Genomic DNA, 144,179 nt, shown 5'->3' with positions numbered 1-144,179 from the left:
CTCTATGTCATAATTTGTCTAACCAATCTTTGCCTTGCAATCAATAGTAACAGTATTTAGAATACTAGATATGTTAGCCTGATTAGCACCACAGCCCTATTCATTTGGAAATTACTTCTCAGGTAGTTATAAAATGCCAGCTGTTTTTGCCCAACCAGAAAAATAGCACTCCACATTTTATAAGGTGATCCTTACCCTAAATTGAATTTTATTATGTGTTTTGGAAGATGCAATGCAGCTCCTTCCCTTAATTGACATTTTACAAGGTTATTTGGGTGTGTTTGTAGAACTTGAATAAAATGGAGAATTAAAAAAGAATGCTGGTTAGATTTCTAGCCCCAGGACTGGAAAGTTCTTCCCTTTCTCCAATATATCACATATGATTTATTCATATCAACCTTACAAGTACCTCGGGAGGGCAGGATGGCCTAATGGGTAGAGCATTGAATTTTTTTTTTTTTTAAATCAAGAAGACTGGGTTTCAAATGTTACTTCTGTCTTTTTTTAAATAATGTGACCTTGGAGGAGTCATCTGAACTTTTGGAACATCATCTTTCTCATCTATAAAATAAAGTAGGACCTGCCTCACAAGGTCATCGTGCAGCTCAAATGAATTAATGTGGATAAAACACTTCATCGACTTAAAAAACACTATGGAAATTAGTTGTTATTGTTGTTTATTATACCTACAAAATATGTGAACAAATTTTACTTTATGTAAGGAAACCTAAACTGTATCAGGAACTCATTAAACCAATAGAGTTCGATTGTTTTACAAGGCATAAAGTAGAGCTGACATTTAACAACCACTCTGCTCATTAAATGAGCAAAAACACAGCCAGTACCTGAGGGCACCCCCAAACTAATGAGGTGGGTCCTCCAGATGAGGTTACCCCACATGCCAGGCACTCCCTGGGACTGTGTCCACCCTAAAACCATAGTTCATGAGCCCTCACAAATTATTTCAAAGCAAAGGCATTTCATGAAATAGTATAAGAAAAACCTCAATAATATATATTTTTTCATAAACCCCAAGCACATTTCCCCACAGATATGTAAATACATATATCTCATCATTGGGAAGAAGGGACACATGTAAAGAACACATTTGGAGAAACATTCACATAGAAAACACATGTCCAGAGCACACATGTAGAAGGGTACTTCCATACAGGGAATAAACACAGCCAAAATACATGTGTGAAAAGGGATCTTCTCATGCCTTCAACATCACAGGGTTAATAAGGTCTCTTGATGTCACTAAATTGCTCCTTCCCCTTTATCTCCAACTGATTCATGCTCTTCACTCAGCAAATCTTTTTATTAGAGGTCTTTCCTGGTCCTCTGCTGCTGCTGTTTCCTTCCTCTCTCAAATTACCTTGTTCTACTCTGTACATAACTTTTAATGTTCTTAGTTGTTTACGTGTCTCCTTCATTAGAATATAGCTCTTTCAGGATAGGGGTTGTTTCATTTGGCATTTTGCTTCTCTCTGTATTGTCAGCACTTAGGACAGCGCCTAGCACGTGGTAAGTGCTAAATAAATGCTTGTTGCCTGAGAGCCTGCTCTGCTTGCTGTGCCTCCGGATACATGATCTTCAGATGTCATCTTGCTAGACGTGTAGACTCTACTGTCTCTACTGAACGGTACCAGCTACAGCCCAACTGGGCACATTACTCTGACGCTTCTCTGTTTCCAGTCTCTGGTTTCACCTCAAGTCTTTGACTATAGCAATCACACACTTTCAGTCCAAAGCTCTGAGATTTTTTTTTTTTTACAAATCTTTTATAAGAATAGCAGTCCTTACCTAATCCAGAGACCAATAAAAGTCTTACTAATGGAAAATAAAAAGAAACCATACACTCTTGGCTTCACCAGCCTCGCTTAAGAAGTGATGTGTCTTATTCCTTCAGAGTCTTAGCTACAAGGCCTCTCACCTCCAGCTAGAGATCTTTTGCCTCAGGCACTAAGCTCTTTAGACCAAGGTACAGATATAGTCTTAGCTAAATCATTAGTACCTTCCAGCTCAAGTCAGTCTTTTTATCTGAGTTTCCTGGTACAAGGGTTTGGATCTCTCTGTCAGAGACCTTGTTCTCACTTAGTAACTGGGTGAGACTCTGTGCAAGTCATTTAACCCTGTTTGCCTCAGTTTCCTCATCTGTAAAAGGAGCTGAAAAGGAAATGGCAAATCATTCTTTGCCAAGAAAACCTCAAATGGGGTCACAAAGAGTCAGACATGCCTGAAAACAACTAAACAACATGATTTTAATCTCTAAAGCAGGAGTTCTTTACCTGGCGTTCACAAATACATGGACAGATTTCAGGGGTCCATGAATTTGAGTGGGAAGAAATTACATCTTTATTTCAATAGAATTGGCTAGTTATCTTATGTAGTTTGCTTTATGCACTTGTAGGTAGCATACTCTGCCTCTCTCTCAGAGACAGAATGCTACTTCTACTTCTCAGGGCACTAGGGTACACTGAGGATCTGGGGCACCATGAAGATTGCCATTGGCTCAGGCACCTACTGGTTGTGTCCCCACTCCAGCCCAAATATTGCTAGAAACCAGTAGCTAGTGCCCCCCATTTCATTTAATAACTTTTTCAAAAGCTTATTTACTTCACAGATAATGGCAGTGGCAAATGTACAAACATTTTCCCCAATACCTAGTGGACATACTCTCCCTTATGCTATCTTTGCTTCTGAGGGAGAATAGACTCAATATGGCTTAATCTCTATTTAGCATTGGTCGCACCAACTTCAAGCCCAGATATAGCATGGCTATTGACTCAATATACTACTCTTTGCTTCTGTTGGCCTGCATTCAGAAGGTCATTCCTTGTTTCTGGGGGGCATTGATGTTGGGTTAGTAGCAAACCCTGGCCTACAGCACCAGGACACTGAAATGTTCTGCAGACTCTGGAATGCCAGGATGCCAAGGCACCCTTTAGACCTTTTGAAATTCACAAGGTCACAGAGGGTCCACTCCATACCTGAACCAATATGAACAAAGGAACCACCAAACCCATATATTGTCAATAGGTGAGTTAGTTGGACTCCCTGACAAGCAAGTTGATACTAATGAACATTCATCTCAATGCAATCTAAGCCAAAGAGACTACCTCTGAATTATACAAGTATGCCTGACTCAGAAAGTGGCTCAGAAACAGACACATCAAATGAAGAAGGCTTTACATATTATTACCATAAGAACTAATAATACTCTGGGATGACCTGGTTCATCTATAAGCTAGATTTAGGGAGTCAGCATTATAGTTCTGTTGAGGATGATGATCAGGCAGTATCATCAACTTACATGGGCATAGGGGCAGGTAGGTCAACAGGACACAGAAGAGCAAAAGCTATCCAACCAGACTAACTTCCCAATGTCCTGTTGAAATTAGGGAATCAGTCAAATGGTACTGCTAACACTTAACCATGCAGTGTGATCCTGGCTTGAAATTACATGTATTCAGTAATGCATATATTAATTATTGCATATTTCTGTTTTGTTATTTTTCTCCCTTCCACATATGCTTTTATTAGCATAATATATATTATACAAATTTTTGACAATGCTTAATTTGTGGTTAGCAAATTAGTATTTTATATAGGCTACCTAATGTTTTAAATAGCCTAGCATTGTTATCATCATGTGAGTGTCATCATCATTCTGGCAAGGTTTGGATTGGCTTTCCTTGAGATGGAGGCTTAGGTCACTGAAAACCTTGGAGGTTTGTTTCTTCCTAGCTTGGGAAGAAAGAAAACTATATTAGGGTTGGAAATGGGAAGGAGGGCAGAGGTTTGTCTACACCTGAAGGAATTTAAATTCTCTGCACAGGGAAGAATGCTAATTATTGAAGTTGATTATGAATTGTGCCATGAAGACTTTACTTTGAATTAGATAATGTAGAACCTCATCAATTCACTAAAGAGCTATCTAAGATTTAAGCTTTGCCAAACAAACTCCAGTATATTTGCTGAATTCAGCAAATATTAAAACTAAAACTAGAGGAAGAATATAAGGGTGGAGTTGAAACCACCGCATTTAGCTCTGATGCAAACAGTTCTTTTAAATTGAATAAAAAAAATCAAAACTGAGTAAGAAGAGGGCCTGTATACCTCCTCGAATCAATCAAAGCCATTATGTGAGAGACATAGTCAAATCTTAAATTCTTTATATGAACAGAAGGAACTATCTCAGAGTCAGAAGACATCCTGAGGGTTTCAAAGTTTAAAGAAAACCTGGAGCAAAGGGAGCACTGTGCTGTGTCAGAGAAGTAAGATTCTGACAAGAGTCATTGGATCTATGGGCTGGGCATCAGGGAGAGGAAGATCCAGGATGAGGGAAGTCCAGAAAAGAGGTCAGCTCTTTCTCCAACTTCCCCTCCAAATACCTGTCCATTCACAAATAATCTAAGATAATGTTTCCTCACCCAAATGTTTCCAGTAAACTGAATTTTGTCTCAATTACATAGAGGCCAAGGTTCAACTAGAAATAAATAAAAATGCAAGATTAAACAGACAACTGCAGGTTCCACACCTGGCCTAGATGTTAGGAATTTTTCCTAACTGGGAACTCAGGGCAATTGTGATTGAATTCAGAATTTTTCATCTAAAATAAACTCCCTAAAGCTGAAGAGAAGGTAACCAAATGGATCTGAGGGACTATTACATTGCTCCTCACCCTCCCCAGAACTACCAGTGAGTTAGGTATTGAAGGTCATTCCTGAAGGTCACTCTAGCCTTGGTGCTGGGCTTAGCTACAACATCTGGACAATGGGATGTTGAGAAGCTATTAATTTTTTTCCAATCCATCACCTAAAATGGAAAAGAAAAACCCATTTTTCATTGAGCTACATGGAGGAGAATAGGCCCACAGCCTTTCTGCCACTCATTGTCTCTCACTAACCTCCATCAATAAGTGAAGGAAGGCACTGATCTGATGGAGCACATTTGAAGAAAAAATGGATAGACACTAGGCTGAGATTGAGTCAGATCTACACCATCAGTTAGTTGAAAAAACAAGTTTCACCTAATCATGTGGTTAACAGGTCAAAACCAGTCACAGACCATCTACATATGTCCCAAATATGGCATTCCATACCATTCTTTACTTCACATCACCACAACTCTCCTAGAAACAGGCTTCCTCACCTCCTCCACATGAAAGAGATACATTAGCCAAGCACATGTCATTCCCCCATTATATATGTATATTTGTTTATAAATCATATACATGTACTATTTACCAACATGTTATATACATTATGCAACATACCCAAAGAGAAATTTCAGAAATAAAGATACAAGCAATAGTTAAAATACTTTTTAGTGTTTCAAAAATCTTTGTGCTTTCACTAAAATATTATAAAATATTTACTCTCACTAAAATATAGTGAGAACAGTAGGACTGAATATGCTTCGTTATATTTTTAAATCTTGTTTTAGCACTCTGTAATACAGTAATACATTGTAGTATGCTGAAAGCAAAGCCACCAGTAAATGCATTGTTAACCCCTGCCCATAATGAAACTCCCACTCTTCCCCCAGGATATCTCCCGTACCATACCTGACATGTGACTACCTGATATGAGGGTTGAGTATGACATGATGGCATCAGTGTCAATCTGGTCAAATCATTAATATTATTAAACTATTAGTAGTGTTAAATTATTAGTATTAAATATTAGTAAAGTTTAATTTCTTATTATTTAATTAAAACATGTTTTTGCCCTGTTACACCAGCATTTATAATTTATTTTTCTCATATGCATATGGATATCAATCATACCTTGCCCTTGTCACATCCTGTTATTCGGCAGCACCTGATTTGCTGTGAAGGAACACTGGGGACTAGTTTTTATCGTCAGGTAGGGAGTACAGGCAATGTGGAACAGTATTCTACTTGCTTAAGGAGGTCAGGAATTAGAATTTAATTCTTCCTTCATATTTCCACAGATGGTACAAAGCACTTTGTTTCTTCCTATCTGCCATCTTCCACCACCACTTCCCCCCCCACACACACACTCTCCTGCAAGAGTATGGCCTCCCTCCTTAAGTATTCAGGCTCTGCCTAAGGACCCAACACAATTTCACTGAAAACAGGAAACAAGTCTCCTGATTGAATTCAAGGCATGCTCCAAACAAACTTTTCTCCTTGCCTAAAGGAGACCTCTCAGTAATGGCTCACTTTACCTATATTACTTAAAAGGGCCTGCAGTTGAGCTGCAATGAATACACTCCCCAGGCTGCTGTATCTTTTTCAGTTCGTCACAGACATCACCAGGAGCCCAATTCATCAAATCCTTAACACCACTCTCCAGATTTATCTGTCAGGGCAAGGGATCCAGATTAAAAATGAAACAACCATTTTACTTGCTTGACAAGGGTAGACCCAGCCTGCTAAATTTCCATCCCTATCGCTGGAGAGCAGAACTTTGAGAAATAAATAATAAATGTATTCTGACCTAGGGCCACCTAGCCTGGAATACTTTAGAGTCTCTTATCTAAGTACAACAATTATTCCAGTTAATAGGTTAAGGGATATATATGCGATTACTGGTAATCCTTTCACACCGTTGTTCAGTACTTATTTGAAATGCAGGGCACAAATATTTAAGGATTAGCTCCCCCTCTCTCCTTGTACATACCCTTAGAGTGAGGCTATTTCCTGCTATCTTCTCTTACAGAATAGAAATGAAGAATAGTTACACTAGGGGAGTTATTATAATCAGACTCTTTTATATCTTTAAGGCAATTACATGCAAAGACAAGAGTGCCTAATGCAAAGCATTTTGAAACTATGGAATTTTGGCATCTCCTTTTGCCAAGCCATGATGAGATCCAGATGACAGTGCATATTAAAAGGTGCTCAATAGGACAAACCTCAAACCAGGTACATGTCTTTCAAAACTGTTATTTTTTCTTTCTCCAAAACATGGGCACTCCTATGGTGCAGAAGAAAAAGTAAAAATCTGTTTGGCGCACGACAACAAATCCAACAGACATTTGGTAAACATTGCTCAAAGTGGATGGGACTATAATGATGAAGCACAGAAAGAAGGCAGAACTACTCAACTCTTCTTTTGAGAATGGTCTTTAGAGTGGGGAGCATATAACAAAAATGATGAATGGGAAGTTGAAACTCCTGATGAACCATCTTCCAGGGTACTGAAAGAAATTGTACATACAGTTACTGAGATAAGCTCAGTGAGTTTTTTAAAATCGTGGAGAATAAAAGATGTGCCACAGCAGTGGCATCAAAGTCAGATAAATACAGGATATCTGCCTTCTTCCTATTTACTTAGAAAACCACAAATAAATATTATCTATGCTGTATTATTTTTACTTATTTTGTTAAACATTTCACAATTACACTTTACTGATTCAGCCACTAGGAGTTCTGGGAGCATCTTCATCCTGGAGATGTGTTTAACACTTCTGTGCCACAGTATTGGAGATGGGCAAACACTATCTTTTTTTAAAAAAATTAATTTATTTAAACTTAAATACTAAAACTTAGATACGATATAACAACATTAAAAGGAATATGAGCAAATATTAAAACAAATACAACATAAGAAAAAAGCATTGCCATGTACACAGCAAAACGTGAGAGGATTCAAAATATGCAACAATAAATTTCCATTTCAAGAAAGCCCACATAATAAATAATATCAAATATGTTCAGAGCTGTCCATCTTTTCTTTTCTTCCTTGTAAGTTTTCTTTTCTTCTCTGCTGTGCATTTTTCACTTTGTTCTTTTTCCCCCCTTTCTTCCTCCTTCCACCAAGAAGGCTACAATACATGGATATGTATTATGGATGTACATACAAACATAAACACCTACATACCTACACACCAAGATATATACATATACACATTTATACATACACATACATATACTTAGATATCTATAATCATACTCATATATAGACATATATATTTATATGAATCTATGTAAGGCCATACTATACTTATTTGTCCTCTGTTTCTCTGAGGGTGGATAACCTCTTCCTTCACAAGTCCGAATCTTTCCGTATTTTTTGAGTCTACCAACACATCATTTCCTATACCACACCAATATTCCAACCTTGTACTTTCTAGTTTTTTATTTTTTCTAGCTATTTTAAACAATATTGATTAATATGACTGACATTTATTATACTTTCCTTATTTTTCTCTATTTTTTAAATCTATTTTAGCTTTAACTTTGTCTGAAATCATGATTACTAACCCTGCTTTTTTTCCTAATAAATTCTATTCCTGATCTTTATTTTATATTTCTGTGTATTTCTTATTTCTTATCCCTCCTGAATCTTCTACTTTACTCCTAGGCACTATCTTGTCTTCGTATTACTTAACCTATTCAAGGATTCCTCCTTTATCTTCCCATGCCCAATAATCTAAACACCCTCCTATATCCCCTCTTATCTTATTCCTTCACCCTCCCCTCTAAATATCCCTCCTTTATCCTCTCTCCCCTCCCCTTACTTAGTCTTTTATTTCTTTCTGAATTTAGAAGACTTTTATACATTTTGGATACATAGATAGATAGATAGATAGATAGATAGATAGATAGATAGCCATATTGTTCCCTCTTAAACCCATTCTCCATGAAAGTAGGATTCCAGAACAACCAGCCCTCCTCCCTCATTTAATTCCTCTGTCAGTTCTTTCTCTCGCATCTCATTTATAAAAGATAATTACTCTTGTTACCTTTTCCTAAAGAGTTTTACTTTTTAGAATCATAGCACACTCAGGTCTGCCCCAATCTTTCTGTTGTACTACTCAATTACTAATAAAAATCTTAGACATACGTTTTGCATTTCCTCTTACAAAAAGTAAAGTCTGTCCTTAGTCCTTTGTAATTAGTCTTTATTATATACCTTATATTTTTCTTGGTTCTTATATGTCAAATCTTCTAATTTCAGGGTTATTTTAATAATTTTTCATTCAGGACTATGCTTAACCTTGCTGGGTATGATGTGTTCGGCCACAATCCCCATTCTTTTGCTCTTTGATATAGAATGTTCCAAGACCTGCAGTCTTTTAGTGTTGCTGCTGCCACATATTTTGTGATTCTTATCATGGCACCACCATATATAAATTGGTTTTTTTTTCGCTTGTTGCTCATAATATTTTCTCCTTGAGCTGGGCATTTCAGACTTTGACTATGATATTCCTGTAGGTTTTCCTTGTATAATTTCTTTCAAGTGGTGAATTTTTTTTCTATTTCTATTTTCCACTCTTGTCCTAATACTTCAGAACAATTTTCTTTATTTATTTCTTGTATTATTGTATTAAGATTATTTTTTTTGATCACAGCTTTCAGGTAGTCCAATTATTCTTATGTTTTCTCTTCTTGATCTGTTCTCCAGATCGATTGCTTTTTTTATGAAATGCTTCACATTCTCTGCCATTTTTTTATTCTTTATATTTTATTATTTCTTGGTCTCATAACTTCACTGGCTTCCCCTGGTCCCATTCTAATTTTCAAGGAGTCATTTTCTTCCTTAAGATTCTGAATCTCCTTTTCTAATTGGTTTTCTTTCTTTTCATAATCCTCTTGTTTTCTTGGATTGTTATTCATTTTTAAAATTTTTCCTCAATCTCTCTCATTTGATTTTTAAAGATTTTTTTAAGGTCTCCTATGAATCCTTTTTAGGCGGGTGACCATTTGACTTTACTCTTTGGGGTAGGAGGGGCTTTTTTGCTTTAGTATCCTCCTCTGAAGATGAACCCCAGTCTTCTCTATTCTCATAGTAACTTTCTATGGTTGGATTCTTTCTCCTTTGCCTGCTTATTATTATTTTTTTATTTATAGCAGCTTATTTTTTGGAATTACTTCAAGTTCTGGGGCATGGGGCATGGTGCCTCTGGCTTCAGATCCTTCAGTTCTCCTCCCTGGCCTGGAACCAAACCAAGAACTCCAACCTCCTGTAAGTATCCACTGCCAGCAGTATACCCACCCCACTGCTTCTGCACTCACATGGCTTGTGCTGGTTCCTTCTAGCCCAGAGCCACATCTCAGCAGCACAGCTGAGTCTGGCATTCGTTATCAGCAGAGGTTCCTTCAAATCTTCCCCAGCTCAGATGGCAGGCTCCCCACACTGTCCAGGAGGTTAAAGTTTCTGTGTCTGGGGAACAGGCTACCTCCCAACCCAGTTAGCCCCAGGGTTCACCACTTTCTGTTTCTGCAGAGCTAGCCTGGAGGTGTTTATTCTTCACAGGGGGATTTTTCTTCAGATCTTCTCCAAATTGTCCCAGGAGGACCACTGTTCTGCCCCAACTCTTGTTTATTTTTACCACTCTATGTTTGTCTTGAGGCACTATTTTATCTTATTTGTGGGGAAAATCTGGAGAGCTTGGCATTTTCTGACCCACTCCACCATCTTCCCAGAACCCTCTCTGGACAAATACTCTCTTGCTGTTGATAAAGAAGAATGTGGCCTTTTCACACTATAGGCTAACAAACTTAACTTTTTGATTATTGAAGAAAAATGTCTAAAATGCATTACTAAATAGCGATCACTAAGAGAAGCTCTCTACACTTGCTTGTGTGCATATTGTATTCTTCCTACTCCACCTCCCACAATAGAATGTAAGCTCCTCAAAATTAGGAACTATTTCCATTTTTACCTTTGTCTTCCCAGCACTGAGCACAGTCTTTTGTATGTAGCATGACTTGCCTGTCAAATGAAATAAACTAGTCATCATAAACTAGCCACATTTGTGCTTGTGAAGAGATTGTTGTTCAGTCAGTCAGTTGTGTCAGACTTTTTGTGATCCCATTGACCATAGCAGATCAGGCCCTTCTGTCTTCCACTATCTCCCAAAGTCCATCCAAGCTCATGTTCCTTGCTTCCATGACACCATCTGTCCATCTCAGCCTCTGCCATCCTCTTTTCTCTTTAGTCTTTCCCAGAATTGGGGTCTTCCCAATGGGTCCTTGTTTTCTCATTATGTGGCCAAAGTATTTAAGCTTCAGCTTCAGTATTTGTGAAGGGATTCATGGACTGGTAAATTAAGGGATTGCTGATAAATCTTGATTTGGGCATTTGACAGTATTCCATAATATCCTTGTGGACAAGAATGATAGGTATCCATGATCTCTTAGGTTACCTCCCATTCTTCATCTATAATCCTATGTGGCTAGACAATGATGCAACTAGATAAATGTAAATTGGCTAAATAACTGGACCCAAAGAAGAGTTATTAATAGATTGATTCTCATTTTCTCCAACTTGACAATGTTTCTTTACATGTGCCTTTGATCCCATCATTTACATCTTCTCCATCAGATTGCTCACTCAACCATCCCTTCTGTAATCTTAAACCTCTCCCTATCTAATGGTATATTCTAGCTTCAGTCTTAGGTCTTCTTTTCTCTATTCTATCTTGATTACCTCATCACCTCTTATGGGTTAAAATCATCTCTATGCTAAGGATTCCTTGATCTAGACCAAGATAGATAAATAGACAGACAGACAGACAGACAGATAGATAGGTAGGTAGGTAGGTAGATAGAGATACAGCCCCCTACCATCAGTCTTATATCAATCACTGACCATTAGATATTTCAAACTGCATGTCCCAAAGACATCTTAAACTCATTATGTACAAAACAGAATTCATATCTTTTCCCACAATCCCACTCCTCTTCCAAACATCCTTATTCCTATTAAAGGCATCACCATTCTTTTAGTCTCCAGTGTTCTTAAACTCAACATTATCTTAAGTTCTTCATTTTCATTATCCTAGAGGTTTAATCAGTTGCTAATTCAACATCTATCACAACTCTTGCATCTGACCATTTTTCTTTACTCACACAATCACCTTGGTCCAGGGTGATGACCTCTTGCTTAAACGAAGACAAAGGCCTACTAATTATCGTCCTTGTCTCCTTTCTGGCATCTCTGAGCCCTCCTCCCCATACCTACCACAGCGATTTTTCTTAAGTACAGATATAAAGATGTCACTTCTCTGGTCAATTAATTCCCCATTTGACTTCTCATGGCTTCTGTTAGCCACAATGGGGCTACACCCATAAGCATATGTCTTCACACAAAACAAAAGGGGTAGTTAGACTTTATTTTTCTGAGTCCTTATTCCTACTTAGGAAATCAGAGAATTTCACCATCCATAACCCAGGATGCCGTCACTGATTCTTCTTATAAGCTCATTACTTACAGGGACAAAGAAGGTACAGGTTTATTTAAACATCAAATAAAACAGGTAAGTCTCACCCAGATGGCTCAAGAAATAACGACACCCACTTGTGAGTATCCTTCTTAGAGGTCTATATAACTTCAGTCTTTTACTGATTTTCATCAGGGGCTGACCATGAAGGCCTTCAAGGTACCATGTAAAAGATAGCACCAGCTGGGACCATTTGGTCCATCATTCTTCAGAAGGTAATGGCAGTCCTCTTCCTCCATTCTGTATGGTATCTCCATCCCCCATGCATCTCTGCCTGCAATGCTCCTCAGATTCCAACAGAGGAATGCTCTCAGTTGCTCCCATTCCCAAGGAATCAGCTCTAAGGGGCATATAAGAAGAGCACTTCAGAATTGCTGTTAAATCACAGTGTGTTACAAACTACTGTTTCTGAAGGGGTCCCTTGTAGCTCAGATACCCTGCCTTCTGGCCTCACATAAGAGCTCTCCCCCAGACCAGGAACATACTACTTCTTTCAATTTCTGAGCATATTACATATTGATATTTGGTTAGGTTATATCCACTTTACAGTGTGATGCCCACTACCATTTTAATGTTGTCTCTCTTAGGATGTAGACCCCTTGAGGACAGAAACTGTCTTTCCTTTTTGTATTTGTATCTCCAGAACTTACCACACTTTTCTGCATATAGTAAGTGCTTTTCATCTATCTTTTCCCCAGAATTCACATGCATTCTCACTTCCCACAGGTCTAAAGGCTCTACACAGACCCCAATTCCCCTATTAATTGTTGTTCTGATCGCCAACTAGGTCTAATTGCCTAGGGCTTGCTTTCTTCACGTTGCAAGACAGAGAGATGAGGTGGGAGCCAAGCACTTAATTGAACTTGTCCTCCCGAATCCTAGGCTGATTTTCTAACCACCACAGCCCATGCCTCTCGGACTTTAGTTGGTGCCTAATAACAATAATAATATCTATATAAAAATGTCACATTTATAGAGCACTTAAAGGATTACAAGGTTCTTTCCTTTCAACAACCGTATGGGGTAGCTAACATGGATAGGCTCAGAGATGTTAAGTGACTAGTCTGTAGACACACAAATCCAAGTGCCCTGACTACAAATCTATCACTTTTCAATTATACCAAGCTGTCTTCTGCTGTATATCCATCACATAATCACCTGGAGGCAGAAAGGTGATCAATTTCTCATGCCTATTCTCTGTTATTCAGATTGTTATGTGCTAAACCTGCAGCCACAACAGGAAAGTGAAAGGATCAGCTGAATGCCCAATTCACACTCAACTCACGGAGTCCAAGTAACTTACAGAGTCCAAGTGAAGTTTACTGAACACAGCCAGTCAAATCCCAAGGGGATAGGAAAGGAAGCCAGAATGTAATTGCTTCCAACTTTGCTCCTGGGCCTCTTAGAAATCTTCAGATCTCTATACCAAGGGTTTGTAGCCATATCTGTGGGCAGCAATTGGTATAAATTTGGAGCTCTGACCCTTCTGTTCTATAATCTCAGGGGCCTATTTCTGGCACATGGACAGAATCGGCCTGCTCACTCCAGCTCTAACCTTGGTCTTAAAGGTGCCCTTTATATACTTTGCATACTCAAGGATATGAGCCCTTACTTTGTAGATCGCTGTAATCTGTTTTCCCATAGCCCTTGAGAGATGGGAAGCTTGGACTCTCAGCAGATTAGGACTGTAAAAATAGTAGAAACAAAAGGGGTGCTATTAAACATTTAAGAGAGCTAGGAAAAGTATCACAATAGAGCCGTGGGTTTGTGAATTCAACTGTAGTGTTTGTGCATTAATTTAATACTATTCATTAAATGGAGAAGTTTCTTAGTGTAGCAGATAGGGAGAGCCTCAGAGTCTAGAAGACATTGATCCATAAGAGCTGGGTTCAAATCCTAACTCTGTCTGACACTTATTGATTGTATGATCCCAGGTAAATCCCTTAATCTCTCAGTTCACTAGAAGATTCAATAAAACTATAAATTGCAAAACAATTGCTAAAGTGCATTTTTATTGATGGAGGAACTTTTTTCACCGGTCGTTCCCAATAGGAATCAAATTACAGGTACAGTGAAAACAAAATGTATGTGTATATACACAATACATACATACATATATCTATATCTATATCTATATATATAATTCAACTCTTCTTTTATATGTAAATATGCAAACAACTGTGCTTGTGCATATATACATACATACAAATAAATATATATACATACATATATGTTGGTGTGCATATATGTATTTGTGCTATCTTCCACAGTAGCTCTATCTTATTTAAGATCCCCTGAACAGAGGCAAACATATTTGCAGGAACCTTATCCCAATATTTCAACATACGAGCTTAGCTAACTAGCTTTGCTCATTTAGACTTGCTGAGGCCTGTATTTACTTTCTGCCTACCTAGACATAAGGCTGTAGTCTTTGGGAGAACAAACTATTAGCAAAAAGAATATCTTTCCCATTTGCAGTTTCACCACATAGAAATCAACCTATACAGAGGCATCTGGTTCAGCATTTAATCTTGCCCTTGAAAATGGGGTTCCTTATGTTTGATGCATCTTGAAAGTATATGATCATAACTCACAACTGATTTAGCAGTCACTTATTTGTTTATAATTTGCACGCTGGCCCTCCTGGACATCTCTCACTTTATAATGTGCTAATGCTTATACTGATGTTTTCTAAGTGCCCTTCAATTTGATACGGTGTTCCTTTTAATTGGCATGCTATCTATATGTACCTTCATCAATTAAAGACAATCCACTCACCAGGTTTGACCTTAGCCTCAGATGTGGAGTCAGCAAATCATGTCCTTAGTACCCTCCTCCCTCCCTGGAGAGTACCTTCTTCCTTTCTTTGTGCTTGGTTCCCTCTTCCCAGTCACCTCTCTGGCGTTTGCTTCATTCCTGTCTCAGGTAGCTGCTTCTTTTCTAGCGGCATTTGCATTTTAATAAGACTCCAAAAGAATGAAAAACATTCAAGACCCAAAGGAATGAGTTCCTGATAGTGCAACATTCTGCATGATGACTGACAGTAGAGGAGATATTTAGGGTCAAGACACCATTAAGTGCTGACCTATTGATAAGGCCAGTCTTGCTGATCTTTGTCCTATAGTCATCAGAGTTTGGTCTTGAATAAGGTAATAACAACCATCTCTCCGAATATTTCCCATCTTCCTGCTACTACTACTTTCTCCCCACATGGAATAGGGACCCTAGGGACCAGAATTCCAGAGATGATGCCTGGAAGAGTTGACCTACTCAGCTTTGGAGCTCCACCCTGAGGTTGAGCTACTCTGTGCAAACTCATCTAACCCACCATATCTTACGATCTTATACCATGCCACATATCCATCCCCCACAGACCTACCTCCCAGGGTTGTTTTGAGGATCCAATGAGATAGTATTTGTAAAACATTTAGCACATAATTGTGGCAGCTAGGAGGTGTAGTGGATAGAGGAGCAGACCTGGAGTCAGGAAGATTCATCTTCCTGAGTTCAAATCTGGCCTCAGACACTTACTGGCTGTGTGACCCTGGGCAAGTCACTTAACCCTGTTTGTTTGCCTCAGCTTCCTCATTTGTAAAAGGATCTGGAGAAGGAAATGGCAAACCACTCTAGTTTAATCTCTGCCAAGAAAACTCCAAATGAGGTCACAAAGAGTTGGACATGACAGAACCAAGTGAACAGAAACAAGTCATAATTGCTTGTTTCCTTTCTTGCTTCATTCTTTCCTTCCTTCACTTAACATAACTGATCAATTACCATGTCTCATTGAATCCTCTTCCATGACATCACTTGCAATTGTTCTTCACTGACATAGCCATGAACCTGGTTTAGGCCTTCATCACCTCTCACTGCATTTTTGCAACAGTTTCCTAACTATTCTCCCTATGCCTTAATTCTTTCTCCTCTCTAATTCGTTCTCCACATAGCTGCTAAAGGGGTATTCCAAAAGCACAGGTCTGAACACATAACTCTCTTTTTAAAAAAAATTATTATTTATTTATTTAATATTTTTAGTTTTCAGCATTGATTTTCACAAGAGTTTGAATTACAAATTTTCTCCCCATTTCTACCCTCCCCCCACTCCAAGATGGCATATATTCTGATTGCCCTGTTCCCCAGTCAGACCTCCCTTCTGTCACCCCACTACCCCTCATCCCCTTTTCCCTTTCTTGTAGGGCAAGATAGAATTCTATGCCCCATTGCCAGTATATCTTATTTCCTAGTTGCATGCAAAAACTTTTTTTTGAACATCTGCTTTTAAAACTTTGAGTTCCAAATTCTCTCCCCTCTTCCCTCCCCACCCACCCTCCCTAAGAAGGCAAGCAATTCAACATAGGCCACATGTGTACCATTATGCAAAACCCTTACACAATACTCATGTTGTGAAAGACTAACTATATTTTGCTCCTTCCTATCTTATCCCCCTTTATTCAATTTTCTCCCTTGACCCTGTCCCTTTACATAGTGTTTGCTTTTGATTACCTCCTCCCCCTAACTGCCCTCCCTTCTATCATCCCCCCTTTTTATCTCCTTCCTCCTTCTTTCCTGTGGGGTAAGATGCCCAATTGAGTCAAATCTGCTGAGAGCAAGATTCACTCATTGCCCCCACCTGCCCCCTCTTCCCTTCCTACAGAACTGCTTTTTCTTGCCACTTTTATGTGAGGTAATTTGCCCCATTCTATCTCTCCCTTTCTCCCTCTCTCAATATATTCCTCTCTCATCCCTTAATTTGATTTTATTTCTTTTAGATATCATCCCTTCATACTCAACTCACCCTGTGCCCTCTGTCTACATATATATATATATATGCATACATATATGTACGTGTATATATATATATGCATATATATGCATATTCCCTTCAACGACCCTAATACTGAGGTCTCATGAATTATACACATCATCTTTCCATGTAGGAATGTAAACAAAACAGTTCAACTTTAGTAAGTCCCTTGTGATGTCTCTTTCTTGATTACCTTTTCATGTTTCTCTTGATTCTTGTGTTTGAAAGTTAAATTTTCTATTCAGCTCTGGTCTTTTCACTGAGAAAGCTTGAAAGTCCTCTATTTTGTTGAAAATCCATAAGTTGCCTTGGAGCATGATACTCAGTTTTGCTGGGTAGGTGATTCTTGGTTTTAATCCTAGCTCCATTGACCTCCAGAATATCATAGTCCAAGTCCTTTGATCCCTTAATGTAGAAGCTGCTAGATCTTGTGTCATCCTGATTGGGTTTCCACAATACTCAAATTGTTTCATTCTGGCTGCTTGCAGTATTTTCTCTTTGATCTGGGAGCTCTGGAATTTGGCGACAACATTCCTAGGAGTTGTCTTTTTGGGATCTTTTTCAGGAGCGGATCAGTGGATTCTTTCCATTTCTATTTTATCCTCTGGCTCTAGAATATCAGGGCAGTTCTGCTTGATAATTTCTTGAAAGATGATATCTAGGCTCTTTTTTTGATCAAGGCTTTCAGGTAGTCCAACAATTTTTAAATTATCTCTCCTGGATCTTTTTTCCAGGTCAGTGGTTTTTCCAATGAGGTATTTCACATTGTCTTCCATTTTTTCATTCCTTTGATTCTGTTTTATAATATCTTGATTTCTCATAAAGTCACTAGCTTCCACTTGCTCTGATCTAATTTTTAAGCTCGTATTTTCTTCAGTGGTTTTTTGGACCTCCTTTTCTATTTGGGTAATTCTGCCTTTCAAGGCATTCTTCTCCTCATTGGCTTTTTGGAGCTCTTTTGCCATTTGAGTTAGTCTATATTTTAAGGTGTTATTTTCTTCAGTATTTTTTTGGTCTCCTTTAGCAAGTCACTGACTTCTTTTTCATAGTTTTCTCACATCACTCTCATTTCTCTTCCCAATTTTTCCTCTACTTCTCTAACTTGCTTTTCCAAATCCTTTTTGAGCTCTTCCATGGCCTAAGACCAGTTCATGTTTTTCTTAGAGGCTTTCCTTGTAGGCTCTTTGACTTTCTGACTTCTTCTGGCTGTATATTTTGGTCTTCTTTGTCCCCAAATAAAGATTCCAAAGTCTGAGTCTGTATCTGAGTCTGTTTTCACTGCCTGGCCATGTTCCCAGCCAACAACTTGACCCTTGAGTTTTTCATGGCGGTATAACTGCTTGTAGAGTAGAGAGTACTTTGTCCCAAACTTGAGGGGTTGCACTGTTGTTTTCAGAGCTATTTCTACACAGCAAGCTCTGCCACACCAGCACTCCTCCTACCCCAAGAACCGCCAACCTGGACCGGACTCAGATCTAAGCAGGCTGTGCACTCCCGCTCTGATCTGCCACTTAATTCCTCCCACCAGGTGGGCCTAGGGTCAGAAGCAACTGCAGCTGTAGTTCTGTAGCTACACCACCTCCGCTGCCCCTGGGACTGTGGCCAAACCGCGAGCTCCTTTCAATCTGTCCCCTGCAGTTTTTCCCACTAAACTTCTCTGTTGTCTTTGGTGTTTGTGGTTGAGAAGTCTGGTAACTGCCACAGCTCACTGATTCAGGGTGCTAGGGCCTGTTCCGCCAGGCTCCCAGCCTGGTTGGTCTGGGTACAGCCCATGCTGGTCTCTACTCCACTCTGCTCCCAGCTCTGTGCAATAGACCTTATCCAGCAACCATCCAAGCTGTCCTGGACTGGATCCCTGCTTCCCTCCACCATACTGTGGGTTCTGCAGCTCTATAATTTGTTCAGAGCCATTTTCATAGGTTTTTGGACGGTCCTGGGGGAGAGCCTTAGGCAAGTCCCTGCTTTCCAGCCACCATCTTGGCTCTGCCCTGAACACATAACTCTCCTGCTTAATAAATTCCAGTGGCTCCTTAGTTCCTTTGGGGTCAAATGCAAACACCTCTATTGGTAGTCGAAACCCTTTATAAGCTGGCTCCAATCTACCTTTCCAGCCTTATTACACATTCTTCCTCATTCATTCTACAATACAGTCAACTGGCCTGCTTTCTGATCCATGCCCATCTCTTCCATCTGTGCCTTTGAAACAGCTTTGCCCCATTCTTGGAATACACTCCTTCATGATATACACCTCTTCGAATCTCTAAGTTCCTCTATTGTTTTTTGTCCCTTATTTTCAAAGAGGATCAATGGCATCATGCAGTGATATCTTGACTCCTGGGTGAATTGGATCTCGTATGCCTGACCAAGCTCTAAGTGCTTCCCAGCACCTGCTTCAGCCATCTTAATGGCTGTTGGAATACATTTTTCTCATCCACCCATCCCACAGGGGAAAGGCTTCACCTGCTTGGAGTAGACATTCTCCTAACTCACTGACAGGTTTGAGACCTATTGGTTACCCTCAACCTGGGTTAATCCATCGGCTGGGATGATTTTATCAAGGTGTGGCCACTGTGCGTGCTACAGCTTCTTGGAGCCACAGATGAGAGTCACCTTGAAAAGGGCTCAGCAAACCCTCACAGCAGAGGTGCTAGTCCTCCCTGAACACTTCAAAGCTCAGTTAAAGCACCACATTAAAGATGAGGCCTTTCCTTATTACCCCCAAAAAGCATCTTGTTTTTGTTTTGTATATATTTTTATGTTTATTTGCATCCACATTGTCTTCCCAGATGGAATATAAGCTCCTTGTGTTTCACTTTTGGGTTTGTATTCCCAGTGCCTAGCACAATGCCTGCTACACAGGGGTCTTGTGAGGCTCAAATGAGAATAGATGTAAAACATTTTGCAAACCTTACAGCATTATATAAATGATAGATATGAGGATGATGAGGAGGAGGAGGATGAGGAGGATGATGATTCATTAGTAGGAGTAGTCTATAGTCACCAGACCTCCAATCTGGGAATGATGTCATTCCCTCAGCCTTCTACTGTGTTGCTGCTAAGTTCAAGCAATGTTTATAGAACAAAACCGAGGTGTGCTAGTAAATATTTAACAATATCCTCCTTAGGGGAAAAATGGATGCAGACACAATTTTAAGTTTAATATACAAAAATTAACATTTTGTCCACCACTTTCTTAAGTCTAGATGACCCAGATCACAATAAAACAAGCACCGATTCATAGGTAATATCTAAGGAATGAATTTCACGCTGAAAATTTAACAACCAGCTCTCCCAAGCCTGGTTAGAGCTGGCTCCAGCACACCCCTGCTGCTACAAAGCAGGCAAGTAATTAATGTTGACTGATAAACTGACAGTGGGTAAGTTGCTTCATTTTTCTGAACTCATCTTCTTTACGTAAGAAATGGGAATAACAGTCTCTTCACTGCCTCATCTAAAACGGTTGTTGTAAGGAGCTCTTCGTAAGCATTAAAGCCTATAGAATTGTGAGATATCAAAGAACTGTGAGGAAGTTTATCCCAAATACTACACCGTACCTCCCTGCTCTCACCCTGATTTGGGAAATATTATCCCCCCAGACATGAAATCTGGGTTGGAGACTCAGCTAAGTTTCCATATAACAATAAGGGTTTGCATGGTATGCTCCAGTAGCACTATCTGACAAAGGAAGGAGGGTTGAGAAGAGGAGCTGCTACCTTCACTCATTGGCAGCAGCTCCCAAGTCTCCCTATTTAATGCAAGACACTCTCCAGGGACATGCTCTATTACTCCCTTTTTTGCCGCTAGAATCTTGACTAAAATCTGGAACATTTGAGGTTAAGGTCAAACAGACAGATAGAGAAAGGCATTAAGAGGAAAAGGGAGCAAGAAAGCAAAAAGAGAAAGAGAGGAAAAAGTGGCATTTTCAGAAGCTGAAAGCCAAGCTTATTATATTCTTAATTCAGGCACATTAGTTACAGGGCTTTAATGCTACTGACGTACTCAAATTCTCAGGACTGACACTTTTTATATCCTCAAGGACACTCTGAGTTGTAAGCAAGCCAGATCTCTGGATGAGCACTGCAGTTGAATGAATGGGTTCCAAGACCCCTGCTTTATATTTTGGAGATGGAATTCCAAAAGAGAGGGGCTGGGCTGTAATGACAAAGACACACAGCCTTCCCCCTGCTCCATGGCAGCACATATTTAGAACTGACATCAAAGAAGAATTTTTCTGATAAAATGTTTGTGGGAAATAATTTGAGGGTAATGGAGAGAAAATAAATGCTTACATCCATATTAACGTGCCTGTACTTGTTCATTAAGCCCTGTTTTCTCCTATTTTCCTCATCTCTTTTCTTGGCTCTATTTTTGGAATTTTAATGCAGAAAAATAAAAGGACTTAGCCACATTTCTGTTGTGGTGATCTTTTTTTTTAAAGGATGAACAATTTTGGTAATATATTATTATATTAGAGAAATGTAAAATTTTGTTATAAATCTTTTGTTCACACAATACACTGTCAATTTGAGAAACAACTGTTTGGTTCTTTTTACTTTATCTCATATGTGAGCTTAATTAATCACAATGGAATCCTATTCATAACTATTTTCCAACCCATGAGGCAATTATTTCCTTCAATTTGGTATTTTCTTCTAACTAAAGATGGCATTGAACTAGGGAAAACATTAAAATCCTGATGCTCATCATAATGAATTCTATGCAAAGTAGTTGTATTAATGTAAAGCAGTTGAGATCTTAATTGCACTGATGTTTATGTTTTCAGCCAGTTTTCTTAGGACTTTTTTTATTTCAAGTTTTACTAAATGATTAATAGGAGAGTTTGTATGGTCTGGTAAATAAGAATGGGGTTCGCCACATAAAAAAGAGAAAATGAATCTGATGAGAAGCTGGCGAATTGAGTCAAGGGTTTTATTAAAGGTTGATTGTGGCCAAGACTAAAAACCTTCAGTTAAAGAGGTGCATACAAAGGCTAGAAAATGGTTGAATTGTACTTCCCCTGGACATTTACAAAGAGACTCACTGAAGTCTTTTTAACGATAATCATTAGCTGCCCCCTGAAAAATCTATCACTTGTGCACAAAATAGTACAGAAAGCAATTAAGATTTCTGTATCTCCTGAACCTTGATAAGAATATCTGAGATTTAGTGTGATAACTGTCTTGGCTGGACCACATGACTATAAAATAGAATGTCCCAAGGATACCAGGAGGAGAAGAAACAATGTCTTTTACATTTTGTGTTCCCATAACACGTAGTACACAGTACCTTGCGTGCAATAGGTGCTCAAGAAAGGTTTGTTGAATGAATGCTCATCTGTTAAACTAACAGGGAGGAAGTGGATGAAAGATGGACTCCATGATCTCAGAGGGAGCTTCCAAGTCTAAATCTAGAACCCCGGGACAGCTACGTGGCTCAGTGAGTAGAGCACTGGCCCTGGAGTCAGGAGGACCTGAGTTCAAATCCAGCCTCAGACCCTTGATACATGTACTAGCTGTGTGACCTTGGGCAAGTCACTTAACCCCAACTGCCCTGCCCCAAAATAAACTAAATCTAGAACCTGATGTGGCCAGGTACAGGTAACTTCCTACAAAACTCAGTTCATATGTCATGTATGAGAAGTCTATTCTGATCGTTTTAGTTGCCAATATGTTCTCCTTCCCTCCTGAAATTATCATGTACATTTATGTGCCTATGTGTTCAAGCCCCTTGAGGACAAGAATGATATTTCATTTTGCCTTTTTATCTACAATTCTTTGCATGCAGTATGTGATTCGAAAAGGTTTATTGAATTGTATAATAATTGTGTTGATGATGGTGATGATAATGAAACTGATATCTGGGAGGCTAGAGAGCATAGTAGATAGACTGCTGGACCTAGAGTCAAGAAGGTCTGATTTCAAAACCTGCCTCAGACGAGTTGTGTGACCTTGAACAAATCACTTAACTTCTCTGAGCCTCAGTTTCCATCTGTGAAATAAGGATAATAATAGTACCTGCCTCACAAGGTTACTATGAGGATCAAATGAGATAATATGTGTAAAACTCCTTACAAATCAAAGATTATTGAATAAGTATTAATTATTGTTACCTTTTCCAACCAATTCCAAGTCCTTGTCCATATCATGAGAAGAAAATAACAACAAAATCGGCAGACACCAGCCAGAGTAACAAGTGTGCCCTGAGTCTGATACTTTAACTGAAAAAACCTTGTAGAAGCCCAGAAATAGTGGCAAATTGGACTCTAGTAATATGATTAATTGAGTTTTCACCCCAGCCTGTACGATGAAACTGCTCTTATGCATCTAAGCAATAAATATGGCAGTAAAAGACTGCAAGATAATCCTATTCAAAATCATCACAATGACTTGGTTGATATGGGACAGAGTGGAACAAAGCAAGTATTCTGTGACCTTCGTGTTCAAGTATTGCAATAATGCAAGATACAGCAGACCAAGTCATAAAGGTCAATAACCTACTTGTTTGAAATGTTTCAGTGAAAATGGTGCGACCACTAAAGAAAGAAAACCAAAAAAGTACGTGAAATGACTGGACATGAATATTTTCATTATGTGCCAATACTAGGTCATAATAAAATGATGAATAAACCCACCAGTTATAGACAAAGGCTTCATATTGTTTTTTTTTTGTCAACAGCATACATAGCTCCAAGTCACACAGCAATATATTGTTTACAAATGTAAAGCCATCATTAAAAAACTCATCTCTAAAAATAAATTAAGTAAAATAAAGGACAAAAATTAAAGAGCTACCAAAACTGAAAAGGGAAATGATGATCACTAAAGATACCTAATCACTTATAATTTTCACTTAATGCAAACTTTGAAAATTATTCCTTAAAATGAAACAGATGACAAAAATAGTACCAAGGAAGGTCCCAAATGATTTTGAATAGGAGATAGGCATCTTTAAATGGGAATTCCAAGAAGTGCTTTTTGAGTTTGATAGCATGAATGCAACTAATGGATCAATTATACAAACACAATACTTGAGAAATTAGCATCTGCCATAACCATCATGAATGAATTCATTCTCCCACAATATTTGATAGAGATAAAAAAATTTTCAGGATGCACTTTGCCATGATATGGTCATTGCTACAGTAGGAACCACAAATACAAAGGTGGAGCTAGCTCTCTAGGAATATCTCTAAGGACAAACATCAAACACCACCATGGCAGAAGCAATTCAAGAGAGCTATTGAGGAATTTTTTTTTAAAGGCACTGGGAAATTTTATTAATGTGTACATAGTACACATAGTTGGAAACTTGAATGACATTGTGCTCAATTTAAAGCAACCAAAAAGAAATAAAGGAATAAATAATAAGAAATATATATATATATATATATGAAATAAATAAGAAATACAGGAATAAAAAAATATCAAAAGCAGTATCAGAAATTCTAGATTCCTTTAATAAACAACTGGAGACAAAATTAAAATTTTAAGGTGATAAAAGGGACCAAAGAAGTCCAAAGAACAAAACAAAAAATCTTTATCAATCAAAAATTCTACTACAATCTTGAAAAGCAAAGAAATGGAAGGCAAGATAAAATCCTAAAGAAGAAGCCTATGGAAAACTTCCAGTCATCTAAAAGGTCACCATCACAATAACAATGGAAACCAAATCAAATAAGAAACTGAAAGCTTGTATGTCATCAATATAATGAATGACAGAATTGTTATATTTAAAGAGGTGATGAATTCTGGCTTCTCTACAGAGCTAGAAAGCAGCAAGATCAGATAAGATGCATAATTATAGGCCTAAATGCCTCCCAGTGGTACTAGCAAGGCACATTGTTAGCTTCCTCTCAGATGCTGAGGTTTCGCTACCTTATAGATAAAAGACCCTCCAGCAAACTAATGAGGAAAGTAGGAAAGGTATTCTACATAATCATTCTATGTAACACTGCATAAGGAATGGCCACCTATAAAAAGAGAGAGAAAATATGAAAACTGAATAGGGAGGTAGAAGTTTACATCTTTTGGGTATATTCTTGTAAAATATGAATTGGTATTCATCAAAACTAAATTACTCAAGAAAATGAAAATAAAAGTCTATAAATGGAAGCTAGAACGAGGCAGAATCATGGTAGAATGGAAGCCCTGGCACTTGGTGCCCGCTAGTCATTCTCAAATGATTCCTGGGCAGACTATCTTCTGTATTCACACAGTTCCTGGCCTCTCTCCTTAAATTGCCAAATGGCTTTGTGATGTGTCTCTTACTCCCTGAGGAACTAGCCACCTCTTCACATGGGCCAGTGAACAGCTGGGTGACTTCCAATTGCACCTGGGCTGGATTAGAACAGTTAAATTGACTGAAAGATTAAAAAAACCTGCTGGCCCAATTTCGTTCCCTTGAGTCCTCCACTCCCCCCATACCAGGTGTACATTACCCACATCCTGAAGTAGCTCATTACAATCAGAGGCTGAATGGTTAAACAGAAATTAAATTGACACTTTGAAGCATTAATCTAAGTGCAGATTAATATTCATCAACATCTGCTATTTGTTCAGGTGAACGTTCATCTAAACAAAATAAATACCGTATTCCTGACATGGGAACAGTGTGTTCTAAAGAATAAACTGCCAGGGCTCAGGCCCTCCATCTTGGGTCCAAGGGAGAAGACGATGGCCATGTTCAGAGGACATCAGTGACTGTCCTCACAAAAAGAACCTGGACCTGTGGTGATATGTCACTTTGAAATTTAGTTTGTATTTGTTCTTTTCACCATCTATTGCAAAGAGATTTCTTCTCCTTTTTATATTACAAGAGATAGGAATCTGAGAATGTAGCTTGGTTTTAACATAGCTACTAGTTAGTCTAGTTCTGGATCTCAAGGAACAAAAACAGTCATGCCCACATATAATCTAACTACAGGGTTTAATAATAGTATACAGTCCACCAGCGGAATATGCACTCACACTAAAGAGATAAAAGGAGATATGTGTTTTTACCACACTACTACCCTTCAGTTCTAGTCTTGGTCTCTAAAATAAAGCCACACACATAAACATAGACCAGGAAATCAGATATATCCAGCTACTAGACTGATTTAGCATGTCCTGAGGTTCTTAAGGCTTGTAGTTTTACACTGAGACAGATAAAGGGAGCTGGAGCCTTTTACAAATGCACTTATCTAGGCTAAGCATGAAATGGGCACCCTTGAATATACCAATCATGAGTAGGTCACCTAAGGTTAAATACGGAAATTGGTAGAATTCCTTTCATGTCAGTGGCTGAACCCAGATACTAATCAATCATTCTAGCTGTTGCTGTGTGGATGTCTTCCTTCTCCCCAAATGTACTCTCCCCCAACCCCCACCCCATGCATACTACATCCTCCTCCCTCTTGGGGAATGAATCTGATTAAACCAGATGGAATCAATTCTATCCTTTCACATTCAGGGATAAGAGGTTGTTCTCTATCATAGGTTGCCACACATCATCAAAATTCCCTATCTGGCTAATAATTAGTTATAGATAATGAAAAACCAAAACAGAGAGAGAGAGGGAGAGAGAGAGAGAGAGAGAAGTATATCATTGAATGGTAAAGTGTGTAGTACAGATTCTAGGTGAAGTTGGAGTTCAGAGAAGAGAGAAAGCAATATGAACTGAACAATCAGAAAAGGAGTTGAACCTTGAAAGACTGGTAGAAAACAGAAGGAAGTAACATATGACTTGAGTCCCCCACTCCATTCTTTTTGGGTTAAGCCCGAAAATAGAGTCTCAGTTCCCAAATCCATCACCTAAAAGGCAATGTTCCCTGAAAGGAACTCAAGAGAGAAAGTTGTTTCTCTGTTGTTTGGGACTCAAATTGCATTTCACCATAGACATGTTATAAATGGTAATTACATTCCCATATAGGCCCCTAAAAGCTTATTTAATCTATAACATAGGTGAATTACAAAACTGTATAATCCAACCTAATCGGATGGTTCTGGCCGCATATTTTTCCAGCCCCCTAAGGAGCAGCCTAATTAAACATGGCAAAGCTGATCATCAACAGACTAGCTACTTCATAATGTATTCTTTAGTGATGGTTAACTAATGAAACAATGAAAAAGTACAAGATGGCTCTTAGTTCTTTACAGACTTTTTCTGCTTCTGCAGTGACAATGTGTATGGCTGAAAAGAAAACAGAGGATGCTGAGGATGAGATTTGATATACAGTCTAGAAACATTAATTTAATTGTATATAAATATGAAATCTTTGTCTACTGTCTATGAGTGAACTTACTATTGGAGGAACTAAGTTGTAGCAACTTTGCCACAACTATTCTCTCTATTAGTGAAACCAAAAGCGATTGAAGGTGCAGCTAAAGTGAAGAAATGGCCACAGGTAATCCTTGGAAAAGCCAATAAAGGGGTTCGGGTGATCGGTTTTATCATGTATTCAAAAGCAACAAGAAACATCATTTCATGGGACATTTAGTAATGTTATACTTCAGTGCTGCTCATGATAAGTATTTGCAAAAAGACTACCATTAAAATAATTGCAATTTATGTGCCAACATCTGTTTCAGAGGATGATGAGGCTGAGGAATTCTGTAGAAGACTCCAAATTAAATAAGTATATTTTAATATTTAGGGAATTATCTAAAAGTAGGAATAAGCAAGGACAGTGAAAAAATATGTTGGGAAATGTGATTCAGAAGTAAGTAGGGAGGCCAAAGACTAGAAAATACATAGACAGTCAAGAAATAAACACTTATTAAGCAGCTACTATGTGCCAGGCACTGTGCTAGGTGCCAGGAAAACACAAAGAGGCAAAAAAGAAAAGAAAAGGAAAGCAATATGTGCCCTCAAGGAGCTCACGATTTAATTGGGGAAACAATAAACAAATATGCACCATATACAGGAAAAATAGGAAATAATTAAAAGTGAGAATTAATTTTAATTTTTTAATTTAAAGGAAAATAATTAAAAGAAGGGAATTAAGAGGGCTTAGGAAAAGATTTCTATAGAAGATGGGATTTTAGTTGGGACTTAGGAAACCAGGGAAGACAGCAGGTAGAGATGAGGAGGGAGAGTATCTCAGGATCTGGGGACAGTCAAGAGTAATGCCCAGAGTTGAGAAATGGAGTGTCTTGCTCATGGAGGTCATTAGATTGAAGAGTAAAGGTAGGAAGAGGCTAGGTTAGGAAAGGCTTTGAACAATTACAGAATTTTGCACTTGATCATAGAAATGATGGGGAGCTGCTGGAGTTTAATGAGTAGGAGGTTGACATGGTTGGACTTCTGCTTTAAGAAAATCACTTACGTGACTGAATAGAGAATGAATTGAAGTTGGGAAAACTTAAGGAGGCCAACTCACAAGAAGGTTCTTGCAGTAATAGTATAGGTATGAGGTCATGAGGGCCTACACCAGAGTGATGGCCATGCCATAGGGAAGGGGGAGTATTATAGTAATGTTGCGAAGGTAAAATCAGCAGACCTTGGCAGTAAATTGGATATATGAGGTGAGAGAGGGTGAGGAGTTAAGATTAACATTTAGGTTGTGAGCATGAGGGACTAGAAAGATGGTGCTGCCTATGGTAATCAACTGATTAGTTTAAGATTGGAAAAAGAATACAACAAGGCTGTACATTTTCACCTTATTTACTCAACTTATATTCAGAGTACATCATGAGAAATGCTAGGCTGGATGAATCAAAAGCTGGAATTAAGATTGTTGGTCAAAATATCAACAATCTCAGATATGCAGATGATACCGCTCTGATGGCAGAAAGTGAAGAGGAATTAAGAAGCCTCTTGATGAGGGTGAAAGAAGAGAGTGTAAAAGCTGGCTTGAAGCTTAATATTTTAAGGAACTAAGATCTTGGCAACTGGTCCCATCACTTTCTGGCAAATAGAGGGAGGAAAAATGGAAGCAGTGTCAGATTTTATGTTCTTGGGCTCAAAGATTACTGCAAACAGGAACAAAGCCATGAAAGATGCTTGCTTCTTGGAAGGAAAGCTATGGCAAATCTTGACAGAATACTAAAAAGCAGGAACACCACCTTGCTGACAAAGGTCCATAAAACAATGGTTTTTCCCATAGCAATGTAGGGCAGTGAGAATTGGACTATAAAGAAAGCTGAGCACTGCAGAATCAATGCTTTTGAATTATGGAGCTGGAGAAGACTTTTGAGAGCCCCTTGGACAGCAAGGAAATGAAATCAGTGAATACTTAAAGAAATTAATTAATTAATTCATTAATTCATTAATTTGATTCAGACTATTCACTGAAGCTGGAGCTTAAATATTTTGGCCACATAAGAAGAAGACAGGACTCAACTGAAAAGACCCTCAAGTTGGGAAAGATTAAAGGCAGAAGAAAAAGGGGACAGTAGAAGGAAAGATGGATAGATAGCATCATGGAAACAATGAACATGAACTTGAACAAAATTCAAGAGATAGTGGAAAATAGAAGGGCCTGGCTATCACAGAGTCAGACATGACTTAACAACTGAACAACAACACAGTAATAGGGAAGTTGGGAGTGGGGGAGCATTTAGGGGGAACAACCATTAGTTCCTTTTTGGACATACTGAGTTAAAAATGTCTACTGGGTATATGGTTTTAGATGTCTGAAAGGCAGCTAATGACACAAGATTGGAGGTCAGCTGAAATGTTAGGACAGGATAGGTAGATAAGAGAATCATCAACAGCTATCTCATTCTTATACACCATGAATATTTTCCTTAGGAAAAGAATAAGAAGGCAGTGGATTGAGTAGCACCGAACAACACAACAAAAATGAGACTCGTTATATTTTTAGCAGACAGGAAACAACTCATTACTTATGAGGAAGTCACCATTGAACCAGCTCTCTGTGTATAGTCAGGCCATCACCTATAAAACTAGACTAATAAAAATTAGAAAAAGAGTATCCAGTTGAAATATCTCCAATCTGTTATTGACACCAAAATAGTAGAAAGTAAAAGGAATAACAAAAAGGAAAAACAAAAATAACAATAATTTTATGCAGATGGTTAATTTATGTAAATTGACTGCCATAATGAAGAGACCAAAGAAGCCTAGAAGTAACATCAGTCATCAGACACTTGACTTCTTTGCCTAGCAGAGAGATGTATTAGCCAATGGCAACACCGGATCGAAAGATTTATTTATTTGTAAAATCTTATGGGGAATGACAGTGGAAGATTATGAACAGTATCACTTCATCAAAGAGCAAAAAAGCAGCAGAAGGAATAAATATTTTAAAGATGGCTTGGTGAAAGATCCAACTAAAGAAAGTCATCTTAAGAACATTTGAGAATGAAAATGGGAAAATGACCAACTGGCAAAAAATAGAAAAGATCTGCAAAGATTTTCAGAGAAAATTCTTTTCATCGTCAAGGACAGTGTAGCCACCAGCGAAGAAAACAAAGACAGGAAGAACAGCTGAATCAGACCAAATGTAATCAGAGGAGATCTGTGCTAAAGAGACCAAGAGAACTTAGATAAGTACTAACCTATGTGTCTAATGTCTCATTTATATAAAATATTTATAAGAATTATCTACACAAATTGAGTACATTATTATTAAGGGTATTAGAAGGAAACAAGTAGGCTTTTGTATGTAACATTCCATGGGAGATGACAACTTTAGATATAATTTACTGAAAAATATAAAAAACACCATATCTCATTGTGCTACTTGTCTATTGATTGGTTTGAGAAGTATTTGATTGGTAGAGCAAAAAAAAAAAAACAATCTTAGAGGCTCTCCTCCAACAAGATATCTCTCATTCTTATGTTCTGGGCTCTATCTTGGGAGCTCTCATCTTCTCTTTCTATATTTGCCCTATCTGGGTGATGTCATTAGCTCCCATGATTTCAATCATCAGGCCTAAAATATAATTCCCAGATCTACATATCTAGTCCGTACCCTTACCTTTAACTATGATCTCTCATTGCCCAGTGCCTGATGGACATCTCCACATGGATAAATGATACACATTCAGGACTCCAAATATAGTTTTGTCTAAAATGGGATGATCTTGAATGAATGGGAACCCACCCATCCCAATTCCTAAGTTCCCTATTTCTGTTAAGACAATTATCCTTCCAGTCACCAAGGTTCACAACCTTGAAAGTATTCTGACTCTTTATTCTCCTTCATCCTACACATTCAACTGATTGTTGAGTCCTGCTGATTCTCCAATCTATCCAAGACACCAGCACAAGATTAATTCTTCTAAAACACTGCTTTAATCAAACCTTAATGGTTCTACATGGCCTAAAGAATCAAGTCCATAGTTCATAAATGAGCAAAGTCTCCCACAATATGACCTCAATCTACCTTTCAAAGCTTACCCTTCATTATTATGTAACAGGAACGTTCTGTTTTAGCTAAATTTGTCTATTCTTCACCCATCCCCAATATGCCTCACACTTTCTCACCTTTCTGTTTTTATTCATACCCTTTCATCTCCTTGGAATGTCCTCCTAACCTATATCTATGTGTTGAAACCCTACCAATTCTGCAAAGCCCAATCAAGCCCTGCTTTCTCCATTAAAGTTTCCCTCCAAGCGGAAGTGATCTCTTTTCTTCTGAATTGTCAGATCTCTCTCTCTCTCTCTCTCTCTCTCTCTCATTCTCTCTCTCTCTCTCTCTCTCTCTCTCTCTCTCTCTCTCTCTCTCTCTCTCTCTCTCTCTCTCTCCCCCTCTCACACACACACACACACACACACACACACACACACATGCTAGATAATAGATGAAATGTCAGCATAGTACAATGGAAAGACAGCTGAACTTAGAGTTCAGAGAAACTAAGATCAAATATTGCCTCTTCTATTTACTTGACCTTATCACATAACCTATATAAATGCCATTTTCCTCATCTATAAAATTGGGTGATTGTATTAGATGACTTCAGAGAGTTTGTCTATTTGTCAATATATGATGTTATGACTATATGACTTCTACATTTCCTTCTAGTATTTTAGCACTTATAAGCAACCTTGTATTTAAATTATTTAGGTACATATCTTATAATAACTACCAGATTTTAAAGCAGAGATCATGACTTAGTTATCTTTGTATTCTTCATAAGGACTGGTACTGGGCTCTGAAAATAGTAGGGACTCCATAAATACTGAAGGAGGGAAGGGAAGGAAGGAGGGAGGAAGAGAGGAAGAGAGGGAGGAAGGGAAGAAGCAAATGTAGGAGGGAGAGAGAAAGGGGGAAAAGAAAGCACAAAGAAAGGAGAGAGAGAAGAAAGGAAGAAATATATCCCATAAATTAAAGTACTGGTTAATCAAGACCTACCCAAAGTCACATGGGAGGAGGGTGACCTACACTAGAATTCTCAGTTCACAAGTTTCGCTTTCACTATAAAAGACTATTATTTCAAAGTTATTCGATCGTTTTTTTTAATCAGAGAGAACGTTCAAGAAGAAACCATTACTGTGTTGGAAATACCTCTCTGTTTGGTTCCACTGTGGTTGTTGTTTTGATTTTACTTTTCTCCACTTACACCCTTTCTGCCTTTCTGATCTTCAGGCTCCACACCCTGTGGGGCAACCACTAAGTAACCTTGAAACCCTGAACCAACCCTCTGAAGAAAAGCATCCTATATTTCAAAATTTTCAACCACCCTGGGGTCCATGGAGGATGCACTCAGTGAATTCTCAGGGAAGCTGTCTAAGCCAGGAAACCTGTTTTTGCTTTCTCCCTTCCAGAGGAAAGCCTTTTACATAACTTGAATAGGCTTGTTAATATTCTCCATTCTGAACAGCATCATCCATAATGCAGGCAATTGCAGTAAATGGGAAGGTGTACTGCTGTGCATGTATTGGTTCTGTATGTGTTTGAAAACAACTCAGAGACAAAGCAAAAAGATGGAGAAAAGATTGTATTTATCTGAAAAGAAAATGGCTGGTGGGGTTGGGAAGAAATTCTGCTCACTTTTGTCATAAACCAATGTTTTAAAAATAAACTTTATCATTTTGGTAAATACCGACATTAATAATGCTGCAAAAGTTGTTTCTGTGGCAAATTGACTTCCCAGTTCTGTGTCTGAACTTTGGTATCATTTTACCATGGACATAAAATTATAAGTTCATTTCCCTCTAGAGAATCTCTTGCAAATCTTATCTTCGCTAATCTAGAAGGAGACTCTAAGAATAAGTCAAATTGCTATAGAATGGAGCTCTCATCAAGAATAGCCCTATTTTGTTGTTATTGTTCAGTCATTTCAATCGTGTCTGACTCTAAAACCCCATTTGGGGTTTTCTTGGCAAAGATACTGGAGTGGTTTGCCATTAGCTTTTCCAGCTCATTTTACAAATGAAGAAACTGAGGTAAAAAGGATTAAGCAACTTGCCCAGAGTCACACAGCTAGTAAATGTCTTGGGCCAGATCTGAACTCAGGAAGATGAGTCTTCTTAGCTCCAGACCTGACACTCTATTCATTGCACCACCTAGCCGTCCTAATAGACCATAAATCTATATTTACAAAAAATCCTAGCAGAAATAGAACAGCTGACCTGAATTTATTCTCTCATTCACTCATTAAACATTTATTAAAGACCTATCATGTGCAAAATGAGACACAGCATGGCATGATGGATAAAGAGCTGGCCTTGGAATGAAGGAAAGCCTGGGTTTGAGTCCTACCTTTGATATTTGTAGAGAATGTGCCAGTGTATTTGTGTGTTATGTTGCCCATTTAGGTTGTGTTGTGATATGAGTCTGCCCAGAGGTGGCTTGCAGGGAGGCATACCTTGATACCCCTAGAGTCTCTTCCATTCACCCTTCTCCAAAGGAGACTGATTCCTGCCAGGAAGAGAGGCAAAAGAGGTCAGAGCCTTTATTCTACCCTGTAGAAAATGTAAAAAAATATGCAAATAACCAAGAGTAACTCATAAAAAAAATTCTAAGAGAATAAAATTCTCTATAAAACTCATGAGAAAATTATAATTCTCTCATACCTCCAGTGAACTCAGTCTCTTCCCAGGACCTCATTCAGTCCATCAATTTCATAGCATCACCCCGTGATTTGGACTACCCTTAGGAGGGAAACACACTTGGGCATTGTCCTCCCAGGGAAGCATCTATCCAGTATTATGATGCTGCCCTCAGGACTTAGATTTTTCCAGAAGGAAACAAATCTGAACTATCTGAGTAGCTTCTAGATATTTTTTTATTCCTCCTTGTGGCTTTAGCACCTTACTGCTTCTTCAACTGGGGAGAGCACATGTCCCACCTTCTTTTTCCCTAAGAGGTTGAAACTGCCCAGCAACTCACCATTCTCTCAGTAGAACACTAGATTTCAGGATTCTTTTCCTTCTCCAAGAGTCTGTCAATGACAGGACTTTTATCTACCATGTGTCCCCATCACTGGCTCTCCAGAACTGGGTCCAAGAAGTTCTCAGAGTCCAGGGAGGCAGGACACAAGAACTCTCAGTACTCTACTGTATCTCTAGTTATTGCCCTCTCTCAGAAAAGGGAGAATGGGTTATCTGTTGGTCCCTTGGGACCCTGCCTATGTGTGCCACTACCACTCCTTCCCCAGGGACCAAAGTTCACTCTCAGTTCTCTGTCTCTGACCTATACTCAGCAAAGGGAAAAGGAGTGAGGTAAAAGGGTCGACCCTGCAATATTTTCATTTTTATAGGAATATTGTTGGGTAGGGATTATTTCATTCATTGTATTTTTATCCCCAGAAACTAGCACATTGAAGGAGCTTAATAAATATTTGTTGATTGATTTACTGACCATTAGACCACAATAATCTTAGCTCAAATGATAAAATACAAAGTCCCAAAGAATTGCCACCTTGTAAGTTCATCAAGATGATCTAGGAACTCCCTTGACCGACCTCCTACACAAGCAGGAATGTGAACCAAAAAAAAATTAGTAAGAAATCTCTAACTTTCTTCTTTATACAACTAATTCTTGCCATTCCTCCCGAATCACCTACACACATACACACGCGTGCACACACACACGCACACACACACATGCACACATGCACACGCACACACGCACACACACCCATCCTATCCCCAGTCATTCTTGATCATTGAATTTCCTCAGACAAAAGAATTCTCATTAGTTGTTCAATGTTCTAGAGTCTGGTCCCTGTTACCAATTCCATGGCAATCATAGTCAGAGAATGACGAAAACTCTTCCTTGTTTGTACTTTCTAGTTTCCTGTAAAGCCTCTCACCCACCTCATTTCTGGTCCACTCCCAAGTCAAACCTATGTCTATTGGGTGCATCTGGAATCTGAACATAGAAGGGTATTGGTTTTCCCATTTTATTAGCTCCACACTTCCTCAAATCAAATGTCAACACTTTACCTTTACACTAAGGCCCATCTGATTGAGAAATGTTTATTTCATAAATATTTGAGGTTTGTCAGCTGGGTAGAAAGTCATAGCTAAAGAGTATTTATTAATCTCTGAACATAAAACAGTATTGGGAATTGGGACAGGATACCTGTGTGTATACTAATATACGTGTGTGTGTACATATGTGTGTATATATAATATATACACATATATGTGTGTCTATGTGTGTACATGTGCGTATATTATATGTATGTATATATGTGTGTATATGTGTGTGCATATATATGTGGGTGCATATATGTGTGCATGTGTATGTACTGTGTGTACATGTGTATATGTATATGTATGTGTTCATATGTGTGTATATGTATGTATATGTGTGTATGTGTATATACGTGTGTGTATATGTGTGTATACAAATATGTGTGTGCATATGTGTGTGTATGTGTGTGCGTATAGTGTATACATACACATATATATTCCAAGATACCCAGCTATGACACTGACTAGTTCTCTGACCTTAGATGAGTCATTTAACTTTACTATCTTTATCCCAGCAGTTGCGCCTAACAGTAAGTTTTTAATAAATGTTCATTGAATTGAACCGCATCTAAGGAGAGGGCTGAACTAGGGATCCTCTCTATCTGTTTCTATTCTTCAAACTCAGTGCTGTTTAATCTAGAGCACTGGGCCTGGAGTCAGGGAGTTTTTTAGTAGCTGTTCAGTTGTTTTTCAGTCATGTCTGACTCTTCGAGATCCTATTCAGAATTTTCTTTGGCAAAGATACTGGAGTAGTTTTGCCATTTCCTTCTCCAGCTCATTTTGCAGATGAGGAAACTGAGGTAAACAGGGCTAAGTGATTTGTCGAGGGTCATACAGGTAGTAGTGTCTCAGGCCACATTTGAACTCAGGAAGATCCAGGCTGAGTGCTCCATCCACAGCTCCACCTGTCAGCCCAGATTCAGGAAGATCTGAATTCAAATCTTGTTTCATATACTTAACTAGCTGTGTGGCCCTAGGCAAGTCTCTTAACCTCTGGATGCTTCAGTTTCCTCAACTGTAAAGTTGAGAACATAATAGCACCAACCTCACCAAGTTGTTGTGAAAATCAAATGAGATAATATCTGCAAAGCATCTAGAACAGTGCTCGGCACACACTAAGTGCTCAATGAAGCCTTGTTCTCTTCCCTTTCTTTGATCAGTGGTCTAGATGGTGGAACATGAAGCCCATTACAGATTACATCAGTCTAGGTGACAAGAAACGAAGTTAGAGTGGGCTTTTTAGCACCTTAAGAGATCTATGTTAAAAAAGTGGTCAAAAAGAAGTCAAATTAAATCCTATAATAATAAAGCATAAATAGTATGTCTGAAAATGTAAACAAAACTGTGTCTGGACAAACCGGGCAAGGGCTGGATCGTAAATCTAGAGGTGGAATGACCTCGGTGACATCTCACTGATAAGGAGATTGAGGCTCAAGGAGCTAGAAGTGCTAGAAAGGACTCTAGAGGTCCAAGTTCAACCTTTTCAAAACTGTCCAAGGCCACACAGACAGTAAGCTTCAAAGATGGGACTTAAAGCCAGAATCCCTGATTTTAGACGTCGTGCTTTCTCCACTACCCAATGTGAACCTAGCCTTGGTAGGTCACTCTCCTCTGTATTTCTCCCCAGTTTCTCTTTCACCTTAGCAGGGAAAAGCAGCAAAACACATTCCTGAATCTGCACCACACCAAGGCACTATGTTGGTGAAAACTGTAATGCTTTAAAATAATTGTGGGTAAGAAATCATATCTACAAAGAAGATAAAACAAATGGAAAGACAAATTCGAAGTGATTCAGAATGAAGAAAGCAGAGTCAAAACAATATAAATGCTACAACTATATTAAAAACTGCAGTACAATCTGATAAAAACACAAGAAAAGAAGATTGGAAGGAACACAGAAACACATAAGATGCTAACACCATTATTCTGTTACTGTTTATATCCACACTCACTTTTTAAACAAATACTAAATACTCTGGATTTATTGAGTTGTGTAAGATGGAATTTTTAATTTCATTTACCTGAATGTTTTAGTCATTTATTCAGTTTGAATAAGAATGTGATTGTTGAGATTGTCTGATGTGTAAACTAAAAGGGGGCAACATTTTCTGCCTAATTCTAAAGATTTATTAAAATGACTTTAGGTGACAAGGTCATGGAGATAGCAGAGGTCAAGTTTCAAGTTTGATAGTAATCATAGAATCGCAGACTTCTTGTTTTGGAAGAAACCTCACAGACCATTTCATACAACCCTGATCCAATGTATGAGTCCCCTATGCTGCATATATAGAGGCCTTGCCCCTCACCTTTGTCCACCAGAGCATCCTAGCTGTAGCACCACTCAAAGCTTCTGCCCTGGAGCCACTAGAGAAACAGGCAAGAGTACTTAAGTCACTACACCCCTGGCCCTTGCCCCATTTGAGGTTCTAAACATTATTTTTCACCTATGACCTTCTTTACTCCCGTGGCTAACAAACTCCCACCACCTGTCACTATCTCCATCCTTAATGTTGCTCACTCATAAGCCATATGAAAACAAATTATCCCCAAACCCTATTTCCCATTCTCTCATCCCAGCCTCCTCAATCCTATTCTACACATGTCCTAGTCCAACCCTGCCCATCCCTTCCACTTTGCCCTCTAGAATTCTGGACCTATAGTGACCAAACTTTTCTTCATTCTGTAACTTTTTGTCTTATACTCTTTCTATCTCCTTGCCCTCACTGGGACCTGGCTTTCCCTCCAATGATACTCCATCACTTGACACTGTCTCCACTAGTAACTCTGACTTTCCTTGGATCACACATGCCCCACCACACAGCTCCTGGAGCAGGGAGGAGGGAGGTGACAATATTCCTTATTTTCCACTGCCACTTCACCATCACTCACCATTTTGAAGTTCACACAATTAAAATTTTCTTTCTTATTCAAATTATGATGGGTACTGTGTACCAACCCCCAGGTCATTTGCCTCTCTTTCTCAATGAATTTAGTACCTGATTCACTATCTTCCTCCCTTCCTCAACTCTCACCTTGCTGATATGGTACTTCGGCATTCATATTTATACTTCTTCACATTCCCTAACCTCTAAATCCATCAGTCTCCTTAAATCTCATGATCTACTCTTTCATAGCACCTTAACCACACTCAGGGATGACTGTATTCTGGATCTTACCATTACTCGTAAATACTACACAACCTCAGTCAAAAACTCTGATATTCTTCTATCTGACCAAAACCTCCTATCATTCTATCTCACCCTATACCCCACCCCTCCTAAACTGATTCATTTCCCACCCCTTAGAACTTTCTAAGTATTCCTGCTCTGATTGCACTTTCCTCCCTCTCAGATCTCAACTCTACATTTTCAGTTCCTCTAAATCCCTTACCCTCTTGCCCTTACATCACTTATCCTTTGCCAAGGGGATAACTCTCACCATCAGCTTCTTCATACCTACAAATGTGCTGATATGATATATTATAAATTCATTTGATCCAACTGGGCCCTCACTGCATCAAGGCAATTCTTTTATTCCTCTTTGATTGATTTTCATGTCTCCCTCTTGGAGTAAGATATTAAACTGAGAGTTCCTTGAGAACAAGGTACCGTCTTTTACCTTTCTCTGTATCTCTAGCACTTAGCACAATATCTGGTGCATAGTAAGCTCTTAATAAGTGCTTGTTCTCTCCTATCCCTCTGTACCCCCTAACTGCACTCCTTCAGCTGAAGACATCACATCTTACCTTAGTGAGAAAACTTAGGCCATTTGATATGAGCTCCTTCTTCTCTCTTCCTTATCACAAAACCCCTGATATAATTTCCCACTCTCTTGACCTTCACTCAGTCTCTGATAATGAGGTCACCCTTTTCCTTACCAAAGCTAACTACATATGCACTTGATCACATTTCCTCTCATCTTCTCCAGCAGATCATCTCCATGAATCATCTTCCCTTTCTCTATGATTTCCAAGCTGTTTCTATCTACTGGTTCTTCCCTCACTACTTTCAAATATCTGTCTGCAGTTCTGGGAGTCAAGATGGCGGAGTAAGCAGTGATTTGCTGTAACTCTTCCATATTCACCTCCAAACAACCATAAAATAGCACCCTAAAACAAATCCTGGAACAGCAAAATGGGGTGAAGCAATCTTTGACCCCAAGAAACTTGGAACAATGACAGGAAAGGTTGGTCTCACTAAGGTAAGAGGGGAGCGTGCAGTCCAAGACAGGAAGCATCCTAGCCAGCCAGCACAAAGCCCCACCTCAGCAAACCAAAAGGAGATCCTGAGCCCTACTGCAGTGGAGCAGGGAAACTCCCACACTGGGACTCTCCAAGTACCTCAGCATAACCACGGGACCAGGCAGACTCCACCTCTGAGAAGCATGTGCTTCATCAGAGCCCATACAAAGAGGCAACATCCAGAGGCCAGACTTTCATGTGGTTCAGCTTAGCACAAGGCAAACAGGTAGATGCCAACCCTATGGGTGCCTAAGCAAACAGTCAGCTACCAGCACAGGACACCACCCCTTGCTTCAGCATAGCCCTGGGCAAACAGGCAGCCACCAGCAGCCAGACCACCACATGCTTCAATGTTTCCCAAAGGAAATGAAGAAATACCCCACCAGCCCCGCATACCCCTGACACCAGCACTAGGAGCCCACCTCAGGACCAGGCAAGTTTCCAGACCCCCTTACGGCTTCTAGCAGTGCCAGCTACCCCCACCCGAACCCTTTAGGCAGCACCAGATATGAGGGCCCCCACAGGCTTCGGGGCGACATCAGTGCAGAACCAGGTAAACAGACAGGGTACAGCTCCTGGCATAAGAAGCCTGAGACAGTGACCCTTCTGTCCAAGGAGAAGAGATCAAATTTAAAAGAAAGGGAAAAGGCCAAAAAATAAGTAAAAACAATAACAAAAAAAAGAATCTGACCATAGAAAGTTTTATGATTTCAGGGAAAACCAAGACTCAAACTCAGAAGAGAGAACAGTGTCAGAACACCTATGGACAAAACTCCAAAGCAAAATGTGAAGTGACCTCAAGCCCAGAAAGAACTTATGGAAGAGCTGAAAAATGAGCTGAAAAATCATATAAGAGAGGTAAAAGAAAAATTGGGAAAATAAATGAGAGTGATGTAAGAGAATTATGAAAAAAAGTCAACAGCTTGGATAAAAAAAAAATTTCTTAAAAAGTAGAATTGGCCAAATGGAAAAGAAAATACAAAAGCTAATTAAGGAAAACAATTCTTTAAAAGCTAGAATTGAGCAAGTGGAGGCTATAGACTCTATGAGACATCAAGAATCAATCAAACAGATTAAGGGAGCAGAGCCAAGATGGCATCTGGAAAGCAGGGACTTGCCTAGGGCTCTCCCCCAGGGCCTTCCAAACACCTATTAAAAATGACTCTCAACAAATTCTAGAACTGCAGAACACACGAAATACCTGAGGGAAGCAGGGCTCCAGTCCAGGACAGCCTGGATGGTCACTGGGTAAAGTCTTTCGCATGGGGCTGGGGAGCGAAGCAGAGCCCAGCATGGGCCACATGGACCAACCAGACCAGGAACTTGATGGAACAGGCCCTAGCATCCTAAATCAGTGAACTGTGGCAGTTACCAGACTTCTCAACCCACAAACATCAAAGACAACAGAGAAGGTTAGTGGGAAAAGCTGCGCGGGACAGAGTGAAAGGAGTCCCCCTTTCAGCCACCACCCCGGAGGCAGCGGGGTGGTGCAGCTACAGAACTACAGCTGCAGTTGCTTCCAGCCCCAGGCCCACCTAGTGGGAGGAAATGAATGGAAGATCTGAGCTGGAGTGCAGAGCCAGCTTAGATCTGAGTCTGGTCCAGGTTGACGGTTCTTGGGGGAGGAGGAGCACTGGTGTGGCAGAGCTTGCTGTGTAGAAATAGCTCTGAAAACAACAGTGCAGCCACTCAAGCTTGGGACAAAGTACTCTCTACTCTACAAGCAATCATACCCCAACAAAAAACTCAAGGGTCACATAAGTTGGCTGGGAACATGGCCAGGCAGTGAAAACGAACTTAGATTCAGACCCAGACTTTGGAATCTTTCTTTGGTGACAAAGAAGACCGAAACATACAGCCAGAAGAAGTAAGAAAGTCAAAGAGCCTACATCAAAAGCCTCCAAGAAAAACATGAACCGGTCTCAGGCCATGGAAGAGCTCAAAAAGGATTTGGAAAAGCAAGTTAGAGAAGTAGAGGAAAAATTGGGAAGAGAAATGAGAGTAGTGTGAGAAAACCATGAAAAACAAGTCAATGACTTGCTAAAGGAGACCCAAAAAAATACTGAAGGAAATAACACCTTAAAAAATAGACTAACTCAAACGGCAAAAGAACTCCAAAAAGCCAATGAGGAGAAGAATGCCTTGAAAGGCAGAATTACCCAAATGGAAAAGGAGGTCCAAAAAACCACTGAAGAAAATACTACCTTAAAAATTAGATTGGAGCAAGTGGAAACTAGTGACTTTATGAGAAATCAAGATATTATAAATCAGAACCAAAGGAATGAGAAAATGGAAGACAATGTGAAATATCTCATTGGAAAAACCACTGACCTGAAAAATAGATGCAGGAGAGATAATTTAAAAATTATTGGACTACCTGAAAGCCATGATCAAAAAAAAAGAGCCTAGATATCATCTTTCAAGAAATTATCAAGCAGAACTGCCCTGATATTCTAGAGCCAGAGGGTAAAATAGAAATGGAAAGAATCCACTGATCCCCTCCTGAAAGAGATCTCAAAAAGAAAACTCCTAGGAATATTGTTGCCAAATTCCACAGCTCCCAGATTAAGACCACAAGCAGCCAGCAAGAAACAATTTGAGTATTGTGGAAACACAATCAGAATAACACAAGATCTAGCAGCTTCTACGTTAAGGGATTGAATGGCTTGGAATATGATATTTTGGAGGTCAGTGGAGCTAGAATTAAAGCTAAGAATCACCTACCCAGCAAAACTGAGTATCATGCTCCAAGGCAAAATGCAGACCTTCAATAAAATAGAGGATTTTCAAGCTTTCTCGGTGAAAACACCAGAGCTGAATAGAAAATTTGACTTTCAAACATAAGAATCAAGAGAAGCCTGAGAAGGTAAACAAGAAAGAGAAATCATAAGGGACTTACTAAAGTTGAACTGTTTTGTTTACATTCCTACATGGAAAGATGATGTGTATAATTCATGAGACCTCAGTATTAGGGTAGCTGAAGGGAATATATATATATATATATATATATATATATATATATATATATGGACAGAGGGCACAGGGTGAGTTAAATATGAAGGGATGACATCTAAAAAAATAAAATCAAATTAATGGATTAGAGAGAAACATATTGAGAGAGGGAGAAAGGGAGAGATAGAATGGGGTAAATTATCTTGCATAAAAGTGGCAAGAAAAAGCAGCTCTATAAAAAGGGAAGAGGGGGCAGGTGAGGGGGAATGAGTGAATCTTGCTGTCATCGGATTTGACCGGAGAAGGAATAACATACACACTCAGTTGGGTATCTTACCCCACAGGAAAGAAGGAAGAAGGAGATAAAAAGCAGGGATGATAGAAGGGAGGGCAGATAGGGGGAGGAGGTAATCAAAAGCAAACACTTTCAAAAAGGGACAGGGTCAAGGGAGAAAATGGAACAAAGGGGGATAGGATAGGAAAGAGCAAAATATAGTTAGTTTTTCACAACATGAGTTTTGTGGAAGGGTTTTACATAATGATATGCATGTGGCCTATGTTGAATTGCTTGCCTTCTTAGGAAGAGTGGGTGGGGAGGGAAGAGGGGAGAGAATTTCAAACTCAAAGTTTTGAAAAAACAGATGTTCAAAAAAAAAAGTTTTTGCAGGCAACTAGTAAATAAGATATACAGGCAATGGGGCATAGAAATCTATCTTTCCCTACAAGAAAGTAAGAGAAAAGGGGATGGGGGGGAGTGGGGTGACAGAAGAAAGGGCTGACTAGGGAATGGAGCAACCAGAATATATGCCATCTTGGAGTGGGAGGGAGGGTAGAAATGGGGAGAAAATTTGTAATTCAAATTCTTGTGAAAATCAATGCTGAAAACTAAAATATTAAATAAATAAATACAAAAAAGGAATCAATCAAACAAATTCAAAAGAATGAAAAAAAAATTGAAATGTAAAATACCTCATGAGAAAAACAATTGACCTGGAAAATAGGGAACAGTATCAGAACCATTGGACTACCTGAGAGCCATAATCAAAATGAGAACCTGGACAGTATCTCTCAGGAAATTATCAAGGAAAGTGATATCCTGGAACCAGACAGCAAAATAGGCATTGAAAGAATTCCCCAATCACTTCAGGAAGGAGATCTCAAAATAAAAACCCCAAGGAACATTATAGCCAAATTTTGGAACTATCAGGTCAAGGAAAAAATACTGTAAGTGGCCAAAAAGAAATAATCCAAATACCAAGGAGCCACAATCAGGATTACACAGGACTTAGTAGGTACAACTTTAAAAAGAGTGGAGGTCATGGAACATGATATTCTAGAGGACAAAGGAGTTTGGACTACAACCCAGCAAAATTAAGCATAACATATCAGGGCAAAAGGGTCAGTTAATTAAATAGAAGGATTTCAAGCTTTCATAAGGAGAAGGCCAGATTTAAACCAAAAATTTTATCTCCAATATCAAGACCCAAGAGAAACATAAACAGTTAAAAACGGAAAAGAAAACATAAGGTATTCAACAGAGCTAAACTGTTTACATACCTATATGGAAAGATACTTGTAATTTTTAAAAAATTGTATCACTAATAGTACAACTAGAAGGAATATACACAGGCAGAGGGTATGGGTATAAGGTGAATCTGAGGGAATGACATAAAAATTATTAAGGGATGAGAAAGAGGAGTACACTGGGTACAGAAGAAAGGGAGAAGTAGAATGGGGCAAATTATTTCATATGAAGAGGGGCAAAAGACTTATTACAATGGAGGGAAAATGGGAGGGTGGGTGATGGGTGTCTATTGAACCTTATTCTCATCAGTATTGGCTGAAAGAAGGAATTAATATATACAATCAGTTGGCTATAGAAATCTATCTTACCCAACAGGGAAATAGGAGGGGAGAAGATTAAGTAAAGGAGCAGGGAGGGGGGTAGAATGGGGAACTGACAGAAGGGAGGGCAGATGAGGGGAAGTAGTAGATAGAAGAAAAACACTGGTGAGGAGGGAAAGAGTGAAAGAAGAGAGTGGAAAAACAGGATGGAGAGAAATACATAGTAATCATAACTGGGAATGTGAATGGGTTGAACTCTCCCATAAAACGGAAGTGGATAGCAGAGTGGATCAAAAGCCGGAATCCTACAATATGCTATTTACAAGAAACACTTGAAGCAGAGAGACACACACAGTAAAAGGTAAGGCACTGGAGCAAAATCTTTTATGCTTCAGCTGAAGTAGAAAAAAAGGCACAGGTAGTAATCTTGATCTCAGACAAAGTAAAAGCAAAAATAGACCTAATTAAAATAAGGGAGGAAACTACAACTTGCTAAAAGGTACCACAGAGAATGAAGCAATATCAACATAAACATAAATGGACCAGGTGGTATAGGATGTGTATTCTTAAAGGAGAAGTTAAGTGAGTTACAAGCATTATGAGATATAGATCAATTTGATTATATTAAAAATAAAAAGCTTTTGTACAAAAAAACCCCAATGCAACCAATATTAAAAGGAAAACAGATAATTTCTTGAAAGATGATATCTAGGCTCTTTTTTTGATCGTGGGTAGAAATGGGGAGAAAATTTGTAATTCAAACTCTTGTGAAAATTAATGCAGAAAACTAAAAATATTAAATGAATAAATAATGATAAAAAAGGAAAGTAGAAAGCTGGGAAACAATTTTACAGTAAATGTCTCTGATAAAGGCCTCATTTCTCAAATGTATAGAGAACTGAATAAAAATTATAAGAATACAGGCCATTCCCTAGTTGATAAATGGTCAAATGAATAGGCAGTTTTCAGATGAAGAGATCAAAGTTATCTATAGGCATATGAAAAAGTGCTCTAAATCACTTTTGATTAGAGAAATGCAAATTAAAATAACTCTGAGATACCATGTCACACATATCAGACTGGCAAATATGATCAAAAAAGGAAAATAATTAATGTGGGAGGATGTGGGAGAATTGGGACACTGATGCACTGTTGGTGGAGTTGTGAACTGATCCAATCATTCTGGAAAGCAATTTGGAAATATTCCCAAAAGACAACCAAACTGTGCATACCCTTTGATCCAGCAATACTAGGTCTGTATGCCAAAGAAATCATAAAAAGGAAAGGACCTACATGTACAGAAATATTTATAGCAGCCTTTTTTTGGTGGCAAAACATTGAAAATTTGGGAATGCCCACTAATTGGAGAATGGCTAAACAAACTGTGGTATATGAATGTATCATGTATCATGAATAAGAAATGATGAACAGGCAGATTTCAGAAAAACCTGGAAAAACTTGCACAAACTGATGCAAAGTGAAACGAGCAGAACCACGAAAGCATTTTACACAATATCAGCAACATTGTGTGATTACAACTATGAATGACTCAGCTCTTCTCAGCAACACAATGATCCAAGAAAAGTACAAGGGACTCACAAAGGAAAGTGCTATCCATATCCAGATAAAGAACTGATGGACTCTGAATACATATTGAAGCATTCTTTCTTCACTTACTTTATTCTTTTTTGTGTCTTTTTTCTTTTGATCTGTTTCTTCTTTCACAACTATGACCAATATGGAAACATGTTTTACATGATAGTATATGTATAATCGATATCAATTTGCCTACCATTTTAAGAAGAGAGGAGGGGAGGGAGAGAGAAAAATTTGGAACTCAAAAATCTTATAAAAGTGAATGCTAAAAATTGTGTTGACATGTAATTGGAGGGAAAATAAAATGCTATTTAAAAAAAATAAATGCCTATCTCCCCAATCTTAAAAAAAAGCTTTAATAGACCCTAGCACCACCTCAATCTATCATTTTCTATTTCTTCTTCAGTCAAACTCCAGAAAACACTGTCTATACTTTACTTCCTCTTCCTCTCCATCACTCCTTAACTCTTTTGTGCTAAAGCAGACTTAGGAAAGTTCAAAATACTAAAAACACAGGACAAGGATACACAGAGCTCACAACACACTAGAGAAAGACAGCTTTACAGAGGGGAGACACAAAATGAAGAGGTGATCAGAAGGGTGGACACGAGGTAGTCCACTGGGGTCCTAGATGGAGCTAGGCACCTTGCTGGGGCTCCAAAAGAAAATGAGGCAAGCTCTCTCAAGATATATAAATTCTGATGGGTTTTATAGGATTCTTATGTAAGTTGTAAGGTCAATGGGATACAAGATCTTCCCTGCCCATTAATAGGCTTCACACGTAGCCCTGATGCAGAGCCAATTAGGCTCTTGGCCACAGGGATTTACTCACCTTTCCAATTAAGTGCTGATTTCCAAGCTTCTCAGCACTAAGCTAATGAAGTGCTTTTTTTCCAATCAAGTGTCTTTGATTGGAAACAGGATATATTGTATTGCTTGAAGGGAGTGAAGCAGGCAGAGAGAGAAGCAAGTGGAGGGAAGAGCTTGCCTAGAGGAACTTAATGCTCCCTGGATTGATGATGAATACCTTGCTAAATCTTGTCTTCTAGTATCCTAATAGTATTCCAAATAAATATTTTGGTTTTGTCTTAGAGGAAGAGAGTTTCTTGTATTTTGTGAACTAACCCTGGAAATGCCTATGTATATTACTAGCAGCTGCTATGAGTATCTCATTGACAGTACATAAGTCTAGCAGTACTAGTGAAAGGGAATAAGGAAACTTGACCTGGGAGCTATTGCTGATTCATGGTAGTGGGGAGAGAAAAGACTCCAGGGGAACTGGCAGCCAGTTGCTATTCAAACTCTTGACAAGTGGGAAAACAGGATTTAAGCTGTTCGTGCTGGTCTTACTCTGATACAGTAACTCATTTGCCCTGAGCTTTCCCACAGCTCCTTGGTTTAGCAGGGTAGAGAGGCTAGACCTTTGCAATCCAGCTTCCATCTTTATCACTCAACTATCATTCTACCCCTAGCTCCCCACCAAAGTTACCTATAATCACATAATTGCTATATATAGTAGTCTTTTCTCAATCCTCTTCTTTCTTGACCTCTGTAACAGCAAGCACCCTGACACATCTAAGATGGCCTGCTAGCACAAGTTCTTCTACCTGCTTTTCTAAAGGAAAGACAACTTTTTAAAGGAGTCAACAATCTTTAATTACATTCACTAGTTCAGAGAAAAGGCCAGCACCCTGAATGTGGAGAAAATACAAGCAAAGAAATTAGCACCAAGATCAACAAACAGGGTTCTAACTGTCTGAACAAAGTAATACAACCACCTACATATACCACCAGACCAGGAGAGTAGTGTGAGTAGTGGGTGGGGGGACTCTTAACAAACAGCTACTCAGAGTCCTGTCCAGCAAATCAAAAGGTCCTTCTCATAAATGAACCCTCAAAGCAAGATACCAACCTCAGAACATATATCTATATATATATGTATATGTATATATATAATATATGTATATATGTGTGTGTGTATATATGTATATGTATATAATATGTGTGTATATGTGTATATAAACATATATGTATACATACATACATACATATATATATATATATTATATATATATGTATATATACTTTTGGCTAATAGGCTCAGAGCCAGAAGGCATCACAACCCTCGATTCAGTGCCTAATTAGCTTAATGCCAAAAGGTATGAAAGCCTTCCTTCAAGCAACTTCCCCTAAGCAAGCTTTCCCTTTAGGCAAGTTCCTCCCCCAGTGGGTTCTATGTGACTCAGGATTTATCACAGCTGTGAGATGGACCAGAGCTCAAAGCAGCAAGACATCCCTGATTGAAATACCTGTGTACCTTTAGACCTGGGAACATGACCCCTGTTCCAGGAAAAAAGGGTGGTCACATAGGCCTATTAATGGATGGGGAAGATCTTCATATTCCATTAACATTACAACCTTTACTTCTTTTTACACTATTGACCACTAGCTCCTTGAAAGGTAGTAAAGCATAGTAGATAGAGCATGGGATTTCAAGTCATGAAAGCAGGCTCTATTCTGCCTCCAACTGCTAATGCCCTCTATTCCTCCCTAACTATAGTGCCTTGTTTTCTATGTTGTTGGGTTTGTTAGTATTCACTCTGGTTGAACTCTTTGTGAGTAGAGATTGTTTCATTCTTTGCATTTGTTTGACCAGAACCTAAAGTAGCGCTTCACACAAGAACAATGCTTAATAACTCCTTGTTGATTAAATGATTGGAATCACAAACAAGTATCATTCATCCTCTATGGGAACATTTATAATGACAGATAACTCTCACTACCCATGAAAAAACTCTTTCTATCTTGTAAAGGTCTTATGCAGAGAACTTATTTCCATTTGATTCTCTGTGTGTGCATGTGTGTCTCTTTCTGTCTCTGTCTCTGTCTCTCTGCTTCTGTCTCTCTTCTCTCTCATATACACACATACGTAGAATGTACATAGATATCTATATAGATATAGGTCTCCTGTTGGGAATACAATAATACAATTCAATCTCTCTGTTTCTTTGATTTTCTAAACACACAGAGTACTGGCTGCCACCACAGGGTCTTTTGTAGCTAACTGTTCTATGCCATACAGATTAGAGGAGGAGATCATAGCATTTAGAGCAGGAAGGGACCTTAGAGATTATTTAGCCCAATTACCTCATTTTATACCTGAGGAAACTGAGTTCCAGAGAAGGGGTTTGTCCAGAGTCACTGAGGTAGCAAATAATTAGCCACAGTAATTTTGAAAAAGAAACCAGGTTTGTGGGAGACAGGAGAGAGAGAGAATTTGGAACTCAAAATGTCTTTTAAACAAACAAATGCTAATAATTGCATTTTACATGTAATTGAGGGAAAAAAAATTTTAAAAGGCAATACCACAAGAAAAGAAAAAGAGAACACCTTTCTCTATAACCTATTTTAACCAACTTAAGGTCTCAGGAAGATTCCAACCCACATTTTATGTTTTGATATATCTGTGCAGTGTTTGTCTACTTTTAATCCCAGATCCCTTATTTAGTATGTCAGAAAGCAACAGTTTAATCTGTGTCCCAGCCCATGCAGAAAGAGAAGACTGTGCGTCCTGGATAACCAGTGAACAAAATCAGGCATTATTGGGGCAGTTGGGGAAGGATTTAACTCCAGGGGCAAGTTTACTAGTGTGTCTCATTTGGAGGGAGAGAAGAAGGAGGGGAATTCCGATCCAGTATAGAGAAGCAAAGAGAGAGCTGAAGCATCAGAAATGAGAATATAGACAACGAGCACTGCCAAATAATGGAGTTCAAGTCAAGACACTTGGTGCCTATTGAGATCTCTAAGTCTCCCTCCAGCTCTAAAAAACATGACTCTAAACCAAAGATAAGGGATGAAAGAGAAAACTACCTGCTGTATAGCCTTGGGCAAATCACTTAACTTCCCTTATCTTCAGTTATCTTCCCCTGTAAAATTAAGAATTTGGCCTAGATGACCTCTGAGGTCTTTTTCAGCAGTTATTAAGCTGATCAGTCAATCAACTGTCATTCATGAAGTGCTTACTACAAGTCAGGTAGCACCAAATCTACGAGCATATGAAGATCAAGCATTGAAAGTCATCATCAAAATCATAAATAAACCAGATACGAATGGGGGTGGGGAGGAAAGGGGGAAATGTCACTATCAACATTATTTGTCTAGTGACAGGATCAGAGGGCTTGTGGACTTCCCTTAACTAGGCACACCAATGTCACAGACTTCACTACTCTATCATCTTACAGGACTCAGGTCTCTGGGAGTCTGGTTACTGACAGTTGCTCCAATACTGAATACTTACATCCTTTTGATCTTTTTAATGCTTGTATTGCTTGTGTTTTGGATGTTTGTCAGTTTTAATATTTGATTAGTTTTTAAGAACTTGCATTTCAAATTCTTTTAGCCTCCTCGTTTGCTTAAATGCCTATGTTCTTGTCAGCTCATTAATAGTAAAGGGAATTCATTGGACTTCTCCACAATGCAGAATCATAGTCCATGCTCCACAGCTGACCAGCTTCTCTACTTAGTACAGGAACTAAGAGCAAAGATACCCTAATCTAGTGGGAGAGCTAGGAAGCATATTCTTGTTTGGGTAACATGTATGGGCAGGTAAGTGGTACAGCAGGTAGAGTACCGCGCCTGGAGTCAAGAAGACTCATCTTCAGGAGTTCAAATCTGGCCTCAGATCATGTGACCCTGGGCAAGTCATTTAACTCTATTTGCCTCAGTTTCCTCATTTGTAAAATGAGCTAGAGAAGGAAATGGCAAATCACTCCAATCTCTGCCAAGAAAACTCCAAATGAGGTCACAAAGAGTTGGAAACAACTGAACAACTTGGGCTGTAAATCTTTTCCCTACACTGCACAAAACATTTTCTAATACATTTTCTGACAGGGTTTTTCAAAAGGGTTGTGTTTGTCATTCGTTCTTGAAGAGGACCATGACATCAGGGAAATTATGACATGACTTGCAGTTGACTTTGATTTGAGAAAGGGAGGACTGTGCAAGGTCACCAGCCTCACTTTCTCCTCGAGTCATCTGGGTCCAGTGCACTGATATTCATCAGGAAGACTGGAGATGGCCTTTTCAGGCTACGGTCTTTTCAGGTTCTCACTTTGAGTGAGATAATGCCCATTGTGAACAGGCATCTTTAAGAAGTTAATCAAGGGAGGGCCCCTTTAATCAAAACTCAAAAAAAAAAATCAAACTGGGAGGGGAAGACCCTCAGGGTTCCTGGCCAAAAGAGAAACAGTTACTATTTAGTATTTATATTAGCTCTTTGCTAAGAGGGCAGGGACCTATTGTCCAATCTATGAGCTCCTTTTATCTATCAAGTCCCGTCATCATTTCCCTGATGTCATGGTCCTCTTCAAGAAAGAAGGACAAACACAACCTCTGAGTAGCCTCTGCCTCTGCCTCCACCTCTGCCTCTGCCTCCCCTCAGCCCTCCTTCTCCCTCCTCTCCATGCTCCATTTCAATGGCTGAAGGCTGCCTCCCAAAAGGGGTATAGTCTGTCCAAGGTCATAGGACTCAGCTTACTCAGTCTCCATACTCCTTAGTCCCTTTATACTCACTCATCATGAAACCCCAGCAGAACTTCACCCACTTTAAGGATCTGGCTACCTTTCCTGACCAATGGACCACAGGTGAGCTATTCTCTGATGCAGTCAGGCATTGGTCATGTTCCATGAAAGAATCTAGGAGAAAACAATAGAGAAGAGAATCTCCTGTACTTTGTAGATAGGCAGATGAATAGCTTATAATCCCCCAGGTTCAAAAAGGAGCTTAAAACCTGATGAATCTGCATGGTACCTAACTTATCACTCAGGAACTTTTCAAAATGCTACATGGATTTGTTTGTTTTCAGAAATGTTTGTGACTTTCGAAAGTGCAAACCCTCCATCAGCACCACCCATGCTTGTCAGTTTCCCATGAAATAACAAAGGTCTTGACCAAACCACAAATACAATATTTGCTTAAAGGCATTTAGCATCCTGAAGAATTTGAACAGAGGAAAATATCTCTAAAATCTATCCAACCAGTGGTTTGGAGCAAAAGAGAAACACCAATCAGAGGAAAAGTGATTAATCTCAGACCTACTAGACTATCTCCTTCTCCTGATTTTTCTCATCCTCTGAGTTATTCTAGCAACCAAATTAAAAAAGAAGAAAAGAAACAAAAAAAAATAAAACCAGAAGACTTATTCTCAAAGTCTCCATCAGCTGAAGCATTAACAGCTTCCAGCTGAGAAAATATCTTTTCACTTTGCTTAAGCCTAATCATTATTTTCTCCCTCCTACAGGAGTTTCAGGCTCATACAAAGAATCGCAATACAAAAGGCCATGCAGATAATTTTAAGGAGTTGCTTGTAGACTTACAGCTCATAATTTGAGTATAATTCCATATTGAGATGTCACTGTTTTGAATTCTTTTTCTAGAAAGAGAAACTTTGCCCCTCTATTCTTTAAAAGCCTAATCAGAAATGTGCCAAAACTGAAGAACTAAAAAGAAAAAACAGCTCCTTTTATAACTTTCATCTTGTTCCTTGAAGTCTCTCCTCAAAAAAAAAAAAAAGAGAAAAGAAAATACAGAGTTGTAGAGCTTTGAACTTATATCTTAAAATTGCCTGAAATTTAAAGCTATTATGACGTCCAGTATAAGAAAATGTTCCTAGTCAGGGATGAAGGCCTTCTGTAAAATTTGATTATTCAAACATTTTCACATGCCATGATTCTTGGTAGATGTGGATATAGCTATGATTCAATATTTCAAAAGACCTTTGATTTCTTTAGTGTAGGTATTCCCTCCACTGAAGCAGATAGAAACCCCTCACTGCCTCAGTAGATAGTTTTACTAGCTGCTATGCCCAAAAGAAGAACTCATCTAGTAGCCAAATTTCTGGGGCTGAATTTTTGAAAATTTAGATAGGCAATCCTTGGACAATGCTCCTCTGACTTAACTAGCAGGCTTTCCAGCTTGGGAGAACTTGTTAGAGTTTGTACTCTATGTCAGAGCCCTTAAGATCATGATTAGTGGTTATTTAAAGTCTTTTATTCAGATGGTTGTTGCTAATTTGTACTTGTACAAACCATTTCAAAAATTAATTTAATTTTCAAAAATTCTGAATTTAAATTCCAACTGTTATTCCTATCCTTTACTATTTGCCAATCAGGAATAGTTATTAGTCTTGATATGTTTGATTCCCTATAGAATCCGAATATAAATTAATTTCAATATCCTTTATAATATTTAGGTACGAATAAAATCAATTTTACCGGAATTGGAAGAAAAGATAAGGAAATATTGTATTTAATTTCTATGATCACTTAGATGCCATAATGAAGCTACAGAGTAGGAGTTTAGTGGTGGGATATAGCACAATGTTCCTCATGTCTTTCAGATATTGTTCATTTGGACTGTGTTAGTATATGGAGGTAATAAAGTCAAGGTCACGAGCTCAGTCCCCATATGGGTGGATTATCTTTATATTGGGAAATATTCCGGCAAAATAGACTATCTCCATTTTCTCAGCCAGATAGCTTGCCAATATCATACACTGGTTTTGAAGCAAAATAGGATACATGGTCAGTTTAGGGAAAATTTATGAAGTAGCCAAAATGCTCCTTTTTGCCCTGTGCCACCCTGTTCTGTGGTAAAAGAGGCAGCACGGTGGAAGAGACAGGACATCAAATTTGTATTGCCCAGTGGAAAGAAACAGCACTAGATATGAATCCCAAAAGACCTAAGTTCAAATCTTGGTCATCTTGATATGACCCTAGAAAACTTTCTTAACTTTTTTTGGTCCTCAGTTTCTTCATCTATAAATTGGAAGATCAGACAAACTAACCTTCTAGGTACCAACCAGTTTTAAATTTTTGATCTGGATTTATGATCCAGATTTAAATTTATGGTCAGAGGACCTGGGTTTGGATTCCAGCTCTGTCATTTAATAGCTGTGTGATTTGATCATATCACTTAAGTGAGGATCTCCTCATCTACAAAATGCCAAGATTAGACTAAATGACCTCTAAGACCCATTCAGCTCTAAATTTGTGATCCTATGATCTTTTTCCCTCTAGTGGTATTATCTCCTGCTCCCCTGCAGTTGCAAAATCTTCCTCTGATCCCTTCTCTATCCCTTCTGCTAATCAAAACTTACTCTCAGGAAACTAACTGGGACCCATCACTCTACAGTGTCTGTCTAAAATATTATCCACCAAGGCAAAAGGAAAAAAGTAATGAAGTCTAACAGTGGAACTTGGTGAATCAGCTTCCCAAAAGAAGAGAGTTTAGAAGAAACAAAGGAGCCTTGGAAGATCTGAAATATCACTTATGTAATCTCTACTCTACCCGTTACCAAGATCTGACCTAAAGGAAGAATGGGTCACCTCAAATCCATCCATACTACTAGAAAAGAAATTAAAGGCTTATATATTTCCAGTGGTAGGGTAACACCATCATCTTCATGTAGAATAGCCAGCATACTACTCACATGTGCCAGCAAACATATCAAGATAACTTATTTCATTCAAACATTCATTCAAAAATCATTTCCCCAAATTTGCATCACTTCTAAGTGGTAACATAAATGTTGTACTTAGGAAGGTAGCTACCTCTTCCCACTGGGAAGGTTCCATTTTGTAATGCATTAATTAGTCCCATAATGTCCTGAAAGAGTTAGTGCACATAATATAGCATTGATGGGTAAAAATTAACTCTTTACCTGACAAAACAAATATCAACTGTTTATGTAATAAATTGCATATCATTTTGCCACACAAAAAACAGTAAACAAACAAAAAGTATGTATCTCACAAAAGAGATTCAGTAAGCAATGAGTTAAGTACTGGCAAGAAAAGAACCTATTAAGGGCTCCTGGGTATATAATAAATAACACACTGGGTTCATTTTTGGTAGCAAAAACTTTTTTTCAACTTTAGCTGGAAATTAGAAAATAATCTTATGGAGGGGGGAGGTAGGAAGAGACTGAGTCACTCTGTCTCCCATGGACTATAAAATCATTCATTGACAGATCCCAAAGCTTTGATATGGTAGGGAAGCTTCAATGTTGCTCCACTTTTCCTACAGGGCCAGTTCTCCCTTCTCTAAGCAGCCTCATGGGGACTCACTCTGTTAGTATGAAATTTAATGTGACATCTACTTAGCTTTATCCCTACTGTAGAATTCAGAACTCCTGGACTAAAGCAATCCACCAGCCTCAGCCCTCCATAATAGCAGAGATTATAGATCTGGGCCATCAGGACCAGCAAATAGACTGCTTTTCTGTTTTTTGTTCAAGTAAAAATTTGGCAAAGAAACAGTGAAGAAAAAAATCATTCAAAAAACATTTATTCACCATGTGCCATGTGCCCAAAACTTTATTAGTCTGTTCATGTATATATGTGATTTTAAAACAAAGACTTAACAAAAACTATGTTATGAATTACAAATTTTCAAATAGCTTTAATGTACTAAGAAGGAAACTAGCTCCCATCATAACTGCTAGTTTAGAGAAAGAAGTTAAAGTGAACCAATAAATCATAACAGAATTAAAATTACCTCTGAGGGAAAAACTACTTAGCATAAGAATACAACCCCCACTTACAACAAAATCTTTTTGTGCTGATGTAGATTTACCACTAGTCAAATGCCTTCAGTTAGGTATTGATTGTAACTCTTTAAAATGGATGCAAAACATGAGACAAATATTATGCTTTTTTATTTTCATTCCCCAACATCAAGATCTAATTTTAAAGTAAATTTGATCATTCTTTACAGTATTATCTGAATGAATCATTCTCCAAGTGGTCCATGTTACAGTCCCTGCCCTCAAGTGCCTTACAATTTGCCTTTCCATTTCCCACCAGCTACACTACTTTTACACTTCTCTGGAATTCTCTATCATGTCTCTGTCTGTCTGTCTCTGTCTGTCTCTGTCTCTCTCTGTCTCTCTGTCCGTCTCTCTCTCTCTCTCTCTCTCTCTCCCTTTTCCTCCCTCCAACATTAACCCCTCATTCAAAATCTCACACTCTGTTCTCTGCACACTTTGTACTCTGTTAGCCAGTTTTCTAGCCTCTCCTGCTACGGAAATTACCAGCATCAAGAGAACAGCATGACTTTCTTTTCAGCCTGGGGCAAATGGGAAGAGAAAATACAGTAAGTTACTAGGTCAGCTTCAAACTATCTTCTATTCAAATACAAAGTTGATTTTTCTTCTAACATTAGACATGACATGATAGCTGCCTTCAAGTATATGAAGCTCTGTCATATAAAAAAGACATTCAGTTTTGTCTTTTGGGACCCAGAGGGTAGCTTTAGAAGAAAGGAGGAGAAGGTGAAGAAAGGCAGATTTCAGTTTGACTTAAGCAAAAGCTTCATGATAACTAATTATACAAAGGAAGAATGGGATGCTTTGTGAAGGTAGCAGGTTCTACCTTGCTAGAGGTCTTTTGAAGTGATGGCTGGGTGACAATTTGTCTGGAATCTTATAGAGAAGATTCATATTCACATATAGGTTGGATTAGATAACTTTTGAAGCCCCTTCTAACTCTGTGATTCTCTATTTGCTGGTCCTGATGGCCCAGATCTGTAATCTCTGCTATTGTGGAGGGCTGAGGCTGGTGGACTGCTTTAGTCCAGGAGTTCTGAATTCTACAGTAGGGATAAAGCTAAGTAGGTGTCACATTAAATTTCATACTAACAGAGTGAGTCCTCATGAGGCTGCTTAGAGAAGGGAGAACTGGCCCTGTAGGAAAAGTGGAGCAACATCAAAGCTTCCCAACCATATCAAAGCTTTGGGATCTGTCAATGGTCCGTGGGAGATACAGTGACTCAGTCTCTTACCACCTCCCCACCCCAATAAGATTATTTCCTAATTTCCAGCTAAAGTTGAGAAAAAAGTTTTTGTTACCAAAAATGAACCTAGTGTGTTATTTATTATACACTCAGGAACACTTAATAGGTTTTCTTCTTCTGAGTATTTAATTCATTGATTACCAAGACTCTTTTGTGAGATACATACTTTTTGTTTGTTTGTTTACTATTTTTTGTGTAGCAAAATGATATGTAATTTATTATGTAAACAGTTGATACTCATTTTGTCAGGTAAAGAATTAATTTTTACCCATCAATGCTATATTATGTGCACTAACTCTTTCAGGTCATTATGGGACTAACTGATGCATTACAAAATAGAACCTTCCTGATGGGAAGAGGTAGCATTCCTTCCTCCAAGGATCAGATACTCACCTATTTGTGCATGGGTCAGGTGATTTTGTCTATATCTCTTGCATTAAATTACAATATTCACTGTTCAGAGTAAAACAATAGGTGTACTTTTGTGAACTATTAGTTTATTTATGGTATGTACAATCAAAAATAGTAATGTTCTTATTTGTTCTAGCAATTCTCCTATCCAGGGGTATGCTGGAGCCAGCTCCTAGCAATGATTGTTAAATTTTCAGTGAGAGCATTCACACATTGGAAATCAGAAAACACTATAAATCATGCCTTGATTCATTGTTTTATTGATTGTCTAAACTTAAATGATGGAAGAAAATGTTAATAACGTAGGTTAAACTTAAATGCATACATTTTTCCCCGAGAGAGCCAGTTGCTAAACATTTAACAGAACACTCCTTCCCCTATCTCTCCTGAGGGACCTTTTGCTCCATCTGTGAGATGCATTACTTGAAAACCTTTAAAAGTACTATTACTGACCATGGAAACCCAAAGTTATAAGTAGTAGATAATTCAGGTCAGCATAGTTGAGAGAGAAGAAGTTGAGTGTCCCCTTTTACTGCCAAAATGGACTTTACTGACAAAAATGTGCTTTATGGAAGGGATCATTGATGGAAGGAAAATATGGATGTACTCCTTTCATCATCTTATCCCACTCTCTAACTTTTAACTTAATCGGTAAGGAAGGAGGGCTATACTTACGGGGTAATCTAAACTTTGACTTACACTTCAACCAGAGTTTATTTCTTTTGCCCAGACCCCCGCAACCCCTGGTTTCTCATTCACACTTACTTGAAACTTTGGTCAAAATTCCTCTACCACTTCTGATAAACCTGACTAATGTGGAAAATATTATACTATTTTATATCATTTTTAATTTCAAGTAGACCCAGAGCCTGATTTAATGAGTAACTGGATGAAGATCCAGGACCTGGGCTTCTTTGTTCTCTCTAAAAGTTTGCTCAGGCAATACCCTTACCTCTGTCAACAAGACCAGATTAGACTGACCTAAGGACATTCTTACCCCTGATGGTCATTAAAGGATGAGACCCTAACCCCAAGAGAAATTACCTTCCTTAATATTCTACAGATATATACTGTGTTATGGAATGTAATGAGACACAGAGACACTGGGCTGTAGTTTCAACTGACTTTTGTCAACATTCTTTACAACTCTATTCCATTAAGGAAAATCCTCTTCTTGTATCATGGTTAAACATACATGGGGGTCATAAAAAATGAGGTAATACAGGCTTGCTAAAATAATGTATGTAAGTTTTCTCATTGCTTTGTTCAGGCAGCCAGAGTTTATACTCTGACTCCTTGTACGTACAAGTAAGATAGCTCCGCTATACTTTAAGGGAAAATAATAAACAACATGGATTTTTCTACCACCTAGCTCTGTTGTTTCCTTCAACCAAATTTTCAGGTTTAACACTACCTATCAGGGAACTTCATCCAATTTCTCCATGTTATGATCGCCATAGTTTCATTGGCTTTAATTTTTTCAATTATTCTAGGCTTAGATAATCATATAAGTATATTCAAATAAACTGACCATGATTTCTAGAAGTTCAAGGTCAATTACATTGAGGTAATTCAGTATGTATTACCTAAAACTACTATTTTTGCCATAGTACTTTCAGTTCTGTTCTGCTCAGAAAGATTATGTGTTCTTTTTGTTGTTACCTTTTGTGTATGCAGCATTTTTAAATAAAAATATATAAAGGGGTCCTCTTAAAATTACTTTCCTTCCAGGTTTACCTTTCTATTATTGTCCACAAGAATGGGGTCTACGCATACTTTTAAGACCATCTTATCAATAGCCAAAAGTTAATTGACTCTGCAATGCTTGAGAGTTGCCTTACATTACCTTACCTTTTCAAAAAGATCATTTCCTCATGCAAAGTGAAGGGAGAAAATTGTATATAGTAACAGTATTATTGTAAGAATGATCAATGGTGAAAGACTTAGTTACTCTGTTCAAGACTATGATCCAAGACAATTCCAAAGGACCCATGATGAAAAGTACTATCCACCTCCAAAGAGAGAACTGATGAACTCTGAATGCAGATAGAAGCATATTTTTTTACTTTATTTTTCTTGGAGTTTTTTGTCTTGTTTTTTTTGCAACATGACTAATATGGAAATATGTTTCACATGACTTCACATGTATATTCTATAGCAAATTGCTTGCCTTCTCAAGAGCAGAGGAGGGACACAAGGGAGAATTTGGAACTCAATTTTTTTTAAAATAATATTAAAAATTTTAACATGTAATTGGAAAATATTTAATGAAATAAAAATATACATGGAAAAAAACATTTCCAGGGGGTTATCAGAAAAACTGTATAAAACTGCCTAAATGTTTTTATGAGAAAAATATCAGGTCTTCAGAAGTTCATACAGTGCTTGGGGACAAAAAAAATGTTATATGAATACATAATAAAGATTGACTGTTTGTCTTTGGCAAAGCTGTTAATACCCCATTCTCCATACCAAGAGGGGAAAGGATATGCCCTCTTATTTATTCAGGTGCCCTAAATTTGGAGGTTTGAAACAGTCTGTTGTAACACTTCCTTGGGATTTTGACAGATGCTTCAGGCTATCGGAAAACTTTCTAGTGATTTAAGAGCAGACTGCACTGCACCATTTTCTTTAAATCTATGGCACATTTCCTCAGTTGCTTTTCAACAACTTTGAAAAAAACGCTTTTAAATCCTATTTGTTACTTGAGTGGACCATCCACTAATGAGCTTATATACTTGGCTGCTTTTAAAGGTAAATCTTGTTTAGAAATCTATTTCCTTTCATGACTCCCCTCCCCCACCTTTGATCTTTTGGACAACAAATACTGCTTGTCTATTGTCTTTTTGTTAATTGAATAGTATCACAATGTGAGGCTTTACTTTCTGAAACTAATATTGAATATCTAAGGATGATGAAATCTTTAATATGTCTATATTTCAAATAATTGATATCTCCTCTAAGTATATTTTTCCTGTCAAGTACTAGAGAGGAAATTCAATGTCAGCATAGTTCTCCCCCAAAAAGATCTTCCCCAAATGATCTTCATTCCTTATTGAAAGTTCAAAAAAGGGTTCATGAAGTCACAGTCTTTTTTCTAATGCCTACCTTCTCAAATGATTATCCCCGAGCTAAAACCTATGAGCATCAACCTTAGGTGTGAGACCTCCAGGGAAGATTCAGTAGCCTCTTTCTCTAACATGCTTCAGAAATTAAAAATCCAAATGTAAGGTACAGCTCAAAGGCTAAGAGGGTTGAGGCCTAGGAAAGTTTAATATGCAGATTAGAAGAAAAATTTTATATTTTATTGTTCCCAAATTAAATTTTAAACTTTTTTTTAAGTTTAAAGTTCCAAATTCTATCACTCTCTTCCTCCTCCCCCTTCCAAGGTGGTAAGCGAGAAGACTCAAATAAAAAAAAAGAGAATGAAAGAAAGGAAAGGAAAGAAAGATAGAAAGAAAAGAAAGTGAAAAATAGCATGCTTCAGTCTGGATTCAGACAGGATCAGTTCTTTCCATGGAGGCAAAGAGCATGGGTCCTTTGGGATTGTCTTGGATCATCGTATTGCTGAGACTAGCTGAGTCATTCACAATCCTTCATTGTACAGTATTACTGTTTCTGTGTATAACATTCTCCTGGTTCTGCTCACTCCACTTTGCATTAGTTCATGTAGATGTTTCCAGGTTTTTCTGAAATCTTCCTTCTTGTCATTTCTTATAGCACAATAATATTCCACCACAATCATACACCACAGTTTGTTTGGCCATTCCCCAAATGATGGGCATCTCTTGGATTTCCAATTTTTAGAGACCATGAAAAGAGCTACTATAAATGTTTTTGTACAAACAGGTCCTCCCCCCACCCCACCAATCTTTTGATGTCTTTGGGATTATATACCTAGCAGCAGTATTGCTGGATCAAAGGGTATGCAGAGTTTTATAGCCCTTTGGGAATAGTTCCAAATTGCTCTCCAGAATGGTTGGATAGGTTTACAACTCCACGAACAGTGCATTAGTGTCCCAGTTTTCCCATATCCCCTGCAACATTTATCATTTTCCTTTTTTGTCATATTAGTTAATTTGATAGGTGTGAGGTGGTATCTCAGAGTTGTTTAAATTTGCATGTCTCTAGTCTATAGTGATTTAGAGCATTTTTATATGCCTATAGATAACTTTGATTTCTTTGTCTGAAAACTGCCTCTTCATATCCTTTGACCATTTATCAATTGGGGAATAACTCATACTCTTGTTAATTTGACTCAGTTCTCTATATGTTTGAGAAATGAGGCCTTAATCAGAGATACTTATCAAAAAGTTTTTCCCCAACTTTGTGTTTTCCTTTTAATTTTGATTGCATTGGTTTTGTTTGTGGAAAAACTTTAATTTTATATAATCAAAATTATCTATTTTATATTTTATAATGCTCTCTATATTTTCTTTTCTCCTAAATTCTTCCCTTTTCCACAGATTTGACAAATAAACTATTCCACACTCTCCTAATTTACTAATAGTATTTCCCTGTATGTGTAAATCATGTACCCATTTTGACCTTATCTTGGTATACAGTGTGAGAAGTTGGTCTATTCTATACCTAGTTTCTGCCATGCTGTTTTCCAGTTTTTCCAACAGTTTTTGTCAAATAATGAGTTTTTATTCCAAAAGCTTAGATCTTTCGGTTTGTCATATACTAGATTACTATGGTCATTTACTCTAATGTAATGTGTACCTAATCTATTCCACTGCTCCACTACTCTGTTTCTTAGCCAGTACCAGATTGCTTTATAATATAGTTTGATATCTGGTATGGCTAGACCCCCTCGGATTACAAGTAAATGTAACATTCTATAAAACATAAATGCAGTTTAAGAAAACTATTCACAGAAGGTGCACTATAGAAGGCACTATCAATTAAATTTCTAAACCTTGTGTGATATGAGTATATCTTAATTAAAACAAGATTTGAAAAATAGAAATTAAGGGGAAGGATGATGACTCCAGAGGCCACAGACTGAAATCTTTTTCTCCCTAAACTTTCTCCCCAAGCTCCCTATTACATTTATGTAGAAGACCAAAAATAAGCTTGGAATTAAGAAAAGGGCTAAAGGGAAAAGGAATCTTGGATTCAATAAGCCTATGATAATTTGTTTAAATGGAAGCCTCTAAAATGATTTGCAGTGAGTCCAACTCGGCGATCAGACATTAAACAGGGAGTTACAAGGCATTTTCTAACCTTAAATCAGGCAAGGGGTGAGGCAAAGACACTGCCTTTCATCAACAGGAAAAGGAGTTGAAAAACCTAGGCATGTTTTTAAACCCTGTGGACACTATTTGTCTAATCATTTATTTTGTGCTCTAAGAGCTTAGCCTGTGGGATGAAACTGTCCTGGAGAGGAACTACCTACATCAACCAAGGCTTTGAGGACTTATGGACTCTCCATATGACAAAGTAAAGAAGCTAAACTGTTTCCCCCTTCCAGTCCAATGACTATGTATGATAGGGCCCTGCCTTTCCAGAACAGCTCTAGATTAAGTCTCTGGGCCTCAAAGTAGAAGAGAGATGATAGGCCCACTTTTCACTTAGAAGAAGAGTTAGTGCCTCATCTAAGGACTCCAAATGAAGCCAGAAAAAAGAAGAAATTCATAATCTCACCCAGTGAGGTCACTGCACCAGCCAGCCTCATACTGTGAAGTAGCATCCATGTGAGACCAGCAAGGAGCAATGTTTGCAGACATTACCGATGCCATCAATGTCCACGTTCCTACCAGAAACTGCTTCCGCTTGAGTCAAACAGAGAACAGACCCAGGCAGCAGCATAAGGATATCACCAGAAAACATCTATGAATTTGCAGAATTAAAAGCATATGTACCTTGGTGTAAGTACCCTAGCCCTAGCATAAGAATGTACTCTTCCACAATTATACCTAGGACCTATGTGTTAATTATGTGTATGCCTTTCCACCCACATTCCCTACATGTATTCCTCCCCTTAAGAATGCCTTAATGGGAGGTGTATTTGTAGGAATTTGCACTCCAGGTTTATGATGAAACAGTGATAATCATGATAACGCAACAACAATAATAACAGCCCTAGGGGGTAGATGTTACTATTATCCCCATTTTGCTGGTGAGGAAACTGAGTCAGAAGTTAAGTGACTTCCCAGGGTCACACATCTAGTCTGAGGTCAGATTTAATCTCAGATCTTCTTGACTCCAGGTCCAATACCTTATCCACCGGCCACCTTGTTAGGCTACTTTTTTCACTATGTTATTTCATTAAATACTTTTGCTTTGAATTCCTCTAGATGCCTAGTAAAAATAAACATATCAATGGGAACTGATAGGACCTATCCTGAATACAGGGGCTCTGACATTGCTATAGTCCTATCAACATGATGCAGAACAGGTATAATGCTTTTCTATTTGATTAATGATAGCACTGCATTGCTGATTCTGACCTTTACCCTCTTTTCCAGTCATATTTATACATAACCAGTAATCCCCTATTTTTGCTATTTCACCTTAAATATATGGCTATGTCCTTTTTCTAAAATAATCAATCAAGTCTTACATGTCCTTGTTGTGTGATTTTCAAATCCCTGACCTCGTCTTCCAAGGGATGTCACATCTCCTTTAGGAATCAGTATAACCCTCCTCAAAGAAATTTAAAAGCTGAGACTTGAAGAGCCAGATGTGAGGGAGTTCAAGGTGCATCTGTGAGAAATCAACCTAAACAAAGACAGAGACATCAGACAATCATCGGACAGCAATTTTTATTTTTTTGGACAGCACCCCATATGAAAGGCATTGTGCTTCATAGTCACTACCAAATAATTAATTAATGCTATTTTCTTTTGAACCAAGGCCATGAAATGCTCCTGTAACAGCTCAAGCAGAGAGATTGGAGCAAAAGCAAGACTGAAAAAAGTCAGTTCTTAGTGGGCAAGAACCAAACTTATCTAACTCTTAATATAATTCTCATCATGCCACCACATACAAATAGACTCTTTAGAAGTAGAATACTTTTTGGTTGTGATAATTTAGTAAAAGTACTACATTGTCAAAATCTTTTATCTTTGAGATGACCTACATCCAACTCAATATAAGCAAAAATGAAAGTTACTTATCCTTAGAAATGAATCTTATTCTGAGTCTGTGAGCCTGCTTATCAGGTACATGCCTACCATTGATAAAATCTACACAATATACCACTTATCATCCTGGCATCAGTAAATCCATTCATCCCCCGCTATAATTTATCTCTTAATAAATCATGATATTAAGCTGGAACATAAAAAAATACCTTCAGGACATGAAATGCCACTAAATTTGCCAGTTGATTAATATATCATCATCATCATTAAAATTCACTGCATTATTTTTAAAATACTGTATACATGAGCCACTGATGGTGTTTTAGATTTTTGATATCTCCATAAAGTATTCGGTAACACACAGCTAACCCTGTCCCATTCTTCCATTCCCTGTGCTTTTTGGTTCTTAGCCATCCGTACCTGGTCATAAGTGAAGGAAAGCAATCAATCACACATAGTCCAACCTGGTACCCCTCCATTCTCAATAGTCATACAGATCTACAGTTTCAGCTCTCAAGGATCTAAAAACTTTGGGGATGTTGTCATTGGAATTTTATTTTATTTTGGGAAGGCTGCATTTTCATTCAAGCCATAAAAATATGATGCCATGTTTCTTCAAGCCATAAATAATTCATGTTGCCATATTTTTATAGGGAAGACTTTATGTGGATGTATCAATGGCCTTTATTTTCCATCTTCTTCTGATTAGCAATTTCTGAGTGACCTCAGTAGTCCTGAGATTATTTATAGTCATATCTCTGTATAACTTAATAAGATAGAGATGAAATGCCAGTGCAAAAAGAAAAAAAGTCACCACATCAACAGTTTTAAATAAGTCAGGGGAATAAAGAGACTTCAAAGTCCAAGTCGATAGAACAATTATTTCAAGCATGATATAGAAAAAGTACTGAATTTGGAGTCAGGATGTCTGGAAGATTCCTAGCTGTAACAGAGGCTGCAAGGTAGCATTTTGTTCTATCTAATTGAGTTGGGGGGGTTGGTTTGGGGTTTTTTGGGGGGCGGTTGTAATCATCAAACAACATGCTCAATGAGATCTTATATTTGCTACATCTTTCAGTCAAAGAGTTTTACAAATCTTATTTCATTTGATCCTCATTACAACCCAGGGAAATAGGTGTTGTAACTATCCCCATTTTTAAAGATGAGGAAATTAAGTCTGAGAATGGTTAGATGAGTTGCCTCAGGGTCACCCAACCAATGAATTGGTATATGAACTCAGGTCTTCCTGACTCCACATAGATTCCACTCTATCCATTGTGTTTCTCACTGTTGAATAACATTTGCAAATGTTTGTTTGCTCACTACTAATGCCTTCATAAAGAGCGTTCTCAATTTATACACGCACAAATGACCCTTATAAAGATTTCATATAAATAGGAGAGTAGACATCTATTGATGTTTTCTTGGTTATTTTTTTAATCCATAATGTCCAAGTTTTTTCCATGTCTTTAGTATCCTCTAATCTTTTAGATACCTTATAAATCAATCCTTCAGAGCCTTCACAATTGCTTTTCCTTCAGCCTGTATCTCCTCCATGTATACCTGAAACAGTCCAAAGGCCTTTCCCATCTTCATTCTCTCCAGTACCATTTCTAATTCCTGTGTGAGCACCTTAGGGACTTGAATGGTAGGGTTTGAGTGAGGCCATCCTAATCTCCTTTACAGAGAAAACAGTTTATTGTAATTACACATGTGAATGTTATTCAGAATGGGTCAGATGTATTGCCATTTTGCAAAAAAGAGCATGATGAGATGGAAAAACAGAGAAAGAAAAAGTAGAGACAGTTCAGAAAACTCACTGCTTCTGCCAGTCCTACATATCACTAGAGAGTTAGCCTAATAAGAACCTTCAGTACCCGAAGAAGTAAATAGAGCTAATGGTAGAAAAGAAGTAGAGGGAATGAAGGGGATGGAATGGACCTGGGGACAAACTTGACCTTCTTCATTTTACTTATGCCAGGCTGGGCCTGGCTATGAATACCTTTATGGAAAACCTGTTACAGTTTCTACCCAGAGAAAATGAGAGGGAAAAAAGAGTGTGATTTTCCAAGTCAATTTAGAACAGGGATTCTAAGATTTATTTGTATTATAAACCCATTTTTCAGTCAGGTAAAGCCTATGCATTCCTCAGAATAATGTTTTTAAATGCATAAAATAAAATACACAGGATTACAAAGGAAACAATTCTATTTGAATACAGTAATAATAACTTTTTTTCAATAACAAGTTCACAGATCCCTGGTTTTAGAATTTGCTACACTAAAAGTCTTTTCAGCTATGCCCACAGAAGTTATAAGGAAACTGTAAATTATATTTATAGCCTGGAGAGAGCTGGATTCAACTCATTTGGGCTCCCATGAGCTGATTGTTAAATTTTCAATGTGAGCATTTACACCTCAGAAATCAGAAAATACTATAGATCAGTGCTTAATTTATTGCTCTGTCGACTGTCTAGACTTAATAAAATGATGGAGAAAATATTAATAATGCAGATTAGACTTCAAAGTGTGTCTTGGGTATATTTTTTCTGGAATTTTGGTTGTTAAACATTTACCAGTACGCCATTGGTTCTAGTCAAACTATCACTGAATTAGGAACCAGGAGACCTCATTTTCAGTTCTGGCCATGCTATTAACTAACTATATGACCTTGAACAATTCACTTCTTTTCTCTCTGGGACTTAATTTCCTCATCTGTTAAGTTCTAGGGTTGTATTTGAATCATTAAATCACAGAACTGCTGAGTTGGAAAGGACCTCAGAGGTCTTCTCATTTCCACTCCTGCCATGCTAATTCAGGGCCTCATTACATCTCACCTGGACAAGATGAATTCCAAGGTCCCTTCCAACTCTAACATCATATGAGTCATCTAGGATTCAAATAGCAAGAAGGGCAATGCATAATTAGGTCATCTTTTGACTTGCAAAGTGACTAAAATGTGATATGGAAACCAAAGAGAAATGACAAATATAGGATGTCACAATGTCATTTTCATAGCACTGCACCACTTTTCAGACTACATAGCATTTAAGGGGCAATGTGTTTTATTCTGCGAGAATCTGACATGGTACATTTTGCCCTGACTTGCTTCACTCTCATTCTGACCGACAGCTTCTCTCAACCGTCTTTTGGTGGGCAGCTGTTGCCCCTGGTGCCTTTATAATCACAAATACATACTTCCTGTCATATTTTGTAAGCCTCAGCATTTGCAGATTGTCTTATCCTTGAGTTTTCTGAACTGAATTTCATCTTGAATAATAATTGTGGATTTGCTAAAGCAGAGGAATTTTAAGAGAAAATGGTTTAACATTCTTAGAGGGTTGAAATTTAAGAGCTGAAAGATTTTTCCATCTTAGGATTTTATCTTGTTAATGTGTTTCTTTGCAGTTCACTTACCAAGAACTGAGAAAATCTCCTACTGTAATGGCGTGATAGCCTTGTGACCTGCTCCTCTTTTTCTTTCTCCACTCACTCCCTTGATGATCTCAACCATACCCCTGGCTTCAACTACCACGTTTATGCAGGTAATTCTCAAATCTTTATCTTCAATGTCAACCCCTTTCCTAAGCTCAAAACCCAATTCCAACATCCTAATTGGACATATCCACTTGCAGTAAATGTTCCTCCAATACCTCAAACTCAGTATTCAGGAAGAAAACTTACTATCTTTCAAATTAAAAAAACACCTTTACCATATCCTTCAACATTCAATCAGTTATTCGGTCCTTTCTACTCTCCCTTCACAATCTCTCTCATATCTGCCCTTCCCATTTCCAATGACACCAAAGTAGTTCTACTCCTCATTATCTTTCTCTTGGACTACTGTCAAAGTCTCCTAACAAGCATTTTGCCTCATTTTCTCTCCAACTCAAATTCATCTTACATACTGTTACCACAGTAATATAATGAAATCATAACTCCGATCATGATTTGATCATGTCTCTTCTCTTTTAAAAAAGTCTTTAGTGGTTCTCATTTAATTGCCCCCCAAATGTTTGAAATCCTTAGGCTAACATTAGAGGCCCTCCTCAAAATGGCTCCAACCTACCTTTCCAGCATTATTTCATACTACTCCCCTGTTAGGGGTCCCTGACCAGCAAGGACCCCAATCTCAGTACGCAATGATGAGGCGGGAGTCAGGGAAGATGCAACTCCAATTTCTTGGGAGACATTATCCAGTTTTATAGGGTTTTTCACTACATGAGCAGACGCAGGTGTTCAAGGGGTAAGGGAATGACAGCATGGGAAGATCGATATCAGGTGGGAAGAATCTGGATTGTTGTAAACTATGATTCCTACAAGCGTATGGGAAAAACTAGGGCTGTAGTAAGGTAGTTTCCATGGGAGTATGGGAACAAAGGGGGGTGCTGTCCTACAGTATCTACAGAGGCATGGGAAGGCTCAGGTATGTAGCCAGCTGATATCAGAGCTGTATGAGCTATGTGAGGCACGGGGCAGGATGCCCTTGTAAAGTATCAAAGATGTTCCAGTAAGTAAAGTATCAAAGCATTGTTGTGTTAGGCACTGGTTGAAGAGCATTAGGTAGGTAGTGGCCAGCTGGGTTCCTCCTTCTGGGCTTGTGATTCCTTGGTGAATGGACTCTGCCTGCATGAGAAAGGATGGCTACAAGAGTGGGAGGGGGGCTGTTAGGAACAGAAGTCCTTCCTCCGGGCGCCTACTGTTCCAACTCCTACTAAGCCTGTCTGGTTTTACCCGGGAAACAGGGCAAGTGCTAGGGTCCGAGCAGCCCCAGGGTTGGCACCAACTCCCTACACTCCCCTCCACATACCCCACTGTATTCCTTTCTGAAATCTGAAAATAATTGTAGGTCTTGTTTATTCCAATTTTGAGGTGATAAATGCTGACTGTGTCTATTTGTGCAATGGAACTGTGTCCCATAAGGTTTTACCCATGGACCACATCTCCCAGAAGGCCTCAGGGGTAAAGTATGCATGAGTCATGAAAGTGATTTCCCAGGAACCTTCTCACTCAGGAAAACTCACACACCGGACATGAGTAGATACAGCTTTAGCAACAGCTGAGTGTAGAGACAAGGGAAAGTACCAGTTGGGAGAATAGAAGCATGTTGGGCTGTACTGACATTGGAAACATGCACTATTCCCAGTGAAGGTGGAGCTTCAAAGACATTTAAGTGCTGAAGCCCCAGTGGAGGCAAGTGGTGCTAACCAACCATAGCCAGAGTGACAAAGAACTTCCAGTCTCCATCAAGGAAAGAAATGGTGAATGAATCTTCTATATGACTTGCTGAACATTTTGTTCTCCAGATACTCAGATTTTTCTGAAGGAAATATGTTGCAGAACTGATATTCTAGTCCTGATTCTGACAAATAAAGAAACGCTGGTTACTGAAAAGGCTCTCTTGGAAAAGTGACCACTCTTTCATAGAGTTTATGATTGGTAATGAAGAAAAGATTGGATATAGTCTGATTTGACTTCAAAAGAATGAAATTCAAACAGTTCACAGGAATGGTAGATAGGATCCTATTATCTCATAACTCTACAACAGGTAAAATACTCTCAAGAATAAAATTCAGATGGCACAAAAATAAATTATTCTACTGACAGATAAATGGGGGCTCTAAAGAAAACAATTTGGCTCTGCAAAGAACTAATTAACCAACCCACTTTCTTTTAAAGACTTGGACAAGGGATAGAGGACCTGCCCTGGACTCAGGAGGACCTGGATTAAAATCTGGCCTCAGACATTTACTAGCTGTGTGATCCTGGGCAAGTCACTTAATCCCAATTGCCCCTCCCCACCCAAAAAAAGGCATGGACAAAAGATGGCCAAAATAACAGGTAACTGAGTCAGTCAATAAGCATTTACTATGTGCCAGGCACTGTGATAAGCAATGGGAATATAAATACAAATAGAAACACAATCTGTGCCTTCAAGAAGTTTATATTCTGGTACGGGAAGACAAAACATCCCCAAAGAAGCTGGAAATAAAAGAAGGGGGCTGATGGTCAGGGTGGAGGGAGAAGATAATGGTAGCAGCAGGAAGCATGGTAGAGAAAGTCAAGAGAGTCAGGAACACAGCCTGCAGAGGAATGAAGACACAGTTGGCTTGGGCATTTCCACTAAATTGCAAGTTCTGGGAGAAATTAGCCAATGAGAGAGACACAGAGAGAGAGAGAGAAAGAGAGAGACAGAGAGAGAGAGAGAGAGAGAGAGAGAGAGAGAAACTGTGGAGATAAAGCGATGTGAGAAGCTACTTGCCTTTGCAAGCCAGCAATACCTGAGATTTGTCTTAGTTTTCAGTTGGTTGGTTGGTGGGTTGGTTGGCTGGTTGGGTCTTTACAAGTGGCCAGTAGAGTGTAAATCTCAATAAACAGAAACAATGTTTATCATGAATATTGCTCAGGAAATATAGGGTGAAATTTAATGGCATGCAAGATCATAGATTTTCATGGGCATTTCCAGCTCAAGACAAAATTGTATATTAAAAAAAATCACTTCTAAAAATTGAGAATATGACCTTTAACAATAACCCTAAATACACAAGCACATAAGTATTCCCGTAAATGGTATAAAATTTGAGAACTTCTCTCGGAAGCAATGCTACTTGGTCCTCTATAAAAGGAAGCAAGTAGGTGAAAAAGTGAGGTCCCACCTTTGATACAGATCCAGAGAAGAGCAGGCATTGGGGGTGGGGTACTGTTCCCTGGTGCTCCTATACCTGCCCCTCTGCCCTTCACCCTGACTCCCAGAGAGAGGGGAAAAGAGACAGAGGAGAAAGAATGCATCTTCTCTATTTGTAACTGTTTCTCTTTTGGCCAGGAACCTTTAGGGTCTTCCCCTCCCAGTTTGATATTTTGAGTTTTGATTAAAGGGGCCATCCTTTGATTAACTTCTTAAGGAGTCCTATTCACTGATTGGGCATTACTTACTCAAAGTGAGAACTTAGAAAGACCTTAGCCTGAAAGGGCCAGGATCTACGAATTCATCCTGAGCCATCTCCAGTCATCCTGGTGAATATAAGGCCACTGGACCCAGATGGCTCTGGAGGAGAAAGTGAAGCTGGTGACCTTGCACAGCCGTTCCTCATTCAAACCAAAGTCAATTGCAAGTTATGTCATCATTTCTCTTATGTCATGGTCCTCTTCAGGAATGAAGGACAAAAACAACAATAAACATTACTTCAAGACCAGTCAGGTAACCCATAATTACCTTTCCTCCATCTAAATCCTCCAGCTTTCTCTTCAGCCCCGCCAAGGACTGGATACACCAGCTGTCCAAGCTCTATATCAGATCTGATAATCATTTTACAAGAATAAGTAAGATTTGAACCAAGAAAGCCACCTAGTTAACACCTGACACTGTCACTCAGCATCTTGGGGTATGAGCTTTTCAGTTCATGCCAAAGCATTCTTTGTACTTCCCTCCCTCCCCACCTCGAAGAGGACGTTTTCTTTTCCCATGTAGGAACCACTAGGGACTCAGAATGCTGTCATTCAAATATTTCACATCAGAGCTTTGGCATCCCTGGCCCCCAACACCATTGAATGGCACTTATACCCATAGAGTACTCAGGCTGATAGCTCAGCACACCCGCAGAACATGCCATCATCCATCTAACCCTGATTTCACCTCCCTCCATACTTTCTCTCGATGCTCTAAAACTATAGGTTATACTTGGTACTGGCTAAGAAATAGAGTGGTGGATCCATGGAATAGGTTAGGCACACAAGACACAGTAGTCAATGACTATAGTAATCTACTGTTTGATAAACCCAAAGACTCCAGCTTCTGGGATAAGAACTCACTATTTGACAAAAACTGCTGGGAAAATTAGAAAATAGTATGGCAAATATGCCAAAATAAAGTCAAGATGGGTTCACAATTTAGATACCAAGACTGATAGTATAAGCAATCTGGGAGAGCAAGAAATAGTTTACGTGTCAGATTTATGGAGAAGGGAAGAATTTATGACCAAACAAGAGATAGAGAGCATTACAAAATGCAAAATGGATAATTTTGATTACATTAAATTGAAAAGTTTCTGTACAAACAAAGCCAATGCACAAGATAAAGAGGGAAGCAGAAAATTGGGGAAGAATTTTTACAACCAGAATCTCTAATAAAGGCCTCATTTCTAAAATATATAGAGAACTGAGTCAAATTTATAAGAATACAAGTCACCCCCAATTGATAAGTGGTCAAAGGATATGAACAGGCAGTTCTCAGAGGAAGAAATTAAAGCTATATATAGGCATATGAAAAAATACTCTAAATCACTATTCATTAGAGGAATGCAAATCAAAACAACTCTTAAGTACCACATCACACCTGTCAGATTGGCTAACACGACAAAACAGGAAAATTATAAATGCTAGAGAAGATGTGGGAAAATTGGAATGCTAATGCATTGTTGGTGGAATTGTGAACTGATCCAACCATTCTGGAGAGCAATTGGGAACTATGCCCAAAGGGCAAGAAAAATGTGAATAGCCTTTAGCCCAGCAATACCACTTAGGACCCATATGTACAAAAAATATAGCAGCTCTTTTTGTGGTGGCCAAGAATTGGAAATTGAGGAGATAGCCATCAATTGGGGAATGGCTGAACAAGTTGTGGTTTATGAATGTAATGGAATACTATCGTTCTATAAGAAATGATGAGCAGACTGACTTCAGAAAAACCTGGAAAGACTAATATGAACTGATGCTGAATGAGGGGAGCAGAGCCAGAACATTATACACAATTACAGACACATTGTGGGATGTCTAACTTTGATAGACTTAGTTCTGCTCAGCAATGCAAGGTTCTAAGATAACTCTAAAAGATTCATGATGGGAAATGCTATCCACATCCAGAGAAAGAATTACAGAGTCTGAATGCAGATTGAAGCAAACTATTTGCTCTCTCTTTTTTGTTTTGTTTCTTTTTTCTCATGATTCGTTCTATTGGTTATAATTCTTCTTTGCGATGTGACTAATGTGAAAATATGTTTCATGTGAAAGTATATGTAGAGCCTATATTAGATTGCTCACCATCTTGGAGAGGGTGGAGGGGAGGGAGGTGGAGGAGATTTGGAACTCAAAGGCTTGTGGAACTGAATGTTGTAAACTAAAAATTAATTAAATACTTTTTAAAAATTACAAGTTACATAGAAGATGCTAAACCTGCACTGGTAGAGGGAGTTTCCTCCCCAGGAGTTCCTTATACTAATGAAATCAAAGTTCTAGATGTGGTCCCTAGCCCTATTCTTCTTGATTGATAATGACAGAAATTCAGACTGGCTCTAAACATAACTCCCCCCGTCCTCTCTGTCCTTTGAACTCTCATAGAACCTAAATTACACACACACACACACACACACACACGCACACACACACACACACACTTAGGAACTTATATTCTATTTTGTTCTACCATTATTTATTTCTGTCTTACCTCTTCCACAGGATTGCGAGCTCCATGAGGGAAGGGACTATGTGCTATACTTTGTATTTCTCTCTGTGACCAGCAAAACCTTGACCATGATAAGCACTTGATAAAATTTTATTGCATGGTTGTTTTGTGTTTGTTTGAGTACTATTATTCTAAGCCACTTTTGTGCAGCTAACAGAGGAAAATAAACTCTGCTTTGTGGTTCCTGCTTAGCATTTTCTAAACAGCAAGGGAAAGTGGAAAATCTTGATAATAAGCTTAGTTGTCTTCAGTTTCAAAGTCTCTTACATGCTTTAGGGAAAGTACACCATTTTACCCTTGTCCTCGTTTTTTACCACAAGGGCCTGCTGAAATCCTGGTGTCTGAAATGTCATAACTGACAGTTTCTCTTTCCATCTCCCAATTTATGAAACCCAGTTTTCTTTTTATAGTGATGATGCTTAATGTTTGAGGAGAATGCTGTGTCATCATATTCATTGTTTAACCTTGATTTTCAATGATTTTCCATTCCAGAATTACTTGACATTCTTAGCCTCAAAGGCAATTTGGGAGGGTTTTTCATCCCTAAAGAAAAAAAAAAAGAAAACTAATTTGACCATTCTACTGTTGCCAAAACAAAACCATTTAAAAGTATCTTCATGCACTATTTCTGTTTTGATATTTGACTTTAAAACTTTGTTAGTATGTCAGCCATTAATGCAAAGCATATTACTTTAATAGAGACTATTAAAGGTTTTCATTGTGCCTTTAAAAATGAAGTTGGCCCAGTTTAACTGCAGCTTTTTCTGGATACGGAACTTTTATACCGTTCCATGGAATGTTAATCAAGTCCTTCACCTAGACAAAGCAACCAGTAAGGTCAGGGAAGGTTATTGGTAGATGACTACTTTTAACAATTGCAAACCCAGCCTGCTTTTTAATAAGCGCCACAGTCTAAGGTTGTATCTACCTGATTCAGTCCTATTCAAATGAAATCAGACTTCAGGCAGCCGCTTATGTCGTGAGATTAGAGGAATAGGCAGAAAGCTTCCTTCCATCCCCGTCCCAAATATCAGCAGACTTTTATTAACAATATCCTATTGCAGAGTACTGTGCTATCTCTCCCATTGGCTGTTCTCATATTCCTACTTTGTTTACTTCTCTGGCTTAAAGCATTGGTGTTCTCTTTGAAATATGTAAATGTTACTGGGAGCAAGGCAATACTTCTAATCTTCTGGCATCACTTCAAAGCTCATGAAGGTTCACCCTTCTTGCCCTCTCTGATGTATGTCATTCTATTGGTCAGCCCTTCCTATTCATATCTCTTTCATTGACTTCTGAGTCACCACCCTCTTTTGCTTCTCAACTCTCTAACTACTCATTTTCTGTCTCCTACACCATCTTTTTAACCTTTTCCCAACGCCTCGTAATGAGTGTTGCCCAAGGTTCTGTCTTTGGCCCTACTCTCTCTACACTCTCTACCTTGGTACTGTCATTCACTCCTGTGATTTCTACTATCACTTAATCATTGGTGATTTTTAATACTTACTAGTTATGTAACCATGGGAAAATCACTTCATTTGTCTAGGCTTTAGTTTCTTCATGTGCAAAATGGGAATAAGAACGCCAACATCACTTACTTAATGAGGTCGTGAATAAAGCAGATAAATGGGAGCCATTAATATTTCTATGAGACTTTTGGACCTTCCCCTTCACATGATGAGTAGAAGCTTTTATTATTTTTTTTGCCTATGGAGGAGCCATGCTATATGTTCCAGTATTACTCATCATATTACACCATTATTATAACCTTGAATAATGCGTGCAACAACCCGCTAGGCCACATGCACACAAAAAAATATGGCAAAAGGTATCTCTACTGATAATTGATGCAGCACAGCTTGTATCATCTTCCATTCCATATTCATGGTCATTTATGAATTCTATTGCAAATACTCCACCATTCTGAAGTATCTTGCTATTGGTTCTCTGAATATCACAACTCTCCAAGTCCAGAACATTCTGTAGATAATCAAGATAACTTGATTTCAAGTAAGACAAACTGCAATAGCAGTTTCTGGAGTTCTCGTGGGGATTTTGAATTGAATGGTTTTTTTCATATTGTCCTTTCTTCTTACAAAATTTGCATTCCATATCCTTGAATGTTTTGAATGAATGAATTGGCATGCTAGAATATCGTCATAATCTCTCCCAGCCCAAGCAAGGGAGTTATAGTGTCAGAACTATTTTACAGATAATGTTGAGCACGCATTTCCTAATCTCTGCAGGAGTTGTTTTTTTTTTTTGGCCTGGATATTATATACAGAGCTGACATTAGAAGCTACTTGTTTAATTTCTGTGACACATAGTGATACTGTCTCACTGACTAGGTCCTCTTCTTAGGTCAGTGCAAATGTCAGATTTGGTTCAGTCAAAGATAACATCAGAAAGCTTATGTACTCCACATATAAAGTTATCCTGCATTGTGTCATCTAAGAATTCCTCAAAACTGCAGTGTTTAGACAGATGGCACAGCTCTGCAATGTAAGAAGCAATGCCCTAATCAGGATGTGGATTTCTATTGAAGAATTTTAATCTTTGAAAAATGACTGTCTCAACAGTAGCAATACCTAGCTGGGCTGACATGGAGTGGTGAAAATGAAGGTAAAGTCTTTCTGGGAGCCAAGTTATTTATACTGGGAAATTCCATCTTCAAAGGATATCCAAGCAGGCCTATAAGAGACCATGAATCAAATATTGGTAGCATGGAAATTTAGATGGATGTTGTTAAAATGTCAATAGGATCCAGGGAGTTGAGTTGAATTGGGCCCAATCAAGGGAAATTCAGAGCACAGAAAATGAAGGATTAAATTCAGACACAATGGTATCCTTTGTAATGGTGTTCATGTAGCCTCTCTGAAGTTACCAATGTCAGCCATTTTGCATGCCTATGATTTAGTTGCCTGTTGTCTATTCTTAAGGGTGTGTTGGTAAATATTTAACAATCAGCTCTCTCAAAAAAAAGCTAGACACACTTCTATATTTGTATACATTATTAACATTTTACTTATCACTTTCTTAAGTCTAAATAATCACATGCAAAAAAATCAAACCATGATCTGTAGCATTTGCTGGTTTTTGAAGTATAAACGCTCACACTGGAAATTTAAAAATTGTTGGAGCTGTCTCCAGCCTACCCCGGCTAGTGTTCTGTATAAATCACTATCCCTCCCTGCATGATACTCTACAATCTTCCACATCCATTGGTGACTGGTGGTGGAGCCCAGATAAACAGATGGACCTGATGAGAGATGTACTTTGAATCACCTCCCAAATTTGTCAGCTACCTTAGTGTGAGGTAATGCATGGCCAGGGATCTTCTGAAAGAAAATATTGGGGCACCACAAAGTGTTCAGCGCACATCTCCATTCAAGATCCTCTATTTTGTTTGCTTCCAGACAGAAGCAAGGTGCTTTGCAAAACAACCCCAGGCTGACTGACAGCAAAATGTCCTAAAATAGCCATTTTAATAACAAGTCGGCTGAAGTCCAAGGTGGAAACCATTTTCAGCTGTTACCAAGAGCACTAGAGAGAGGAGTTACACTGCCTGTGGCTGTCCAGCTTTAATAGGATGCCATCCTCACAGAGAGAATTAATGCTACGTCACTTATCTCACTTATTAATAGCAGGCAAGGAGAGAAAAGGCCTTCAACATGACTCAACTTTATTGCTACAAAAAAAGCTTCAGAATTACACACAGCCACAGAAACACAAAAGGCACCAAACACTAAGAAATACAAACAGAAACATAGCTGGTCCTATATCTATTTGTTCTCACAGCAATTCCCCTGTGCCTAAAATGTAGTATCCCTTCTCCCTAAGAGATAGAGACTACTTTAAATCCTCATCTTTCCTCAAAGCTCAGCTAAGGTACCATACATTCTTCTCGAAGCCTTCCTTGATGGAACCCTCCACCTAAAAGTGGTCCCTCTAGACAAATCTTCCTAGAACACTGCCTACATCTCTCTTTTGCCCCTATCACATTCTACCCTGCATCATACTTATTTTTGAGTATACCATGTTCCTTCAGAGACACAGATTCTCTTGGCAATCTGATTAAAATTACAGACCCCTTCTCAGAATAATGTTTTTTACATGCACAAAATAAAATACACAGGATTACCGAGGAATCCAATTATATTTGTAATCAAGATGTATTTTTTTCCATCCAAGTTCACAGACTCCTCGGAATCTGGCCGCAGGTGCCTTGAGAATCTATGGATCCCAGGCAACGAACACCTGCTCTTGTAGTTTATAAGCTTTGGGGAGGGAAGGAGAGGGACAGGGACTGTGTTGGTTTTGACCTTTATATCACAAACACAACTGAATAGGACTACATTTCCCAGAATGTCTGACCTCAGAGCACAAAGGCATATTTGGAGAGATTTTTTAGGACTCCATTTTTATAAGGCTCTATAGTCGCAGAATTAGGGTGATTGCATCAGGAGAAGATGGCATGAAGGATATGGAAGGATGGGACTGCTTCTAGAATTTGAAGCTATAAGCCTAGCTGAACTACAGGTGACTGCAACCAAGTGACACCTTAGGCCAGCTTAACAAAACTCTGTGGAGATGTGGAATGAGAGGACATACAGCAGATACTGGCAAGAGCAGTTTTCATGACACAATAGCAAAAGACTGTGACCAAAGGACTCAAACCCCACAGCGTTTGAATCTTAGAAGAATGTGTCACCCAAACTCTTCAGCAGGGTGGGAGCAGGGAAAATGAGTGAGGCTTAAAAAAAGAGACAGATCGTTCTCAGGAAAGAATGCTGGATTTGGAGGCAGAGGCTGTCATTGTTGTTCTTAAGTAATGTCTGACTCTTCATGGCTCTATGGTTTGCTATTTCCTTCCCTAGATCATTTTACAGATGAGGAAACTGAGGCAAACAGGGTTAAATGACTTGCCTAGGGCCACACAGCTAATAAATGTCTGAGGCTGGATTTTAACTCGGGTCTTCCTAACTTCAGGACAAACACACTATCCACTGTGCTACCTAGCTGGGTTTGAATTATATTTATGTGACCTTGAGCAAGTCACTTACCTTCTCTGGGACTCAGTGTCTTCCTCTGTAAAATGACAAAGAATGATCAAATCCCTAGGACCCTAAATCTATGATCCTGTGCTTGTGAAATTATTTCCGTGTTTCTTTAAGATTTGTTTAACTAGTAATTAAATGTTTTAATGATTCAACACTTTCTTCTGCCTGGATCCTGTTAGACAACTAAGTACCTAGATCTATATGACTTTATAAATGCCCACTTCTAAACTGTGGTTAGGGTGGGATGAATTAGATGAGGTAAATTATTATTGAAAATATCCCCTCCTTTATTATTTAAATCCTAATTCTTAGAAATGCACAAATGAATAGAAAATCAATAGCCAGTATCTAGCGCAAAATCTTGCGCATTTTAGATGCCTAATCAAAATTTGTCGGATTTTTAATCAAAATAACTCCAACATTGGACCATAATGGCTGCTTATCGTATTTCTCATATAACATTCAGGTTGCTAAGCTGGGAGAGGTCAGGAGTAATAGCAAACGAACAGGAAGAGAACCAGGTGTTTCCGACTCTCTGGACTTGAATCATGATTCAATTGCCTGGTCGCCCTGGAACTTCCATCAGAGTCCAGGGCCTTCTCACAATACAACATCCTTTCACCACTCCAGGTCCCTTCTTCCATGGGTGAGTTTCTTACCAGGGCCTCCATTTTTGGGGTTGCCATGCTTCTTCCCTCTCCCTGCTGTGCTTCTGACTGCCCAGACTTCACAGCCAAGCACTTGCATGAGTACCTTCTCCCCTCCCCCCATCCAATGCTTTTTCAACTCCCTTTTACGTGCTATTCCACTATTAGAGTGTAAGTTCCTTGCCCACCTTGCAAAAGGTAACAGGAAGAATGGCTTCACTTTGTTGCTCTTCCTGGTTTCCCTCTATGAGCTTCATGTTCTTTCAATCACTTTGCCTCTCTATGCTTTGAACTATAATTAGAATTTAAGAGGAATAGGACCATGGTTGCTTTTTGTTGTTCATTAGTTTCAGTTGTGTCTGACTCTTTGTGACCCCATTTGGGGTTTTCTTGGCAAAGATACTAGAGTGGTTTGACGCTTCCTTCTCCAGCTCATTTTACAGACAAAGAAACTGCGGGGTTAAGTGACTTGACCAGGGTCACACAGATACTAGGTGTCTGAGACTGGATTTGAACTCAAGTCTTCCTCACTCCAGATCCAGCACTCTATCCACTGAGCCGCCCAGTTACCCCAAAAGGAACCATAGAGGTCATCTAGTTCAGTCCCCTCATCTTACTAAAGAGGAAACTAAAGCCTTGATAAATTAAGGGATTTGCTCAGAATCACACAGGCAATCAGTAGCAGAGACAAAATTTGGAGAACTGAAGTCATCAAATTTTAGAGGCAAAGCTCTTTCCATTATAACATACTTCTTCACTCCAAGTTCCCTGGTGCATCAGTTGGGCCAGGACCAAGATGAAACACACAGCAATGATGATCGGATCATAGATAAGACAGTGTGATGTAGTGGGGAAAGTTCTGGTCTTAGAATCAAGAAGACCTAGGATTAAGCCAAAGGTAGTATCATGGGTCTATAATCCCTGCTACTAGCAAGGATGAAGCTGTTGGATTCCTTAAGCATGGGAGTTCTGAGTTACTGTGATCAAAATAATTGGGTGTCCCTCCCTGAGCATAGTACCAATTATGGTGGGCTACCAGGCTACCTAAAGTGGGGTGAAATGGAGCAGCTCCATTACCTATCAGTAGTAGGATCAGAAGGGGAGTGACCATTGAATTTTCAGCCTGGGTGAGATAGGGTGGCCCAATCTCCAACAGAACCACCAAAACAATAAAAACAACAACAATAATAATAAAAACCTGGATTCGGATGCTGGCTCTTACATTGACAAGCTACATGATTTTTGGTGCGTTCTCTGAGTCCTTCCCTGGCTCACAAGGTTGTTGTGGGGACAGTGCTTTCTCTAAACCTGAAAGGGCTGAAAAAATATGAATGTTCTAGGGTGCCCTATTAGACCATGCCTACCTTGCCTGAATTGATGGCACCACTTCTGCCAACTGAGCAATGTGCAGTAAGTACACAGACTCCTCCCTGACCTTAACAGAGGGTTCTGCCCAGAGAATAAAAAACCACCTGGAAAATAAGTGGGAGAGAAATGGTGGCATTTTTCTTGGGCTAGCTTTCCAGACATCTGGATTTACTGCCCTACATACGCTTACTCAAAACAAAAAGAGAATTACTAGTATATTGGGAGCTTTGTGGCACCATAAGTGGTCAGAGACCAAAAGAAAATTCATACCTCTGTGTTGTTGATTCAGAATGACAGACTCCCTTCTCTGCTTTTCCACTCTACCTCCAGAATCAATGACATGGAATTGTAAAGAGAAAAAAAAATCCAATGCCCTTTGAAACAGTAACGAGAGAGGAGTAAGGCAGCAATTAACTAAGAGACTTTCAGATGGTTAAATAAAACTGAAGAATTCATTTAAGCCAATGTTCTGGATGCAAGTGGGAAATAGGAATCAGCAGCTAACTTCAGACTTTGGAGGAATTGTGCCAAGAAGTACAGCTGTGCTTTTTGTCAGTTCAGTTCTACCAGCGATGCCACAGAATGCTAAAGGTGGAAAAGAGAGAGACCAAAATGGCCTAAATAACCATTCTGAATCATCAGAACCCAAAAAGGATGAACCTTCATGAAAATAAAAATTCAATAAAATGATTATCCTCACAGCGATGATTTTGTAGCTGAATCTGATGTGGGTGTGTATTTGGTTAGGACCTATGATTTCACTGGTGTAGACCAGGGCATCAAAATCATTTTGAAACAGGGTCCACCATACATAAGGATCCCTGTATGGCTGCATATTGACTTAAAAAGTCACATGTGTTTATAGGTTTATTTTTCTTATTCATACATCAGCACATTAAAATCAGGTAGGAATTATATTTTAATGTGCTTCTGGCTGCACTGGGGAGCATTGTAAGCCCTGTTTGACACCTCTAGTATGGAGAAATCCCGGTGGAAAAAATTAATTCTATGAAATGCAGATCCACAACCATGACAAAATTTAAATTCTTAATGAATTGCCTGGGTACTGCAAGGTCAAATAATTTGCCTAGGTTCATATATACATTATATTTCAGAAGCAGGATTTGAACTCACATCTTCCTGACTCCAAAATGAACTTTTTATAGCATATCATTCTGCCTCAGAGATAGCTATAGCTATATACATTACATAAATAGACAGAGAGAGAGAGAGAGAGAGAGAGAGAGAGAGAGAGAGAGAGAGATGATAGGTAGATATGGATATGCATAGAGATATGGATTTACTTCTCTGATACAAAGGGAATGCAAGAATTCTAACTTCCATAAAGAAAGGTATAAATGGAATCTTTCCTAATCAATCTTCTAAAGCAAAGTACGTAGATGTTGTTCTAGTCTACTGGTTGATACATAATTCAAGTGTATTGACATATATAATTAACAAACCTCTTTAATTAATCTGCTGATTGGAAATGTCATCAATTTCATTCACATTAATTTTTAATTCAAATATAATATCATTATGAGTATTATGTTCAAGTAATTCAATTTGCTTAATCATAAAATTGACTCTCATGTTTTCAACACTAATAAATCATAAAAATTGCTAAAATTTTTCTTTTTTAGAAAATGTTAAAGATATGTGTTCAAAGTGATTTCTTTAATATTATTGCTTCGTATATTCTGGAGTGAAAATTAAATGGTTCAGGAAATTTCTTCTGTCCTTTAACTTTCTATTTGTATACAAAGAGGATTGGAGAAGATATATCAGCAGAAATTGAGGAAAGGGTCTAACACATTGGGTAGATTCCCCTGGTGCTCTTCTTTCAAATGTTTATCATAAGCATTAACCTATGAGGTGACCAAGTATCCTGCAAAATTAAGGTTCTTTGGAAGGGAAGTGGGAGGGAATAAGCATTTACATAACACCTATGGTGTGCCAGGCACTGTGCTATGTGCTTTACAGGTATCGGATTTATAATGAACTTAGAGGTGGACATAAATAGTAGTTACCCAGGAAAGGTAAACATGAGTAGCAATCTGCATCATTTGAGGGAACGGCTAAAAGGAAGAGATTAAAGGTACATTTAAGATTTGAAATAACCACAAATGTCTTCTGAATGAGTCAGGAAACCTGAGTTCTCATAAGAGCTCCACTAGTAATACCATGGGACTTCCGGCAAATTATTTCCCTGGGCCTCAGTTTCCTCATGTCTGAAATTAATATGTTGTACTTTATCATCTCTAAGACCCCTTCCAGTTATATTGCCCTGATTCTCTCACCCTATGAATACTGCTGTTTTGATAGCATTCGTGAATCTATGAATGAGAGTTCCTTAACTGTTAGAAAAGTTGCTTTATTGTAAAATTAATGAAATATTTGCAGTTGGTTTCCTCAAATCTTGGCAAGGAAACATATTTCCCAGAATTTCTTCAATACTTGGATGATCCCAAGGTCTCAATAATATGGGAGTACCTCTAACAATGTAGCTTATAATGTGGCCATACTTTCTCATAGCTCCTGTTCATATCTCCCATAAGCATTCCAAAAGGGATTCCATCCAATATGCTGAAGGCCTCCCTCTGGAACTCTTGACATTGCTTAGATATCAGCAGAACATGCAGATTGTCTATTGGTTGTCTTTTGCTCTTGTTATATGAGTGGCTGGCCGATAAAATCCTTTATATCACTTCTATATAACTCTACATTGTTAATAATGTTTAAGCCATTCATGACCACCATACACATCTCCATTTTCCATTCATTTATAATTATAAAACCTTTATAATACATCAGTGAATGATACATTTCATGATTTATAGCCATGTAACATCACCAAAAAAATATCATATGGGCCTTTATTTCAAAGGGAAGCTTTGGTTCATTAAAAGTATTACCCAGTTTCCTGAGGGCAATACAGCTCATTTTCCTCTTCCTATTTAATTTTGGCCCTATTCATTGTCTGTATGCAGGATTGGCCTAATATGTATATCTTGATAGACCAGCTCTATGGATTGTCAATCCAGCTCTGTATCATAGGATAATAGGAATTCTTCATCCACTTGTTTTTTCCTAGGTGAAAAACTAAGCCAAACATTTTTGAGTGATTAAGGATATCATTTAGGAGGCTTTGAAGTGTTCTAGAATTTGATGTCATCAGCACAGTGTCATCTGTAAAGAGGAATATCTTGACATCTAAGGGATTCCCTCTTTCATTTTGATTCTGTGTTAGACATCTACTGTGAAAATGAAGAACTCATTTGTATAATATACATCTTCCTATCATTCCCTTTTTGATATTAAACAAAGTATCATCAAAAAATGTACCTCTGTTGTTACATTTTTCAAGGAATCTTGTATAATTCTGGCATATGTATGAGAGACACATTTATGGACAAAGCTACTAAACTAGGACTTTCTTCTACCACAGTGGTATTTAATCATTTTTGTGCCATGGACACCTTTGGAAGTCTGGTGAAACCTATGGACACCTCAAAAAATGTGTTTGTAATCAAATATCCAGTATGCATCAGAAGCAATTGTTGAACCTAGGTCTTCTTAAGTCCAAGACCAGTGCTTTAGCCTCTGTACCACGTTGTCTGGGTCTACTACAGAATATAATTTGTGAAAGTCTAACTGTTCTCTTCTCATATTTTCACCAAAGATTTCCTTGACGAATACAGATTTTGAAGGGATGGCAAAGTAAGTTTATATGTAAATAGTCATTGATATTTTCTCAGCCTTCTATTTTTGGTTATAATAATATCTGATTTTTTTCTAAGCATTTTGTTACATCTGCTCTTGCAGACACTTTGAGAATTGTCACCTCTAGCACAGACTTCCTCTTGATATAGCACAACTGCTTTTCCCATCTTTTTTTTTTTTAAATTAGATATATGCTTCTTAAAACACAGCACACTGGCAATTGCAATATTAGAGTCCAAATACGATCGCTCCACTGCCACTAAAAGAGATCATGCTTTGCTACAGTAACCTTGACAGATCAACAGATCTTTTCCATTTTTCTTTGCTATTTATTCTTCCATTTTCTTCCTTAAAAGAACCTGGGCTAATTGCTTCTTTTGCCAAGCTTTCTATAAACTTTTTTTCCCTCTACTATTTCTTGTTGTTTTATCCCATTGACATAATACTGCCCATAATGATTCCCCTTCCTCTTTTGAAAGATTTTTACAAATGAGTTTATATTCTAAATGAATATTCCTTTTTTGCCATATGTCTTGATCAAATGCTTCCTGGATGATGTTGCTTCTAGAATCTTTTGATCTCCTAGATGTGGCCATTGTTATATTTCATTTAAATTTCCCTAGAAAATGGTAATAGTCAGCTGATGTCTAATCCATTTTCCATTTTTGGCATTCATAACCTATTCACTTAGGTCATGTTGGAGTTCCCTCAATTGTGTGCCAAACCTTCTTTTTGATTATTTCTTTGAATTTGATATTGTATTTAATCTTTTTCCTCATGAATCAGTTCTTTAATTCCAACGTGTCTCCTATGTCAGTCATTCCTTATTAGAACATAATCAATTTCCTTTTTTATGATTTGGTGTTTATTATGTGCAGCTTCTTCTTGAAGAAGTACTCATTATAGATGGACTGGAGGCTTCTTATACTTAAGTAGCTTTGTCCTCTTGTTTCTGTTTATGAACAGTGTCTTTAAATATATTTTTACCATATTCTCCTATGCCCTCTTTGCATTGTCACCAATATGTTGGATTATTTTGGAGGATCTTATCAAGTCCTTCATAAAATTCTTCTACCTCCTCATCCTCTGCAGAAATATAAGTCAAAGTGGCCTCTATTATGCTGAGTTTTTTTACATATGATCATCATAGGGATAAGAACTGAATCTGTGATTTCATTGTAACAAGGAATTCCTGGATAAAGAAACTCCCTCTAACAATGCATGTTGGTACCTTCTCTACACTGTATAGTATTTGAGAACTGTCTAGAACATTGAGAAGCTAAGTGACTTAGCCAGGGTCGAATAGCCATTAGGTGTCAGAGACAAGTCTTTTTTTCCTTTGGAGCATTTATTTGTATGTATGTTTCATACCCTTAGAAAAAGAATCCCAGGATTTTTCCTCCTGTGTGTTTTCATCTTGATTCCTCATGGTCCATGATGCCAGCTGAGGTTGTAAACACAGTAAACCCAAACTGATGGGATGGTAGCAGATTATTCTGCCACTTTTCCAGATCTTTTGATTGAACCTCAAATCTGGGGCTGATTACATCACACTTGTTTAATCTGCCTGTCAGGTTCACAACAATTTTTCCTGCTCTGTGATCATCAGTGATCTCAAATCCACCAATGTAACCATCCTTCATCATCACAGTTAAGAACCGGACAACTACTTCAGAGCATGGCCTAATGAGAACCTGGCGTTTTCCTTGCTTTTCTGCATTGTTAATGCTTTTGAGGGCATCTGCCAGGACATTCACATCATGGTGGTGGCGCTGCAAGATGGTGGAAAGAGACAGAGACAAGTCTTGAACCCATTCTTCCTGGCTCTGAGGCTGCCTCTCTATCCAATACTCCACACGGCTGTCTCTTAATATTTATCAAAAACACCAAAATATGAGATGACGAAATGTCCCACAAAATAATGTTTATCATTGTTTTGGGGTTCGTGATGAAGCCATCTCCACCAATTTCCTTATTATTCTTTTAAAGGGGTCCTTGTGAGTCAGTCATCTTTCTATTTTGCTGAAGCTTCCATTTATATTCTGGCTTAATTTGTGATGAGAATGTCAGCATTAATATGATTCAGTTCCTCTAGGAGGATATGTACTCATTGGCTACTGAATAAGAATCACACATTTAAAGCACCAACAGCTAAATTAATGTTTATAGACAGGCTAAAGTGATTGTTAATGCCCTGTGCCCCCCCCCTTTTCTGACACTCTGCCACTAGCACAGGATTCAGGGCCATTTTGTATTTTTTCTTTGTTTCATGTGTTGCTATAGCAACTAATAATTCATAGCAAAGGATTCATCATTGAGTGGTAAGCCTACTCATAATGAGCCCTTCTATACTTAGCTGGTCCTCAGAAGCAGACTGTATTTTTCCAGGTCCATATCTGAAGCCTTTTCTGCTTTGTAGAACCATCTAGAGCTTACATTCCATTGGCATAGCCTTTGAAAACCCAGGACCATGCCTCTGCACCAAGGCAAGGCTTTGGAATAGACATTTATAAAGGCTTCATAAGAACAGCTACTATAAAACCACTCATATGACATTCACCAGAAACGAAAACGGATTTGTAAAATGGGTTCTGATTGCAATTTTTTCAATCTGTAGAGAGCCAGTATGAACAAAATACCCTTTGATTGCAAAGCATTGACCCATGAGAAATTAATTAACTCCTTGAGCGCACTTAAGTTACTGATTAGGAATTATTTGCACACCTATATGATGTCCAGACATCCTGAGTTTCCATATTTTTTCCTTCATCTAGGCACTTTAACGTCAGGAAAATATTTTATCTCCTGGTTTATCAAAGGCCTTAGGTTTAATTCTATATTAAGTAACTATTATAGTGCTCCACACATATTAGGTGCTCAGTAATTATTTTTTAATGAATTGACAATTTTTTTTCAAGAGAAGAAAGCTTAGCCATAATTCAGTCATTGCCCTTCATTGTCACAGCTATTTTGCAGGTGGCTGAACTGGAACAGGTACTGCCCTGAGGACAGAATCTGTAGCTTCTGTCTCCAAGTGTTCTATAGTGAAAAGGCCAGATGTGAAGTCTGAGGATCTGGCTTTAAACCCTGACCCCGCTACTTGTTTATCTGTACAGTCTTAGACATTTTCATTCACCCCTCTGGCCCTTGATTTCCTCATGTGTAAAATTCAAGGATTGGCTAGAATCATGGGTGGGGAACCTGCAGCCTCAAGGTCACATGTGGCCCTCTAGGTCTTCAAGTGCAGCCCTTTGACTGAATCCAAATTTCACAGAACAATTCCCTTTAATAAAAGGATTTATTCTGTAAAATTTGGACTCAGTCAAAAGGTCACACCCAAGGACCTAGAAGGCCACATGTGGTATCAAGGTCACAGGTTCCTCACCTCTGGCTGCTAGATGATCTCTAAGGTTTTCACCATCTCTAAATCTTGTTATGCTAAATTAGAAGGGAGAAAGATAGAAGACTGGCTCCCCTTTTCCTTTCTCTATTTTTTCATCAGCTTGAAATCCAGAAAGTAAAGCCTACAGTATAGCAAAGAGTTACTTTGCATATCCCTTGAAACTGTTTTGGGTCCAGTTGCCTATAACAAACAAAGTGTTGTGATAACCTCACTAGACTATGTTAAGATAATTCAGATTCTAGGAAAAGTCTAATGTATCATCAGGTTCCTTGAATCATCAGTGTAAAAACTGCAAGGTTCCTGACTCCTTTGCTCTTCTTGGCAATATCAAAACTATCAATTGATATTCCATTGCCTTGTATTCATTTTTTTTTACAATTTCCAAAATAATTTTATTTTCAGGATTCTGTACTTTAGTTCTCCTTCTCCTGCATAGTCTTGGTACCCCGGAGTCGACCAGTACACTGGGCAGCAATAAGACTGACCTTTCGTCCAGCTGGGGCGTCTCTTCGAATGGTGGATGGTTTTCCAATATGCTGGTGATTACCTCCTCCAAAGGGATGTTCCATAGGATTCATGGCCACACCCCAGGCACGAGGCCAGCAGTTTCTTTTGGCCTTGTATTTGTGGTAGGCAGGACCTGCCTTAAGGATGGGTTTATCAATACGACCTCCTCCAGCAACAACACCAACCACAGCTCTGTTTGCTGACGAGATCACTTAGAGCCTGAAGGTAGCTTTACGCGTTTTTTCTTGGTTTCGGAATTGTGAGAAATCACTGTGGCATAGTTTCCAGATGCAAGAGCAAGCTTACGCCGGTCCCCAGGCTTTTCTTCAAGACAGCGCACTATGGTCCCTTCAGGCGTAGTGCCAACTGGGAGGACATTGCCAATGGTGAGCTGAGCTTTCTTACTACAGTACACAAACTGGCCTGTATGGATGCCTTCAGCAGCAATGAACAACTCTGTCCTCTTTTTAAATCGGTAAGGATCCCAGAAAGCTACTTTTGCAAGAGCAGCCCCTCGGCCTGGATCGTGGATTATGTCCTTTACGATACCCTTAATGTAGCCATGCCTCTCGGTGAAGTCAACAGCCCGGAGCTTGGCAGCCCCATTTCCTGTGCTTCACATGAGCCCCGAAGACAGAGCCCGCACCCTTCCTCTGACCATGGATCACTCGGCCTATCTTGCACGGTCTGGCTCTGGACTTGCTCCTTGTATTCACTTTTAATCCTCTACTATTCAGCTCAAGCCACACCAACAGGCCTTGAAGAAGGGTAGCAAAACGTAATGTAACTGCATAAAGGAGGTGGCTTTCTATTAACAGGGTTGGACTCCTTTTGGATTCCTCCTTGATTCAAAAGTTCCAACATTACCCATACACCCCCACTCCCAGTAACCCTCAGAACTCATGTAGAATTGGGAATGAAGCAGGTATAATTTTGACTCCAATCTTCAGGTGGTTCTGGGGAATAGAATATGGACATTATAGCAGGCGAGAAGGGAATTATATGTGATCTGAATAGAGCTGAAGTAGTAGACTTGAGAACACATAGGTCTTATGTTTCTCTCCCTTTCCCCCTTCCCATATTTCTCTTTTTTGCTGGCAAGCTGGAAGGACAATAGTTGACAAGAACACAACTCCACCCTCCCTAATCCTAAAGAACGTACTTTGGCCCTGGCTGTCCCTCACGCCTAGAATGTCCTTCCTCACCTCCCCCTCTCAGAATGCCTGGTTTCCTCCAAGATGCAGCTCAAGTGCTACCTTCATTCCTGGTCTGTCCAGCTAATAGTGTTGTCTTCACCTTGTATCTGCTTTTTATGTATTTTGAATGTATCTTTCTATGGATCCTAGGCTATCCTTTCTACATAACCGTATCTTTATACGCATCATTACATGTATCCTACAAGTTGTCTCCCTCATTTGAATTTAAGTCCCTTGAGATTAGGGGTCATTTTAATTTTGTCTTTGAATTCCCAGAGCTTAGCACAAGTAAATGCGTGATGACCGATCCAGTTCACAAGAATGCTTGTGTGCCTCTGCCTTTGGAGTTTTTCTTAAAAAATTATATTCTTAATTTATGGTGGTTATTTTTTAATGGTTTTTCATATTCATTCTGAGCTAAAAGCTTCCATTAAAGTTCATAGCTTACAAGTGCACATTAAACAATTCTTCGGTGCAATTTTTTTTCTCCAACAGAGTTCAGCCAGTAGAACATTTGGTGGCTTGTCGATCACAAAAATTACTGGCTGGGAAATAGGAGGAATGATAAGTTGTACTCTTAGATCATGTTGTTAATTAACCATGTTATTTTCCCTAGAGATACCCTAGTAAATTGAGAGACAGACAACAGACAGACAAACAGAGACAGAGAGAGTGACAGAGAGAGAAAAAGAAAGAGAGGAAAGAAGAGAGAGGAGAAAGAGAGGAGAGGAGAAAGAAAAAGAGAGAAGAGAGGAGAGGGAGAGAGAGAGGGAGGGAGAGAGAGAGAGAGAGAGAGAGAGAGAGTGAGAGAGAGAGAGAGAGAGAGAGGACAGAGAGAGAGAGAGAGAGATGACAGAGAGAGAGAGAGAGAGAGAGAGAGAGAGAGAGAGAGAGAGAGAGAGAGAGAGAGAGAGACGACAGAGAGAGAGAGAGAGAGAGAGAGAGAGAGAGAGAGAGAGAGAGAGACGACAGAGAGAGAGAGAGAGAGAGAGAGAGAGAGAGAGAGAGAGAGAGAGAGAGAGAGAGAGAAACTTCTCCTATAGCAATCTTATTTAACTTTATTTAAGGACCTGCAATTCATTGGTGTGGTCATTCCCTCAGCCACCTCAGCTCACAACCACTCCAGGCTTTAGTAAATGTTCACTGAGAGTTGCTATAGGCATTTTTACTTCCTATTAGAACACATCGGGAACTCCGATGTCAAAGTCCAAATGTATTAACTCCACTGTCACTGATGAAGGGAATGCTCTCTTATAGCAATCTGTAGTAAACTTCAGCAGTTGATGGCCAGCTGGCCAATTCAGGTGGATGTATCTTCAGAAGACACACTAATGATTAATCATAAGATCTATTACTCAAAGCCATTCCAGCTTGGTAGGACTTCCCAGAGTGTGTGCTTTCCTTGGGACAGTCTTTAGAAACCTAGGGTCATCTTCACACTATGACTGGAATAAGGGTTCAGGGAAGACCTAAGGAAACAATGAAAGTAATGACAGCCAATATCAAGGTAATATAAGCCTAACCTGGCTCTGTGGGACAGAACTTCCCATTCAAAGTGGTAAAAAAAATATATTTTTTGGCTTTAGGTCTAGACCTATGATTACATTGAGTGGGACTTGAACCCTGATCTTATGACTGAAACCACATCTCTCTATCCACTACACTTAACTGTCCCTCACCTCATTTTTAGTGCAGTGAAAATGTCACAGTTTTCCTTGACTTAAGATACAAAATCAAACAGGGAAAAGACTTTTTCTGGACAAAAGCTGATCTCATTCTGCCTGGCACATTGTTCTCATGACGATGATAGCTTCCTTTAACTTCACGGCAGAGACTATAGTTTATTTCTTTCAGCCCTAAATGTCTGCTTATGACCATAAATGACTTTCTTGTGGAGGAGATGATGGTTTTTCCCCTCTCCCTAATGTCTGAGTTATACCATTGAAAAGCCTGGTGAGATCTCAGGGAAAGCTAGGCAAGAGCACGGATGCCTTATTGTCGCTGCTATTTAAAATAAATCCTGTTAATACACACGAAGGACTGTGGTTTAAATGTTTACCTTTTGAACCCTACCCTAAGGAAATAGTCTCTTGAAGCTTTGGCTAATCTTTCCACAAATTGTCAAACTCAAAACTCAGTTGCCTCTTAATGGAGATTTTAACTGCACTATTGATTATAGCACAGATAGGAACCATTCAGAGTCTTATCTTCATATGATTTAATTGACACCAAGAGGTATTTTAATTGAAATGTTAGACTTCCTCAGTAGAACTATCCTTTGGTTTTTTTGCAAGGCAATCTAGGTTTTATGCTTTTAATCACCATCTGTTGTTCAATAAATGTCAAATTGCTCCTAATGGTCTCTCTAAGCATAGGCTCGGGTTTGTTGTTGTCGGGGTTTTTTTTTTTTAATTTGCTTTTGTGCTCTGTGTTCGTTATGGGCAAATGAGCTCTTCCCATATAAGACCCTCATTTCTCATGGTGCCTCAGTTCAGTTAGAACGGAAAAGTGATTAGAAACAAAAAGACAGAGAAACGTTTTTTGTATGTGTTTCTTTTTTAATTCTTCCAGGCAGCAGTGAGATTTAGAAAGTCTATAAAAATCTCAGCAGTACTGGTGATTTCAGTCCCACTCAAAGCATAAAAGGAATAGAGACCTCCAGAAAGTCAGCAAGAGTCACTTGGTTTTTCTGATCGTATTAGAGGCTGACAGATGAAAAGAAGCTAACCAACAAACCCACTGGATACAGCCAGGTTCAAAGAGTGCTGGTGAGATCTTGACTTCAGCAGCTAAAAGGAATTGCCTTTTACCTACTGAGCATTTTGCTGGGGTAAGAGAGCAGCAATGAAAGAAATCCATTACCCTCAGGACCCCAGGTGAATTCAGAAGTGAATAAGGCAAGGGCTAGAGGTGGGAGAAATGGAGTAGCACTCTATATAAAATGATTTTCATCTCTCCCTCCTCAGAGCTCTCTCAGTACTTGGTTTTTATCACTCATGCCAGCATCACACTCTACTTTGCATTATTTTCATTTATGAATACTGTCGACTCCTCTACAAGAATGTAAGCTCTTTGTGGACAGAGACTCTATCATGCCTTGCATCAGGCTTTATGCATAAAAGATGCTCAATGAAATGTGCATTGAATCACACTGAATTTTAGTAGCAGAAGGGAAGCAAAAGAAACTGATTTCTTAGGAAGCCATAAAGTGGCGACACAAAAAGCAGAAGCTTTTCTTAGTCCCCTTTAGCTTTCTGACTCTGAACTTTATGAATGAAAGATCACCTGCCAAGGTTAAATCATTTGAATGGCACTGTTTTACTGTAAAATGCTATAGGGTCTTTTGCACTAGATTGTCACTAGGAAAAGGGAGATTTACCTTATAGATGTTTGTAGGAGGCCGACAGCCAGATTTCTAACAAAAAAATGACATGTTTGATTGCTTGAATACAAGTCTCAAATATTCTTGAAGGTCTGGGAGAAGTATTTTCCAAGAGGTAATTAGAATTGGTTGAAATACAGAGCTATAAATGGTGGACTGGCACGGTTTTACAAGAAACAGATCATAACTCAACATCTTAATGACTTCTTCTTTGGAGAAGGTCAGCAAGGCTATTAACAAGGGAGGTGGGCATGCAGAGTTGCCTATCCTAGATGGTAAGTGAACTTTGAGCAAAGTATCTCAGTGCTGCCCAGCTAGGATTCTGAATCTAATTATGTGTATTGGCTATGTTTTCTCATGAGTAAAGAGCTGAGAGGGACTAAAATAGGACTGCAGGCTCCTGGATGTCCTTTTGTAACACATTCATAGACTCTAACTCCTAGAAGGACCTCAGAGACTACCTATACCTGATTGTGCATCCCCTCATTCCTTTTTCCATTTACTTGACAGGTAATCACACATAGCTTCTGCTTAAAGATCTACAGTAAAGGAGAACTCACTACCTGCCAGGGCGGATTTTGGACAGCTCTAATTATGAGGACTTTTCTTTTCTTTACATCCAGCCTAAATCTGCTTTTCTGCAACTTCTACCCACTGTTTCCATCCTGCACTGCAGAATTAAGCAGCATAAGTCTGAGACCTCTTCTCTATGACAATCCTTCAATTATTTGAACACAGCGATTACATGGCTCTAAGTTTTCTCTTTTCCAAGCTAACTATCCCCCCTTTTGTCCCCTTCAGCTATAGTCATCAAAAGGCTTAGAAGAATGTGTGCTGATAAACCCATTTTTCTCCTAGGTCCTTTGACCAAAGGAAACAAAAATGGAGACCTTTATCAAAGTGTATATGCAAGAGTTGATCTGTTTGTACATGGACCCACACATTTAAAGCTGGTCACAGGAACCTGCCCAAGTATAAAGCAAGGCTCCACTCTGAGCTTCTTAAAGACAAGTTATTGTTACCATTTTTGTACCCATTCCCTTAATGAGTTAGTCAACAAGTTTAAAATTAGCAAAGTTAAATTTGTCTTTAGTGGCTATCTCACTCTCTTACTATGTCCCTTTACTATCCCTTCTCCATAATTTTCCAGGAACCCGGTGTCCCCAAATTGCTTTGGCTGTCCACAGTCTTATTCTGTGCCATCCTTCTCAAGTTTGCCCTTCCCCAAAGTATGTTATGCTTCTCAATTATCTCTCAGCTCTTGTACTCTGGACCCATCAAAACTCGCATTTCATGCTCTAAATTATTATTGATTAGAGAAATGCACATTGAAAAAACTCTGAAGTCCCATATCACACCTATCAGATTGGCTAATGTGACAATAAAGGAAAATGACAAATGGAGAGGACGTGGGAAAACTGAGACACTAATGCACTGTTGGTAGAGTTGTGAGCTGGAGAGCAATTTGGAACTATGCCAAAGGGCTATAAAACTGTGCATACCCTTTGACCCAGCAATACTACTACCACATCTGTACCCCAACAAGATCAAAAAGGAAAAGGACCTATGTGTAAAAAATATTTATGGTAGCTTTTTTGTGGTAGCTAAGAGCTGGAAATCAAAGGGATGCCCATCAAATGGGAAATGGCTAAACAAGTTGTGGCATACAATTGTGATGGAACATTATTGTGCTGTAAGAAGTGACGAACAGGATGATTTCAGAAAAACCTGGAAATACTTACATGAACTGATGCAATGTGAAGTGAATGGAACCAGTAGAACACTGTACACAGTAATATTGTATGATAAAGAATTGTGAATGACTTAGCTATTCTCAGCAATCCCACAATGATCCAAGACAATCCCAAAGGACTCATGATGAATGGCAGAATGACTATCTGTCTCCAGAGAAAGAACTGATATTGTTTTAATACAGACTAAAAGCATGCTGTTTTTCACTTTCTTTCATTCTTTTTCTTTTATTCAAGTCTTCTTGTACAAAATGACTAATATGGAAATGTTTTACATGATTGCATACGTATAATGTACGTCTGATTGCTTACCATCAAAGAGAGGGGTGAGAGGAGGGAAGGAAGGATCGAATTTGGAACTCGGGAAAAAATCTAATATTAAAGAAATTTAATACTTAATTGAGGAAAAATAAAATATATTAAATTATAAATAAAAACCCTCCCATTTCTTCAGTACATCTTAGCTGTGTATTAGGAAAGCAACGTGACTTTAAAATTGCATACTATAGAGCAAGTGAAAGCAAGCCTCTCTAATCTTCATGGGGGAGGGGTGTGGGTGTTGTGTGTTATGCCAAATAAATACTTTCAGGTAAGACAGCTTTAAGGGGTGGGAAGGAGAAAAGGGACATTCATGCTACCTCCTATCCTCTTCTATTATCCTTTGCCTGAAATTCATCTCTCCTCACCTATTAGGATCCCAAACTTCCTTTAATGCTAAGCTCATTTGCCATCTCCTAGGGGAAGGTGTTCCTGATTCCCCTGGTTGATATTGTACTCTCCTATCTCCACAAATTATTAAGTATGTACTTATCTGTTTGCATATAGAAAAGAATGTCCTTGAGGGCTCAGACTGATTTTTAATTTTATCTTTGTCTCTGTAGTACCTAGCATAGCGCCCTGTACATAGGAGCAATTGGATCATTCTACCTCTTTTCCTTTTTGGTGGGGGGGAGGTGGCCTAGAAGGCATAAGTGTTTCTTTCTCCTTCATACTTCTTGTGTTGCTCCAAGCTCATTCTGACAAAGAGATGATTCCAGAGTCAGACACTGAGAGACACAAACATATTTGACCCCATAGTCAAGCTCCCTTCTCTCTTCGGTATCATCTTTCTATCTCTATGTGTAATTCCCAATGAGAGAACTAGACTTAACAATGGTAAAAAAAATTAATTAAAAAATAATAAGTATCCCTACTTAATTCAACAAACATTTACTGAGCTTTTACTATGTGCAGAATATTATGCTAATACCTGGAGGGGATAAAGAGTTTAGTACATAGGATCATAGATTTAGAGCTAGAGGAGACCTAAGTGATCTTCCAAATTACATATTACAAATGAGAAAACTGAGGCCAAGAGAGGTCCAGTGACTTTCCCAAGGTCACATAGGTCATAAATGGCAGAGCAGGATTTGAATACAAATTTTCTGACTTCAAATTCAGCACTGTCTGCTGTACCCTGCTACCACAAATGCTTGTTTACTTCCTTTGCTTTCTTCCTTCCCTCCTTGCTTAACTTTTTAGAATTTATAGTTTAGTAAGAGGAAATGATGTGTAGAGTAGTGATGATAAAACTAGCCATCAGAAGTACATTACAGAAATAAAGATAGTCTTATGTTAAGTCTAGAGGTGGGGAGGGGGATGGGGAATAGTTATTACTGACTGGGAAAATCAGGGAGGTTCATGAAAGTGATGGCATTTCAACTAAATTTTAAAGCAAGGGTTCTTAACATGGGGTCCAGGAATTAGTGGGGGAGTATTAAATGTATTTTTTATATTTATATATGTACATATTTTATTTCCCCCAATTACATGTTAATATAATTTTTTTGACATTTTTTAAGTTTTTCGTTCAAAATTCTCTTTCCCTCCCCCCTCCTTGAGACTGTAAGCTATCAGATATAGGTTATATATGTGCACTCATGTAAAACATTTCCATATTAGTTACTTTGTACAAGAAGACTCAAATAAAAGAAAAAGAATGAAAGAAAGAAAATAGCATGTTTCAGTATGTATTCATACAATATCAGTTCTTTCTCTGGAGGTAGATAGTATGCTTCATCATTAGTCCTTTGGGATTTTCTTGGATCATTGTACTACTGAGAATAGCTAATTTATTCACAATTCATTGTGCAATGTTACTGTTACAGCATATAATGTTCTCCTGGTTCTGTTCACTTCACTTTGCATCAGTTCATGTAAATCTTCCCAGGTTTTTCTGAAATCATCCTGCTTGTCATTTCTCACAGTAATTTGTGGGAGGCAACATATTTTGGCAACTATTACAACATAATTGGTTTCATTTGTAATCATACATATTTTATTTTGCACATTTAAAAGCAATATTCTCATAAAGGGTCCATAGCATTATCCAGATTGTCTAAGGGGTACATGATGCAAAAAAGTTTAAGAATCCCTACTTGAAGGGATGGGTTGAATTTCTAAGGTGGTATTGGAGGGAAAGGAGAGATTACAACCGTTCTAGGCAGAGATGACAGTGTGAGTATTTTTAAAGCAAGGGGAACCGTGACTTTTGCACTTTGAGAGCAGGGATAGGACAACTGTAGCTATCAATAGGTCGATCCCTGAGCAAAAGTGCGAATTCAAAATTCAAATTTAACAAACATTTATTAAATGTCTAATACGTGCCAGGCGCTCTGCGCAGAGTTGGGAACACAAAGGCAAAAGCAAATCAGTCACTGTTGGGGGCAGCTAAGTGGTGCAGTGAATAGAGCACTGGCCCTGGAGTCAGGAAGACAAGTTCAAATCCAGCCTCAGACACTTGACACTTACTAGCTGTGTGACCTTGGGCAGGTCACTTAACCCCAATTGCCCTGCCTTCCCCCCTCCAAAAAAAAAATCAGTCACTATCCTCAAGGACTTTATATCCTACAGGAAATAGAAGAGAATAAGAGAAATTTGACTTTAGGATCACCCATCTCAATTTATGGCTAATTTATAATTAGTTCTTATGAAGCTCCATAATGACTTTGCATATTAGTAAATATGTGTCAACTAAATTTTATTGTAATAGGGGTTTTACTCTAACACTATACTTAATATTTATCATCCCAGTTTCTGTAGTTGTTCATGGAGCATGGAGTCTGCTCATGTCTTTTAAAAAAAAAATTGAGGACAAAATTAGAAGGCAAAACCCTCCAACCTTAATTCCTAGTAACTGATTAATACATTTCCTGTGGAATACTGAAGTTCTCTGGGAAAAGGTTTATAGTCTGTGTCACCAGGAAAAAGGGAAAGATTTACCTTAAGGTTGTTTGTATGAAGTTTGTCATCAGCTTTCTAATACAGACATGACTGATCACTTAGAGTCGGAAATATTCTTCTAGGGAAAATAGCTAATAATAATAAGAGCTGGTCTGTCTATGATGCCCTAAGATTTACAAAAATCCAGGGAGATTGATACTAGAGTAATATAATCCCAACTTTATAGATAAGAAAACAGGTTCGGAGAAGTAAAGGGATTTGCCCATTGTCACACACTAGCAAATGTCAGATCCAGGATTTGAGTCCTGGTTTTCTGATTCTAAGATCAGGGGTCCTCTACTCCATAATAGAAACAAAGTTGGGTTAAGGCATTTTTTTACCCTTAGGCAAAATTCGACAATTATACTCCCATACACCTAAAGTTTTCTGAAGCTAGGTAGAACAATCAATGGATGGTTAGACTGAGTTTCAATCCTGCCTCCAACACATACTAGACATATGACTCTGGGCAAATTATTCCTTTCTTAGCCTCAGTTTCTTCATCTGTGAAATGGGGATAATAATAACATCTACCTCATCACCTCATACCTGGATTATTGCAATAGCTAGATTCAGTCACCCTAGGCTCTCTCCAAGCTATCAGCTGCCAAAGAGATCTTTCTAAAACGCAGATCTAACCAACTTTGTCCCTCAACTCAATCAACTCCAGGGGGTCCCTATGATCTCCAGGATCAAATATAAAATCCTCTTGCTTTTAAAGCCCTTGACAATCTGTTACCTTCCTACATTTCCAGCTTCCTTACACTTTGATCCCTTCCACATAATCTATCCTCCAGCAACATTAGTCTTCTTGGTCTTCCTCCCACATGATACTCCATTTGCCCACTTTATGCCTTTTCACTGGCATTCCCACATGTGTGGAATGTTCTCCCTACTCAACCTCCAACTGCTGACTTCTCTGGTTTTCAAGACTTGGATCTTCTTCAAGGGGTCTTTCCTTACTCCCCAGCCACTCCCCATGTTGGTATCTTCTCTCATGTTACTTCCAATATATTCTATCTAACTATCCATCTATCTAATTTTTCATATGCCCATAATTGTATATTGTCTCCTGCATTAAACTGTGAGGAGAGGGACTGTGTTTTTACCATTCTTTGTGTCCCAGATGTTTAGCACAGTGCCCGGCACATAGTAGGCGCTCAATAAGTGACTATTGATGAGGAAAGAGAAAAACAAATTTAGACAACATGCAGTGCTTTGTAATTGTTAGAGCTCCACATAAATACTAATTACTCACTGTATTATAATGCAGTATGAATTGTTACAAAATGCATATACACTTTAAGTAAGAGAACTCTGGAGAGTAGAATTTTCTGGCATTAAATATAATTGCATTTATAAAAAATAATGATTTAAAATGTCTCTCATTTCAAGTTGTGCCTTAGGCAGGCCACCATTTTGTCTAACCCTAGTCATGGTCATAGATGGGGGAAGGATATTCTGAAAGGTCTTTATAATTGAAACACAGAGCTACAAATGAGGGTGCCTTAGGGTATAACTAACCAAGGGATTCCTTCCCTTGCCCCAGCCTTGGAAATGTGATTCTTCAGGTCCACTCGTTTCCTTTGTCAGCATAGTTGAAATTAGTTTGTTTTCTGGGCATGGTTAATACTGGCAAATGCATCCTCTGAGCTGTGGTAGCTGCTATAGTTAGGGATGAAGTTGTAAAACCAGAGCCACAATTTGCTACTTCTGTTTCAAAGACATTCACAGTGAGCAGACCTATGGACTCTGGAAGAGCCTTTCCAGCCCTCCTGCAGTTAGGGCTTCCAAAGGTGAAAGCTCCCAGTAAACTGTGATTAAAAAGAAACCAACTGAATAATTGCCTAATTACCTGCTATATTTAGCATGGTAGTGAGCTCCAATGCTACCTGGCATTTCTGCCCTGCAGCTTTCCTCAGCCCCTCAGGACATCTCAAGTGCCATAACTCATAGCATTATTTGTAGCTAATCCCAGGAGCTTGGCTATGGGGGCAAATTTATGTATGTGTCTTTCATAATAAAGGGAGGAAAACAGGGAAAAACAGATTTAACTTACAATAAAAAGGTTGTCCAAGTTCTTTCAATAGCCTCCTAATTGGTCTGGCTTCCTTCATCTAGTGTCTCACCACTCCAACCCATTCTCTATACAGCTGCCACAGGGACATTCCTAAAGCTCAGATCTGACCATATCACTCCCCTGCTCAATAAACTATTACCCCTAAGATCAAATATAAATTCCCATGTTTGTCTCTTTAAAGCCCTTCACAACCTGGCTCCAACCTACCTTTCCAGACTTATTTTACATTAGACCCTGGTATGTACTCTACCTTCCAGTCCAAATGTTCCCCTTTCTTTTCCTCCCACACAATGCTCCAATCCACATCTCTGTGCCTCTGTAACTGGCTTTTCCCCCACATCTGGAATGAACTCCTTCCTCACCTCCATGTCTTAGAATCCCCCATTAGAAAATAAGGGCCTGTAAGTAGGGATTATTTCATTCAGAGCATTTGTACCCTCAGCACCTAGGACAGTGCCTGGAATGTCCTGTAGTGGGTACTTCATATCTGTTGATTGATTACTACGTCATTGCAATAGTCATAACTTTTTATGATGCAATTTATTGTTTTTCTGGCTCTAATCTTTTCTTCTCTACTCTATCCTTTATCCTGATGTCAAAGTAATCTCTCTAATAAGTTAGTCTGACCTGCCATCTTGCTACTCAAAAACCTTTAATTGTTCTCCATTGTCTAACAAGTAAAACAAACTCTTTAGCCTGGTGTTCAAGGCTCTCTCTCTGGCTCCAATCTACATTAACAGGCATATTTCATGGTATTATCATTGGCACACTTTACAATCCAATCAAATTAGACTAATGGCTATCCTCTGATCACACCCTCTAGGTTCTCTAGGGTTGTTTAACCTGAGAAGAGCAGGGGGGAAGAGAGAGGGAAAGGACATGATAGATATCTTCAAATATCATAGATATCTGAAGGGCTGTTACATAGAAATGAGATTCAACTAATTGCATTTAGGCCTAGAGAACCAAATTAAGAGCAATGCATAGGCTGCAGATATAAATTTACTAAATATAATAGTGACTAATATGGGATACTATGAAGTTACCTGAACCACAGAAGTTGTATACATAGTCCAATAGCAGACAATACTGTAGGGCAACTAGTAGGTCCTTTTGAATCCCAGTTTACTGCCTCTTCCTCCATAGGTCTGCTCTTTTGGAGGATGGAAACATGCTTTTCATTAGTCTAAAGGTTGATGTGGATTTATTCAATCACATTTTGGCTCAACCCCCATCCTTCTCTGGTGTAACTTTTTCCCCTCATCTACTCTGATGTATTCTAGCTAAGATTCTATATGTAAAAAAACCTATATTAGAACATAATTTTTAAAATGAGTGGCAGCTCATTGAAACAGAGGATAAAGAGTTGGTCTTGATGAGGAAGAACTGGATTCAGGTCCCCTTTCTGACACATACTGTGATCCCTAGGCAAATTCCTTAAATTCTCATTGCCGTAGGCAACGCTCTAAGACTATTAAGCTGCAGATCTGCACTGGTAGAACAAATTATTTTGGAGGAGCTCCCTAAACCAGTAAAATCATGTCTTGTTGTATTTATGGGGGTTGCAAATGTAAATGCACTAGGATACCTTCCTGCAGGAGTTATATCTCTGACCAAGCCCAGCCTCTGAAACTCAAGGTCTCTCCCCCCCCATCCCAGGAAGATGTACCCACTCACAACAAAACTTTCTAGAGGGTTAGTGAAGGTCCAACAGGAAGACATTTCTTTTATTTTTCTGTCAGTCTTGAGACTGAGGCAGTCTTTGTCTCTATCAGCAATCTAGAAATAGCTAGATGGCATAGTGCGTAAAGCACTGGACCAGGAGTCAGGAACACCTGAGTTTAAAACAAGCCTCAGGCATCTCCTACTCATGTGACACTAGGCAAGTCACTTAACCTCTGTCTGCCTCAGTTTCATCAAATGTAAAACAGGGATAATAATAGTACCTACCTTCCAGGGTTGCTGTAAGGATCAAGTAAGATATTCATAAAATCCTTAGCACAATGCCTTTCCTTCTTCCTAATCCCTCATGAAGGAGACCAATCACTGCCCCCTTGATTCCAGCTGTCTTCTTAATGCACTGATTTAGTTGAGTCTCTGATACCACCACCCCACTGACACATCAGCAAGTATGAGAGGAGGATATTTGTTTTTCTACGGGGTATAAACAATCTTGATTTCTCAAATCTAGCCTAGTGGCTATCAGGAAGGAATACACCAATTTGCCTTAAAGGTCAATATCACTTATCTTATGTTTCTCTCTTCTGCAAAATCACCCATGTCTTTGGCTTTTTTCATTATCTTGCCAATTCTGAAGACATAAGTAGAACTCACTGCTTTATTCCTCCAAAGGGGGAAAAGTCTTAACAACTGAGCTATCTAAAAGTGGATGGGTTGCCTTAGCAGGCACTCGGCTTCTCCTTACTAGAAGGCTTAAATAGAAGATTAGATGATTACTTGTGGAAATTGGGGTGTAGAGTATTCTCATTCAGACATGGGTTGAAATAAATTGCCACTAAGGTCACAACAGACTCTGGGATTCTATGTTTCTATCACTTATACATAAATTTTCCATTATAAAGTATTAAGAGCTAGAAAGGGGTTAAGTGGGTAGGGAACTAAATTGAACAATTGTGTCTTGAAGTTTTCCTTTCTTCAGGTTAAAAAGATTCAATTCCTTCAACTTATATTAATTTGGCATTCTCTCAAAGCTCTCCACCATCACAGTTGCCTTTTTTTGTATCATCATCCATCTATCAAGGCCCTTCTGAAAAAATGGAGCCCACACCTAAGCACAAACCTCCAGATGTTGAAGATTACAATGACACGATCACTTCCTTACTCTCAGACACTTTGTCTTGCCTTATGTAGCCTAAAAATCAAACTTGATTTTGGGGACTTCCATATCCCACTGCTGATCCATAAGAAGCTTATTTTCCCTAAAAGCATGAAATATTTTTCGATGAATTTTTGCCTACCCATATCTTTTCATTCTTATACTTATGAAATTGATTGTTCATAAGACTTTTCATTTATCTTTCTTCAATTTATCTTGTTGTATTTGATCCAATTTAATCTTTTCAAATAAGATTTTTTTGAATATTGGTTCTTTCATCCAGTGTGTTAGCAATCCCTTTCAGCTTTAAATCATCCACAGACTTGCTATGCCTTCTATGCCCTTATCTAAGTTATTGATTAAAATGCCAAATAACATAGGACCAAGCCCATATGCCTAAGACACTCCTCTGGAAACCGAGTCAACATCAAAGCGTTATTACTTAGTCTTTGGATATGGCTATTCAATTGGATATGAATTCACTTAATTGTACTTTCATTTAGCCCATCTCTCTCCATCTTTTCCACAATAATTCCATGCATCTTTGCTAAAAATCTAACAAAGAATTTTATCTCTTCACCATTCCCCTGAATTAAGCCCTGTCATAAGCCCTGACATAAAGGGTTTCAACTTTCCCACTGTCTTCTCATAAATGTCAGCTGTCCCCAATCAAAGAAACTGTTATGGTTCCTGTCAGATGGGCACCATTTTAAAGAGTAATTATTTCTTTCACTACAGAGAAGCACTCTGAAATTGTCCCTGCTCAGGCCCAGCAATACTTAAAATAAAAAGGATAAATGAAAAAAAGATTAGAATCTGTGTGATCCTTCCTTGGAGAAACAATGTACTCTAATGCAGATTTCTTTGGTTTCCTGAAAAACTCCTTGACTAATTCAGTACTGAGCTGGTCATAAGTTTTCAATATGCCTGTCAACCTGCCTCTCTCCAAGCCTGGTTATCTGCATGCCCCAAGTTCACCCAACCAAGTGAAAAGGTAACAATGCTCTTTAGAAATCCAGCTAAGAGTTCTGGTGCCAAGATGGTGCAGTGAGGAAGGAACACTCTGAAGCTCTCCAAAATTCCCCTCCAAACAACTAGAAAACCACCTCAGAATTGATCTAGGAGTAGGGAAGCAGTTAACTGGCCCAGCAGAAAAGGTCAGTGTCACTGGGGTCAGAGGGGAGCAAGGTGCAACAGCAACAGCAGCAGCCAGCCTCACATTAGGGGTCTTGCAGCAAGTCCTCAATTCTGGGACAATCCATCAATAAGATCCCACCCTCCTGCAAACCAGCAGTCCTCTGGGCAAGTGAGCAGTCTGTGCAGTGCAGCAAGACCCCACCCCAGTGACCTCATCCCCAGCACAAACCACCAGTAAGGCCTTGACCCCATTGCTGATCAGTACTGAAGCCCTGTTCTGGGGTTAGCCAACAGCAAGACCCCTCCCCTGGAGCCTACCAACAGAGAGTCCCTGTTTCCATAGCAACCAAGCAGGAGGGTCTCACCCCTCAGGAAGATCAGCAACAAAATTACTCCTCCAGGGCCAGCTAGCAATGAGGTCCTGTTGCCATAGCAACCCAGCAGCAGGGCCCTAGCCCTGGGACAGACCAGCAACAAGATCCCTCCTCCAGCGTCAGCCACCAGAAAGATTCTGCTACCATAGCAACCCTGGAGCAGGCCAGCAGCTAAACTGCACCCGCAGGGGAGGCCAACAGGGAGGCCCCACCCCCAAGTACAAGCCAGAAAGGAAACCTATCCTCCAGAGAAAGCAAGCAACTAAGCCCTGAAGCCCAGTGAAAGCCAGCAGCAAGAACCAGAGCCCCAGCACAAAAAGCTCACTACAGTGCAGGATTAGAGCCCAGCTTTCACATAAAAACACCAAGTCACAAAAAAGGCATAAAAAATGAGCAGAAAACAAAAAAAAGAGCTTGACTATGGAAAGTTACTATGGTTATAGAGAAGATCTAGGTAGAAACTTAGAAAAGAACAATAGTGTCCAAATTACTTCATGTGAAGCCTCAAAGAAAAATGTAATTTGGTCTCAAACAGAAAAACAATTCCTAGAAGAGCTTAAAACATTTTTAAAAGGTAAATTAGAGAAGTAAAAGAAAAATCAAGAAAAAAATGACAATAATGCAAGGGAATCATGAACAAAGAGCCAATAGCATGGAAAGAGATATACAAAAATTTACTGAAGAAAATAACTTCCTAAAAAATAGAATTGCCCAAGTGGAAAAAGAAATACAAAAGTTCACTGAAGAAAATAATTCCTTAAAAATCAGAATTGAACAAGTGGAAACTAATGACTCTATGAGAAATCAAGATATGATAAAACAAAATTAAAAATGTAAAAAAAAATAGGAGAAAATATGAAATTTCTCATTGAAAAAACAACTGACCTAGAAAATAGATGACTAGAAAATAGATGCAGGAGAAGTAAAATAAGAATTATTGGAGTACCTGAAAACCATGATTAAAAAACTCTGAACACCATCTTTCAAGAAATTACCAAAGAAAACTGCCCTGATATATTAGAAACAGAGGGCAAAATAGAAATCAAAAGAATCCATTAAGCACTGCCTGGAAGACATCCTGAAATGCAAATGCCCAAGAACATCATAGCCAAATTCCAGAGCTCACAGATCAAGGAGAAAGTATTGCAAGCAGCCAAAAAGAAACAGTTTAAATATCATGTAGCTACAGTCAGGATTGCACAGGATTCAGCAGCTTCCACATAAAAGAACCATAGGGCTTGGAATATACTAAAAGGCAAAGGAGTTAGGATTACAATCAACAATCACCTACCCAGCAAAATTGAACATAGTCATTCAGAGGAAAAATTACATTTAACAAAATAGAGGACTTTCAAGCATTTCTAATTAGAAGACCAGAGCTGAATAAAAATACTAACCTCTAAATACAACGACTCAAGGGAAACATGAAAAGGAAACAAGAAAGAGAAAACATAAGAAATTCAATAAAGCTAAACCATTTATATTTCTGTACAGCAAGATAGTATATGTATTCTTAACAACTTTGTTACTTTAAGAGCAATTAGAAGGAGTATTTGTAGACAGAGTGTGTGGATATAAAAAGACGATTTTGATGGGATGAGAGACCAAAAAAACAAAATAAAGGAGTGAGAAAGAAAGTTGCACTGGAAGAAGAAGGGAGGGGGAGATTCAATGGGGTAAATTATCTCACATAAAAGAGGTATGAAAGACCTATTATAATGAAGGGGAAGGGAGGGGGTGTGGAGGGCAAAGCTTAAACCTTCCTGTCATCAAAATTGGCTCAAAGAGGGAATAAAATATACATTCAGGTGGATATAGAAATCTAGCTTATCCTATAAAGAAGTAAAAAGGGACAGGAATAATAAAAGGTGGAAGGGAAACTGATAAAAGGTAGGGTATATTGGGGAAGGCAGTGATCAAAAGTAAAACACTTGTGAGGAAGGAAAGGGTAGCAGGGATAGGGAACCTGAGGCCTTGATACCACATGTGGCCTTCTAGGTCCTTGTGTGTGACCTTTTGACTGAGTCCAAGTTTCACAGAACAAATCCTTTTATTAAAGGGATATGTTCTGTGAAGTTTGGATTCAGTCAAAGGGCCACACTTAAGGACCTAGAAGGCCACATGTGGCATCAAGGCTGCAGGTTTCCCACCCGTGGTAGGGAGAAAGAGGCGGGGGAGGATAAACAAGTGAAAAATAGAATAGAGGGAAAAACACAGTTATCTTAACTACAAATGTGAATGGGATGAACTCACCCACAAAACAGAAGCAGATAGAAAAATAGATTAAAAACCAGAATCCTACAGTATGTTGTTTACAAGAAACACTTTTGAAGCAGAGAGATACACACAGGGTAAAGGTCAGTGGCTGGAGCAGAATCTAATATGCTTCAGCTAAAGCAAAGAAAGCAGGGCTAGCAATCATGATCTCAGACAAAGCAAAGGCAGAAATAGATCTAATTAAAAGAGATAAAGAAGAAACTATATCTTGCTGAAAGGTATCATAGACAATGAAGTAGTATCAATACTAAATATATATTCATCAAATAGTATAGCATCTAAATTTTTGAAGGAGAAGCTGAATGAGTTACAGGATGAAATATATAATAAAGTTGTACCAGTGGGGGGCCTCAACTTTCCCTTCCCTAGACAAATCTAACCAAAAAATAAACAAGAAAGAAATTAAGGAGGTGAATAAAATTCTGGAAAAGTTAGATATGATAGATCTCTGGAGAAAATTGAATAGGAATAGAAAAGAATATATCTTTTTCTCAGCAGTACATGGCACCTACACAAAAATTGACCATGCACTTGGACATAAAAACCTCACGACCAAGTGCAGAAAAGCAAATGCATAATGCAATAAAAATTATATTCAACAATGGACAATGTAGAGAGATTAAAATTAATTGGAAGTTAAATAATCTAGTCCTAAAAACAAGTAGACTGAAGAATAAATCATAGAAACAATTGATAATTTCATTAAAGAAAATGACAACAATGAGACAACATACTAACATTTATGAGATTCAACCAAAGTGGTACTTAGAAAAAAATTTATATCTCTAATTGCTTACATCAATAAAATGGAGAAAAAGCAGATCAATGAATTGGGTGTGCAATTTTAAAAAAAACTAGGAAAAGGACAAAATAAAAATCTCTAATTAATTAAATACCAAATTGGAAATCCTGAAAATCAAAGGAGAGATTAACAAAATTGAAAGAAAACCATTGAACTAATAAATAGAAGTAAAACCTGGTTTTATAAAAAAAAAACCAATAAAATAGATAAACTATTGGTTAATTTGATTTAAAAAAGGAAAGAATAAAATAAAATTACCAGTATCAAAAATGAAAGGGGTGAATTCATCACCAGTGAAGAGGTAATTAAGACAATTGTTAGGAGCTATTTTTGCCCAATTATGCCAATAAATTTGGCAATCTAAATGAAGTGGATGAATATCTACAAAAATATAAATTACCCAGATTAAACAGAAAAATAAAATAAAATAATTAAACTCAATCTCAGAAAAAGAAATTGAACAAGCTATCAATGAACTTCCTAAGGAAAAATCCCCAAAACCAGATGGATTCAAAAGTGAATTCCACCAAACATTTAAAAAACAATTAATCCCAATACCATATGAACTATTTGGGAAAATAGGCAAGGAAGGAGTCCTACCAAATTTCTTTTATGACACAAATATGGTGCTGATACCCAAACCAGGAAGACACAAAGCAGAAAAAAAATTATAGACTAATTTCCTTAATGAATATTGAGGCCAAATTTTTAAATACAATACTAGCAAAGAGGTTACAGCAATGTATCACAAGGATCATACACTATGACCAGGTGGGGTTGATACAGAAATGCAGGGCTGGTTCAATATTGGGAAAGCCATTAGCATAATTGACCATATCAACAACAAAACCAACAGAATCATAAGATTAACTCAATAGATGCAGAAAAAACCCATTCCTATTTAAAACACTAGAGAGAATAGTTATAAATGACACTTTTAAAATGACAAGTAATATTTATCTAAAACCATCAGCAATCATTAGGTAATGAGAATAAGCTAGAAACCTTTCCAATACAATCAAGGGTGAAGTAATGATGCCCATTACCACCTCTATTATTTAATATTGTACTAGAAATATTAGCTATAGCAAGGAGAAGAAAAAGAAATAGAAGGAATTAGAATAGGCAATGATGGAACAAAACTATCACTCTTTGCAGAGGATACAATGGTATACCTAGAAAATCCTAGAGAATCAACTAAAAAATTATTTGAAATAATTAACAACTTTAGCAAAGTTGCAGGATACAAAGTTAACCCACATGAATTATCAGCATTTCTATATATTACCAACAAAGTCCAGCAGCAATAGATAGAAGAGAAATTCCATTTAAAATAACTGTAGACAATATAAAATACTTGGAAGTCTACCTGCCAAGACAAACCCAGGAACTATATGAACATAACTATAAAATACTTTTCACACAAATAAAATCAGATCTAAACAGTTGGAAAACTGTGAATTAATTGCTCATGGGTAGGCTGAGCCAACATAATAAAAATGACCATGCTACCTAAATTAATCTATTTATTCAGTGTCATACCAATCAAACTATCAAAAATTATTTTATAGAGCTAGAAAAATCATAACAAAATTCATCTGGAAGAACAAAAGCTCAAGGATATCAAGGGAATCAATGGGGGAAAATGCCAAAGAAGGTGATCTAGCCATACCAGATCTCAAATTGAATTACAAAGTGGTAATTATCAAAACAATCTGGTCCTGACTAAGAAATAGAGTGGTGGATCAATGGAATACATTAGGTACAAATTACATTATCGTAAGTAACCATAGTAAACTAGTATATGATAATCCCAAAGATCCAAGCTTTTAGAACAAAAACATTATTTGACAAAAACTGCTAAGAGAACTGGAAAATAGTATGGCAGAAACTACGTATAGACCAACAGCTCGCATTGTATACCAAGATAAGGTCAAAACAGGTACATGATTACACATAAAGGGTGATACCATAAGCAAATTAAGAGAGCTTGGAATAGTTTATCTGTCAGATTTATGGGTAATGGAAGAATTTAGGATCAAAGAAGATATAGAAAGCATTATAAGATGTAAAATGATCATTTTGGTTATATAAAATTTAAAAGTGTTTGCATAAATAAAATCAATGCAAGCAAAATTATAGGGAAAGCAAAAAACAGGAGCATGGGACTTTGCAACAAGTATCTCTGATAAAGGTCTTGTTTCCCAAATACGTAGATAATTTAGTCAAATTTATAAAAATATAAGTCATTCTCCAATTGCTAAATGGTCAAAAGATAAGAACAGGAAGTTTTCAGACAAATCAAATCTCTCTACAATCTTATAAAAATGCTCCAGGGGGGCAGCTAGGTGACACAGTGAGTAGAACACCGGCCCAGGAGTCAGGAGGAGCTGAGTTCAAATCCAGCCTCAGACACTTGACACACTTACTGGCTGTGTGACCTTGGGCAAGTCACTTAACCCCAATTGCCCTGCCTTCCCCCCCTCCAAAAAATGCTCCAAATCACTGCTGATCAGAGAAATATTTCAAACAGCTCTGAGGTAGCACCTCACACCTATCAGATTGACAAATATGACTAAAAAAGGAAAATGTTGGATGTTGGAGAGGATGTGGGAAAACTGGGACACTAATGCACACTGCTGGTGGCATTGTGAACTGATCCAACCATGCTGAAGAGCAATTTGGAACTATGTCCAAAGGGCAGTAAAACTGTGCATACCCTTTGATCCAACAATACCACTGCTAGGTCTATGTCCCAAAGACATCCAAAAAAATAAAAAGGACCTGTTTGTATAAAAACATTTATAGCAGCTCTTTTTGTGGTAGCTAAGAATTGGACATCCAAGGGATGCCCATCAATTGGGGAGTGGCTCAATAAGCTGTGGTATATGATTGCAATGGAATATTATTGTGCTATAAGAAATGATAAGCAGGATGATTTCAGAAAAAGCTGGAAAGAATTACATGAATTGATGCATAATGAAATGAACAGAACCAGGAGAAAGTTTTACACAGTAACAGCAATATTATTCAGTGAAAAACTGTGAGTAACTTAGCTATTCTTAGCAATACAATGACTCAAGACAATCCCAAAAGACTAACGATGAAGCGTACTCTCCGTCTCCAGAAAGAGAACTGATATTGATTGAATATAGACTGAAGTATGCTATTTTTTCACTTTTTTTCTTTTTTTTCTTTTGAGTATTCTTGTACAAAATTACTATTATGGAAATGTTTTACATAATTGCATATGTGTAACCTCTGTCTGACTGCTTACCATCTCAGGGAGAGGAAAGGGCAGGGATGGAAGAAGGGATAGAATTTGGAATTCAAAACTTTAAGTAAAAATGTTTTTTTTAGAGAAAAAAAGAAATCCAGCTAAATAACCTCTGTTTATTAGGGAAAGGCTATAGATCCTTAAAGGGGATCTTTAGCAAATAGGTGGCACTGTGAATAGAGCATCAGGAAGACTCATCTATGTGTGTTCAAATCTAGTTTCTGATGCTTACTAGCTGTGTGACCCTGGGCAAGTTGGCCTCAGTTTCCTCATCTATAGAATGAACTGAAGAAGGAAATGGTAAATTACTCCAGTATCTTTGCCAAGAAAACTCCAAATGGCGTCATGAAGAATCAAACACCACTGAAGTGACTGAACAACAATAGATTCCTAAACCTAAATTGTGCTGAGAAGTCTGGGTCTTGTCTCCCATTTAGACTAGAGATCTACAATATAGTCCATTATATTGAAACCAGTTTGGGTGTTTCTTTATTCTGCTTTTCCGTTATCTCAAAGAGACATTTTGGTCTGCATCATGCAGAGAAGAAATATAAACCCTCATTTAGAGGAATGGAATCTATTGTTTATTGTAATTAGCAATGAGGATTGTATCAACTAAACAGTAGCATTAAGCCCAAAGCATAGATATTATCATTACAGAGCATTTACAAGGCCTCTTAAAAGTTTCCACTGACACAGAAAATCAAGGCATGATTTTTTTTTTACTTTAAAGAATAAAGGGTCACCATGCCTAATGACTTAGACTCATTCTTTCTCACTTCTACCAATTGAAATCCTTTTTTTAAGTCATAACTCAGGTGTCACATTTTTTGATGACATGATGTGAATTGATCTCATCCGAAATATTCAGACCTGGACATAAGCCAAGCAACCATCTAGCCCGTCTTTCCTTTTACAAATAAGAAAGTTGTGCCCCAAGAGAACTTAACTAACTTTTCCCAAAGACACACAGGTAATATGTAGCAGAGACAGGTTTTGAACCTATATTCATTGACTTCAAAGTCAGGGCTCATTCTACTGTGCCAATTTGCCTCTCCTTCAGAATGCTATCACATTCTATTTTTATGGTACAATAGCTTATAAGTTCCTTGAGGACAAGAATTGTGTCATTTTTCATTTTAATATCATCAGTACCCTGAACAGTGACTTGAATATAATAGGTACTAAATAAATAAGTCATAGAATTGCAACATTATGGAATCTCGTAGTAGAGTCAGTAACAACTCTCCTCTATGCCTCCTCTCTAATTTATACAAAATCTTTATAACATTGTACACGAATTGAGAGCATGCTCAGGGGGTTAGAACTTGGAGTCCAATTAGGAGGCTGTTGCAAATATCCAGGCAAAAGGTACTAAGGGACTGAACTGTGGGTGGTGGCCATGTGAATGGAGAGATGGAGGTATAGGTAATAGAATCAATAGATTTAATAACTGATTTAATATGATGTGTGAGAGAGATGGAAGAGTCAAAGGTGTCTCTGAGGTTGTGAACTGGCACTGTATGGATGATGGTACACTCTACAGAAATAGAGAAATGTAGAAAAGATGTGGATTGGGGGTGAGGGCTGGGCAGGGAGACATGGAAATAACGAGTTCTGAAAAAACAACTCAGACAGAATTGGAGCTAAAAGAAATGTTTGTTGATTCCTCTCTTTCTCTGTCTCTGTCTCTCTGTCTCTGTCTCTGTCTGTCTCTCTCTGTGTGTCTCTGTCTCTCTCTGTCGATTTCTCTCTCTTTCTCTCTCTCTCTCTCTCTCTCTCTCCTCCACTCCTCACTTTGATTATTCAAAGGAGTTCAATTCACTGTGTCTTATTGCCCATTGCCTTAAAAAATCGCTACTTAAAGAGAACATACTATTAACAGTTTTGTGAAGAAAGTTGGGCAATATCTGTGTCACTTCTTCTGGAGAAATGCAGTCATAGAGTATTAAAGACAATAGTGCTTATAATGCAGGGATTTTTATTAGCAATGGGACTTTGCCTATTTAAAAAACTAGCTGTGAGAGACAGAGAGAGTAGGTCAAAGTAATTGTGTTCCAAATCAAATAGGAAGAGACAACAGCTTCTTGTTCTTGGCTTTTATTTGCTTTGTTTTGCTCCATATTTTGGCATTGTTTTAGTTATGGTTTATAAAATGAGGGAATTTGGTTGTTGTAAATAGATATTTGTTTTTTCTACAACATAGATACGCTGTTTTACTGCAGATTTCTTAGCTGTCCAAGCTTAAACCACAATGGTCAGAAACAAAAGGTAGTTCTGCTACCCCAAGAAACAACCACTGAATCACCTTGTGTCACTGAACAGACCTTGAAAGTTTCTGCAAAACATAAAATGTACCACAGGATTCAAGAACGGCAAACATTGTCCCAATTCTCAAAAAGAGAAGAAAATAGTTTCCAAACTATAGGACAGCAACTTGACTTCAATTCTTGAAAAAATTCTAGAACAGATAATGAAATAGATGGTTATGGAACCCAAACTCTATTTTCCCAGAAAATTGGTAGGATGTTATATTCCTTGTACCATTCAGTCAGTTGTAGGATTGCATGGCTGTGGTCTGCTAAGGAAGCCTGAATGCTTCTTTCTCATAATTTGATCAAGGATGACCTTGATAGATTGCATTCAAAAAGATCCTACAGAGATAAGAAAGTGGGTATATAGGTTGGTCATTATTGGTGTTTACTTAATTATCTGTTTTTTGTAGTAATAACACCAAAAATTCTTCTAGGGATGTTATATGGCATCATGGAATAGCAGTCCCAACAGAATGGAAGTTATGGGTTATCCACAGGGCTGAAAGATAGATATTTGATAGGTATGAATGGACTATAGCACCTTACCAACCTAGAACCGTACACAAAAAGCAGCATAAGGGATTCCATCAAAGAGATGTAATAGAAGTAAGCCATTTATATAGTAAGTACAAAGGACAGTGGATATAGAGAGATGATGTACTACCATGATACCTACACAATATTAAGGGATCTAGCACTCTAGGTAGACCATGGTACTGTGGGAAGATTATTAGATCAGGAGTCAAGAATAATTGAGTCCAAATCCTGACTTAGACACTAGGGGTTTGATACTGGGAAAGTCATTTTACCTTTATCTGCCTCAATTCCTTCATCTGTAAGTTGGGGATAACAACAGCACCTACCTTGCAGGGTTGTGATAAGGGCACAATGAGTTCAAATTTGTAAAGTACTTTGCAGACATTAAAACACTATAAAAATGCTAGTTAACACTTATTTATAGGTATTAAACATTGACAGAAATCAAGCAGGATGAGTTGTGGATGGACTGCAGTACACATTGTAGGAGGGAGTGACCACATCAATGAGATCACAGATCTATCCAAGCACTGACATATATAACATAGATAAATATGGCATTTTCCATCAAGTAGCTTCCAAGATTGAGCTTTATTGAGTAAAGGCAATATAATATAGTGGAAAGTCCACTGAAACTATTATCAGAAGACCTGGATTCGAATTCCCTGATATTTACTGGCTGCATGACCTTGAACCAGTCATTTACTCTCTCCTAATTTCAGTAAAGAGATCTATCAACTTATTAACCTCTCTAAGACTCAGTTTCTTCATCTGTTAAGCAAGTAGGGATAAAAAATATCTGCCCTGTCCATCTCATAGTATTATTATGATGAAGATGTAATATAGGTAAAAGTCTTTTATAAAGAGCTGTGAAACAGAAAAAACACTAGACTTTAAGTCTGAGGACCAGAGTTCAAATTTAGACTCTGCTCCTTACTACCTGTGTGACCTTAGGCAAATCACCTCACCTCTACATGTTTTGGTTTCCTCAAGTGTAAAAAGAGAGTTGGATTAGGTGGTCTTTAAGGTCCCTTCCACTTCTAAATATATTATCCTATAAGACTACAGTTGAATATGAAATATCATATCATGATTTTAGTTATTCCAGATGTGTGGTAGAAGCAAAGAAAAAAAGTAGTGTGCAGATTCCTTGGCTTTATTTCAGCTTTGAATTAACTCACTGGGGACCTTGGACAAGTCACTTCCTATTTCAGTTTCATTTAGGCATTAGTAAGGCAGGTGGTGATCTTTTTCTTGCTCAATAGGGTGTTACAAGGCTTTGTTTGGCTATTTAAGGAGCTTTGCCATTACTGGATGAAAGAGGTTCTGTGTGAGTGCCAAATGTCAATAGCACCATGAAAAAGAAACACATAAAGGGCAGCCTAGAAGGTAGAAGGCGTGCTTGCCGCAGATTAGTTAGGGCTTCATAATTAAATTTAAAGATCCAGAGATGAAAAAGGAAATATAGAGAAAGTAGAAGATAAGGGCTGATACTTTCTCTCCCTATATCTCCAGTTGGATTTTCATTTGGGTTTCTTTTATTTTCCTGATGTACAGTGTTACTGGGCAGCTGCTAAGCTTTTGCAACCTGGAGAGAATTATAAGATGAGTAGAGAGCCAGAGGACTCCTAAAAAGAGAGCTTTTGGCTCACTACAGTGAAAGAAGTGATAGGGAGGAGGGCATCAGAGTACTTCCTACCTCAGAGACATTGGCTGCTGTGATGAGTCAACTTTTAAGCACAAGGTACAATCCTTTTACCAGCCTAGAAAATAGCCACAAATCCTTTGACCTTCGCCAGAGCCATCAGAAAGATGAATCATTTGTTAAAGGGCACCAAGAGCCTGAAAAGGGATATTTACCAAGTGAAGGGGGGAACCAAAATTAATAAACCTGGGTCACAGCCACTGAGAGGCTAGCCAATGGTACACAGATTCCCAGAAAAACTAGGCAAAGCTGCATCACAGTAGAGATGTCAAGTGAAAAGGATCATAGATATAAAGCTGGAAGAGATCCTAGAGGTCACTGAACACAGCCCTCTCATTTTACAGATGAAAAAACTAGGCTAAGAGAGTTTAAATGATTTACCCATCCATAGGTAATAGAAAAACAAAAGATATCAATAAAAATTATTAAAATGAGGAGATTGGACTGAATGATCTTTGAATGAATAAAATCCTACAAACTGGAATGTGTGTCCTTGGCTTGTCATATTAGTGGTAAGTGGTAAAGCCTAGATTCAAAGCCAGGCCCTCTGATTCTAGATGCAGCACCCTTTACATTGCACCATTCTAGTCTGTGAGGTCTTTTTTTTGATGGGCTAAGCCCAATTCATTATCATAAATGAACAAACCCCAGGGCAGGAAGCTGGGATTCTGACAGTGAGGCATAGAAAAGGAATGCTCCTGCAAGACATTTTTAAAATTATGAAACACTTCCAAAACATGAAGGATGTGATTATTAATAATAATAATTTCAATCCATCAAACCTCATTTGCTTCTGGCTCCTTGTGTGATATAGCTTGAGCCAGGAAGTGTCCAGCAGTTAGATCCAGGATTGCATCTTAGCATGAAGAATAATAAATCTCCTTTTTTGCTTAGTTATTATCTATGACAGCTCCTTGAGGGCAGGGACTCTTGGTTTTATCTTTGTTTCCTCAGCAGGGTGACTTGTGCGTAGTAGGCATTTAATATTTTTAATTGAAGAGAAATTCTATATTCCTCCTTCTTCAGCCTAGACCAACAAACTTGTGATATTTAATAAACATTAATAATTAATACTGATTAATTCACACACTCTAGGAGCTCATTCAATATTGCTTTCAACTGGCAAATTTGAAATTCCTTGAATGTGATCCCCCACAGTCAGAGAATAGTATGAATCCATGATCAGATGAGGTTTCCAGCCTCACTCCTAATGCTGACAAGATGCAGGGGCAGTGTGGTTTAGTGAAAAGAGAAGTACATTTGGAGTCAGAACACCTGGGTTCCAAATCTAGCTCTGGCTTGGGTAAGCCAGATAATTTCTCTGTACCTCAATGATCAGTAGGGTCTCCACCAGCTCTAAAGTCCATGATCCTGAGGCAATATCATTATAAATGGTTTGTTCATTCATTTGTATAGCAGATGTCCGTGGATCCAGAGATGAAAAAGGAAATATAGAGAAAGTAAAAGATAAGGGCTGATGCTTTCTCTCCTATATCTCCAGTTGGATTTTCATTTGGGTTTCTTTTATTTTCTCTATGTAAGCCAGATTATTCTACAGTTCAGTGAAGACAGTACTCTTTGCCTTCTATCCTTTGCACAATGCTTATTCATTTTTCACCTTTTGTTTTAGTATCATCATTCACCTATATGTCACATTGTTGTACTAAGCTCCAAGTTCCATTAAAGCAAGAATTGTGTCATATCTTCTGTCTACAGCATTCAGCAAATAGTAGACACTGAATTTTTTAAAACTTGAATTCAATTATAAATATTTGTAAAGAAATTATGATTGGGAGTGATGGCCCACGCCTGTATTTCTCCTACCCAGAGGCTAAAACTAATACATTTCTAGGGTTCAGGAAATCTGAGCTGCAGTAGAGTTAAAGCCAAGGGGATATCTGCACAAAGTCTGACAGCAATGTGGTGAGCACCTAGGAAGTGGAGGGGGCCAGCCACCAAGTCATCAAGGAGAGGTGAATCGCCCAGATCAAAACACAGCAAGTCAAACCTTCCCTCCTGGGAAAGATAGGGAGACTCAGTCTCAAAAAAAAATTAAGGACTCTTTTCTTTTGGAAGTGTTTTAAAATAGGATTGCTATCCAAGGACTATAGTCATGCTTGAGATTGCAATCCTGTAGAGACAAATTAGCTGAGCCCCAGATGGTCTTTTCTGGACCTGGAATTCTAAAGGTCAAACAAGAATGAACAAGGTACATGTAAAAGGATATTTTAAAGGTTCTCAGATTAAACCTTTTCTAAGAGTCCTAATCAAGCCAATTTCATTTGCATTTTTTCATATGTAAGCTCAAGGAGAGGCTACAGGGAAATGAACCTTTGGTTATCCAGAAAGACAAGAGACTTACTTCCCTTTTCAAAAAAGATTAAAAGTCTTAGGACAAGAAGTTAGATCACGTAGAAATAAAGAATTGCTTCTTTCTGGATTTTTTGCTATACCATAAAATAGGTACCTTAGGAAAGGGAAATAGAAAGAAAGAGAACTTGTCCATCTCCAAGCCCGGGATTTCAGTATTATTTTAGGTGGAAGGCTCGAAGCCAATTCTACACAATCAAGAGCTTCACCTTCAGGACGAAGAGTAAAAAGATAAGAAAAGAAAGAGAAAACCACATTCCATTATTTACAATTAGCTAATTACGTATATTAAGCTGTATTAAGCAATTAGCACCCAAACTAGTCAAGGGAGTTTACAAGTAGATTACAAACAAATAGGAATGTGTTATTTCCACATCAGAGTTAAATGAAAACAAGAGAGAGCTGTCCATTATTCCCTGGCAGTTCAGAATTATCCTCTTGTGGAAAAAAGCTTTGTCCTCAAGGGTAAATGTGTCTCTGAAATATCTAGGGCTGTTGGGTTCTGAGAGGCAGAAATTCAGCCCTTAGCATCACCTTCTCCCTCCGGGCACTGGCTGGCACCCAAGTGTAAATGATTCCCTCAGACCCTGTGGAAGTCCTTCCTGACAAAAACTGCTACACAGATTAGAACTGTGCAGGTCTTCCCTTAAAAACATTTATCAAAACAGAAACATTTTTGGTCAGAACCATTTGGGATGGGTGGTAGGCTCAGAAGAGGGTGTAGAACCTGGACCTGTTCTGACCTGTGACAGAACAAATTCAAGCGAGTGTCTTCCCCTCAACACCTCCTCCCCCCCATCTCTACTCCCACTTCAAGGGCAATGCGCAACCACCTGATCTCTCTCTGTCTCTCTGTTTCTCTCTCTGTCTCTCTCTCTCTGTCTCTCTCTCTCTCTCTCTGTCTGTCTGTCTGTCTCTCTCTCTCTGTCTCTCTCTCTCTCTCTCTCTGTGTCTCTCTCTCCCTCCCTCCCTCCCTCCCTTCCTCCCTTCCTCCGTCCCTCCCTCCCTTTCTCTGACTCTCTGTGTCTTTCTCTTTCTAAAATGCTATCTGAAGAAAATCAAGGGGTGAAAATATCAGGGATCTCTGGGTGAATTTGTGAAATTAGAGATGGAAGTTGTTTTCTGGGCATGGTTTTCCTCCAAAAGATTTACACAGGAGGTTGGCAGTACACCGCTTGCTTTCTTCTCCTCACCGATTGGCATTCAGCTCACATCGTAGCACACATGAGAGTCAAGGCCAAAACACAGAGGCACAAATAAAACAGGCTAAAACAGAACCTTTTTTCTAAGGAATAATCCTCTTTTTCTCACTCTGTCCGTGGGCTGGTACCTTCTAGGAAAGAAAGTCCCCGTTTATCATCTCCCTTTCCCAAATGACTCCTTTGCTCTACTGTGCCTTGTTTTTATGGATTTGTTTCCTGTGTGTCAACCTGCCTGGCTGATTGAGCCCCTGTAGGTGGGATTGAGTTGGACTATGCTCGGTACTCATAGTGAATGGGTCTATCCCAGCCTAAGTACACCTTGCAGATAATTCCCGAAGCCCCAGATAATGTTAGTCAGCCAATGCCAATTCTATCAGCCCCCTCACATGTGCCCATGCTCAAACCTTGGTTCATCAAGGAAAGGCTGAAGAAGTAGAGAACTGTAGGTCATTCTTACCATTGTGATTGGCATTTTTTTACGAAAGCCTTCTTTCTTTCAACTCTCTCTTGTGGCTCCTAATTACCTAATTTCATGCTGGCTCCTCCCTCTCTTTCTCTGCTGGTCTCTCTCCATGTTTGTATGTATCCATATATAATATACATAAACAGAGTTGGGGGTGGGGTGTGCATGTGAGTGCACGCACGCGAGTTCATATAACCCAGGCTTCTAAGCCTGTAGAATTTTGCATGTTACCATTTAGGTAGCAACATGCTACTTAGGCATGACTCTGGATTGGTGGAGAGAATGTCCATACAAAGTAGGGGAAGTGGCAGCTAGGTGGCACAGTGGGTAGAATTCTAGGCCTGGAGTCAGGAAAACCTGAGTTCAAATCCAACCTCAGACACTTACTAGCTATATGACCCTGGGTAAGTCACTTGACTCTGTTTGCCTCAGTTTCCTCTTCAGTAAAATGAGCTGAAGAAGGAAATGACAAACCACTCCAGTATCTTTGCCAAGAAAATCTCAAATGGGGTCACGAAGAATCAGACACAACTGAAGAGACTGAACAACAACACAGCAAACAGGTGAAGGGGAGAGTTGGTGTGAGAATTTTGAAGAGGAGAAATATTCTTCATTCCTTCTTCAGGAGAAAATATTTGTGGTTCCAGACTATCTTTGGGACTGACTTTAGGGAGAAGAAATAGAAAGACTTTCTTACAGACATGTCAGGGAAGTCAGTCCCTCAACATATTCCTGATTTCCAGCTTGCCTCACCGGAGACTTCAGACTTCTTACCACAAGGATTTGCTCTGTTAATTCTGGATTCAGTCAAAGGGCCATACTAGAAGACCTAGAGGGCCACATATGGCCTTGAGGCTGCAGGTTCTTTACCCCTACTTTAGAGAATTTCCCCTTGGGTCAGATCAGGGCTTCTCTCTTGGTTGATCAAATTTTCAACTCATTCCTATCTAAATATCTAATTCACTCCTGTGTTTCTTTTTTGCATATTCTATTCTATAGAACTCTGATTTCTGTTTACTTCTTGCTTGTGCAAATGGGTTTACTTGCTTTTCACTATTTGTGATGGTCTTTTCTATAATCAGTGTTTGGAAGGGGCCAAGCCAGTGGATATGAATTCAGGGTACCATCCCAAACTAAGATATAGCAGCCAGGAAAATAACCTTTTGCTCTTAACTAATCATATCCCTAGACCAGCAATATTTAGTGGGGCAGAGGAGATATCAAGATACATCCAGTAACTTTCTCTCAGAGAAGAACAGGATGGCTAGCTTTGTCTCTCCTTCTCCTGCTCCTCTCGAGTCAGGAATTGAAGTCTCCTTTGGAAAGAGGTGGACACAATTCCATAGACCAATGATGCTATGTATCTCAAAGATATATAGATATGAAACAGTGAGATATATATATATATATATAGAGAGAGAGAGAGAGAGAGATATCAATGTCTTCCTTGATCCAACTGTCTATGCAGACATCACATGCTTTTGCAGACAATATGTATCTTACATACACACACATATACATATACATGTACATATATGTACATTTATTGAGCAGCTGGGTAGTATAGCAGAGCGCTGAATGTAGAGTCATGAAGACCAAGTTTAAATCATGTCTCAGGCACCTACTGCCTGGGTATGCAAGCCTTTTAACCTCTCTGAGACTTGGTTTCCTTCTCTGTAAAATAACCAACACCTGCATCAAAGGATTGTGAGAATAAAATGAAATAATATATGTAAAGTGCTTTAAAAACCTTAAAGTGCTATATAAGTGTTAGAATATATACATAAACATGTATACATGTATATATGTGTATATATTACATATGTGTGTATGTTTTATCAGGTCTCTAATTTCATCAATATTGGAATCACCTTGTGAAGAGTTATATCAACTCAGGGTGGCAAATGATTGCCTTAGAAGGTTGCCTGGGGTACTAAGAAGTTAGGTACCTTGCCCAGGGTGGCATAGCCAATATGAATAGGAGACACTTGAACTCAGGTCTTCACAACTCCTCTGCTGGTTCTCTGTTGACTATGTCATACTGCCTTTCATTGATATAAAAACAGGAACAGGGATAGGAACTTGACCTGTGTGTGATTTCACTAGCATGAGGAAAGTATCATGAGAAAATGTAAGCACATTTTCCCACTTGCCTCCTTACTGGATCCCCAAAGAAGAGGAAGAAGTGAAACATGGGAAGAGTAAAAGAGAAGAAAAAGAGAGGGGGAAAGAGGAGAGCAAGGATGAGGAGTTGGATGCTGAGAAGTACTGAGCAAAGAAGTATAGCACCCACCTTGAAGATGACCAAGAAATTGGAGTTGACATTGGAAATGGATGCCTGCTGATCAGAACAGAAATGTCTAGTGTAGCCAAGTGGAGTAAAGCCATGTTTGCTTTAATGCTGTAGTTTTGGAGAAAATAGGTAGGATGGGGTGAGAGGGGGAGGGGCCATGAGGAATCTGAGACTGCTTACCAATTCAATTTCCTATTTATTTATTCATTTATGTTTGTAAGTACTTTGAACTTGGGCTATCACTCATTTTGAAGATTTCTGAAACCACGTCTGTGTGACTAAAACTCTGGTGATATAATTCAGGAAAAAGTGAGTTTGTCACTTCTAGAAGCCTAAGCAGAAGAAAATAGTATTCTTCATGCATAGAGTCATGGAAGGCAAGGAGCTAAGACACAACCCAAATTTGTTGTTGAAGATAAAATGGGTTACAGCCAAAGAGCCAGAGATTTGTTAGTCTTTTGCTTAGGAAATGGGGTGGAGAGGGGCTTTTAAGTTTGAAAATGTGCATTTGCAATTCAATCCTGTAAATTTTAGGTCTTGTACTTTATCTACAACACTGTCCTTACTTGACTCCACAATTTTGTTTTCAGTGCTCTGGGACTAATTCAGTCAGCCTTTTTGTTGGCCTTCAGGATTTCAGATGTACCTTTCTAATTGTCGGTGTCTTATGTCAACCACCAGCATCCATTGACCAGCAGCTTTATCAACAGTGTGATCAGTGCTCCAACCTTATCTTGAAATAGATAGATAGATAGATAGATATAGATAATTTAATAGTACTTTATTTTTTATTTTTACAAAAGTAAGAATAATTTATTAAAATTGTGAAACATGAAAATGTTTTTTGAAAAGAGGTTTATAAAAGTCAAGGACAAAGGGTCTGAGATTGTATATGAAATGACAAGGTCTGTGCCCTGCCCCCACCAATATCAAAGGAGAGGAGAGTTGAAATATCAGGAGAGGCGAGATGTGAGCAAGAACTTGGAGGAGAGGATTCAAAATCTGTAGAAGCTCTTGGAGATCAAATATAATCCTTGCCAAAGCATTGTGTGGGAAGGCATGGGCTACTGCTGCCTGTACAATGGCTTTTGTATTAGAGAAGCTTCAGCGTTGCCACAACAGGGAGAACATAATCAGAGGTGCCACCTGTCCCTGCTATAGTTTGTGGGTTCACATACCTACAAAGAGTGAGGACAGTCGAATAGTTCACCTCTGATGTTGAGACTATGTGATCCTGGCTGAGTCACATCTAGCAACTGCTAAGCCTATGGTACTGTGGAAGAGAATGTCAAGAATTCTACATTCCTGTTATCTACCTCTTTTCCCTACCTTCTCGTTCTCTCTCTAGGGAGAGATGAATCTGTTTTGTCAATCCTTTTTGATAAAGTCTTTTTGCTTTTTCTTTTGTCATCTGTTCTCAAGGAAATTGGTTTCTATAAGACACCATGCCTATTAACTTTATTATTTTTGGTTACTGTGTGTCCTTGAGGGTTAAATGTAACTGGTATTAAGGATAATAGATGGTGAAGCACCCAGGAAAGGAGAGATTTTTTTTATAATTGCTAGGAACATTCCCCGAATTGGGGGCTCAAAGATAGACGGAACAAATTTTAATGATTCATTTTTTTATAACTTCCCAGACACAGAGAAATACCAAGTGAATACTGACCAAAAAGAAGCCAGGCACAACTGAGCCTGAGAGAGTCCCAGGAGGGGGAGGGGTGGAGTAAGTGTTACTGAGTCCAGAAGCTTCAGATAGGTTCCATTCCTTTCTTCCTCCAGTGAAGTGGGGGAAAAAACTCCACTCTCATCTTATCCCCGTAGCCAAGGGCATTGATTTTAAAGAAAGTCACATTTGGAGGGAAGAGTTAGGAACATATGAGTGTGCAGACAAGAGAAAGTAACCAAGTTTTTCTACTCAACAACATCTTCTAGCCTACACACTGCTACAGGCACATAAAATCATTACCAGAAAGTGTTAGAGAAGGAAGAGGAGAGAGAAGTAAGAGAAAGGGGAAAAAAGAGGAAGAGGGCAAAGAAGAAAGGAGTAAAGAAGGCCAAAGGATGATGAGAAGGGGAAGAAGAGGTGGAAGAGTAAAAGGAAAGAGATTGAGGAGAAAGAGAAGCATTAGAAGGAAAGAGAGAAAGGGAAGATGAGGAGCAGGTGAACAGGTACAGGGCAGACAAAATAAATACTTTTCTCACTTGCCCAATTAGGATGGCTTCAGTGTGTTCCAAGCAGTACCTAGTTTGCTATAATGGTTATAAATGTTAGTCGTGAAGAGCAAGGATCAAAGATCACAAGGAGCACAGAGATCAAAGATTTAGACTTAGATGAGGCCTTTGAAATCTACTTTTTATTTTGCTTTTTCACAAACAAGACTAGTTCTTGGAAAACCTGTGAAACTATCAAAATTTGTCTTGCCAGCCTCCCCTTTCTGGGTCCTTTATCCCCAAGATCACAGTACCCCACTTCCCTCATTTTTCTACTTCAGACTCTCAGTATCCTCAAGACCTCCTCTTTAACCTATTGCCCAATCAAAAGTTTTCAGGGGATGCTCTAATAAATATCCACACTAGGACATAACTGATTTAAGTTATTTCTCCAAAGGGAATCTGCATTTCAACAGATTGAGGGTAAGGGGAGTGTTCTAAGTCTGGACTGAATTTTCAACAGTGTGATTTGCATAATGTAGCATTAAGAAGGGTATTCCTAATATCTAGGAAACCATACCACATAGGTTGCAACTATCCCTGTTCACAGGTGAAAAACATCTCATCTTCCAAATTTTACTTTTTTTAAAAAATAAAAAAAAAGTTTGAAAAAATGGGGGCTTTGATGCAGAGTTAGACCATGAAATAGAACTAGATGACCTGGGTTTGAATTCTGCCTCTGATATTTACTTCCTATATGACCATGGACAAGTCATATCCCTACGTTGGGTCTCTGTTTGCTTAACTATAAAATGAAGAGATGATCTTTTAAGGACCTTTCCAGTCAAAATCCTGATATGAATTTTTGAACCCTAATATTCACTTGCATGAACAGTCTCCATAATTGTCTGGATCTCAGGATTTTATAACTTCCAGGCTGATCAGAAACAACTGCTGTGATTGTGTGGTTAAGTACAGGCACCATCCAAACCTACACAGTCAGAGAACCTGGGGCAATAACAGCTTTGGGCGTGTCCCTGTGGATGGCTATATGTGCTACAGAATCTCCTGTCTCCTATGAAAAAAATGAAATTTTCTTTCCTCCAGGCAATGATGCTAGTGATGCAAATCACACCCCACCCCCACCCCCACACACACATACACACACACTCTGCTGTCTGGTTGAGTCTGCAGCCAAACTGAATGGAACAACAGCACCCAGAGAGAACTTCCAGAGGTATATCTTAATTGGGCATGTGAATTCCAAAGCACGCTAATGGCCATTTAAAACACTAGCACCATTAGCTGCTTCACTGCAGAACTACCTACCAGATGTGTAACAACCATATTTTCTGGTTGGTTTGCAGCTGGTTGCACCTTCCCTGGGCTGATGCCCTATTCATTTAAATGGCTGCTCCCCCATTTGCTGAAATGAGCAAATCATGTTAAAGCCACAGGACATGATGCCTGGTGCTCAGCCAACTCAATAAATATTTAGGAGAAAAAGGGGGGCAGAGGTCAAACAACAAGATTCATTCAGTTTTATTAAAAACAACATTTAAAGAAAACAATCATCCTATTGCTACCGGAATATTTTTTTTCTACTGGGAGAGTGAAAGCTCTCTGCATGTTTTATTCAGCAGCAACTAAAACAAATTAGATATTTTCTTTCCTAACTTAATTCTGTGTCCCCATGCTGCCAGAACTCCTTTTCACCATGATGGTCCCAACTTTCATCTATCAACTTCTGAGCCCCAACTAGGAAATAAGTGCTCTCTGCCACTGAAAAGAAGACTGCATATTTCAATGGGACTGAGTCACTCATCCATGTTCATAGGCCTAACTTAGAACGTGACCCAGTGTGATCTGTGAGACACTACTAGGACATGTAAGAAAGCCAATTCAGTCCTGCATTAAAATTCCTCACTCCTGTACATTAAGTGAATCGTCACAGTACAGTGGAAAGGGCACTGGCTTTGGAGGTAGAGGACTTCACATCAAACCCTACCTTTAATACTACCTATGTAACACTGAGAAAGTCACTTAACTTTTCTAAACTCTAACCTATTGATCTGCAAAATGAGGGAATTGGATTCTGCGGCCTCTTCAAGGTTCCTTCTAGATTTACTGTCTCTAATATCTAGCTCAAATCTTGATTGGCTATATATGTATATATGCATATATACATATATATGTATATATATATATATATAAACAGCATTGACATTGTAGAAAAAGAATTGCCAGAAGTCATGCAGGCCATCCCACTGCCTTCAAAAAGACCTCCAAATGATTCGTCCTGGTAGAATTGACTTCAGAGAGGAGAGGAAGGATGGGAACATATTCATTATAAGAAGGTTGGTCAAAAGAACAACATCATAAAGGAACTGCATCCCACAGAAGGCAAGTAATGGGTCTAATTTTAGAAATAGCTCTTTGGTGGTGGAACAAAAGTGCAAATTTAATGTGGGCCTTGTGGAGTTCATGGTCCCCTTCCCTGTTGCCAGGATGTATATTAGTAGCACTCCAATAACAGTCCCTTTTTTGGACTGCTTTAAAACAGCTGTTTTGTAATCATGATTCTGAAGTCTGTTCATACCAAATACGCTGCCAAAACAGATGCAGGTCTCAGAGACAAGTGGTGGGTCCAGGGTTACAGATGTGGGATCTGGCAACTGCACCAACAACTCAGATAATGTCTTGCATCAGTGAGCCAGAATGGCTGGCATATTTCACTATATGGGGGTTTCAGAAACATGCCTGCATTTCAGTTTCTGACAGACCAGATTTCATCTTTTTTTTCTTCAAATGAACTGGCCAAATGTCGATCACTCTCTTTGTAGCGATGTCTTTCTCTGCTAAGCTATTGCTCTTGCTCGGAATCCCTCCAAACCCCTTCTGGGAATGACTTGATGATTTACAGGCCGTCCTCATGCCCCTTTATTTTCTTGTATCAGGATTTCCCTTCCAGCAGCACAAATGTAAATCAAGAAAATATTCAAGAAAAGCACATACTTTAGGTCAGTAGTAAGAAAAATTCTGAGCAAACAGACACAGAGACATGATAGATAAGCTAAGCATAAAAGTCACAAGCTAGGGACCATTCTTCTTTGAGATCCTGATGCCTTTAGAGACTGTAACCGAGTACTTAGAAAAACGTAAATGGACCAGGGACTATTAGCCATTTTAGACAGATCTAGAGGATGAGATGTGATCTAGCCTTTGTTCCATCTTTCACTGGGCCAGAAGGAAAAGGAATCAGCCTCAATTTTGGCTGCAACAGTATTGGAGTCAGAAAAAAAAGAAACTGGAGGTAAGGGCCAGGATTAAACATGAGGCTCTATGACATTAAAACTATAGTGAATATTTCACCCTTTGAACTGTTATACCCAAATGACACCTGTTTCAAAGGACCATTGTCCTAGTGGTTATTATAGGAGGAAGATTTAAGCCCTTGTCTTGGCTTACTGTGTATCAGAAGTCACCTTATTGCCTTCTCTAAACCTCAGGCTCCTCACTGACAAAATGGGAAGATTCCAAAAGAACAGAGAAGTAATAGACAGTACTGTTTATCTGCCATTTTTTTGCTTCTATAAAACCTTTATGAAAATGGTCTATGCACAAATTGAAGGTATCCTTGATGAAAGTATGAGAGGAGAACAGGTAGAATTTTGATGACAATTTGTCATAGCCAACCACTCCTTCATAGTCACAAACCCTGCTGAGATATGGGGTTCAAGACATCTGCCTTTATTAGCTGGTCCATATCCTTAATGCTATGATCTACCTATGTCTAGGTCTCCCTCCTTCTTTTTACACAGATTTTCTGACCTGTTATATGGTCTTCCTCTCCCACCTTACCTCCTGCTCTTGGGCTAGATATCCCTTTAAACACCCTAGATTTTCATTTTGTCAGTCTCTTTTACTCCTGTAACTCACATCTTCACTCTGGTTCAGGCACCTGCATGGAAAATCATACTTTGTACCTCAACCTTATGCATTATTGTGCCATCTCTGATCTCTGAAAATTTCCCTCTCCCACTATGATCTCCTCTTCTATCTCATTCTGTGTCATTCATCCTAAACCTATTCTTTGCCTTCATTATATTCTCTGATTATTCCAACTCTCCCTGTTCTCCAAATTCATCATCCCTGTTCTGGCCTTGCTTTGCTCCTTTCCAAGTCTTAAGCCTATTATTAGTGACTCAACTATCCATTATACCACCATCTTTGAATTTCTTGCACCCTTATACTAACAGCCCAACCCTCAAGACTACATCATTCCTACTATCTGCTTTCTCTGTTCATACTCCCAAGATGCGATATATCATGATGGAAGAAATCACACCACTATGCCAACTGTATCCACTAAAAACTCATGATATCATATGTCAATTGGGCTCTTACTGCTTCATGGAGATTCTTCTATTATTTCATGATTGAATCTCTATGACATTTCCCTTTGTGACTTTTCCAAATCTTCTCTTCTCTCCTCAAGCCTCCAGCACCATCTCGACTCTCTCTCTCTCTCTCTCTCTCTCTCTCTCTCTCCCCCTCCCTCCCTCTCTTTCATTCCCTTCATTCTACTTTACTCGGAAAGTTAAGATCATACGTTCTGAGGTCCCTTATCTCTCCTATTCCACACTTATGTACCAACTCTTCCACCACCAATAAATATTCTTATATTAAAAAAGTCTCACCCCTTCTTAAATTTTTTTTGCTAGTTCTTGTAATCACCTCATTATCATCCCATATCTCTACTCTCTTTCATTTCCATACTCATAGAAGGAATATTCTATACTCACTGACTCACTTTCTCACCACCCTCAACATGTTTCTGTCCTACTACTTGAATAACCCCATCTACAGATGCTAATGATAACTTATTAGGTACTAAATCCACTGACTTTTGTCTCATTCCTCATTTTCCTTGCAGCTTTTGATACTGTTGTTTGATTATTCCCTCTTTCTGGACACTTTCTTCTTCCTTCCTTGGGTTCTATGACACTGTTATCTTCTGATTGTTATCCATGGCTGGATTATAGTCTATCTCCCAACTCTGAACTGGATCTCACCTAGGAATCTTGAGGCTTCTTCTTTTCTCTACTATATACTCTTCTCCTTGGTGATCTCATCTGCTCGTATGGGTTCAAGGATCATCTCTAAATGTATGACTCTCAAATACATTTATCTAGTCTGAATCTATCTTCCCAACAGCAGTCCTTACATCATCAATTGACTACTGGATATCTCTTTTGGATTCTTCCATAGGGAAAGGGACTCGATATGTGATTTCATGGGCATAGGGAAATCGCAGGTGATAAAACTCCCTTTATTAATGCAGGTTGGCACTGTTTTTGTAACTCATAATCTTAGGGAATTGCCTAACATACCTAGAGATTCAATGACTTGCCCAGACTCATACATCCAGCAAAAGTCAGAGGGAGGACTTGAAACCAGGTCTTCCTGATTATAAGGGCAGCATCTATCCACCAAACCTCTCTCTCCCACACGGGATTCAAATTCACCTTGTCTGAAAAGGTTATTTCTGCCCTTAAACCAATTCCCCAAACTGTTTTGTTTCTTTATTTAGGGCACCACCATCCTTTCAGTTACTTAGCTTCATCATCTTCGAGTCCATAAATTTGACCCTTTCCTTCTCTTTCACCATCCATATCCAAATTTGCCCCATCTCCACAATATTTCTGGCATAAGTCCCCTTATCTCTATGCATATGGCTAATCATCCTGGTTTAGACCCTTGTGATGTTCCGTTTGGACTATTATAATAGCATCTTAATCTGCCACCATGTTTCCACTTTCTCTTCTCCTCAGTCCATCCTCCACACAACTACCAAAATAATCTCCCTAAACTACAGTTCTGACCACCATACCATGGCACTTACCTAGTCAAACAGCTTCAAGACTCCCCTAGAGCCTTAAGGATAAAGCAAAAAGTCCTCAGGCTGGTATATACAAACTTCTACAATGTGGTTCCAATTTATCTTCTCCAGCCTTATTTTATACTGCTCCCTTTCACAGATTTAATATTTCAATCAATTACTACTGGCTGTTCCCTGAATGTGACTTTTTACCTTCCCCTCAGTTCTAGTTCTCACACAGGCTAGCCTTCATGCCTGGAGTGTATTCCCATCCTCTTTCTATCTCTTATAACCCATTCTCTTTCTTCAGGGCTCAGCTGAGGCACTATAAAGCTTTTCTATGAGTCCATTCCTGTCCCTTCATTATTAGCATTCTCTCACACTTCGATTTCCTTCATATGATACCAATTCCATTATGAAGAATCTTATGTACTAGAATCTAAACTCTCTGAGGGCAAAGACTTTTATTTCTCCTTTATATTCCCTCCTTTGCACACAATAGGTGATTAATAAAGATTTCATTGAATTGAATATACTATTGAATATATATTGAATATATTATTTCTTGGTTATAGAAAAATGAAGGTTCTCTTTCTAAAAGTTGTTTCACAATATATGTTGATGTTATAGAAGATTTTTAAGAATCTTTGATCAAAGCAACCACAAAAATAACTTTAACAATCCTGTGATTATCAGTTTAATAGCTGATATTTATGAAGCACTTTAATATTCATAAACTTATTTCCATATATTATCTCATTTGATCAAGTGTGTCTTAAAATAGGGATAAATTCCTTAACCAAAGGTTTTCCCTAATGCCATAGGGTAGACTCCCCTATGCAGAGTCCAAATGGAATCCCTGCACGTGGTTAAGGCTCCATAGAGATGCCTGCTTGCAGATGACCATGTGTTGACTACATCTAGCCCTGGAATCCTGTAGGATCTGATCAATGACAATGACATCTACTATCTCTCAAGAAGAATCAAGAGGATAAAGAATTGTACATATGGTTCCAAGTATGACCAACAGTTGGAGGAACAGCCCATTGAGTACATTGGTACTTATATTTGGGCAGGCAATCCAAATGGACAGTGAGTGGGCCCATACTTGAATAGGAGAAGGGGTATTGGGTGGACTGGATTACATTTGGGAAATTGTTCCTAACTTTGAATGATTTCCAGTAACTTGGACTATTTTCTGATACAAAGGCCTATCTTCTCAAAACCAACATTCTCCCAGGGATGCTACAAAGCTGTAAATCATAGAACCCTACAATAGAAATTGTAGATGACTCAAAGTGCATCAGAGAACCATAAACTACTACTTTAATAGCCACTTAATTGAACTCCGTGCTCTCAGCCTCTCACCTCTTCATTCCATCCTTCATCATATTGCCAGCAATGGCTTGTACCCAACAAGTGATGTAAAAGATAGTAAGGATATATCTGACCAAAGAAGGAGACGACCAGCCATGCAGTGAGAGCTAGAGACAATATATGAACAGACTAAGTATTTCATTGTCATCCACAAAATATTATAATGTTTAAAGAAAAGCCTTTAGGTTGTAGCTTTTCTATGGAGCTAAATAATCAATTAAACCATCCAGAATATGTTTGCTAAGTAACTATTGCATGACAAACATTGTATTAGGTGCTAGGGATACAAGCACAAGAATGAAGTTAACACCTGTCCTCAATGAGCTTACATACTTGGGGTGGGAGTGGGGAGGAAAAACACACACTAGGGAGTAAATTAAAATATGTACAAAGTAGATACAAGAGCATTTCAGGGCTGAGGAAGTACTAGCAGACATAGGGATCAGGACAGGCCTTGTGATGAGGTAGCTCAGTGAGGTAGCTGAAGCTGAGTTTTGGGATTCCAAGAGACAAAGGTAAGGATAGAGAGAATTTCAAGCATGGAGACAAGTTGTACAAAGACATAAAGATAGGCTATTGAATGGCTTGTGAACAGAACAGTTTGTCTGGACCATAGAATGCATGGAGAGGAGGAGTATGGATTAGGGAGACAATTTGGTGTAGGAAAAAGTAATGGAATTGACATTCATTTACTATGTTTGTGGAAGAGACTTGATGAGAAAAGACATGGAAGACATGAATGAGCCAGAATCTGGAGGGGAGGAGAGAGAGGTGGGGAGAGGTGGGGAGTATCTATAGTAAAGAGATCAACCTGGGGCATCTATGGTGGCAAAGTGGATAGAGTTCTAGGTTTAAAGTCAGGAAGACCTCAGTTCAAATCAGCCTCAGACATTTACTAGATTATGCCCTCAGGAAGGTCACTTAACTTCTACCTACCTCAGGTTCAACAACCACAAAATAGCACGTAGCTTTTTCTCATAGAGTAAATAAAGGTAATAAATGAATATCAGCACCACTGCTTTTTCCTACACCAAAATGTGGAATTTATCATCACCCTTTGTCACCATTTGCCTATTTCTCTTAGGTCAGATTGAGTTCTTGGTGGCAAATTGCTTTAATTTCAGATTAAAACCTACCTCCCAGGGTTGTTGTGAAGTCCCAATGAGGTATTTGTAAAGTGCTTAGCACGGTGCCTGGCGCATAGTAGGCACTGTATAATAATAATAGCTAACACTGATATAGTGTCTGCTCTGAGCTAGTAACATATAAATGTGGTTGTTAGCATTCATTTACTAGATCACAAATCATCAAGAACTGAAGTATAAAATGTGAATTCCAATACAGGTGTAACAGTATGTACTGTTACCGTGACCAACATCATTACTCAATCAATGAATGACATGTATACATCATAAGAAAACTCTGCTATTCTACTGCAAATACTCCACTGTAATACATCTCATTTGGTTCATGACTACAGACACAAATCAGGTGAGCTAACGCTGTTTCTCCAGAAGCCAAGTTTTCATGAAGCCAATTAGTAGTATTTGGCAAGTCACCTATAGGGCTTAGCCTGGGTAAGAGTTCACAAGGCACAAGGGGAAGGCCTAGAGAATGAACCCTCAGGCTGGATGTTCGGGAGAGAGGTGTTTTCAGACCTTTCTGCGTTTGCTCAGTGGGTCTTACAGCAGGTTCCCAGTGTTGGATAACCTACCACAGAAAATTCTTATGATGCCAGATCAGCAGGGAACATAATTAGGGAAGCAGAATACCATTCTCCTAAGTTTTCTTCCAGCCCACCCCATGAAAGGAATGAAACATATACCATCACTACTCCACCAGTTATTGCCTAATTCATTTCAGTGTAGTGATTTGGCCCTTAGAATTGAGGGGGGAATAGAGAAGGAATTATAGATTCAATTCAACAAAGTTATTTATGAAGCTCCTACTATGTGTAAGGCACTAGACTAGCTACTGGGGATACAAAAAATTTTAAATGTATACAGATAAGTAAATTCAAAGCGATTTATAGAGGGAGAGAGCAGTAAAAACAAGAGGAAGGAAACATGAAATCTTTCTATGAGCTAGCACTAGAACCAAAGGCTTAAAAGAAGGAAGGGATCCAAAGAGGTAGAAATGAGGAGGGAATGCATCCCAGCAACAAGAGACAGTGCGTGCAAAGGCATAGAGACAGGAAATAAAATGCCTAACTGAATGAAACCTATATCTCAGAGAAGGTACTAGACCTTGACATATTTGTGCCATTTGACACTGGCAAGTGTGAACATTAAAATGAAAGCAAAGGAAAGGGAGTAATGTTGTCTTCTCTGAAGTGTGGAGCCCATAACCAGACAAAACTTCTCCTGAGGCAAATTTAGCAATTTAATTAATTGAAGAAGTGAAAGATATTGATATATACAAACAAAGATATAGAAGGGAGGGGTTACAAGAACCAATGGAATTGATGATCTAATTTTTGAAATGGAAGGAGGTTGACCAGAGAGTCCTCATGCACCTCCAGACAACTGGGAAGTAAGACACAGGATAGCTGAGACTAGAGGGATCAGGATAACACACACACACACACACACACACACACACACACACACACACACATATTTGCATCTTGGGGCAGAACCCTTTTTTCTTTTAGTACTTTCTTTGTTAAAGCTCCATCAGAGTGAAAGACTGGTGTACATGTTTCCCAGGAAACTCTCTAAGTGGAAGTCTCACTCAGCAGAGGACAAGGATCTCTAGGATAGTTCAAACCCAATGGTTCCTTCTGAAATGAAATGAAATTTACCTTGCACTCTGGCTTCCAACAATTCAAATGCAATGCAACAGAACATATGAGAGGCAGGCAACATGATCGGACTAGAATGCTAGACATGGAATGAGGAAGACTCGGGTTCCAATTCTATCTCATATACTTATTAGCTGTGTAATCCGGAGCAAGTTACTTAACTGAAACCTGTGTCCTCATCCATAAAGTGAGCATATTAACAGCAACTATCTCAGAAAGTATCAAATGAGATAATCTATGCAAAAATATTTCACAAGCCTTAACGCACTAGATTAATATCACCTGTCATGATTATCATACAGCTAGAGATTGAGATCTCTTAGTCAACAAACTTTTCTTAAGTGCCTACTATGTGACAGACATCGTGCTAAGCATTGAGGATAGAAGGAAAGACAAAAATCGTCCTTGCTCTCAAGGAGCTTGCGGTGTAATGGGGGATAGTATATGCAAACAACTAAATACATACCAAATGTATACAGAGTATATATGGAGGGGTTCTCAGAAGGAAGTCATTAGCATTAAGGTGGACCTTTCTAGCTAAGGACTGGTGCTACTCTAAACCCAGGGAGGAAGAGCTTCTGAAATGATCCTTCAAACACATGGCTATTGCTATAGTTCCCATGCAAGGGTGATTTTGTGTGGGTGTTTGGGCAAATGTATGAGAGGGTGGAATTTACCATCACCCTTTGTCACCATTTGCCTATTCTTCTTAGGCCAGATTGAGTTCTTGGTGGAAAATTGCTTTAATTTAAGATTAAAACCATCATCACTGTTTTTACCCTGGATTTCATGAAATACATGTCTTTATCTTCACATCGATGACCTTCGAAGCCAGTCCTCCGTGCATCTATTCTCATCACTGGAAAACTAGAGGCAAACCTCGCTCCCCATCATTAAATGCTCTGGTTAATGTCTGCCTCAAAGTCCTTGGCACAGATACAGAAGGAAGTTGAGATAAGAATATTGGGTCATTACTTTGTTAGCATTTCCCTCTAGCTTTTTCTTATCTCTCCAGCTATATGTCATCTATCTCCTCTGTATATTATCTATTGTAAATTCATGTCTTCCCCCCTCACTTATGACCTCCTGGAATCCCTCGTCCTTACATCTTGACTGCTGTTTAGGGAAAAGTCATGTGGCTTCTGACCCACGTTAATGACTCTAATTGGAAGAAGATCAAAAGTCACACAAATACAGCAGAGGATTTGAAATAATTAATCTACTCATGCAAATGAGGACATGTGGCTACATCCTAAAAGAATAAAATCAGCTCTATTAGATATTCAACTGCAAGAAAATGAAAATATTACTGAAAATTTTAACTAAAATCATTGAAATTGCCTAATGTCAAATTCAAGCTCAATTAATCAGTTAGCAAGCATTTATAGGAAGCCTACTCTGTGCCAGGCTTTGTGCTAGGGACTAGGAATACAAAGACCAACATGCAAGAGTCCCATCCCTCAAAGAGCTTACATTCTATTAGGAGCGAGAATATGTATATATGTAAGAAGACAAATATGCATTTTACGCAAATAGATACATGGTAATTTGAGAAAGGATTCATCATTTCTTTATTTAAAATATTTAATCAACTTTGTGCAAAACATTGTGCTAGGCATTTGGGGAAATGTAAAATTTAAAGATATGATTCCTACCCTAAGGGAAATTACAGTTTAGTAGAGGGATAACATGGAGACGGCAGTCATATACAATGTACATGATACATACATTAGAAAACTGCAAAACAAAATGTTAAGACCCAAAGTCATTACTAAGGGAGGATCAGGGAAGGTTTCTTGGAGGAGGTGACATTTGATTTAGGCTTTAATGTATAATTAGGAAGAGGGAGTAGTGGAGAGTAGGGAAAATCTGGGCAAAGACATAAAAGTAAGGACACAGAACATGATTTGAAAATGTAGTAAGACAGCTTGGAGTGGAGTAGAAAACACCGGGAGGGTAGTTACAGGCAATAAAAGTTATGGGATGGAAACATAGGAGGATGATAGGTTCTTAGAGGTTTAAATGGTAGACAAAGGAATTTGAACTGCATTTGGGAAGCAATAAAAGACCCACTGAAGATTTCTGAGCAAAAGCATTGCAGGACCAAATCTATGTAGAGGAAAGATTCTGAAAGGAACATGCAGAAGGAATTGGAATGGGGAGTGAGTGGAAGCAGCAAGATCTTTCAGAAGGCTATTACATGTGTTAGGGGTTGATAATAAAGCACTGTTCTAGAGGACAGCTATTGTTCATCTTTCATTTCAAAGAGGACCAATGGCAGTGTCTTGACTTGTGAGTAAAATGGATGTAAGTGAGGCAAAGTTGCACAAAGTCATCAGCCTCATTCTCTCTTCCAGAGTCATTGAAGTCCAGTTTCAAGAAAAAGGTCAAGAAGACTGGTGATGGCCCAGGATGCAGTAGATGACCTTTGCAACTTCGACATCTGACCAAGCTCTAAGTGTTCCGCAATGCCTGCTTCAGCCACCATCATGACCATTGGAACAAATTGTTCTCATCTGTCTGTTTCAGTCTTCATATGCTTGTCACTAAGTCACTGATAAGTTTGAGGCCTGTCAGTTACCTTCAACCTGATTTAGCCCACCTGCCAAATGGTTTTTACTGGAGTGTGGCTGCTGCACACACTGCAGCTTCTTGGAGCCACAGGTGAGAGTTGGGCGATAGACACCAAAGGTGGATGAGCAGCCCTGAAAAGTGCTCTGCAAGCCCTCACACTGGAGGTGCTAGTCCTCCTGAACACCCCCTAGAGAACACCCCCTAGAGAACGAGTAGTGCAAATAGAAAGGAAGGGATAGCTTCAAGTCTCCACTCTAGACCTTCTTTCTCTCTACCTTCTCTGGGCTATCTCCTTAGCTCCTATGGATTAAATTATGATCTCCAACCTACTATATTCTTTCTCTCCAACATTTAGCACAGTAGAACATAGTAGGTGCTTAATAAATGTATATTGACTGACTGAAAATCCTACTTTACCAATTAAGCATCTTCAGACAGATGACCTCTAGGCACCTCAAGTTCAACATCTGTAAATTCTAATTCTAATTCTCATCTCCCACCCAACCAACCCTTCCCCTAGACTTCGTAATATCCACTAAAAGAATTACCATTCTTCTAGTCATTCAAGTTCACAAACTTGCAGTCATTCCTGACTCCTCCTTTCTCCCTCACCCAACCTCTCCACACATGAGTTATTAAGACTCATCAATTCTACATACACGAATACTTTACATCTACGCACTGCCCCCCCCCAACTCATACGGCCACCTGCTTGATCTAGGTCTTTATCACCTCACACCTGAATTAAATAGATTCCCTTTGAGGTTACCTTCCATCTCTTCTGCACTTTATATCTTCTGGGTATGTAGTCATTTCGATGTTGTCTCCACTCTTGGAATGGGAACTCCTTGAGAGCCATGATAACAACTCTGCCTTTCTTTATATTTCTAGCTCTTAGTACAGTGCCTGACACATAATAAATGCATAACAAGTTATTGTTGACTGACTCATAGTTTCCAGCCTTTCCCTCTATCTAGCCTGTTTTTGCAACAATTTGGCTAGCAGCTGCTGTGGGGGTGAAAGACCAACATAAGCCCGACAACAAGAATGCTGCCAGCACAGGTTCTTTTGATCTGTTTTACTAAGGAAAGTAACATTAGGGGGCTAACAATCTTATTTCAATCCAACATATGAATATCATTCACTTAGTTCGGGGGGGAAAGCCAGCACCCTGAACTTCAGAGCAAATACAAACAAATTACAAACTTACATTATAAACAGACCAAATGCAATTCATAGTTACCAAGAAGGCATCAACATCTGGGTTCACAAGCTGGAGGGCTCTTAACTACAGCTGCCCAGAGTCTCCACATCAAAACTCCTCCAAGAGTGAGAGCCCCAAGCAAATAGCTCTGTTCTCTCTTTTTATGCAGTCCTTGGACATCATCAAACATCATCTGAACGACCAGAACTTAGGTGCCTACTATTGGCTCTGGTCTTAGCAACTCCCCTTAGGACCCTGAGGGCTTCATGCCCACATAGGCTTAGCACTTAGTAATTAGGGGTTTGAGCCTGGGGTTTAGCACATAGTTAGACTCAATGAAAGAGGTTTAATTAATTTATCATTCTAAAACAGTAAAAAAAAAAGTCCCAACTTAATTGCCAATACACCCGTCCTCACACAGCTAACAAAATTATCTTTTTAAAATACAAGTCTCAACAGGTCACTCCCCTACCCAATAACTTTCAGTGGTTCCTTATTTCCTCTAGTATAAAATACAAACTTCTCAGTTTGGCCTTGAAAGCCTTCCCACATTTATTTCAAATTGATCCCCTTTATACACTCTACATTCCACTCAAACTGACCTACCAACATTTTCCCAAACCTCACATTATGTCTTCACCTACATTATTTCTACCTCTTAGAATTCCTAACTTCATTCAAAGCTCAGCTCATACCTCATATCCTACTGGTGAAAGGAAGGGAATAAGCATTGGTTAAGCACCTACTATGTGCCAGACACTGTGCCAAATATTATCTCATTTAATCCTCATGACAGCCCTGGAAGGTAGATATTATTATTTTACAGTTGAGGAAAACAAGACAGGAAGGGATTAAGCAATTTTCACAGGGTCAAACAGCTAGTAAAGCAGCTAATGCTGACCTTTTCAATTCTTTCTAGTTGTTAATATGTTCTCAACTCCTCAAATTACCTTATATTTACAGATCTGGGTCCATGTTCTAACCCACCAGTAACATTTAAGCTCTTTAAGGGCAGGGACTATTTTTGCCTATTGACTTTTTATTCCCAGTACCCTAAACAGAAAACATTCAATAAATATTTGTTGGATTAAATGTTGCAGAGTTGGACTCCACAGGACTTAGTAATTGATTCTATCTTAGAAATAATTGGATGCTTCCCAATGAACAAGTGGTCAAAGGGTATAAGTGAGTAATTCTCAGAAGATGAATTGAAAACTCTTAATAATCATATGAAAGATTGCTCCAAGTCGCTGAAAAGAGAAACGCAAATTAAAACAACTCTGAGGTTTTGCCTCACACCTAGCAAATTGGAAAAAAATAGAAAAAGATGAAAAGAGTTCCTGTTGAATAGGCTACAGGACGCCAGGCACACTAAGACAATATCAGTGGAACTGTAAATTGGTCTAACCATTCTGAAAAGCAATTTGGAATTATGCATAGAAAGGCGATTAAGATATCCATACCCACTCATCACTACTACACATGCTCAAGGAGGTCAAAGATAGAAAGAACTATCCCATATATACCAAAGCATTCATTGCAACACATTTTGTGGTAGCAAAGAACAAACAAAGTACGTGCCTATTATTTGGAGAATGGGTAAACAAGCTGTGGTATATGCGTATAATGGACTACTGAACTGTAAAAAAAAATATGACTGTTAAGAAATTAAGGAAACATGGAAATATGTATTTGTATATACATATAAAAAGGAAAGATCTGACATAAGCAGAATGAATAAAATAATATATATGACAAATATATATAGACAAAATAATACAAGTATAATACAATGTAACCATGTAAATGAAAAAGAATGAAACTGAATGCATGTGATTATAATGACTAAGATTGGCCTTGAAGAGGAGATGAAATAATGCACTTTCCTCCCTTCGTTGTAGAAGTAGAGGACTATGGGTATGAAATATCATGTAAGAAGATGTGTTGAATGGTTTTGTTGAACTGTTTTTTAATTGTTCTTTTTTAATCTTTTTAATGACTCACTGGATAGGATGGGGAGATATATTCAGATAAAATACAATGTAAAAATGAAAGGCAGCCATAAAAATAATTTTAAACATAGAGAGATAATTGGATGGATGTCTATGGCACTTTTATATTTTGCTAAGCAAATACTCATTGCACCTAACAAAAAGGCTGAATTAGGTACATGGAATTCTTGGGTTGAGGTTTTTCCATAGAAATTTAATAATAAAACTTAAGAGAACTGTGGTAATATGATGCTGTTCAATTAGTGGTTGGAGAAGAGTCAAGTAAGGATATGTGATATAATTGCTACATGTCCCACCCAGTTTTACTTGAAATAGTTTTTAAAAGCATTCAGTCTATGGGATCCAATCCAGAGAAGAAGGGCCCCAAGCATGAAGGATATGAGATAGTGAAATGGTTGAAGCCAGTAACTAAAAATGAGACCTTAGATTGAGGTAAACCAATAGGAGATTAGGGTTTAGAACCAGAGTGAAAAATAAATCAAGGAACAGCATGGGAGTACAACATTTAGTGAAGAAAACCTTCATCATAAAGTCCCAGGTCGTACAGTCTAATGATAGTTAATCAGAGTTCTTAACCTTTTATGTGTTATAGGCTTCTTTGGCAGTCTGATGAAACCTATGGGCCCATTCTCTGAATAAAGTTTTTAAATGTATAAAATATACAGAATTACAAAGAAACCTATTATACTGAAATTCAGTTATCAAAATATTTGGAGGGGGAAAATGAGTTCATGAAGCCCAAGCTAAGAATCCCTGGATCTCTAGAGCAATAGTTTTAAAAAGCAGCCAATCAGAAATGGAAATGATGGAGGGAGGGAGGCAGAGAACTTCCAGATGTTATTAACAACAAATATTAAATAATAAATACTAGTTGTCAACTTGTGTAGAGAAGGGTAAAAGGTCTTAAGCCCAAAGGCAAGATAGCTTGGGTGGCCAAATGGGAAATCATCTTTTTTGACTTGTAATTTAGGGAACAAGAACATTATAGTCACAGGTCTACAGTCAGCTAGACTAGTGTAAAAGGGGTACCATTGATTTAGGGCAAAATGTCAGAAAGCCATGGAAAATTTGCCAGCAATGCAGGAATAACTACCAGAGATCCTAGGATTCCACACCCAGAGCTAAAGGTTGAGCAAAGTAGTCAGTCAATAAACATTCATTAAGTACCTACTATGTTCCCAGCACTGTACTAAGCCCAGGCAGGTTCTAAATAGCTGTGACTTTGCTAAATGTGCTCACCAACTAAAGGAGAGGTAGTATCGTATAATGGACGAGTCACTGGACACAGAGTCAAGAAGAACTAGATTTGATTACCACTTCAGATATGTACCAGCAATGTGACCTTGGGCAAGCCATTTAGTCTTGGTTTCCATGTCATAAAATAGAGGAAATATTACCCACTTCAGGTACTTTTGTGATGATCGGATGAGATGATGTATTTAAAGCACTTTGTAAACAGTAATGCTAGAGTTAAATGTTACCCCTCTCATCTCCAATATATCGTCATTCTTGTCACAACATCTCTCATATTATATCCTCTTCTCTTCACCCACACGGCTTCTACCCTCATCGCCTCACACCTGGATATTACAATAGCCTTCCGGCTGGTCTCCTTCCTCAAGTCTCTCCCCATTCCAATATATCCTCTGGTCAACTTCCAAAATCATCTTCCTAAAGTTTATCTGACCATGTCACACTCTCCACACCCACCCTTATTCAATAGACTTCAGTGGCTCCCTATTACCTCCAGGATTAAATATCAAATCTTGTTTGGCAATTAAATACCTTCACCAGTAGCCCTTTCCTGTCCTTCCATTCTTCTTATACTTTATTCCTCTCAACACCCTCTATGATTCAGAGATAACTAACCTCCTTGCTGTTCTTCCATCTTGCAACTCCAAGCCTTTCAGCATCTGTCCGTCATGCCTGGAATGTCCATCTTCCTCCTCCCAGTTTCCCTGGATTCCTTTGAGACTCAGCTTAAATCCCACCTTCTGCAGAACTACCACAGTTCCACCCCACCTCCACATTAGCACCTCCACTCTAAGATTGCTTTCCATTTACACTGTATATGTCTTGTATGTACATTTGCATGTTGTTTACTCCATTGAAATGTGAGTTCTTTGAGGGCAAGGCCCATGTTTTTCCCTTTATTTGTATCCCTAGTGCTTAACACAATACTTGGTACATGGTAAGTACTTAATAAATGTTTGTTGGTTGACTAAATAACTATTATTAAAAAGCTAGAACTGAATTAACATCCAAAGCAAGACATAAAGAAGGAAGGCAAATAGAGTCAAGAAACAGTGAGGCCTAACTCTCTGTAGCTGGTATATTGAGTCATGGTTCACCCTCTAAGAACTTTTATATATTATCAATCTTACCCTTTTAGAAAAATCTGTTATTGTTGCCACCCACCCTCCACACTCCAGGTGTTAATGCTTTCCCCATAAAGCTAGGTAATTACTTTTTAAACATTAAGGATGGTGAGAGGCTGCTTCTTAGGAGCAAAGAAAAGTGGGAGAGGGTGGGAAAGACTCTGCATTCTTCCTCTGAAGAGTCAGCTGTTTACTAGAAAGCCAGTACAAAGAGGGGAAGTGGTTGATAATATGAAACCTGAAGGGGTTATTAGTGAGCTGAATCCTAGGACTTGCAAAGAAATACCATCACTTGGCATAGGGTAGAAGGAAGGTGTGTATGGCATCATCCCTCCCTATGTACCAACCCCTGATGTCCAAAGAAGAATTTTCAAAAATGAACTTTTAGCCATTTATTAAAAGGAACTTGACGATCTGTCCTCACATGCTAATCATCTGAGGTAAATGGACAGAGGCAATACAAAAATATACAGGACTGCATATATTTTGATGATTCAATTGATTGAAGAGGTATATTCCACCTCTTTTCCCCATAGCTTTTCCATAAAACAAGTACAGACCAATAAAAATAGTGGATTTTTCATTCCTTATCATTTCTACATTTCTAAAGGGGGAAGAGAAAAACACGCTTTTAAAGCATTTAACAAAAACTGAATTAAAATGGTTCACATTAAAATTCTCAACTACATTTCAATACATTATCACATAATCAAAAATCACAGTAACAAAGCAGATTAATATTACCAAAAGCCCTACACCACCTTATGTCAGATGCACCATCACCCGTGTGCCTATACACCTGGAACAAGTAAAAGTTTATGAGGAGCTGAGTAGTAAAAAATTTAATTTTATTTGTTTTATGGGCTGTGCCACAGAAGGCAAAACAGAATGGGCCAGTGACTCTTTGGTTCTTATGTTCAAAGCTACCTTATATGCAAAGTTATGAGATGGGGGCTTGTGTCAACACCATTTTATTGATGGAGAAACAGGTCATATAAGAGTTAAGTGGCTTGCCTACAGAAGGCACAGGGACAGCAAATGGACCTGAGATTACATTAGCATAGGGAACTTCCAGATGAAGAAAAAAATTCCTTTAGCAATGCAGGTCAGTACACTCTCTGTAACTTAAAGTCTTAGAAAGTGTCCTAGAGTGATAATAGGTCAAGTAATCTGGCCTGGGTCACACAGAAAGGCATACATGCCATGGACCTAAGTCTTACCAGTTCCAAGGTCAGATCTCTTATCCACTACAGGAAGCTACCTCTCACCTACAAATAGCAAGGATAAATTCCCAACATTCTGTGTGACCTACAGAAGTGCCTTTCCCCCAAGAAGCTCAAAACAGTTTGTTGATACAGTACATGACATTAGACCAGGTTCCACAATGAATGACCAAACAGTAGATATAGTCCCTCAAGGAGCTGACAGTTTCTGAGTCCCAAAATTTCTGTGAAACCTTTAGAAGTTATCGGGATCATGCTGGAGAAGCAGAGTATAGAGTGCCTGCCTATAGTGAGGGTTTCGTAGTCCCAACACATCAAAAGCAGAGCATCTGCCAAATACTTGTTTTTTGTTGTGTATTTTTGAGGGGAGGCCATCAGGGTTAAGTAATATATAGAGGGTCACACAGCTAGTAAGTGTCTGAGGCCAGATTTGAACTCTGGTCCTCCTGACTCCAGGGCTGGTATTCTATCCACCACACCACCTAGCCATCCCATACCAAATAGTCTTGAAGGGAGCCCACCTTACTAAGGTCTAGACATTTCAATGCTAGAATTAAGTTATTTCTACTATAGGAGTTGAATAGCTTCCTAGGCAACCCTACAAATCAATGGCAAAGCACAGGAATTTAGCCTAGGTCTCAAGCAATGTGTGATTGCTTTCCTCAAAGCCTCCAGTTAGAACCACATCACCTATAATACTAGAGAGCTCTCAGAAAGACATGTGCCACTCCATTCTTGCATAGGAGAGTAAAGGCAGGCCCTTTAGGTTACAGTACAACTCTCC

At 38.6% G+C, this 144,179-nt stretch overlaps 1 protein-coding gene and 1 pseudogene across 1 annotated transcript; both read right to left on the bottom strand.

Annotated features, from left to right (window-relative positions):
- Positions 1-86,033: 86,033 nt before the first annotated feature.
- Positions 86,034-87,747, bottom strand: LOC118847156 (40S ribosomal protein S15a-like). Its single transcript, XM_036755741.1, has 2 exons — positions 87,722-87,747; positions 86,034-86,487 (listed from the first exon to the last, which is right to left on the bottom strand). The coding sequence occupies exons 1-2, from the start codon at positions 87,745-87,747 to the stop codon at positions 86,034-86,036; spliced, it is 480 nt and encodes a 159-aa protein (XP_036611636.1).
- A 690-nt stretch (positions 87,748-88,437) lies between these two features.
- Positions 88,438-134,068, bottom strand: LOC118847155 (annotated as a pseudogene).
- Between the last annotated feature and the right edge of the window lie 10,111 nt (positions 134,069-144,179).

This window comes from Trichosurus vulpecula, chromosome 4 (assembly GCF_011100635.1).
Source record: "Trichosurus vulpecula isolate mTriVul1 chromosome 4, mTriVul1.pri, whole genome shotgun sequence".
Classification (NCBI taxonomy): Eukaryota; Metazoa; Chordata; class Mammalia; order Diprotodontia; family Phalangeridae; genus Trichosurus; species Trichosurus vulpecula.
The sequence above is the reverse complement of the archived record's forward strand: the minus strand, read 5'-3'. Positions and strand labels throughout refer to the sequence as shown.

Excerpts from the sequence above, each read along its gene's own strand:
- LOC118847156 (XM_036755741.1), bottom strand. The coding sequence starts at position 87,747 with ATGTCTAAGACTGTACAGATAAACAA. Across the intron at positions 86,488-87,721 it reads AAGACTGTACAGATAAACAA|AGACAGCCGTGTGGAGTATT; the intron begins GTAGCGGGGTCA and ends ATAAATATTAAG.